The 144,179-nt window shown below is 44.7% G+C and overlaps 3 protein-coding genes across 8 annotated transcripts in view; all 3 read left to right on the top strand.

Moving 5' to 3' along the window:
* The window catches only part of LOC119164253 (lipase lipl-1-like), a 35,435-nt gene extending 6,533 nt beyond the window's left edge, over positions 1–28,902 (top strand). The window contains exons 1-9 of one of the 2 annotated variants that reach the window (XM_075871277.1): positions 6,916–7,043; positions 17,919–18,120; positions 20,571–20,685; positions 21,434–21,584; positions 22,354–22,449; positions 24,474–24,626; positions 25,429–25,500; positions 26,549–26,617; positions 28,460–28,902. In XM_075871277.1, the coding sequence (XP_075727392.1) occupies positions 17,994–18,120; positions 20,571–20,685; positions 21,434–21,584; positions 22,354–22,449; positions 24,474–24,626; positions 25,429–25,500; positions 26,549–26,617; positions 28,460–28,711 (1,035 nt within the window). In that variant the 5' untranslated portion in view covers positions 6,916–7,043; positions 17,919–17,993 and the 3' untranslated portion in view covers positions 28,712–28,902. Of the gene's footprint in view, positions 1–6,915; positions 7,044–17,918; positions 18,121–20,570; positions 20,686–21,433; positions 21,585–22,353; positions 22,450–24,473; positions 24,627–25,428; positions 25,501–26,548; positions 26,618–28,459 lie in introns of those variants that run through there. The other variant, XM_037416401.2, reaches the window with a different exon arrangement.
* A 13,463-nt stretch (positions 28,903–42,365) lies between these two features.
* Positions 42,366–64,713, top strand: LOC119164252 (uncharacterized). The gene is made up of 6 exons (XM_075871276.1): positions 42,366–42,530; positions 50,524–50,675; positions 54,153–54,244; positions 56,572–56,592; positions 59,301–59,381; positions 64,403–64,713. The coding sequence occupies exons 1-6, from the start codon at positions 42,453–42,455 to the stop codon at positions 64,561–64,563; spliced, it is 585 nt and encodes a 194-aa protein (XP_075727391.1). The 5' UTR covers positions 42,366–42,452; the 3' UTR covers positions 64,564–64,713.
* A 2,056-nt stretch (positions 64,714–66,769) lies between these two features.
* Positions 66,770–101,432, top strand: LOC119165738 (uncharacterized). 5 transcript variants are annotated; one of them, XM_075871274.1, is made up of 4 exons: positions 66,770–66,908; positions 87,323–87,402; positions 93,523–93,603; positions 101,226–101,432. In XM_075871274.1, the coding sequence occupies exons 1-4, from the start codon at positions 66,874–66,876 to the stop codon at positions 101,261–101,263; spliced, it is 234 nt and encodes a 77-aa protein (XP_075727389.1). In that variant the 5' UTR covers positions 66,770–66,873; the 3' UTR covers positions 101,264–101,432. The 5 variants fall into 5 exon arrangements, 2 of the variants coding, with proteins under 2 accessions (XP_075727389.1, XP_075727388.1); XM_075871273.1 differs by having other exon boundaries at positions 66,774–66,908; positions 101,222–101,432; XR_005108983.2 differs by lacking the exon at positions 66,770–66,908 and adding an exon at positions 85,500–85,637 and having other exon boundaries at positions 101,222–101,432.
* Positions 101,433–144,179: the final 42,747 nt, after the last annotated feature.

Genomic DNA, 144,179 nt, shown 5'->3' with positions numbered 1-144,179 from the left:
CAGTAGTCTTATGCATATTTAAGCTGCTATGATTCTGTAAGATAGTGAAATTTAAACATACCGCTAGCGCAGGTGTTCCCTTTAACAGTGGACTCATCAAAGGAGTGAGCAATTACCGGTGATACAAGCATGAAAACTGAAACGTTCTAGAGTGTAATGTAACATCATGTATTCAACATTTGTGTTCGTGCTTTTGAGAAGCACATTGATTAGATTGCACTCAGCTGTACTCAACAAGGTTATTTGGTGCGCCTAAGTTAATAACATGTCTATTTCTTGACGAATGAGTTGGAGCAATGTGCAACTAATGCTGTACCATTAGATCAAGAGCTTTCATTAAAGGAACGTCAAAGATGGTCTTTGCAGACATCGACGTTACTCAGCGAATATTAACTACTACTTTTTACGACAGAAAGCCCAGCAAGGGCCAACATAACATAAAAAGTAAGTGGCGTAAACTTTCGTCATTCTCTTGCATGATGAGGTAGACACGGAGGCTGTCATAACTGTTGCCCTGTTTGGGCACGTATTAGCCTTTCAATGTAACGTCAAACAAACCAAACGAATAATTAATACTTTCGGGACGACAAATACGCATCAAAAAAATGTATTTTCAGCGCAGCGCTTAATGCAAACTCACTGCTGTCTTAGTGCGTTTACCCCTGCTTGATTTCGTTCCTTCTGAGGTTTGTGCGGTGATCTCTGGTATTTCCGTTACTTTGATGGTTTCTCTTGGCAACATGTCCTTCCTATGCGTGTTCAGCGCTAATTTCCACTGTGTGTAAGGCATCGCACCGAAACGCCAGGGTCTGTCTCGAGAGACACCTGCTATTTTTTATCTGACACATGTCATGGTGTTGAGATCGGGGATGAATATAATCACCGTCACAAGCCGGGGTAATTTCCTGGACAGAGGCGGGTGGTAAGATTCTTTATAAATGAGTGACAGTAATTGCTGTCTACGCAATCGTTTGGATGCCACATCGGTTGGCTGGTGTGGGAAACAAGTTCTCCAGGAGCCGGCTCCCTCAAAGCCCTCTTGTGAAGTTTCTCTTAGAACCAGGAAGTGTGTGTGATCAAGATACTTCAGACACAGACATGCACTCAAGAACGAACACGCGAACGCAAATTCACAGGAGCGAATACCAGTAGAAAGACACTCAGGAGAAAGCCCAAAAAACATTATGCCAGATCTCACACATTCTGGGAATCGATGTCATGTGACGCAGCCATCAAGGAGCACATCATACTGTACATAACATGCATGTATTCATATACAAGTTAGGACCTGTTATTTATGTTCATCATGCAGTCACGACACGCAATACCATTTTTTTGTGTATATAAAGCTAGCGAAACGGCCGCGAACGCACCCTTAGCATGCCATGTAAATCACGCTGTACATTACATAAATATCATGACTTACTGGTTACCACCTTCTGTGTTTTATGTTCTTAATGCACTCTCGTAACACAATACCCATTTTGGTGTATATATAGCCAGCAACTGGGTGCAAGCGCACCATGAGCGTGGTATGTAAACGGCGATGTACATGACAAGCATGTAATCATTTCAATGTCACCACATGTCACTTACGTTCTTAAAACAGTCACGTCACGCAATACCTAATTTGGTGTATGTCAAGATAGCGAAACAGCCGTGAGCGTGCCAGGAGTGTGGCACGAAAATCATGTTGCACGTGACATGTTATGATTTCCATATCGCAACTTCTCACTCATGTTCGTCATACAGTCACGTCACCAAATGCCGAATTCGGTGTGTATCAAGCTTGCGAAAAGACCGTCAGCGCACCATAAGTGTGGTATGTAAGTCATGATGCACAAGACACGCACGCACAATTTTCACGTTAGCAAAAGTCATTATGTTGGTCATTGTGATATGTGTCGTGCGCGAAGCTTCAAAGTGCGCGCCATTCAAAGTGCGCGCCATACAAAGTGCGCGCTTGAAGCAGACAACGAGGAAGGTAGCACGAGCGCTGAGTAGCGTGGCGGCGAAGGTACGAGAAGGAACGAGGAAGACGGGGCTCTCGACTCGGCCGTTGGGTTCCGGACCCGAGCCTAGTAACAGTCGAGCCCGGCCTACCTGCCACGTTCTACCTGCCACGGCCGTGCGTCGCTGACGTGCTGCGGCTTCAAGGCATCCTGTGCTTGAGGACACGCGGAGCTGTCGGGCTACGGGCACGAGTTCCAGCAGAGGTGTCCGGCCGGGACGCGGCCGGTGGTAGTGCCTGGTCTACCGCGCCAACTGGTCCACCTGGTCTACCGTGCGAGCAACGCGGAGCTGTCGGGCTACGGGCACGAGTTCCAGCGGAGGTGTCCGGCCTGTACGTGGTCGGTGGTGGTGCGTATACCCTTCAAGTTGCCGCCTCGTCTACCGTGCGAGCAACGCGGAGCTGTCGGGCTACGGGCACGAGCTCCAGCAGATGTGTCCAGCCGCGACGTGGCTGCGGGGGCGGAGCCTACCCATCAACTAGTCGCCTGGTTGACCGTGCGGACAACGCGAGCCAGCTCAAGACGTAGCAACGAACCTCGGTGAGACCGACCTCATGTCTTGTGTCCATGCTAAAAAGGAGGGACGGTTAGTTTAGGACTTTGATAGTTCACAGAGACAGTGAAGGATTCTTTAAATAGCCTGTCCATGTTATGTGTGTTCGTTTTTCGTGTGTATAAAGTGTGGCGTACAAACGGCCTCGTCTTTTCGTGGGAGTCTGGGGCGACGGCTCGGACACCCATTAACTAAGAACCTGCACGTTGCTATAACACCCACTGCAATGTAACACTGGCGTCCGCGACAGGACGAGGCCATTTGTATCGCTTGAGTCAGGCTGACGATTAGTGAGGAAAAGATGAGCTCGACAGATTTAATGGCGTTAGCCATGCGCATGGGTTTGGAAGGTGCGGAATTGAAAACTTGGATTGATGAGCGAGAAGCTCGAGCTCGTGAGGAAAGGGCGGCAGAAAGAGAGGCGAAGAAGGAACAAATGCAGTTGCAATTACAAGTCGAGGAGCAGGCCCAAAGGACGATCCAATTGCGCCTTCAACTGACTCAGACTGAAACCGCCAGAGAGCCTGTCGGGGCAGACATAGGTCGATCATCAAGGGTGTCTTCCAACGTCAATCCTCATAATTTTATACCAGGATTTGATGAAAACCGGGATGACCTAGATGCGTACTTAAAAAGGTTCGAGAATGTGGCGACAGGGCAAGAGTGGCCTAGAGACAAGTGGGCCACGGCTCTGAGTTTGTGCCTAAGCGGAGAAGCGCTAAAAGTGTTTGGTCGCCTATCCCCTGAAGATGCACTTGATTACGAGAAAGTGAAACTGGCTCTATTTCAGCGATTTCGCTTCACAGCGGAAGGGTACCGTGAGAAGTTCCGGCACAGTAAGCCTCAAGAGGGAGAAACCGGCCGGCAGTACGCTGCACGATTAATGAGTTTTTTCGACCGATGGGTGGAAATGTCGAAAGTAGACAAAGAATACGCGTCAGTTCGTGACCTGATTGTAGCTGAACAGTTCATCAGTAAGTGTCATGATCGAGTGGCGCTCTTTTTGCGTGAAAAGAATTGCCGTAAACTTGAAGAAATGGCTGAAGCGGCAGATCAGTTTTTAGAGGCACAGCGACAGTCTAACCTGCTTGTTTTCCGAGAAAAGGCTGAAAACGGCATGGCTGTGAAAAGTGGGAGCACGACCTCAAAAACTTCAGTGCAATGTTTTGTTTGCAACAAAATCGGCCATAAAGCCTCAGATTGTCGCGCTCGGACGAAGCAACCTTACTGTGGGCATTGTCGTAGGGCAGGACACGATACCCAAGTTTGCACCAAGAAACCCGCCACGTATAAAAAGGCTTCATGTATATTGTCCGAAGAGAACTCTAAAGACAATGATAACGCATCCGGCGGCGGGCCCGAGAATAATGTGTCGGGGGCAGTAAACACGCAACAAATGGCAACGAAATATCAGATGCCAGTTCTCCAGGGTCTCCTATTTGATAAGCCTGTCTCTGTTCTTCGGGATACAGGAAGTAACACGACGGTTGTGCGACGTTCCCTCGTGCCCGACGAAGTGCTGACAGGAGCTATGACGACAGTATTTTTAGCCGATGGGAGCAGAATAAAAGTTCCCGAAGCAAAAGTGGAGATATTTTCGCCCTATTTTTCTGGCACGGTGATCGTTAAATGCATGACTTCCCCATTGTATGACGTCATCGTGGGAAACGTGCCAGGATCCCGTGATCCCAATGATCCAGATAGCAGGTGGAGCGAGGGACTGTCAGAAAGGAAGACGAAGTCTAAAAGCGTCAAGGAGAGATTAGGGGTGATGAAAGCAGATCGCTACGAGAGACCAATGATCAGCGTAGTCAAGAAATCAAGTACTTCGTTGGATTCGGTGAAAGCAACCGCTTTGAATATCAACCAACGAATCTTCAAGATTGAGCAGGCGGAGGACAAGAGCCTAGATCTCTGTAGGAACAAAGTTGGGCAGGTGTTTTTTGGGAGAGGATCGACAGAATATTCGTTTGTTATGCAAAAGGGAGTTTTATATCGCCATTATCGGTTATCCTCCGGCAAGATAGTACAGCAGGTAGTTGTTCCTCGCAAACTGCGGAGCCAAGTACTGCAGCTAGCTCATGAAAGTCTGATGGCGGGCCATCAAGGCATCAAGAGGACAATTGACCGAGTACTAGGATCATTCTATTGGCCAGGAGTTCAGGAAGAAGTAAAGAGATACGTGCGATCCTGTGACATTTGCCAAAGAGCATATCCAAAAGGTAAAGTGGGCAAGGCGCCTCTGGGCGTAATGCCGTTGATCGACACCCCTTTCGAGCGAGTGGCAATCGATATTATCGGTCCTTTAAAACCTGTGTCGAGAAACGGAAACCGCTACATATTGACCATGGTGGACTTCGCCACGCGCTACCCGGACGCGGTGGCCCTGCCAGCAATCGATTCGGCGACAGTAACAGAGGGCCTGGTGGAGATGTTCTCACGCGTAGGATTCCCGCGTGAAATTCTATGTGATCAAGCATCTTGTTTTACTTCCGAACTGATGAAAGAAGTCAACGAGTTACTGGCCATTAAGCACCTCAGTTCTACACCTTACCATCCTATGTGTAACGGGTTGGTGGAACGATTTAACGGTACGTTAAAACAGATGTTGCGGAAGCTCTGCCAGGAGGAACCAAGATCCTGGGATCGGTTGCTTGCCCCACTCCTTTTTGCCTATCGTGAAGTGCCTCAGACCAGCACGGGATTTTCTCCCTTCGAACTTATTTACGGGCGTGACGTCAGAGGACCACTTAGTTTGTTAAAAGAATTATGGATTGGAGAACACATCGGCGACGAGGCGAAGACAACTTACGGATATGTATTGGATCTGCGAGATCGTCTTGAAAAAACACTGCAGTTGGCTCATGAGAACTTGACACGAGCAAGAAAATCACAGAAGCAATACTATGATCAGCGAAGCACGAAACGTCAGCTTGAAGTAGGCGACCGGGCCCTTATTCTACTCCCTACTACGGAAAATAAATTACTCATGCAATGGAAAGGACCTTTTAAGGTCACAGGGAAAAAGGGCAGTCATGACTACTGGTTGGACTTGGGACGTGACACCAAGTTGTTCCACATCAACATGTTAAAGCGTTACGAGGATCGCGAACCGGAGAGGTTTACACAAACAGCGTCATTCGTAGTGATGGAAGAAGAGGAGGCAGATTCACCTATACCAGTTTACACTATTGACCAAGGGACTGGGGTGGAGACAATTAATATAGGTGAAGGGCTGGCTGAAGAGGAAGCTGCTGAGCTCCAGCGGATTCTGACCAAATACCAAGATGTGTTTTCCGAAATGCCAGGAAAGACCAATTTGCTGGAATGCCCGCTTCGACTGACAACACCGGATCCGATTTGCACTCCGCAGTACCCACTACCACTGGCGATGAAAGAAGTGGTTGAAAAGGAAGTTCGAGATATGCTCAAGCTCGGGGTGATTGAGCGATCCAATTCGCCATACAATTCCCCCTTGGTGCTAATTAAGAAGCCAGATCAAACTTATCGGACATGCATAGACTTTCGTCGCATCAACGAGGTGTTGATATCAGATGCGGAACCCATACCACGGACGGATATGATGTTCGCAGAGATTGTGAGCCAAGAGTTCGGACTTCATGCACTGTGATATTGGGTGTTGGACACTCAAAGTATGTCAGTGTATTTAACGGTGTTCTTGTGTATTTAGTAAATATTGGACCTCGACATGTGAACTATACAGAGGACATATACAGTGAAGGGGTTTACAGACCGCGCACGTGTCAGCAGTTTTTTTTTTTTAAAAAGAAAAGAAAAACTCATTTAAGGGGGGGCTTTTGTGATATGTGTCGTGCGCGAAGCTTCAAAGTGCGCGCCATTCAAAGTGCGCGCCATACAAAGTGCGCGCTTGAAGCAGACAACGAGGAAGGTAGCACGAGCGCTGAGTAGCGTGGCGGCGAAGGTACGAGAAGGAACGAGGAAGACGGGGCTCTCGACTCGGCCGTTGGGTTCCGGACCCGAGCCTAGTAACAGTCGAGCCCGGCCTACCTGCCACGTTCTACCTGCCACGGCCGTGCGTCGCTGACGTGCTGCGGCTTCAAGGCATCCTGTGCTTGAGGACACGCGGAGCTGTCGGGCTACGGGCACGAGTTCCAGCAGAGGTGTCCGGCCGGGACGCGGCCGGTGGTAGTGCCTGGTCTACCGCGCCAACTGGTCCACCTGGTCTACCGTGCGAGCAACGCGGAGCTGTCGGGCTACGGGCACGAGTTCCAGCGGAGGTGTCCGGCCTGTACGTGGTCGGTGGTGGTGCGTATACCCTTCAAGTTGCCGCCTCGTCTACCGTGCGAGCAACGCGGAGCTGTCGGGCTACGGGCACGAGCTCCAGCAGATGTGTCCAGCCGCGACGTGGCTGCGGGGGCGGAGCCTACCCATCAACTAGTCGCCTGGTTGACCGTGCGGACAACGCGAGCCAGCTCAAGACGTAGCAACGAACCTCGGTGAGACCGACCTCATGTCTTGTGTCCATGCTAAAAAGGAGGGACGGTTAGTTTAGGACTTTGATAGTTCACAGAGACAGTGAAGGATTCTTTAAATAGCCTGTCCATGTTATGTGTGTTCGTTTTTCGTGTGTATAAAGTGTGGCGTACAAACGGCCTCGTCTTTTCGTGGGAGTCTGGGGCGACGGCTCGGACACCCATTAACTAAGAACCTGCACGTTGCTATAACACCCACTGCAATGTAACAGTCATAAAGAAACGTCTATAATCATATCAATTTTCGAATAAGTCAAGAAAGCAGCCACAGGAGTACCAAGGCCATGGCGCGTAAACCATACAGTTGATGACAAGCTCATAATGATTTTCATGATATGCTCGGTTATTCATTTTCGTCTAACAATCATGTCATGCCATACCCATTTTGGTATAGGTTGCATTGACGATACTCTCTGGAGAACACAAATTCGTAGGCGGATAGATAGATAGATAGATAAATAGATAGATAGATAGATAGATAGATAGATAGATAGATAGATAGATAGATAGATAGATAGATAGATAGATAGATAGATAGATAGATAACGATTCTCTATAGGCACCAAGTTCACTAAGAACGGCTTCACTATTAAAAAGCATATGACGCTTTGAGGTCATTTTGTAGAAGCTCAGTGGCGAAGACCTGCGCCACTGAGCTTCTACGGGTAATATTTCCCAAGACCTGTGGTTGGAGGGAAACCATGTTTTTAGTATCATACCTGCTGCTTGTGAATGTTATTACAAGAACTGAAATGTGGAAGTGTTTGTAGGAACGAGGTGGTGCTCGTGTGGTCTTATATCGTTTCATTTCGGGCCCATGCCTCTTGCCCTACTTCTTTTGGAGTAGAAAAATGCCTACATCACTAAACAAGAATACTGCAACTGCGCACATTCGCGCACTTTCACGGTTTCCTCGTCATAATACGTCTGCGTGCCCGTAGTTGGAAGCACGTGCCTTGGAGGAAAATCCAGGCGTTTTATTGCAGCTGCTACGGCTGACCGATGAAGGAAGCGAACAGCCCAATTGCCCTCAAAACCATCACGCAAGACTATTAGCGCAAAGTGTTACCTAGCCTATCAGGCGTGACGCCGAGCATGATAGGCACGCACAACGAAAACGAAAGCAGCCGCTGCGTGATATCCAAAACAAGAGGAACCCAAAGGCACGGTTTTCCCGCCCACTAACGTCAACAGGTATTTCAAAACTCCTCGTGGAGGAACGATGCCCATAGGGCGGCACATATGGTCGTGCCATTCCTGATTGTGTTTGACCGCTGTCGTTGCTCTTTGAACTGAAACATTGTGATAATTTTAGAAGAGAATATGAACACGGTGAACTGTATGCACAAGAAGAGTGTTGAGTGATAGCCAGGCCAGCCGAAGACATGCCGAACGTCTCCTACATCGGGACCGGTACGCCAAGTTTAACCACCGCATCGTGGGCACTCTGGACAGCCCGAAATCGTGCCCGGGGGCTGTAGGTCGCAGCGCCACTATTATTGGGTGGTTTGATTGGGACAACCTGAAGAGGGCCATCGTCAGAGCAGGTCGTGCAGATTGCTAACATTGCCAGAGTATGTGCAGTGTGGGTCCAAGGCTTCACGATGAATGATGTTAAGAAAGGAGATGAATCTTTAGTTTTCTAGCTGGCTTCAACGTATAGAGTCTCGATATTGACTTTGAGTTATAAATACTTGTATTAGCACAAGACATTAATTAAAGGTCGTAAATTACTCGAATAGTAGATGAAAGCGTAAGGAGGGACATTTTTCTAAAGAGAGAAGTACTGAGAAGTTCGTAGTCCAATAAGCAGAACAACGATATAAGGATGATGAGAAAAGGCTGTCGCGAAAATGGTAAACATTTTCTCCATGGAAACATGGAGAATAAACGAATTTATTTACAAGGTAGGTAAACAGGGGCACCCTAAGTCCAGGACACTTTACCAAGGGAGGTAAAGTGTCCACAGGGCACCCTAAGTCCAGGACACTTTACCAAGGGAGGTAATGAAAGGACATGCACGCGTTGAAGGTTAACCATAGAAAGATGGACGTCGTGGTGCTACCGGATAACATTTATTTAGGCTCAGCAAGAGAGACCTCTGAGGATTTTTCATTAACGAGGTTTTTTCTGCATAAACAAGTGCAGCGATTGATTGGAGACGTTGCTAAAGTAGAACAAGCTTGAATGTGTGTCGATCGTTGACAGCATGTTCGCTGTCATGGTAACATGAAGCTATGGATTGACACTGCCTCGTAACTTACGTGTAGAGAAACGTCTGCACAGCGCATAGCGCTCCAATAGTTACAGAGTATTTGAAAAGAAGGACAAAGTACCCATGCGTGTCTTTCCTTTATAACTAATCTTTCAGGCACACAGACAGCATGAATCATCGGACGATGAGAAACGTTGCCTAACATACGTGCATAAAAGTGCGCAGTGCTGCCGAGGGATGGCAGCACACTTCGCGCGACTGCAGTTGATTTCCGTTTGCCCGATCTCTGATGGTCACGTTGCGCTCGCATCATGACGCAGGTTTGAATCCGCGAGGCATTTGTGGCTCTCGAAGAAACGCCACGGGAGAACCTTCAGCTTGTTAGAAAGAGAGAAAGAGAGAAAGAGAGAGACAAGGAATATAAGAAAGTTAAGGAGGTTAACTAGACTAAGTCCAGTTTTCTACCCTACACGCGGGAGAGGGGAATCGGAAAGCAGGAGAGAAGGAAATGTGCAATGCACACCACCCATACAATGCAGGGTTTCCCAGCCAGTCACTCCGCGGCGTTGCCTTCAATAATCGTTGAAGTACTCAGACTATTTAAGACACGTGTTGTACTGATCAAAATAGACATTTAGAAAGTGTTTAATATTTATTTACGTCCTGTGAAATATCGTTATAAAGCATATAGTTACAGCCCTACGAAGTACTATACATCAAGACAAAATGCACATTATTGATACCTGTGGAGTCACGCACTCGTGTTTCGACTTGTCATATAATTCCACAGCTGTGTTTCACGATGGCTAATTTTACAGGTTTAAAGCATTATTAACGCATATATAAGTATTCAGCGTTTCTTTTGCTTTTAGCAGTTTGCATCGGCATGTGCTAAACACGTGATCACGTGCCATAATTTTGCGTACCCATGTTTCCACACGAGTTCGCAAGTTCGGCATGTGTTGAAATTAGCCATATGAAGCGCGCTACTTGGATATATATGATGACAACCTGAGCGGCTGCACTAAGCAAGCTTGGCCTAAAGCATTCATTCACTTTACGACTTTGTAAATGATTACTTGAGCCTCAAATGTGAATGCGTAGCAGTATAATAATTGCGGCTTGTATTCGCGCCGCACTTAGTGGAAAGCGGGACTTTTAGCGATGCATAAAACAGACCACGTGCGAGGTTACCACGGCGCGCATTTACTACTAAAGATACGTCTATTACGCAATGCTTATCCTTCATCCAAAGTGACGGAAACAGTCATGTTATTATCGGTGACCCAAAGTTGGTTAATGAAGGAACGCTTGCAGATGTGGATATCTGTGACTGGGGGCATTATTTCTCGAGGCGATGGGTCGATGCCAAAGGCTACGCTTAGCAAGCGTCGACAGGCGCAATGACTCTAATTATTGTCATATGCACAACAAAAAAAAGGCGCCATATTGTTGGTCACAGTCCTCCATTTGGTGCGTCATTATTTTCGCATATAAGTTGCACAAAGTGAGTGGGAAAACCCAGACCTAATTAATGGAAGCTTGGGAAACTTGGTTTCACTTGAGTTATTTTTTTTATTTTGCTCACGATTCTCGGCCAGCAAGTGTGACGTCACCTCAAGCGAGATTCGTTTTTACGCCGCCTTTGAATGGTTCCAGGTTGCTACCTTTGGGCTAATAAATATCATCTAGAAAGAAGTAAACATGCTGATTAACAGCATGTTGCCACATTTTCTCATACTGACTACCGTTCGCTACATTGTTAAAGGGAACAACAAACTAATAATGACACAAAAATAGCAATAATGCTTTTGTTCCCCCCGTCAGTATAGCTAGCCCCTGATATAATAAATCAGACAAACTGTTTGACATACAAAACGTGTCTACGTTTCTGTCCAATATCTCAGCGGTGATCGATGGCAGAAATAAAACGGCATGTTTTTTTTTAGGCAGTGGACCAAACTGTTTATAAGGCTGGGCTGATGTACGCTCATATTTTGGTTAATGATGAAGAGCTGCATATACTTTTTTTTTCCACATTTGGTTTAGTTAACGTCGTAAAATATTTTACGGAATGCGCAATCCAAAGTTAAGAGGCCAGAAGCCCCAAGAAAAAGCTGAATATAACCAATGCTTCGGCAGGCAGTCTTCAACTTCACTTCTATTCCGATTCTCAAATGTTCGAACAACACACGCCACGCCGTTTTATCAAATGCAGCCACAAATTGCGGGAAATTCGAAGTTTTCGCAGACCTGGTGGTCTCTAAACTTCTGACGCCATATGAGCATTTGCTACATCGGTTTGAAAAATTACTGCGCCTTAGACAGCTGAACTAGAAATGGGCTGAAGATCTAGCAAAGAAGTTTTGTTTGCAGCTGACGGCTCAAGAGCTTCGAAAATGTAAGAGAAATAGTTAACACCACCACCAAGTTATGAACTCGCGTGTCACCAACGGTTTAAGCAGAGCCACGAAATGTCATCGAAAAAAAAAGTGGCTAGTTACATACACAAAGACCAAAAAAGGGAAAGAAATGTAACCGGTTCACAGCATTGATAACAGCAGTGTTATATATTTTACGTATACTGTATGCAAGCCGTATTAAGGTTAGCTTTTTAAACAAGGGCAGGCTCCCAATTTGAAATCAAACAATTTCCACGTAAATTTTTGGCTTCATTGCTTAATTGAGAAAAGCTGAAGCGGCAGGCACTGAAACCAACGGATTATCATGGCCTAGAAATAAACCATAATTTCTGCCACGCTTGTGTAGTACTGAACTGCATGAACTATTGGTGTGCATCTGGCACATTGAATATTGCTATCGCAAGTTAATATATTAGCAATATTGACTATATTTAGTGAAGAAATCGAGCTACACCCCAAGATCCTGGTGTTAATTTAACGCATAACGTGTATTGTCAACGCTAGTCAACCGCAGTATAAAAATGAAATTCTGTGATACAAGATTTAATTAGAAATGAAAAAAAATCTTTGAAATTATAAAAATTATATGACGTTCATTTGTTGGGCCCATGGTCATATCTTACAAAAAAAAAAAAATGGTTGAGGTAATTCTACATGGCGCCGATGGACTTATGCACTATGATGTTTACTCCTTTGCCCTTTCTTTTAATTTTTTCAACGCAAGAACTATATATCACGCCAGTTTATTGGTTCACTAAAAAATTCGTTCTACGCGTCGCCTACCCCAAGGCACGATCCACCAGATCATGGCCATTTAAAGCTTCGCTTTAGAAACTGAAATAATAAAAAAGAGAAGAATACTACAGGTACATGCGACATGCCAGAGCCTTAAAGGTGGTTTTTGCTCGACCTAAACTTGAAGAAGACGCGGGACTTTCCTTATGTCTGGGAGTTCTTATTTAACTGTCTCGGCTTTCGGGATGATTCACGCATGGCTTATACGAGTGTTTGCTTTAGCAGAATGAAGTCAGCTGGTACTCTTTCAGACGAAGTTAATCGAATGACAGCGTGGTATTTCCAGCCTTTATAAGTCATTTAGCGTACGTCTCCTTAATGCCGTCTTGAGGCAGGAGAAAAAGAAAATAAAGAATTAACGTGACTCGAGTATGAATGCGAAGAAAGCCTGTTCAAGGGTGCAGTGATATCAGTGTGCTTTGGAATGACTCAGTGTATGTGAAAAACAAACAAACAAACAAGTGAAGCTCAGGGAGACGCACAGCTTCAAGCGTTGAAGACAGTAGACGTGGTATGGGAAACAAGCTGAGGTATAAAAATAGAACATTGAGCAATACGACAGCTCGTGAATATGTACAATTTTTCATCGACGCGGCGTAATAAAGTGCGATGCGTGTGGGAAGGCTTTATGCTCTCCCATAGTAGAGTACCAAATACTCGAAATCGTTAACCACTTTTTATAAACACAAGTTCATACTGCTTTCTTGCTACTTGTTTACTAATATGAATCACGAATATAGCAAAAGTGAGGCCAGAAAACATGAAAATGAAATCGCAAATGTAACTTTCTGATATTTCATTCTGGGACAAGCTTTGATTTGTTTTATTGTGGACTTGACTAATGGTAAATAACTCAAAGTGGTGTACGTTCTTTGCAGGCACGATCTTTGTATGCGCACCAGAATTGTCATGCTTATCTTTATTTAACAGTACCTACTAAGCCACCAGTCATACCAATTTTTTTTGCGTCTGACCGAATGCACTAGGTACAGCACAGGTCCCTGCGTGGTACCTATTTAATTCTTCTACATATGACCACTATGCTTGATACGACCAGTGGGTATACCATCATACATTCGCTAATCGTAGAGGCGAAACACACTCTTAGTCAGTCAAAAGTTTCATTTCACATGGTCAGACAAGGTAAACGGGCGTTTGTGACGAGTAGGCATATATCAGTAGGTACGTGCCAGCACTAATGGTAGGTCTTATGCTGAAACACATGGCCTCACCATACTGATAACGATTGATACATGAAGTCAGACGCGCTAGATGCGGCATTCAAATAGCAAACATGTCTGAACTTGCAAGTATGATAACCTTTGCAAGTATAATAACCATTGGTACACAACAGTCAAACCTTCGGCATGACCACGTCTGGCCTATTGTATACTAGAAGGCACGATGCCACAATCAGAACAGTAGGTAGGACACTAGGTTGGATCCCCCGTTGGCGAATGAACTAAGTTTAGGGGAACTATACGTATGTGCATAGGAGTGAACTATGCAATAATGTGTGGGGCGTTACATCCTAAAAACCCCATTACAATCAAAAGAGACACCGTAGTGGAAGGCTCCGAAAATTTTGACCATCCAGTGCTCCATCTGTGCACTGACATCGCACAGTGCAAGGCGCTTTACCATTTCGTTTCCACCGAAATGTGACCGCCACGGCGTGGATTGAACACGTGACCCTCGGGTCAGCATCCGAGCACCCTAGCCAGTGTTCCACCGAGGCGGATGTTGAACTATGTATATGCACATGATTGATTGATATGTGGGGTTGAACGTCCCAAAACCACCATAAAATTATGAGAGACGACGTAGGGGAGGGCTCCGGAAATTTCCACCACCCGGGGTTCTTTGACGTGCGCCCAAATCTGAGCACACGGGCCTACAGCATTTTCGCCTCCATCGAAAATGCAGCGGCAGCTGCCGGGATTTGATCCCGCGACCTGCGGGTCAGCAGCCGAGTACCTTAGCCACTATACAACCGCGGCGGGGCTGTGTATATGCATAGACTAGTGAACGGTGTACCTGGGTACTTCGACAACCTGGCCTGGAAGTAAAGCAGGTCGACCGTCGCTTCGTGGAAGAAATTCGATTCCGGGCTACGGCAGCCACATTTTGGCGGGACCGATTAAAAAAAAAACACCCGTCCGCATAAACTTGCGTGCACGTCAAGGAAACCGGGTTGTCAAAATAACCCAGAGTGCCCACAACAGCGTGTCTGCTAATCACAACATAGTTATGACCCGTTAAACTCCATAAAAAGTTTCGGTCAGCAACGCATGCAGGGGGGTGGTGAAGAACAAAACGCATGCTTGCATCAAGATTAGATGACGCAACGAAAGCTTAGGGGCCATAACTGGCTTCAACAACTGCCCGACGTGAAAATAAAGCGCACAGAAAAGTACCTGGGAGCGTACGTCGTGAGGAGAGCAGGTTTCCAAAGTATTCAAGGACGTTGCGGCTTGGAGCTGCAGTTTTCCGGGGCATTTCGACCATAGCGGAAATGACGTGCGGGAGCAGCCGATCATAAAACGCAGCGCGTGGCTCGCTCGACTTTTCTAGGAGAGGAGGAAAAGGACGTCAAAGTGGTACTTTTTTGTTATAGTGAATGGCTTCGCTTTGCATTCGAGTGCATGGTCGTCAAAGTCACGCCCCTGACGGTGTTCGATTATGGAGCCAAAAAAAAAAGAGAGAAAGTGTTCCTTTAGGAAGGCTTGCAATATTAAAAATACCGAGCCCTCCACTGCGGTATCTCTCATAATCATATGATGGTTTTGGGACGTCAAACCCCTCATATCAATCATCACAATGATGAAAAAAAAGAGAAACATTTTATGCGTGTTCTGCTTTGCGCTGCAGGGATGACTCAAATTTTTTTGAATGTGATTAGCATTCCAGAAGAATCACTGTGCTGACTGTAGCGTGCTGTGGTGGTTTCCTACGACCATTAGTACAAGTGGCGAGCCAGTGACGTAGTCAATGGTGTCGGAAGAAAGATTAGACTCCCAGAAACAACGTGGCCTGTCAGCAACACTGGTAAAAATAGCAATGAAATAGGAAAAATGAAAGCTAGAGCTTACTTGGCTACTTCTCGTTTTTGCCCGCTTGTACCTTCATAATGTGTTTAGCCTGTGATAACAGTGTATCTTCACAAAATCGACCCACGCTAGTAGAATTTGGAAGTAGATTGTAACTGCTGTTGTCATTGCTAAGATGTTTGCAGAGATCACCGCTGTCTAATGAACGAAAGTAGTACAAAACATGAATCTGCTTAACAGCTACATAAAAAAAAAAACGCCAGGCCTGCGCGGTAGGCGCAGCGCAGTCACAGCGAAGGCTAGAAGAGCGGCCTTTCAGAACCTTTTCAAAACACTCTTTGGGTAACTACTGCAAGCACACTTATTTGGTACCCACTAGGGCATTAATAATAAACTTTTGGGTAGTAGGTTGGCATTCGCTATGCTATTTTTTGTCCTCCTTCTGAGAAGTGTGGTATCAACTAAACATTTGCTAGGAATTTTATGATAATTGTCCATGCAGTGGCTGACGACGATGAGGAATCATGGCTGAAGTGGGTATGCACCGCAGTTAATAGGGAAACAAGAACAAGCTTTTGTAATGGGTTGGAGAATTGGACGGCCCATTTGTTGCGCTAATCACATTGTGCGATGACTGGTTGTTCTTTCGCTGTTGTAAAACGCTTTATGAGTTGTATTAACGCGATCGCTTTCCCGACATCAAGCCTGCCTAAAGCAAGTTTGACAACAAGTCACAAGCACCGGCGTAGCTGGAAGTGCGCAGTGTTGTCGAGACCTTTGACCTGGTTCCGGAGTGGCTTCCCGTTCTTGACGCTTGTGTGTGTTTGCCTGACTTCTGATGAAGTATGTTCTGTGTACTTTACTGGTGATAATTTCATTCATTAAAAAAAGCACTGGCATAGCTGAATGATAAAATACCGGGCTAGCACCCAGCGCACCCGAGTTCGAGCCCCACTGTGCCATTGGTGCTAGGTCATGCCTGCCTAAGGCAAGTTTCACAACAAGTTAGCACCGGTGTTAACTCAGTGGTAGAATATTAAGCTGGCATCCAGCGGACCCAGGTTCAAGCCTCACTCCGTCATAAATGCAACTTTTTTTCTGATTTCGTGCGATGTAGTTACGGACATCGGCGGCAGCGGACAACATGCAACTGCGCGTGATTCGTGTTGTGATCTCATAACAGCTTTCACTCTAAAACTACGCAAATGGCTATCGTCTAGACTGCGCCACTGCTGGACTCGTGACATTGACTTAGTGCGTAATAGCTGTTCTTACTTTCTGTCAATATTCATGGAACTGTGGTTGTAGAAACACACAACGTTTACAACACAGAGGAAGTTTGAAATAAAATTGCGATTCAGGGCAATAGCCACAGTGTTCAAAGCTTTAGAAGAAGTGGCACAAGCACTAGTCACACCGTGCAAAGTCTTAGAAAGAAGTGGCACAAGCAATAGTCGAACCGTAGAAAGTCTTAGAAAGGAGTGGCACAAAGACGACATGATAAGAAGGTATTGTCACATTACAGTGTCTTTAGAATAGGCGCAGAAGTTAACCATAAAAATAACTAACATTTAGCAGACATAGATCTCTACACGCAAGCTATTGCTCGCGCTGCAAACTATAGCGTTTTTTGAAAATCATTTATTCTGTGTATTTCAGTCTGATCATGCTTTTCACGATTGTATTATATACATATCTCTACATAAATGCATACATAACTTTAAGTTAGAGAAAAAGAAGAATGTTATTCGTCATGGCAATCAATGGGTTACGGTGCTCAACTGCGAATCAGAAGGTGGTGAGATTAAATCCCTAATAAGAATATCTGAGGTTTAATGAGCCCAAAATCACGACTTGACTGTGAGAGACACCGTAGTGGAGGGCTGCGGAAATTTTGACCACATAGGTTTCTCTAACGTAGACCAATGCCTGAGCTCACGGAGCTCAAACATTTTCGCCTCCATCGAAAATGTGGCCGCCGCAGCCGGGATCCGCTCACGTTAATTTCGGGTTATCAGTCGAGTTCCATAATCACTAGACCACCGCCACAGGTATGGGATCGCATCCCATGTCTTTTAGGCCACATTTTCATGTAGGCGGAGTGCTAAAAAGCCGTGTACTTTGATTTTTAAAGAACACCAGATGATCAATGTTTCTTGAGCCCTCAACTACGGAGCCCCTTATAATCACATAGTGGTGTTGGGACGTAAAATCTCTACAAATATGTTTTAATACATTCTACCCAATAAACTGTTTCTTACACTTTAGCTCAGTTCAAAACAGAACGCTTTGTGTTACTAGCTAAGTGGAATGACAGCTATGAATGGGTGTAATGCCTGTTTCTTTCGAATTCCAGGAACAACTGATTCGAAGCAAGGGTTACCCTTTCGAGCGCCACAGTGTGACTACCAGCGATGGTTACATCATCGAGATGCACCGGATACCCCACGGAAGAGAACCCTGCAAGGAACCGTGCCACAGACAGCCGATCCTCCTCATGAGTGGTCTACTCGGCGACTCGTCGAATTACGTGCTGGACTTCCCAAAGCAGTCACTCGGTGAGATTAATATAGTAAACGCAAATGAATGGCTTGGCGACTTGGCGTATTCTGAATAGATTACGTAGCCTGGTTACTTCAATGAATGCATGACTATTGTTTTCGGGTCGTGACGTTCACGAAGGCAGCGGTCGGCGGTTTCAAGACTGTACAGTTTATTTGGGTGAACTTATAGGTCCGCAAAGCTAAATTACACTCCACAAGCAATGTACGCTGCAGACTGGTATCGGCTAACAGAGCGTCGGCCGTCGACTATGTGATCCGCGGTAAAGCGTATCGGTATTTATACATGCGGCAACGAACATACAAGCATTATCGCTGGTGCCCACGTTTGTCCGAGAATAACCACGGCTGCTCACATTTGCGCGCTCAAGCGTAAGACACGATCTTAAAGATAATCCGGAATGCTCGCAGACATTCTGGCGCGGCTTGTGCAAGGCAGTATCTGCACGTGCAATGAACCGGTCCCATAAAAAAACATAATAAGAAAAACGAGTGGGCGTGGTGATAGGATAACGTCTGCGGATAACCGGATTCAAAAATAGACGCTACGGCATACAGGCCTGTGCTGTCGGTTGATTGATTCGTGGGGTTTAACGTCCCAAAACCAGCGTTTGATTACGAGAGACGCCGTAGTGAAGGGCTCCGGAAATTATGATCACCTGGGGTTCTTTAACGTGCACCCAAATCTGAGTACACGGGCCTAAAACATTTCCGCCTCCATCGGAAATGCAGCCGCCGCAGCCGGGATTCGAACCCGCGACCTGCGGGTCAGCAGCCGAGTACTTTAGCCACTAGACCACCGCGGCGGGGCCTTTTGCTGTAGGTTTCCGTGAGGCACATGGGAAAATGTTTATAGCAATCAAGGGCATATAAAACTTGAACATTAAGTTGTATGTTATAACGTTCGTCAGTGAACTTTTCCCTATTTATGTTGCCGTAAGCGTTTGGCTTAGGCCTAAAAAATGTTAAAGCTAACATCGTGCTGCAGCCTTGCACCTACCGGGGGTAAGGCGAACGTATGTACTCATTTGACTTAACCATAGCCGGTCTATATAGAAATTATCAATGACTCTATTGATTCAGCCATAGTATTTCTATGTGCAGTTGTTTTACATGAAAAGCTGTTGTGAGAGCACAGCTCGGATCACGCGCAACTGCCCGCCGCTGCTATGGCCACCGCTGCCGGTGCTCGTAACCAGGGGGAAATTAGACAAAAAAACTAGCACTAATAACACAGTGGAACTCGAACCCGGGTCCACTGGGTTCCAGCTCAGTATTCTACCACTGAACTAGGCGGACACTTTTTTTTTCTTCAATGAATGAAATTATCACCAGTAAAGTTCACAGAGCATACTTCATCAGAAGTCAGGCAAACGCACACAAGCGTCTAGAACGAAAAGCCACTCCGGAACGGGGTCAGAAGTCTCGACAACACTGCGCACTTGAGCAGCTGCTTCTCGGAAGACAGATCTCGTCGACCGTAGTGACTCGGCGTGTCTATCGATCATGCGACTTTTCCATAATGAATAAAGTCCCAACAACATAAACAAGTCGTAAGGAGTATTATCTGTCAGACTCTTTTTGAACGGAAGGAACCTAATACCGTGAGCTGTGATTGGAAGTTCTTTTCTTAACGTTCATTTTAGAATGTCCCAAAAATAAAAAGCGTCACGACAATGAATAAAACAATGCTCTATAGTCTCAGGTTGGTTGCAGAGTCTACAATTCACTGTCCAGGGTACGCATATTGATTTTTCATTCAGCCACGTTTTCACTTGCAGCGTGGAAGTGTGCAGTTTAAAGAAAAAAAAATGTTGTGACTTGTTGGCAAACTTGCCTTAGGCAGGCTTGATGTCGGGAAAACAATCGCGTTAATACGACTTACAAAGCGTTTTAAAACAGCGAAATAACAACCAGTCGTCGCACAATGCGAATAGGGTAACGAGTGGGCCGTCAAATGCTCCAACCTATTACAAAAGCTTGTTCTTGTTCCCCTATGATCTGAGCTCTATACCCACTTCAGCCATAATTCTTCATCGTTGTCAGCCACTGCATGAATACTGGGCACAGAATTCCTTGCAAGTGTTTAGCGGATACCACGCTTCTCAGAAGAATGATGAAAAATAGCATAGAGAATGCCGGCCTACTACCCCCCCCCCCCAAATATTATTATTGCGCTAGTAGGTATCATGCAAGTGTGCTTGCAGTACAGTTATCCAATGAGTGTTTCGAAAAAGCTTATGAAAGACCGCTCTTCTAGCTTTCACTGTGACTGTGCTGCGCCTTCCGTGCAGGCCTGGAGTTTTTTTGAATATGCCAGATGGAATTCGAAACAACGCAGAAGCAGAAGAGCATTGGCGTGCTCACGAAATTAAAGAAAAGAGGGGCTGAAGGAAATGAGTTTTGGTTTTACCTAAGTGTGTACTCAATGAATGCTGAATGTGCAGGTTACGTTCTGGCCGACAACAAATATGACGTATGGATGGGAAACGTGCGCGGCAACACTTACGGCAAGCGCCACAAGAAACTCAACCCACGTTCGCGTAGATTCTGGAACTTTTCGTGAGTCCATATTTTTTTTTTACCATTGCTTGGTAACCATCTTCTATCGTAGCTGCACCCAAGTATAGTAGTTGCTGTAAAATTATGAAAATAGTTACGCATTTAAGCTCAATGAATACCGATCTAGATATTGATTAGGCAAGTTATGTATGGCAGTTGGGAAATTCGAGTCTGTAATGTCTCACCGTTCAAATGTGAAGTGTAGGTTCTGTTAAAGCGATAATAAGGTACTCTCAGATGTAAAAAAATATTTATTACGCGAATAAATAATGATTTCTTATTCTAACAATAATTTTGGTTTTTACTTGAGCCTGTGGAAAAAAGGGACACTCTTGAAGTGCTTACATTAAGACATGCTAGCTTAGTGTTTCATCAGTATACATACCGGTAGTCCAGTTTAAGAAATGAACAAAGAATCAAAACATCAGTCAGGGATGCTGCATTGTCAAGTGAAGTTCGCATAGGAAATAAAAAAAAAAGGTGGCTTAAAAGGTACAAAAGTTTCACGACAGAAAAAAACTTTCAAAAAAAAAAACTGACAATAGCTATAGTATATACCGAAGAGTATAGTTCGTACAGTCTGATCGTGGTTGATCTCCACGTTACAGCAGCTTTGAGGTGGATGACAATTTGTTTAATTTCATGTGAATAACCTTCACGTAAACAAAGCGACGAAGTTGAATTGCGTCACAGATGTGGTGATGCAGTCATACCTTGCCGGATAATGATGCAAAGTTTCTCTCTACAGGTTTCACGAACACTCGAAATACGACCTGCCAGTCCAGATCGACTACGTTTTGAGGAACACCAGTCGGAACGACCTCCTCTACCTGGCCCTCTCGCAGGGCACGCTCATGTTCTTCACCATGATGTCTGAGAAGCCAAAGTACAATGACAAGGTGAGATCGAGAAATGACCAAATGTATTGACCAAATACGGAAGTAAGTTAGCGCTAATTAGACGAACTCTACAACTGGTATGGAAAAACGCTCTCCGTGTATTTTTATGAGTTCATCTCTTTCGCGCTTGATTTCTTCCGTGACATACACCACTTAGCCAAGCAAGACGTTCTGTTTCTATTGGCAGCATGTACTCTGCTTCATATATTAGGTACGACGCGGTGGCAGCTACGCGAGAAGTACGGGTAACAAAATGTGTAAATGTACGTGTCTTGTGCTTGAATTTTCTCGTTGTTAGCGTGGCCTCTGCGATTAGCTCTGGCTACGCAACATTGAAATTAATCTCAGAGGTCACGGTACGAAAACAGACACTAAGTGATGCAGGGCGACGTATTGAAAATCGTATAAATAAGTTTTTTTTCCCTAAGGCATGAAACATATTTTGCATCTTCATCTCTTATGAAATCTGGAAACAAAAAAAAAAACGCAATATGGATGGTATCCATTCCTTTTCCTGCAAGAGACCTCGTTAGCTTCCATATGGCTGTATCGGATGCTCTAAACGTAGTATAGTCATGATTAGAAGCCGTATAATAACGGGGATGGTAAGAAGTATAGAAATGACTGCACCGGGCACTGGCTGTCCACCGTTTGCCTTTGTGTTGTCGAATAAATATTACCGCTATAGCCAAATTTCTACAGCTCTTTATCTTCACGAGAGCAGCAACTGCTTCAAGCCTTCCATAAACTCATGTCCTTTTTGACGCAGGTAAAAGCATTCGCAGGCCTGGCGCCATTCAACAAGCTGTCGCACATGGATGTAGATTCTCTCGCCATGCTGGTGCCTCTCGCAGACCACATTAAGGTAAGTTGCAGCTGTGTAATGGACGGGAAAGAACAGCCTCAGCCGTTTCATGCTGTGCCTCGAGAATATTCAAAGAACTCACAACAGTTTTCGAGAATGCTAAGAAAAGTCTGCCGGTTGGTAGTCGAGGCTCCTCAAAACATGAGACCCAAACGTAAGAGCGCAGCACGCAACCTCAAATTTGAAATCGATTCCCAAAGTCAGCTACGTGGAAATCACTTTCTCTTCTCTCGACAAACGATGCAATGAACACGATGAACCACGCCATAAACCCAAAGTCCGCGATGATTGCCTGATTTGCACGACGTAAGTGACGTAGTTACCCCCGCCGCCGCGAGACGCCGTGACTTGTCTCCGGGCACACTCGCTATCACGCAGACAGTAGGCCGTGCATTTTAATAAATGAAAAAGTGCTCAAAGTCATGGCGCTCACTGACAAACAGGCGTAGCTTCTTTCACCCTTGTTGTCCTCCCCTCCTTTCCACATGTGTAGGTTTCCGCGTGCTTACAGGTACGAAAGGAGGAGTAAAGCACTTAAAGCATGCGACGTGTTTCTGACATTGTGCTCGTACTTGATTCTACAAACGTTTGTGCGATGGTAAACTGCTGTATTGAAGCCATTGCCCCGCCGCGGTGGTCTAGTGGCTAAGGTACTCGGCTGCTGACCCGCAGGGCGCGGGTTCAAATCCCGGCTGCGGCGGCTGCATTTCCGATGGAGGCGGAAATGTTGTAGGCCCGTGTACTCAGATTTGGGTGCACGTTAAAGAACCCCAGGCGGTCTAAATTTCCGGAGCCCTCCACTACAGCGTCTCTCATAATCATATAGTGGTTTTGGGACGTTAAACCCCACATATCAATCAATGTATTGAAGCCATTCGATGATCACTGGGGAAAGTACGGTAAAACCCCCATCATGATGATTTCTTGTGGACTTGACCGTGGGAAACTGTTGAAGCGTGATAAGCACGTAATGAGATGAGGCAGAAGCATAGGTGTACACAAGTAATACTGAATAGCTATGAGTGGACAGCTGAGCTGAGGAATATTTGCCAGGAGCTCGCTAGGCGATATAAGCCTGTGCTAATAATATGAGCAATAACGTGGCAGGAGTCACATAATATACGCACAATTTTAAAAACATTATTATATAAATGCACTTGATCTTTATTATATTTTGATTTGACAGTTAGTGTATACTTTAGAAAACCATTTTTTTTGGCTTCATCATAGCTCGGAAAATGTTTGTTCGTGCTTATCGGTTCAGTGTGCCTCTATTAAATAAAAACTTAAGCGAGAACTCTTTGTGAGACAAAAGTTCAAGCAATGCTCACCCTGTAAATGAAGTGTGCGAAGACACCCTATATGCCAGTGCCAAGTGAACCGAATTGATGTCGGTTTCCGTGAAAAACATGAAACAGCTATTTCGTTTAATTTTTTACAGAAGGATGCACATTAAAACCGAGTAATTGCGCTAACAGTGAGCCACGTCATTGACTTAGAATGATGAGAAGTGGTCAGAAAATATGTGGCCTACCAATCGCCCTTGTGTACCTCAGTGTTTCTTACACTGCTCTGAAAGTGCGGTGCTATGCACGAAAGATGGCTGGCAGAAGACTGTAGTTTTTCGATAGCGTTTGTTACGAAACACGCAGATACGTGGTCACGTTTATGAAATTAAAAACTAATAACAAAGCTTTGCTCGACAGTCCTATTACTGTAATGTCCCAAAACCAAAAGGTACAAGCTTTAGGACAACCAACAGAATACATGGGAAGTGTGGCTTAGCTGTGCCACTCTTTTTTTGCTGGTCTTGTCTCTACGCTATCAGTCTTCGAGCGATATAATGCAGTGGAAAAGATAGCACGTCCATCAACAACATCTCAATAGTCCATTAATGAATGAATCAATGAACGAATGAATGAATGAATGAATGAATTAACCAACATTGCCGAACATGGCCGATACAGCAACGAAGGATGTTGAAAACTGATTTAACACTGCTGTTGACTCTAATCTGCACGCAGCGCATGGCGATCACCCTCAACCACTACGAAGTCCTGCCCCAAGGGTCCCCACTGCTTCCACTGGCCCGAACGTTCTGCGCCCTTCCCACGAGATCGGTGTGTTCCTTCCTGGGCGATGGTTTGACTAACCTCGGAAGCAAGTACATGAACGAGGTACTGAAAGTTCACCCTCCACCTTAAGGTGTACCTTAAACATGGAGAAGGCTTTCCACCATGAAAACGGTTAGACGAACTTTACTGAAAATTTCGACTATACTTCTTTCTTTTTAGATTTACAAATTGCTCACAAATTTTTAGATTCTGTTAGAGTTGCACAACTATATTCTTGAAATGACCATACAACGGCCGTGGTTAGCCAAACAGGCCAATGAACAGTGACCGTTTGCTCGGCATAATTTGTTTGTGAGAGAAATGTACTTGTGTCAATTGACAAACACACACTTTCTGTTGAGCCATGAGGTAATATTAAGGCTTAGTACTTATGGTGAACTCTTACAGAGCCTTTAAGGTCGAATGTTTTATTACTATCATTGGGGCTATCTTTGTTAGTGCCAACCACAAAAAACAAGTTGTCGTGCAGTTATGTTTAGGCACATATAAAAGTACCTCGTTAGACTCGTGGTAACAAGTTCAGTGTAACAAAGAAGGGCCATCCAGTGGCTTGAGGAGGCTCTGGTGAAGCAAAGGAGAAAAGGAGCCGACGACCCGTCTAACGGGCGCCGAGGCACCTCAGTAACTGTCGACTAGTCGGAGCCCAACGTCCTCGAGGTCTAAGCTCTGAGATTATCGAACTCTAATAGCCGTAATCTTAAGAGAGGGAACATCCGCGCCCTGGGATGCAGGGGACTTCCTACACGCCGGATGTATAAATAAATGTTATTTCTCTCTCTCTTTGTAACCAAGTGTACTGTTGAAGATAAATAACAGACTTCAAATGTCTTTTGGTATTTTACAGTCTCGAATTCCGGTGTACCTTTGTTACTTGCCCGCCGGAACTTCCCTGAAGAATATCGTTCACTTTTCGCAGGTACGTTTACAAATGACACATGTGCTTTTCGTGAGAATACCTGCTTGCACCTAAACGTGCGTCATAAGTCCTAAAACACCTCATTTTCAATGTTTAAGAAGTATCAGCTTTTGAAAGTACCTAAAGTTGCCACAGAACCATATGGCGTTACATCATTTTGTTTCGTGATATTTAGTGACTGATATATATATATATATATATATATATGTTTGTGTGTGTGTGTGTGTGTCCAGATGTCTGCAATCCAATAAAAAACCTGCAAAGCTTCAGAGTCTCCTAAACAATCTTTTCATGTACGCACAGTCTTGAAAGTTTTGATGTTTTCTAATGTACCAAATTTTATTCTATAACCATGTATCTTTCATTCCGATGTATATGTTAGTTTTATTTTTATTATACATATGTTGCTTGTTTTTATTACACTGGCAAAATGCCATACTTTATACCACAAACATTCAAAACTTCTGCATATGGGTTATTTTATATGCTTTATTTGGTGTAATTGCTATTATGGCAATACAGCCCTATGGTAATATACGCATAATTACTTGTTTAACGCTCCCCGTGTCTTATAAATTCCAGGACTTTCTTTGCCCTACTGGTTAACAAATAAAGAGTCATTGTACTCAAGAGCCATGGAACAGGTTTTGAAAGCGTACTTTCATAATTTTTTCGTTACATTGTTCAGCGAACTTCTAAGAGACGTTCGGAAAATTACTTTCACGAACAATAATACCGTATCTCTGGTAGGAGACCTCGAAGGCCATGATCCTGAATACATTTGTATAGATTCGAAACTTTTGAGCATGCATTTTAATACCCGTATTTTTTTTCTGATGTGTTAAAGCTGAAGTCAGCTGTGGAGGAGGAGGTAACAAAGAAAAGAGCATCGTGAAATCTCATTCGCTAAGTATTGATGCTCAGTGAACTGGGTGATTCATAATAAAAACGTTTATGTGGCCAATCATTTTTGCTTTTCTGCGTGAATGATATATGAAAAAAATTTAACTAAGTTTGAAACATTTCTCTCCTTTCATGCTCGAAACAGCTCGTCAAGTCTAAGAGAGCTACCAAATTCGACTACGGCCCAGAAGATAATAAAATATATTACGGCCAGGTGAGTACAAAGAGCCGCGGAATTTTTCACTGGTTTTTAGAAACGTCCATGATATTTTCAATTCTTTGGAACAAGTGGGAGGCCTTGATTTTTTGAATCTATGTTAAATGTTTTCAATAGACTTTGACGAGGCCTTTCACACTTGAATTACAGCAAGAAGCTCGAGCTTCGGTGTTTAGACTCGAAGTTCACATGAAAAGAACAGCAGCTTTGCTGGTTCTTTCAGCCCCAAGTTAAGAAAGAGCTCTTACCGTACTATTCCGCCCATTCAAAGATTGTAAAGAGGGTGCAGCCTCTCTCTGCTTTGTGTCGGCGCTGAGGAGGTCGTGCCTACACAGCATGTACGCCGTTTTTATAGCTGCAGGTGAGCCGACTAGAGGCTGTAGGCTTCCCTTAATCGGTCATTAAGGCCATTGCCGAAACACTGCTGCAGAATTTCAAACGCGGCACACGAGAAGCGATGGCTGCTGTATACCAAGCTCTCAAGGGTTAGACTCTAAGTTATGCTCAATATTTTTCAGCCCTCGCACATTATCAAGAAAGTCGCAGGCCGGCGTGGTGCACCACTGGTGTTTTCAGCGCCAGTGAAAATCGGTAATGTGTGCCAACGCATTTGCTATAGCTAAAGGCGTGGCGGCGAGAAGAAGCACGACATGCCTTTTGTGAAATATTTGACGGCGGACGTGTACTCAATACGTCTACCCTGTGGCAGTGCTTACATCAGTCAAACTGAAAGATGCAATAATGGCCGGTCAAGGGAGCCCGCCCAAAATTAACTCAAAGAGGCGATGAGTATGCGCACCTGGTGGCGCATGCTATACTGCGTGGCTGTGACGCACAATTCTCCATGACAGAGGTTCTAGGCAGAAGCACAAGAGAGCCCACGTAGTGTCAGAAGCGGGTGTCTATTGAAAAGAGTGAGCACTGCCGTGTAAGCGCATATACCTTCGCTATCATTGTTAGCTGGTGCAATCAATTTTATAGACTGATGCTGTAAGAAGAAAGAAGGAAAGGAAGGAAACAAAATTTACGTTTTCATAGTATGTGCCGTCGGCTTCTACGATGTTTGCGCACATATGCCACATGTATCTATTCAATATCAATGAGAGCTAATACACAACGATAGACAATGGCATCTTTGTCTGAAATCATCGTTTGACTACCAGCCAGTGTCATCATTGTCTGTTAGTTCTCACAACCATGGTGTCTAACAATGAAAATGGGCCCGTTAAAAATTTACACTTCTTTCCTTCATGCATATATTCAAAGCATACGTGTGCTGAATAAACCACGTGAGGGACAGGAGTGTAGGGCAAAACTTTTTTTTTTTTTGGGGGGGGGGGGGGCTTCTTTGAAATGTGGGGGCCTAACTTTGAAATGGTCATTTTTCGCTCTGTATGTGCCATGGCGAAAAAAAAATTGGCACGTGCTTGGTGTGTTTACCCCTAAGCTGCGCCACTGGTGAGCGCTGCACGTAGTGTGTACGTGAATGTGCGGCGTATTTGCGATTGATTGATATGTGGGGTTTAACGTCCCAAAACCACCATATGATTATGAGAGACGCCGTAGTGGAGGGCTCCGGAAATTTCGACCACCAGGGGTTCTTTAACGTGCACCCAAATCTGAGCACACGGGCCTACAACATTTCCGCCTCCATCGGAAATGCAGCCGCCGCAGCCGGGATTCGAACCCGCGACCTGCGGGTCAGCAGCCGAGTACCTTAGCCACTAGACCGCCGCGGCGGGGCTGCGGCGTATTTGCGTTTTAACTATTTTTGATAAAGTGTGAAAAAAAAAAAGATTTCGAGAATACTTCACAATGGTCGTACGCCTATGTCCCCAGGAGGAGCCTCCGGAGTACAAGTTAAGCAACGTGAAGACCGATGTCGGAATCTTCTGGAGTCGTGGTGATCAGTTCGTGCCACCGGCGAACGTGCGAGAGCTTATCAAGGACCTCGGTCCATTGGTCAAGAAGAACCACTTCATCGACGACCCATACTACACGCACATACATTTCGCCATAGCTCTTAACAACCCCCGACTGTTGTACAAGGACTTGCTCGAGTTCCTAGATCAATACGCGACGTCTTCTTAAGTATGCTTTGTAGTGTGTGTAAGTGTGCTGAAGTACAATATGAAAGGCGTGCCACGTGGCCTCGAAATGAAGCCACGTGGACGCGCTTGAATTTTGTTTATTTTGGAGGAGGCTACACGGCAAGTTAGTTTCTTCGGGGAGGAGGGGAGAGGGAGGAAGCGAGGCTGCGTATATAAACGATCTTTGATGAATTTTCTTTTTCCACAAGTGATTTCGGTTTTACGATATAGTGAACACAAAATTAGTAAACCACTTACGCATAGTGATCTGTTGTCGAGAGAACAACAGGGGGGAGGCTGGTGAAAATTTGGGGAGAGAAAAGCGGCTGGGCCCGCCTCCTCCCCTCCTGCTTACTTTCAGCACCATCTCTGCACGAAGCTCTAACGGCTGTCCCAACAAATCTGACATTTACGATCAATTGTCTGTTGCTTGAGTAGTTTCGTAGGTGTAAACGCATCAATTGTGGACGTTTCAAAATAATAGCATGCAGAACGACAAAGCTTTCTTACTGCTTACACTTGAAACGGAAAGTAGTGCGACAAAATGAAAAAAAAAAGTGGTGGAGGCATACGTCACGTAGTTTCATATGACGTAGTCTTAAGATGTTGTTTCACAAAATAGGCATAAATAATTGCAGGAATAGCGTAAGGTATGTGGACCTATATACTAGCAAAACAGCGAATTGTGAAGTCCAACATACTACGAACCACCATACTATGAAGTTAGGAATGTGGAAACTATGTTTTATTCGGAGTAGCTGGTCGGTCGACGAGCTACTACGATGGATTGCCAAGAAAAAAAAAAAACAACACACTGTGAAGTTTCAGTAGTGAGCAACAAAGATTTGTGAAGACACTACTTGCCTAAAGTAAAGTTATAGGTTGGATTAGTCGATTTCTGTTAAAGTTCATGTTAAACTTTATGATGCGCATATAAGACGTTTCCCCTCTGGTAACATCGAGTATTATTAGCATTCGGCCCTTGTGATCGGTCGCATTTTATTTATTTTGCTCTAGCGAACATAAACCTAGCTCAGTGGCCACTGCTGTGTTGACGGAAAGAATAAGTTTCTCACAGTTGTCCAGAAAATTAGGTTGACACTTGTTTGCACTATACGTTGTTCCTAAATGCCATTATTACTGGGACGTTTTGTATATTGAGAACGTATTTGTCTCGAAATGTACGAAGCTTATGTATATATTGTACTTTGCAATACTAATTAGGTTTGTATAAAAAAGAGTGTATATTTTTCTTCCCCTTAGTTAGCAGAAGCGTCCCGACAGAGAAATTACCTGAGTAGTTTCTCGTGTCAGTTTTTGTGTGCATATTTGTAGAAAAAAAGAGACAAACATGATGAAACGGTGAACACCTCGGTTTGTGTGAAGCCTCTGTTATTTACCTTCATAGCACGAGCCCTGCCTCTGGAAGTCTATAAAATGCATTATGTAACAAAATTCAATAAAAATGCTTTCGCACATTTCTCACAATTAGCACGCAATTACAAAAGAACAATGCTCCGCATAAGAGAGAACTTTATACTGCTAGAAAGGAGCAAGATAAGTGACCGAAATACTTGAAAAAATAAAAAAAAAACATTGTATATAAAAGAAGCTTCGCACAGGAACCAGTTTGCAGGGTATGCGAGTCTCTTACAGATTTTACGTGAAGCCATAACAGTACTTGTTGAACTACATGCTTTAAACATCTTACAATGAAAACTCACGTCTGAACCGCTGTGTTTGTATATACGTATGTGGTGTTTTCGACAGCGAGAGTGGTCATTTATCCTTCATATTATTCTTGAACATGGTGAATAAATGCAACAATGGTACAAGAGATGTTCTATAGTTTCGTAATCCTAGCTACCGCATTACACTTCATCACGCACTGGAGTGGAGCGAGCGCTCTACCAAAGAGCCATCTAGGCGGCACTCCGAGTACTAGCGTGGCTACAACGACAGACAAGGGACAAACTCCGACCATATGCTGCTTTGCTTCCAATAAAACACTTCTTTCCCAGCCGCATGTGTTGTGTTTGAATCAACTTGGCCGGGCGGCTACGTTTATAATGTGGACCGGAGCCACAATTTTTAGTGGCTGTATTTCCTGGATAATTTGGAACATGTAGCACATTAACACTTTGAGACCTATGCACAAATTAAATTTTGTTAAGTCTCATACACATATATTGAGCATTTAAGGCATTAGGTGGGGTAGATATGTAACGTGAAAATGTTTCAAAATATTATAAAATAGAATGGTCAATAAAAAACAATATGATAGGACACGTAGAAAGTGTAGTATAGGAAACGAGCATGTCAGTTATGTAGTTAGAAAAAAAAGGAGATATGTACGCAGTTTACCATTACACCAGAGGAAATAAGGCTCGACTCTTGACCATAGCTGGTATTTGCTAAGTTCAGAGAAGGACTGTAAATTACAACCACCCGGACCATTTAAATGAACTGGGAACGTTTAAACTAAATGGCTTCAAGTATAAGTAGCTCACTCACCCTAATCTAGCATATTTAGAAGCAAAAGCATAGTTTCGCTACGGGAGCAACAAAAGATGATGGTGTTTTTGTGTAAATGGTAATAATACTAACTGATGGGGTTTAAAGACCCAAAATCATGGGTGTAAATGGTAGCCGTTGAGTTCAGCAAACGTACAACGTCCTCTTTTCCCGGAAAACTTTCTTGGCCTTAAAGGAAATGCTACAAAATGAGTGCTGCCGCTAATAATGGTGGTCCGACAAGCGTGTCCTGGTTTTTTACGTCAGAAATAAAACGATAAAACTTCATCTTCAGCAGCATAAATTTGAATAAAGTGGCAGCCCACGCTTGTTACATCTTTATTTTACATCGTTAAACATATGCTAAGCAAACTTTATCATATCAAATACCTTATCTACTCCTCGAAAATAGCTATTTCCGTGAACTTTTGAAAGAACATAACACTAAAAACAGTGTGAAGAAAGAAGTTAAGATGTACTTCCTTACTTGTAAGGAGCCTTAATTGTATTATTTATTATAAATATTTCTTTTGCGTCATTCGTGCTTTTGCATACATGATGAAAGTTGCTAAATGTCTTTCCTTTCAAATGCATTTCTTTGGGTACTTAGCAATTTTGTCAGAAATTTTGCCTTAATTGTTGCAATTTTTAATATATATTTTATATTGATACTGCTGATAGGTGATGAATGTAATGTGTTATTTTGAAACGTATGTGTCGACATCTGTTATACTTCCTGAATTTGAATTTTGTGTTCCCTGATTCAAAAGCAGAATGAAATTTTTATCCTTTGTTCCACTTCACCTGAGCAAATGTACGGGTGGAGGCACCTTAGTCAGGCAGAGGTAACCTGCCTTTAGTCCCTTAAACCTAGGCAACCTTTGTTTTCGTCTGAATAAACAGTGAATAAATGAATGAATGAATGAATGAATGAATGAATGAATGAATGAATGAATGAATGAATGAATGAACACTCCACGTTGTTGCATGTTTGAGAAGGTCGCACCATATAGAGTTAGCCCGCAGCATAAGTGGCGTCTGCGTCTTCACGCGAGCATCCACCAAATATGGCTTTTCCGTCTGCTCACCTTAAAAATTTCTGACAAACGCAACACACAAATGAAGTTTCTTGGCAGGGAGACAAATGACATACGCCGTTTATGCCAGAAATTACCATTGTGTAAATTAAGGCAAATGAGTAATAAACTTTTATCGGTAACTACAGAGTATTTACTAAACTCTTACGCTCTGGTAAAACAAGATTTGATAGACACCGCAAGGAATTACGTCCACCCCATAGGATCTAGTTTTACCTGCATTAGTTGAAACGCTATCTACATGAACAAAAGTTCATATTGTCACAACGGTACATTGGCGAACAGGGGACAGCCTGTCAATTAAACAGTTATCGTGCTGACACGACAAAGAGATTACCGTAAGCAGTGGCACAGCATTTCAATGTACGGGGACAAAACTTCGGGGATCTGAAACTTTGCATGCTTGAGTCAAACTTCGGTTGAGCAAGACAGGAAAAGTATGCAGAGTCATGCGTTACTCACAAGTTCTAGACACTCCTGTTGTTGCAGAACTAAGAGCCCCTCAATTCAAGGTGGGCGCATTAAAGCCCCTCTAGCCATCGTATTCGGTGCAACCTAGCAGGGCTATCCGCAGTTGCTTTCACCTTCAGAGCATTTTAAGTATGCCGTTACTTTGACGGAATTTTAGAGAAATGGATCACAGGTACCGTTATCTATATTCTTGGTTCAGTGTTTATTTATTCTGTGCTTATAGCATCAAGCATATGCAACATAGTGGAATTCCCATGGGAACACATCAGTGTTACCGTGTATTTCTACACAAAGCTATAGCAGACAAAATTCTAGAGAATACTTGAGTTTTTGCTTCATATATTCGAAATAAGTGGCAGTCTCCGTTTGAAGGCCAATCGTTTGATAAACGAGAGAACAAAAAAATATACAGAAGGCCCACACACAAAAAGATACAAGAATACACATAAAATTAAGTCATCAGTGCGAATAAAATTGACCCTGCGAATAAAGAAGGTCGCGAATAACAACGCAAGTATTCCAAGCCTACACCACGTTGCGGTAAAGCAGGTGCTTCAAGATTGGCAAATTTTGTGCTGGCAATCTCTGAGGCCATAGAGTTCCCGGAAGTAGTGTTTTACACTGCGGGAAGATAGCAGCACTCCGCAGGCGCGCTTGTTTCAAAGGAGGAGGGGCAGCTTTATTTTGAACATGGCGCACTGCCTGCTCTACTGGCATTGACTTGGCAATCTTGATATCAAATTTGAGGCGCACGTAATCCGCATCATACCGCGTCTGGCAGAGATAAGCAACCACGCGATGGTTTCGAAGAATACCTTTGCACTTTATTTTTATAGTTTTTTTTTCTTTTGAAGCGCTGTTGTCTGGGGACTTTCCAACAAAAATTGATTGTATCGCTCATACCTTTGAGCCGGCTTCGGGCTGGCCCCTCAATGCGGGTAGGAAAGGCATATTTTTGTTGAACACATCAGCATACTTCATTAGAAAATAATCACCGTAATGTGGTTACGGAAGTCCACCAAACACTTTCACGACAACGGACAAAGGCCACCACCGCCTTTCTCAAGTGAACGAAAAATGCATTGCAGGGATGGCAACCTTGAAAAAGAAAACGCGTACTTAAAGTATCGCATGCCGCATAGTGACACCGACGGTTACATAAATAGACAGCGCTAATAAGCTTAACCTACTATACATATTTTATTGAAAATATCAAGAACTCTTCGCAATACCTCATCACAAAGCATAAAAAAAAACACACTTCTGGGGAAATCCTTACACCAGGTTTCTGGCTACGTACAAAAAGCGTTGTTAGTTAGAAGAATCCCGACGGCTGTTTTAAACATGTTTGGGGGTCTAAAAAACAGAAAAGCTGAAAATTGAAGTTTTATGGGAAGTAATGGCGGCAGCTAAATATTGTGGTTCTTATTCCTGTCAAAGGAAATTTCGATTTCATAGAGTACTACGGAAATCCAGAGACCTATAGAAATTTCACCCTGCCATTCTCCTAAAAGCAAAAGCTGTGTCCCGTCTTACATTTCTGGATATTCTATCCGTTCATGTATATTAAACCTTTGTGATGTGGGATTATAACTTTGCAACAAAAGAGAACGGCATCTAGATCGGATCCTGCGTAAGCCCTTGTTATGGCGATCTATATTTGACTAATGTCGACAGGCTTCATAGTAGCCGCCTAGACAAGGTATGCCGTTGGTGTGCTTAGGCTTTTTTTCTTCAGGTATTAGTAAATATTTTCACAAGATGAAGCTACTTATGTTGCACTAAATGTTTAACATCAATTTTTCCACACATTCCTATCTTTCCTACTGAAAGCTTTGTGGTATTACTCACGTATGTTAAACCATGTTCTGAGATGCCCATATTTACTGTGATTGTTGCTTCCAGGTTCAGTAGGGATCTTCAGGGAGCCATTCAAGCTACGCAGCATCATTTCTCCATGAAGACTATCGAAAACTTCGTTGAAAAATAAAATGCTTGATTTATAGGCTGAAAAGTGCCAAATAGATTGTCTTCAAGTAGTAGTCGTCAAACTATAAATACCATCGTTATTTACGTATGCATGAAGACTACAGCACACTGAATGAAAAACGTGGGACTACAAAGCAAGCCAGCAAAGACCGAGCTTTGAAATTGAACAAACCAGGTCCTTGACTACAATAATTTACGACCACACGGAAAGAAAATTCGTGAATGGCAACGCAGACACCGCACGCCTGCTACGCGTGGTGGTTAAAGCAGGCGCTTCAAGAACAACTATCTAGAGCCTGCGTCTAGCAGCGATAAGCACGTGCAGCGATCATTTGGCAAAATACGTTTCCGCTTTTTTGTTCTTTTTTTTCTCCTTCTGCACAGCTCTTGTTTAGCGACTTCCTCACAAATGTCGATTGTTTCGATGTTTCCTTGGAACCGGCATCGGGCCTAACCCCCGTATTCTAGAACGTCCCTTCACTCAGGCTTCACCTTCACTTGAGAAAACCGATGGAAGCGCCATCTCCAGGGACGGCAAGTCACTGCATATCGGCGATAATCTGCTGTCATTCTTGAGTAGCACAACGTCATTTTCAGCTGAGTGGTGTTGCAGTACTCAACTCTGTCAAGTGAAGGGTGAAAGTCTAATCGAGGAGCGTTTGTGAATACGGGGGTAAGTGACGGTAGCAAAGGGATATTTTTGTGGTACACATCGGCACACCTCCTTAAGAAATTATTCATTTAATGTGGATACGGAAGTGTAGCAAAGCTTTTCAGGAGAACGGCCTACGGTCACCACCACCACATTTCTCAAGGGAAGTGAAAAAAAAATATATATGGTGCAGGGAAGGAAACCTTCCAGAGGAAAAGGCATTCCTGCCGTTACGCATGCCTCGACGCCGACGGTTACTTAAACGAACAGGACAAAGAAACATGAGCTTTACGATGCCCACTTTATTGGAAATATCAATGAATTTTCGCAACACCTTGCGTCACACAAAAAAATCGTGGGTCTTCATCGCAACAGGTTTCTAGGTACATTCGGGAGTGTCGTAAGCTAGAAAAGGCCCAAAGCCCCGTTCGAAACGCGTTTGCAGCACGCGAAGCAAAATGTGGCGCTCTCCCTGGAAGAATTCAAGATGGCAACAAAGTCACATGGTATGCGAAGTAAAGGCGTCAGCTAAATCTTGTGGATTCCATCGCGTGTAACTCAAGAAAACACTGGTTTCATACAAATTGTCAGATACAGAGACCGAAGCAGTTTTCATGCTGCCATTCTCCAAAAACTAAAGCTCGGACCTGCTATAAATTTCTCAATGTTCTCTCTGTTTAAGAGTTGATATTAGATGATAACTAGAGATATACTGGAGATAACTGAGATATTAAATGATAACTATGTAACAAAAGAGAATGACATCTCAATTGTATTCTGCATTAGTCCTTGTTTAGGCGATATATATTCGGCCAATCGCTATACAGGATTTTCTATAGCCACCTGAACAAGGAATGTAAGAGGTCTGCTTAAGTTATCGTTTTTTTGCATGTAATAGCAAGTGTTTTCATTATATGAAGTTGTTTATGTCGCACTAAATGTTCTAAATTTGATACTTTACATACTAAAACTCCTGCGATATTACTCACGAACTTTAGACCATGTCCTCGGGTGCCCACTTTTAGGCGATAGTGTTCAAACGCTAGTTTCACAATAACTCTGGCGTCAGTGACGGTGTCAGCGTGGTTGATTGTGAGCGAAAAATAATGATCTTAAGCGAGACCGAAGAATCTAGAAGATGTAAATAAAACAATTGATTGATTGATTGATATGTGGGGTTTAACGTCCCAAAACCACTATATGATTATGAGAGACGCCGTAGTGGAGGACTCCGGAAATTTAGACCACCTGAGGTTCTTTAACGTGCACCCAAATCTGAGCACACGGGCCTACAACATTTCCGCCTCCATCGGAAATGCAGCCGCCGCAGCCGGGATTCGAACCCGCGCCCTGCGGGTCAGCAGCCGAGTACCTTAGCCACTAGACCACCGCGGCGGGGCGATGTAAATAAAACAAATATTATGAAATCGTAGCTCATAGTAGGGATCGAAGGTCGGACGTTTAGGTCGGCATGGGGATTGATCCTGCGTCAGATGCGCCGCCAGCGAATGGTCTGCCGCAAAGCCGTGCGTCTGCTTGTGAATACAGACGAAATAACTTCCTCTTGTTTGAAATACTGCGAATGCAACTCTTGCTTTACAAACGCAAGCGTACCGTATTATACCTCGGAAGGCCACACGATATGCTGCAGTAATGATGACTTTTGGAAGCGCTCATCGCCATCCGGTGTCAGAACATGTGAATATCATAACGATTTCACGGTTTAAAGCCGTTACCCACTATAAAAGGTATATGCGTAAGTGTGCCTGTTCTCTCAAGGCAACGTAGTGTGTGCATTGCAAGTTTGAAAAGGTTGGATGCACTCAGGGTATGAAGTACGCACTATGAACAAGATTTCGCTATTGCATTCAATTCTTTAGAACGAAGGTTAGGGTGCCCAATTTTTTACTGTGAATTTCACATCACGGAAATATAGTCATCTTCATAGACGAAATTATTGGACCTAAAAATGTAATATTCCTAGAGACCATTGACGATTTAGATGATAAATAAACATATTTAAGTCAGGCTGGCAGGTGTCAAATGAACAGTTTTCAATTACGCATCCTGACTTGTACGATTATAAATACCAGCGTTATATACGGGGGCACAAAGACTTAAAAGCTGTGAATGAAATAGGGGGACTAAAAAGCAAGCCAGTAAAAGCCGCACTTGAAACTCGAACAAGCCATGTCGATCCTTGACAACCCTTCACGACTATGCACGACTATGCACGACTATGCAGATTGAAAATTCGCGAATGCAAATGCAGACACGGCAAACCTACTGCGCATAGCGGCAAAGCATACGCTTAGAGGTCAAGAATGTGGGTGCTGGATGTCTTCGAGGCTATGCACGTCTCGGAAGAACTGTCCTCTATTCAAGAAGGTGGCAGCACTCCTCACCCAGTCTAGCTTATTTCGAACTCGGCGCCTTATTTTGAACTCAGTATGATCTGTTCAGCTGGTAAAGAATGCGCTTTGGGATCAATTATTTGGGCACTGCATGTCTTCGAGGCCATACCCGTCTCGGAAGAACTGTTTGTTTTGCAAGAAGATGGCAGCACTCATCAGGCAGTATTGCCTATTTTGAGCTTGGCGCGTTATTTTGGATTCTGTGTGATCTGATCAGCAGGTAAAGCATGCGCTTCGAGATTAGCTGTTTGGGTGTTGGAAGTCTTTGAGGCTGAACCCGTTTCGGAAGAACTGTCCTACTTTGCAAGAAGATGGCAGCACTCCTGAAAAAAGTCTCGCTTATTTCGAACTCGGCATGTCTATTGAACTCGTTGCGATCTGTTCAGCCGGTAAAGCATGCGCTTCGAGGTCAATAAGTGACAGAGAAATTAAAAACGTCCGTTGGCGAGTCGCCCAGCTACAGCGCTGTAGTAGAGTGTACAGAGTGTGAAAAAGGTAAGGAATTCTTCAAAACCATATTGAATGTGCTTATCGCGACAACAGGCGGAATACAACGTCACGAGTGACGCCTGGCGTCTATAGTGAAGATATTAAAGTCATTGCCTGCACAGCAGACGACACTGAGTTCAAAATAATGCACCAAATTCAACATAAGAGAGAGAATAAGACGTTCATTGTGATTATCTGCGCGAGTAGACAGGTGAGTGGGCCGCTAGCACGGGCCGCTATCCTCGTACGTTTCACGAGGACTTCTTGGCTCTTCGGTTCCGAACTCGACAGAGCTGCCTTCCGCCCTTCGAAGCTGTGTTGTGTCATGGGTTACAAAGGGAGATTGTGTGGACACTCCCGTACCATGTGGTACAGAGTAGTTGTTTTATTGGCGCAGAACCTGCACTGCGGTGTGTGTGTGTGTGTGTGTGTGTGTATGCCGGAATCTATCTTTGACAGTATGTGCGGATTGGGGTAGAACAGGGTCTGTAGGCGACACCATGGTACCTGTGATTCTTTACTAAAACTATGGCCTAGGGAGGGAAGTTTCTGTCATTTAAGTCTTTGATGTTGCAGAATTTCTGTATATGTGAGAAGCAGGCCCATAGGCACAGCTAATGGTGGACGCGATATGGGCAGAGTCGGAGGTCCGGAAGAGGAATTCTCGGGCCGGAGAATGGGCAAGTTCATTGCTTCTGATGCCGCAGTGACCAGGTATCCACATCAGCTGTTTCCAGTCTCTTTCTGAACGTGGGTCCGATAGCTGGGTAAGGATTCAGTGCGCAAAGGGACCAACGTAGTCTTTACAAAAATTTCGGTGGGCTGCTTGCGAATCTGTGAGAATGAAAAGGGACTCTGAGTTTCGTAGGGCGAGGACGATTCTTGCTCTTTCTATGCTAGTTGTGTTTGTGTCCAGTGCTGATATGCAGTCGATATGTTTTCTTTGATGAATGACGATTGCCGTGTATCTGCCGTTCATGGGTTCAGCTGCATCGACAAAGAAATCGCCTTCAGTGTCTGAGTACTTGTAGTTACTTCTGGCCCATGCCCGACATCGATGTTCGTGAAACTGTGGATGCATCATGCGTGGTAGTGGTTTCACGATAAAGTCCTGCCTTCATTCATGTTGGATACATTGTTTCCCCTTTCTGTGAATGGGGGCTTCGATGCCAAGCTCTGATTATGTTTTCCGCTCTGTTTTAGTGACTGCGAGGCGCATGACTCGATTCGTGTGGTGGGTTTGGAATAATTCAGATGTGGTATTGTGGAGCCCCATTTGAAGCAGACGGTCCGTGAGTGTCCATGAAGGAAGGTCTAGAGCCTTCTAAAGAGTCACACGTATAAGTCTGTCTAGTTCGTGCTCGTCTGCTTTCAAGACCCCAAGGTAAGAAAAGCTATAGGTTATGCGACTGATGACAAATGCCTAAGTGAGTCGCGTTATGTCATGTTTTTTCATCCCTCGTCGTTGGTTAGCCACACGACTAATCATACGAGAAATCTGTAAACAGGATATTCTTAGTTCTTCAGAAGAGTTTGAACTAACACGCCAAGTTCAAAATAGTTAAGTCTACCTGAGCGGTGCTGTCATCTTCTCGCAGAGTGGAATGGTTCTGCTGAAACCTTTATGGCCTCGAAGACTTCCAGCGCCCAGATAGTTAATCTCGAAATGGATGCTTTATCGAGTGACGAGATCGCATCGAATTTAAAATAACGCGTCGAGTTCAAAATAAGCCATTCCGCCTCAGGGGTGCTGCCATCTTCTTTAGAAAGAGAACAGTTCTTCCGAGACGTGCATGGCCTCGGTGACTTCCATCACCCAAATGGTTAATCTCGGAGCGCATGCTTTACGGGCTGAGCAGATCGCACCGAGTTCACATGGACGCGCCGAGTTCAAAATAAGCAAGTTTGCCTGAGAGGTGCTGCCATCTTTTCGCAAAGTAGAACAGTTCTTCCGAGACGTGCACGGCCTTGGTGACTTCCAGCAGCCAAATGGTTAATCTCGGAGCGCATGCTTTACCGGCTGAGCAGATCGCACCGAGTTCAAATGAACGCACAGAGTTCAAAATACGCAAGTTTGCCCGAGAGGTGCTGCCATCTTCTCGCAAAGTAGAACAGTTCTTCCGAGACGTGCGTGGGCTCGGTGACTTCCAACACCCAAATGGTCAATCTCGAAGCGCATGCTTTACCGGCGGAGCAGATCGCACCAAGGTCAAATAAACGCGCCAAGTTCAAAATAAGCAAGTTTGCCCGAGAGGTGCTGCCATCTTCTCGCAATGTAGAACGGTTCTTCTGAGACGTGTATGGCCTCGAAGACATCAAGAACTCAGGTAAAAGCGCATCCTTAACAACTTTGCCTGGTAGGCTTGCAGTGTCTGCGTTTCAATCACGAATTTAGTATCCGCGTGGTTGTAAATAATGTCAGGCAAGGATTTGGCTTGTTCAAAGTTCAAGGCCCTACTTTTACTGCCTTGCTTGTGTTGTCCCGCGTTTTCATTCACTGTGGTTTAGTCTTCGTACACACGTAAATACCGCTGCTGTTTATGGCTGGACGAGAAGTCACGGTGCGTCCTCAAAAACTTGTCGTTTGACACAAGTGAGCCTATAATAATAATGGTTGATTTCTCGACGTAATTGTCGGCAGTATTCAGAGACAAATCATTCTCTAAGCAGCCTAAATGGCTCCCTGAAGATCCCGAGGCATCCTGCAAGGGACATACACAGTAAAACTGGGCATTGGAGGGCATGGTTTGAACATACGCGAGAAATAGCGCTGAATCCGTCGCAGTATATGAAGCCAGTGTTTTCTTGAGTTACGCGAGATGGAATCCTAAATATTTTCAGCTGCCTTTCCTCCGTAAAAAAATCACAGCTAGCACATCCACAGAGCAAATGATGATGAGTGGGGTGAAGCATTCGTCAGTCCGTCCGCGCTTCCGTTGGTCCGTTCGTTCTTGCTACTGCCCGACCATCTGTGCGTTTGTCTGTGCGACCATTCGCCCGTCCCTGCGCACGTTAATGCGTCCATCCGTTTATCCGCGCGTCCATACGTCCGTCCGTGCATCCATATCCATGCATCCGTCCATCCACTCGTCCATCCATCTGCCCATGCTTCTGTCGGTCTATCTGTGCGTGCATCTGTTCATCCGCCCATCTGTCTAGTGAACACTCCAAGTACCACCATATTGCATTTATTCATCATATATTCAGAAATTGTGAAAATAGAGATGAGAAGGAGCTACCTTATAAGTGACATTAAGTCATCGCGTAAAGAAGTAAAAAATTACAAGAACACGAGATGTTTTTAATACAAAATTGAGTTCTCTGTTGAAATGTTTGAAGTATAATAAGTTCTTCATTCAAAAGAAAAATGTGGAAAGAGCGAAGAACAAGCACACGGAGAGCTCTTAACGGTGACAAGCGTTTCCTTCCAGAGGAAGTTGGTGCGCTGCACAGGACCATAGATATGCCACCAATACTGACGGAAGTATAGTATAGGGCATTGTCCTTTTAAAATAAAAGCCGCCAATATTGTCAGCTAAAGAGTTATGGGATTATCCTTCTCGATAAACGTTGATGAATGTTGATGAACTTCCGGCACACGTGGAAACATCTTTTACTGTTTTCTTTTTCACTGAGTCTGAGGTCGCATTATTTGAAAACTAGATTTAGCATTTCCGTTTCGCTATTAATGAAAACACATTTCTGTGTATTTGCATACATGTGAGCGAATCGGCTGTAAAATTCACCGGGAGAAAAACGACTTTCGATACATAGCCTTGTAGAAAAAATTATAAACTTCGGGTTACAGGCATTTGCAATGCAAGAGGAAGTGCGTCACAGTTTAAAAAAAATGTTCAAGCTTTATCGAAAAGTTCACTGGACTATGTGGCCTTACTGAGTGTAAAATCGCAGTTGACCAATGGCTGCACTCGAAGAAGACGATTGGTTCAGTCTGGTTTCTGAGTGAAGGTAGGGTGACCATATCTCAAATAAATACAGCTCACAAACTAGAAATGAAGCCCGAAGCAATCAGTGAGATTTTTTCGGTATCTCTGAACACGTCAGCTGCCGTAGAGGTGGATAACTTACTTTTAAAGAAACTCGCGGTGAAGAAACATGCTAAATCTAGCGATCTTTCTTGTGCTTGGAGCATCTGCAGCCCTGTCAGAAGCACTGACGTCGAATATTTCTTATGTACGTATAACATCACTTTAATCCATGAACACTTGTACTAAACAGTTTCTCAGCTGTCAAGTTGCCGTTCCTAAATATTTTTGAGCGCCCCCTGTAGTGTTTTGGGCAAATTTGCGTTGAAGGTTCTAATTTTATTGCAAGACAGAGCACAAACGCAACGAAAATGTTTTGGCCCGATTAGAGTCTACAGAATGATCTAAAACATGTGTTAGGCTAGATCAGCTGGTTTAACGGGAACCTTTTTTTCGTTAATATGCATGAAAATAATCAGATGACTTTTTCTAAGAGGACTAAACATAGTTTGGATGTCACTGTAAACATAGCATTTCTTTTTGTCGAGCATATATTTTCAATAAAATATTTTAGAAAGTTCACCCGTACGCTTTTTTTTCGCGCGGTATATTTTGCATTCACGTACAATGTGGTTACGTAATTTGCCACCTTAATATGCTTTGCAGTGACAAATTTAGAGCGCTATCTAAAAGGTCACAGCCGGAAACAAATAAAGGAAAGCAGAAGCAGACAACTGCCACGAAGTGTGGAAGAATAAAAAAACAGAAAGAGCAGCACTTGAAGCGATATTCCTCACATGTTTCACATCGGTATAGACCAGGAAACTGAATGAACCTGGCGCTCTTAAAGCCACCTTGACAAGATGGCTTTACATTTATATAGCAACATATTTGGTAACTGGTTTTAAGATGATGTTTACACCTGCGAAGGTGGCCTAGAGGCTATGGTGCTCGTGTGATGACCTTAAATTCATGGGATCGGATGCCGGTTGCAGCGGCAGCATTTAGATAGATAGAGAACCCTTGAGGCCAATGCACCTAGGTTTAGGTAGACGTTAAAGAACGCTAAGTGGCGAGAATTTTCGGAGAGCTGTAGCATGCGACGTCTTTTATAATCCAACTGTAATTTTGGATGTAACGTCACTAATTCTCAACGAACCGTCTCACTTTCATGATAGTTTTGCACGTACAGCTGAGGACTACCACTGGTTACACATGTGTTTGGCCAGCAATAAGTGTTCATTTGATAGTCCAGCCTGGATCCTTTTTCTTTTAGCCCTGTGTAGATTGCGTTTACGCCCGTCACTGGTTTTTAGTCAAGCACGAACTTTCGCAGCTTTCGATCTTTCTGCATCTTAGAATAAGCACAATAAACACTGCAATGTCTACATGCAAGGGTTATGCATTCTGTTGATTAAGAAGTTCGAAATACCCACTACTGTGTATTTACTTCGGATTCCAGAGCAAGGGCTCGTTTTTATACTTGTGCGGAAATCTGAAGTAAGAGATTCATGGTGAAAAAAGTAAGCATCGTCTAGTGATGCCGTCGAAGGTCCGCCCATAGGACCGCAGCCAGCCAAAGTTTCGGGGAGACGTCGAGTAGAGTAGCTGGATCTGTTAGAAGAAACTCAATTAAATTTACAGTTTCATGGTAACGTTGCTACATCATGAATGGCAACATCATGGAAGCTCTCGATGGAAGCTTGATGGGAGGGTCTGAGAGCTTGTCGGAAGCGTCTTGGCTCTCGCGTTTTATGCACTGGTCTTCTCAGGATTTCCTACAGGAAAAACAATAGGGGTTGGGACAGTCCAATAAAATTGTAATCTTCACTTTCGCCCCCAAAACGGGAAGGCAAAATACCGCCTCATTCCCAACCCAAGAAAGAGGGAAGAGGCATGCCCAATTCTTCCCATGTGAGGGAGAAAGCACTGCACAATACTAAATGTGCACAGTGCAAAGACGGTTGTTCCCACGTGCAAATGAACTCTTTAGTTCGTTGCAGTGATGAGGGTACGGCGCCGAGCAGGTCAAGGTTTGTGGAAAACGGCGCCTTCAAGGCACCACGGAGACCGTGAAAAACGCACGCGAACGCGGATCTCAGATGCTTGGCCTATTCCTGGCGCACTCTGACAAACAAAGCCGCGCAGAGATGACAACCATTTCTAAACCAGTTTAACTGCAAACGACTATTTTTATGCCATCAGTCGGTAGGGCATGTCTACAGGGTTATACGAGGAGAGATGACTGCGCTGCGAAATTTGAAGTGCTGACACAGAACAAATCAGGATAGGCTCTGCCGCAACATGTCACGCGTCCAAACAGCGCCAAGCCAGGGAGGCTGATCATAACTCTAGAAAGCTCTCTAAGACTACTATCCTTTCTGACAGCATCATCTTGATCAGTGCCACAAAAAGAAGTGATGAAAGTTTTCCTTTGTGGTTTCCTGGTATTCACTCAGACCTAAAAATTTTCAATATTACCTTTATTTGCATCTGTCTCAATTTAAAGGTCATTTACAACATGATCAGTTCTCGCTCCCAACAAATGACGCTGATGCCGAAGCCGAAATTTTTGAGAAACATGCTCCTTAACGCTATACACCAGAACACAGCAAACTCAGTTCTTGCTGCCATATTGAAAAGCGCGTGGCGCCATCTGTTGCAAGCGCGGCGAAGCAAGAATCTTAACTGCTACGCCAGCAGACGCTCTGCAAATCAAACGCGAAATTTCACAACCCGAGTGCGGCTGTAATCATGTTTCGCGCTGTTTATGTGCTGGAATTTTATGCTGATTTCGTGTGAAATGTCGAGGAGACCTTTCTCGACAGTCCGGAATGTCTGCAGCACGTGCTTTGCAAACTGCGGAAGCAACTTCATTAGGTACGTATTATCCGACTGAAAGAAACGCGAACAGCGTTAACTGCGGCGTGCCTTGGCTGTGACAAGGCAAAAGTTGTGCTTTAAGCTGGCGTCAACGTAGCGCTAGGATCTGGCTCCAACTTATGCTCATGCACCACATGTGTTTATCAATTGTGCCGAGCACTCGGAACACACACGCGGTGCAAAAGTGCCAGCCAGAACAAGATTTTGAAATGCTACGGTGACGCCGGCAGAAAGCACATGTAGGTTCGCCTAGTGACAGTCGAGGCATGAGGCAGTTCGACGAATTCGAAAGCAATGCTTTTCGCGCCGTTCACACCCCTTTTCATCGCGATAGTAGGCCGTTACAGTCGTACTAAACATGAGCGGCGCGTGCATCCACGCGCGAGTCGTAATGCGTATATACTTTTATTGACATGCGGCCTGCGAAAGAGTATGGCAGTGGTTTTGTGCCGCATACTACAGGCATACTGCACGCAAATCGCTGCTGTAAAGGGGAACAGCTGAAGTCGTACTTGAATATACGCAATAAGTATACTTACTCGTACACTTCACTGGGCTCGTAGTTTTTCCTGCTTATCCGATTATATTGCCACGTTCCATTTCCCAAGTTTTTGTTATCGTCCCAAAACATCACACGATTCTCAGCGCAAACCGCGCCTGCAGTTTTCGAGAAGGTTCCGGACTGTAGTAGATCATTTCGGTAAGATCACGCCCACTGTGCGAACGGTACAGATTGTTCTGGAACCTACGCCACCGCCAGCGATAACGCTAGAACATTCGACGGCAAGAGTATAAATGCCGACGCGTTTCGCCGCTTGTCAGTTGTTGATCGAAGGCCGACGCTCCGTTCGCCGCTATCAGTCCGAGACTGCTATCTGTGCGAGACTGCTGCTGTAATTGGACTTTCCGTTTACCGGGCACAGGTTCGCCCAAATAAACAGTTAAATCCCAACACGAAGTTTCCTGTCTTCGGCCACGTCACGACCCCGTGACAACATCCTATAGGGCAGCTGAGCACAGCGTTTTTTTTTGTTGTGGACGGAAATCTGTGCAATCGCAAAACACCACACCGGCACGATTCCCGCGATGCGCTGTGAACTTCACGGGCAGTGCTCAGCAATCTCTTCTTCTTGCGCTGGTTGTTGTCGCCTCTGTCGCCTCAGATGACAGCGTAGTGGTACCCAGATGACATTTTATAAGCGGGCGCAGCATGAACAGGCGCTTTTTCGCATTTTAATCTCCCAGAGCCACTGCTTGCCATGCTAGCTAGACGCGCCTTGTCAGTTGCAAACGAATTAAGGCGTCTCTGGGAGAGAGCGTATACCGCCGAAGGCGCCTGGGAGCGAGATGGGCGTGCTCTTGTCTATAGGGTAAAAAAAAATAATAAAACACGTGAGGCCTACGCGGAAGGCGCAGCAGAGTCACATCAAAAGCAAGAGGAGCAGCTTTTCAGAGCCTTTCTAAACACTCATTGGGTAAGTGTTGCAAGCACACATACTTAATTCCCACTACCGCATTATTAATAAAAATTTTAAGTGTAGTAGGCCGGCATTCGCTATGCTATTTTTCATCATTCTGCTCAGTAGCGTCGTATCCGCTAAACACTTGCAAGGAATTTTGTGCCAATTGTTCATGCAGTGGCTGACGACGATGAGGCATTATGGCCTGAAGTGGGCATGCGCCACAGTTAACAGGTGAACAAGAACAACCTTTTGTGATGGGTTGAAGCATTGGACGGCCAACTCGTTACGCTATTCGCATTGTGCGACAACGGGCTGTTCTTTAGCTGTTTTAAAACGCTTTATAGGTCGTATAAACGCAATTGCTTTCCTGACATCAAGCCTGCCTAAGGCAAGTTTGCCAAGTTGTCACAAGCACAAACCAATATACATGTCACTCGAACAGTGCTTCAATACTGTCATGGTTCTCAAAAACATCTTGCAATGCTACAGGTAGACCTTGCAAAAGCTTTTGATCGTGTTCGTCATTCCTTCCTTTTTTCTCTTCTCGAACGAGCTAATGTTGGCAAAGTTGTTCTTAAAGGCGTTAAACTATGCTATAATGAATGCTCAACTCATCTGATAGTTAAAGGTCAACTCTCCAAGCTAGTTTCTATTCGCTCTTCTGTAAAACAGGGATGCCCGATGTCACCTCTTTTATTTGCACTTTATCTAGAACCACTGTGCTTAAACATAATACAGTCGAGTTGCATTCGTGGCTTCAGTATATAAGGCAGTGAGGTTAAAGTATTGGCTTATGCAGACGATGTCGCATTCTTTTGCACAGATAAACCAAGTGTGGAAAATGTGGTATATACTATTGAAAAGTTTGGCGTAGTATAAGGAGCTCGTTTGAATGCCTCTAAAAGTTTAGGACTGTGGTTTGGCTTGTGGGGTAGCACACCGAACCACTTTGCAGGGAATAATTGGACAAGAACTCCTCCAACATACCTCGGTGCGCATATAGATGCAGTGCGCAATACTGGAAGGAACGCGTCCCTAAGCTTGAACGACAGGCCCAGAAATTTGTTTCCTAACGACTTTCGATATTTGGGAGAGATGAATCTTGCAATACTTTCTTAGCGACCAAGCTTTACTATGTATTGCAACTTATTCATTGCGCAAGATTCTATATACAACGCTTTCATCAGATTTTGGCTACTTTCATATGGTCTTCGACTTTTGAGCCCATGCGTCGGGATAATATATTCAAGCCAGTTAGTGAGGGTAGGTTAGGACTAAAACACCTTTATCTATGGCAAATAGTGTCCCGATTCTTCTTTTTTTGAGACAATTCCCATCCTGTAATCCGTTCCTACTTGCAGGTTACACTTGTTGATTGCTTACCAGATTTACTTGTTTCATCGAACTTCTCCGAACGCCCATGCTTGTGGGGATTCATGCAGGAAGTTTACCTCGTAGTTCAGTTCCTTAAAGCTCGTTTTTCTGTAGAATACCTGTACACAGTATCGCACAAGGTTGCTGTATAAGGACATACTGAGTACACTCTTCCCACCTTCATTGTACCGCCCACTCTACTCCAATCTTCCAGCCCACGATGTGTTGAAGCGAGTGCGCAAAATGTACATTCCACCGAATTCAAAAACATTCTACTATAAACTCCACTCTGAAACATTGGCGGTAAATACATGGTTAGAAAAAAAGGGTTTTTTCACTCCGTCTGTTAACTGCCGTCTATGTGATGTGCCGGAAACGACTGAATATTGCTTTGTTAGCTGCAAAGATGCCATACTGTTTTGGGATGTCCTTCAGTGAGCACTGAAAAAACGTTTCGTCATTAATTCTCACACAATATGTTATCTTCTACCAGCAGCGCTTGATGAAGTACCATATGCTATGTTTTTCCTCATGGGTATGCACAGCTTGTGGAAGACATGAATGCAAGACCGCAATGCAGAGCCCACCACCTCTTCAAGCGCACACTTCATTCAAATGGCTATCCACATAAAAAACATTTACGACAAGCTAGACTTTAGACCGGACTGGTATTCCATCTAAGGGAACTGTTTGACCTCACACCTCTTTTATTTGTATAACACGATGTGAAGAGCTCTCCATGTGAGGAACTCACGTTGTGTTAGCCATTTAGTGTTTATGAGTAACGCTTGAGCGCTTATTTTCGCGATTTGATTGTACTTTTGTTCGCTTTATTTTGTCTTTATTGCGCAAATACTTTATAAATTACCATGAACAAAATACACCGGTGTAGCTGAATTGTAGAATACTAGGCTGGCACCCAGTTGACCCGGGTTCGAACCCCACTGTGTCATTGGTACTAGCTTTTTTTTTCTAATCTCGCGCGATGTGGTTATGGACCCCAGCGGTGGTGGCGGTGGCGGGCAACTACGGCACTCCGCGAGACCCGAGTTGTGATCTCAAAACTGCTTTCGCTGAAATATAAATTGCGAAAAATGTTAGTGATACACCAATGTCCGGTTAGCGATGCTGGAAAACGGATATTATGGCAGTAATAAAGGGAACAATTATGCCCCCAATTTCATCAGCACACATGAAACTCTTACGTATGGGACTACTTGGCGCGCACGAATTTGAGTGAAAAGCATATTTTAGTAAAAGAACAAGTAGAGACACTGCCAGTTGAAACGATATGCATAATATTCGGAGTCAGAAGCGGAATTTTCAACATATATAAACTTTATGGCTGTAATAAAGCTTTCTGCGAAGCAAGACGAGAGGTGCTGGCGAGACAGTATCTACAGTGTGGCAGTAAATTTGACAAACCACATAGCAGTTAATCATTCCTCTCGAAAATAAGCTGAATGTTATTCATTTACCAGGGTCAACGATTTTGTTTACCTTTACACCTGCATTAGCAAGAAAGCATCATGCGAAGCAAAATGCAACAATGCAGCGTTAAACTAGCGAATGCGGTTTTTAGGGGCGGAAGCTCCTCATGGCGTGGGTTGGTCGTCATCTGTATGTACGCATGTATGTAGCAACCACCTCACAGCATATTCATGGAGCGAATGATGATGAGTGGGGCGAAGCTTCGGAGGGTTTTATCGGCAAACCGCGAATTATCCGCTAACCGCGTCCATCCGTCGTCTGTCTGTCTGTCTGTCTGTCTGTCTGTCTGTCTGTCTGTCTGTCTGTCTGTCTGTCTGTTTCACGCATGGGCGGACGAATGCATGGGCAAACGGACGGAAGTACAGACAGGTACTCGGATGGAGACGGACGCACGGATGGACGGACGGATGAATGAATAGACGCATGGGTGGACGGGTGGACGGACACATAGACGCACGGACGGACGAATGGGCGGACAAATGAATGCACGGACGAAAGCACGGATGGAAGCACGGACGGAAGCGCGGATGAACTAACGGACGCTTCGCCACACTCATCATCAAATCCGTGGATATGCTGTGTTTTTTTTGTTCAGTTTAACACCACCTCTCTTTATTCAGAATTTTTAGTGGAAAAGCTAGAGTGACTGTGCCCACTCTTGTTATAATGAATCTATGTTCTTTACTAGACAAGAAGAATATTAATTACTCCAGAGATAATAACTATTGTTGGCATTTTGTGTCCAAAAACCACGAAATGAATGTGAGGGATGCCGCAGAGGACGGCTCTGGAAGTTTTGACCATGAAACACTTCTTCGGAAATGTGCACCTGAGTTGAAGTACACAGGCCTCTAACATTTGACTTTCTTTAAAATGTGTCTTGCGCACCTGTCGGCCTTGCAGTTCAGCAACATAGCCGCTAGGCCACTGTGGAGGGTGATACTATTCAAGGACGTATTTCACTGAAATACAACTATCTAATTCTTACAGGCTTTGGAACCGAAAGGAAGGACCTACGTATATTCCACTCTGCATTCTGACAAGAATCATAGCTGTGCCTCTTACCGAAAGTACACAATTCAGTGTCCATACTATCATTGCTTCTATTACGTTCTATATACTTATGAAACTAACAGCGCAAAGTAAGTACATGTTTTTTCGTGGTTGTGGTGTGCATAAACGACCCCAGAAACCATGAAATTCCTTGGCCTTCTGAAAACAAAGGGCTTAGTTCATATGCAATGCCACGTGGTTGCTGGTCAATTTGGCTAGCCATGGGTGCGAAACCCAGGTGCGTTTGGCTTGAGTGCAAGTAGTGCCGATTAAGGTGCTGCTGTTCCAAAATGAAAAGCGTTATATGTGGTCGTACCTTGATAAACTGATTTAGTGCAGATCAGAGGTGTGCTCAATAGCTTGAGCGAATAGGTAGACTTTTATGCAAGGATGAGCCTGGCGTACTTGGCATACTGTTAATTAGCGACAATCCAACTTCGTATTATGAGCATAACGCTTATGCTGACAGTAATGTCATGAGGTTTTGACAGAGATGACTTACGTACTTGGGCTTGTAAAGACAGAGTGATTAGGTAAGCTTGTTCCCAGCAAAATGAAATTTCCTGGTCAAAGATAGAAGCGTTCTGATTGCGTCAATGAGGGCGAGCATGGTTGACGGTCATCGATAATCTTATCGTCCGCGAAGTATACATTAGTGAGCCTTCCCCTTAAACCCCGATTGTCAGCCATAGATATTTTGTCAGCCATAAATTCCCACGCTTTGACTTGGCGAGGAAAGAAAACTTGTGGATAGCGGGCACTGCTACGAACATCACAACCTTGTCTTGCTATCTTGCTCTGCAGGATGAGTTTATGCAACGCTGCCATTTCCCTGGGCCCACTGCGCTCACTCTCCTAAAAGCTGCCAGTGCATGCTATATGACGGGGCCAAGCTGATGACACGTCGTTTACCGATAGAATCAAAAGCACCGTTTGCAACAGTTGTGCTTTTTACCTAGAGGCGCTGCCGCTTGCCGCCGCAGCGCTCCATTAGGCGCGAGGACATACCGTGGCGCCACCATGCGGAGGCGTCCCTGTGACGTACGTGGTTGGATTGCTCCGCCGACATCTCGCGCGCGGTCCACAGCCTATTTCGCGTCTCCTCCTTTCACAATTCTTTTCTCAATGTACTTCACTCAACGATATCTGTTAAATACTGCTGCAGTTTCCTTCTTGACTGTACGAAATGCTAAATAACAGCCCTGGAAAAGGCTTATACGCTTCTCATAATGCCTGACTGCCGGCGTCGTCCGCTATGGCCACCTGGACAAAAACCCCGGGGGCCGAGCGCATCGCCTCTCATTCCGTGTCGAATCGAACTATAAAATGTATACTAAAGGTAAAGAAACTTATCCTTGATGCAAGAATGCGCACAACCACGCTACTTAAGTCATTGTAGGTTTGCGTCTAAAGATGGTCCGTGGTTGACATGACAAGCATGCGCAAACTACAATTGTATCAGCACAAATAGCCCCACGAAGCCTAGCGCAAGCAGATTCCGCGCTTTGTGGGAAGCAGCATAGCATTCTTACAGCCCCATACAGCCGCAACCTTTCTGTTATTATTGCGAGCAATAGTGAGAATCACGCTCGCGCGTGCCTCATTCAGCCTTGTAACTTTTCTCTGCGGCATGATCCTAATATTTGGAAACTCGTGTGGTTGTGTACACACGGAGACGGGCAACCGGGGAGGGCGGTGGCGGTGGCACAGACTGCGGTAAAAGTTACCTTGACGAGAGGAGTAAGCTTTAGCAAAGAATAGAGCGGCACATGCATGATGTACGAAAGAATGTTCCGTCGAATGCGCTGGCCGAACACGCAGAAGCAACTTGGCACAAAATAGACCAAAACAGGGTGAGAAATAGCAAAAATAAAAATAAAAATTGAAATTCCAAGCTATCTTGACTCTCTGACAGTTCAAACAACGACGAAGATTTGTTCAAATGTAATAACGGTAACTTCCCCCTCATGTACTCTCCTACGTCCTATCTTAAAATACACGTAATAGAACCGTTTTCACATTCATTTTTCGTTTTGACCAAGGATACCATGTGGAAACTGAAACAACCTGCTTTAATGTGAACATTCACGGTCTGTGCTCATTTTAACCCCATTGCTTCGAAATAACAACCACAACAAAAAAAGAGAGAGGTGACAGTGGCAGTGCCAGTGGCCGTGACAATGGCGTCGCATATGCAGCGAACTGTGGCACACCACTGATAACCTTTACTGCGACTTTTCACATCGTGTAGTCTGCAGAAGTCCGCGCACATCAAATCAGAGCAACACAACGTTGTCAAAAGTCAAAAGAGCAACAAACGCTGATGTTGAGGTTGCTCAATGGTTACCTGCAAACGTGGCCCATGACCTCTTTTTGCCATTGGCCTTTGTTCTTTCCTTGTCTCTATACCGTTTGTTGCTCAAACAGTACTTTTAGAAGCTGGTGGTCTGTCCATGCATCATTTGCTTTTAAATCAAGAAATTAAGTAAACCACAGAGGCACTGCAGTAAAGAAAAGGTGTGTCGTTCACCAAGGCCCTATAGCTTATGTCATGCCACTTCTTTATATGACCGCTGTCAGGATTTCTTGTTCAGAGTTCGCCGCCCTGAGGATGGACGCCTTGACTTTGTTCTATCATCTGCCTCGACAAGATGCATTTTTGAGAAGACACCATCTCCTTCTTGCTAGCATATTTACCCCTCACTTCCTAATCTGTAAGGACGCTGAGCCATGATTCCGTGACGAGAGGCAGAAAACGGCTGCCTTTACATTTGTTCGTATTTCTCGAACCTCTCTGCATCATTACTGTCCTCTTTAGGACACTGAACTAGCGCCTCCTGCTAAATTCGCCGAAATAGTGTCTTTCCTCACGTGAACTTCATTTCGCTCATGTTCTTTCCTCGCGAGGTTTTGCTGCAGCTACTCTGCAGACACTCTGCTCTGCAGACACTCTGCACATACTCTGCAGCGGTGTCTGCAGAGTACCTCTGCGTCCACTTCAGCCATACAGTGATACTACTTCGTGAAGACCGCACGCGTCAATTGTGATAGTTTTCTTACGACAATGTTGCAGCCACAATGGCCAGCCAAAAGGTGGCTTTAGAGGCTGTCGGAATCTCTCTTTAGGAAAAAAAAATAAACACATGCGTGTAAGAAGCTAGTTTTTGATGGCACCAGCATAACCAGTGAAGCCACCTGCAGCGATGGCGCAGCACGAAAGCTGTTCAATATATTTCGCAGTCGAATTGTAACTTCTGGCATTGGTAACAAAGCTTAATAATGTTGGATTAGTGCAACGTCAGCAGCTTGGGGTTTGTAGGTTTTAGGGAACAAAATTTTGCATTTAGCAGCGCATATAATTTGGCGAGCTTGTGTTTATTCTTATAGTATCTTGTCTGCTACGCGCTTCTAAGCACCATTATGATATTTTGCATGACTATTATCAATTGCTCAGCTGGCGCATTGGAGGAAATATTACTTGTTGGTCGGACCTTCAGGAGTGCCTCAACGCTGATATTCTAAGCTTGATGGTCCAGTTTTTGTGACTTTACTTTTTAAGTTTGCAGGGAAAAATTGTGGCACTATGGAGAACTTCAGAGACCATGTCGTCACGATGACTACAAAAATTATTCTTGCTTATTGAGCATGAATATATCAAGTGAGTTAATACATATTATTGTGCCTCTTCTCCGAAGCATTTCCCGCCAATTCGCAGCTACTGACATGGAAACAGAGACGAAAATATGAAGGATTCGAGATCCATGTCTCGATTAAGCTCTTGTACACGCTCCTGAACAACAATTTACTCAACTTAACGAAGATGCTTGTGAAACGTAGCATATTGTGACTAAATATTTCGAGCACTCATCCTATATTTCCCCCCTTAGTGCGCAAAATCAACAAATGTCAGAGACATCGAGGTTTTTGTGTATGCCAACCGCGGAAAATATTGTGTGAGAAGAATTTAATGCAGAAGATCCAGGAACGTCTAACCAAGACACTTTGAAGGGGTCCTGCAAAACTTTTTGAGCATGGTCAGAAAACGCTGCCGATTGCTAGTAGAGGCTCCCGAAAACACGGGAGCCAAATTTTACAGCGCAGCACCTGGCCTCGAATTCACAATAAACTATCAAAGTCAGCAAAAAAGTTGCTTTTCCTCCTCTCGAAAAATGACAGAAGACGCTGAAAAATCACATGTAGCAAGCTCATCTGTCAGCCATTGGTGGATTTGAACACTGTGCGCTCGGTCGTTAGAGATCGCCTTGGCAGGCTGCCACTTGTCCATGCGTGCGCACGCGCGATCACACTAAAAAAGCCGCGCATTCGAAGAACGAAAAAAAAGTGCTCAAGGTCATGAGGCGTGCATGACGTAGCTTCGAGCGCTTTCGTCGGGACGAGAGAAGAGAGAGTGCAATTGCAGCATGCGACACATTTTTGAAACTTCGCTTGCACTAGACAAATTCTTAAAATTTTTGCGGCGTTGGATTCGTAAGGCAATAAGCTCTTACAGCAAATTCCCTCATGGCTACTCGAAAAAGTGTTTCAGGGCCTCTTTAGGAGAAAACCAGTGGTGTCTTCAGTAGTTTTGCGCACTTATACTGCCACACATATAATGATTACTGCATCACTCGAGAAATTAGAGGTGGTAATATGGCAAATGGCCTAATTTGGTAGTCTACATCGACGTGCTTGCTGGCAACCAATACTCTACATCAACACTTCAACATGGATCGAAGTGCTAGAAAAAAATTACTACTCATGCCAGTAGTAATGCCAAGTCTCCAACTGCCATGAAATACGAAGTCCTTTTGATGACAGACTGAAAGAAGTGATCCAAAAAATACCTAATTAACTTAGGTAAAAAATTTTGCTGACATATTGGTTGGGAAAATGTAGGCATCGTACTTTCGTTTCGATATTTGCAAAAATGCAATAAAGGCAATGGCATGCCTTTTTGTTTCCAGTAAATGAACACACAGAATAAGGAAAACACTGGTATCTGTCAGAACATATTTCTAACATTTAACTCGAAACTTACGATGTTTCGCGTAGTTCCTAGGCTACTATTCCATGTATTTCTATAAGAGTGCAGCCTGCGACCTTCTAACTCCCCCCCCCCCCCCCCCTTTTGTGCATAAGTGTCTGCCGGTGTAGTGAATGTACCCTAAAATAGTCCTGTAACGGCACTCAAGCATCCCTCTTTTACTTAAGAGTTGCGTAAGCCGAAGTACGCAGAGACCAATGTGTTAAAGGAATGTGATGAGGGCATTAAATCTGCAAGTTTTTCACCCTAGAAAACAAAAGGGAAAAGAATGGCTATGCTAAACTGGATCTTTGCGGGGTCACATGGCCATCCTATCACTCACCACTAGCGTAGCAATGTGCTGCCACTGTAAATAGCTGAAAGGACCTACGTGGCAGCAACCTGTCAAACCATTGTTGCCTATTTTATCCAGCACGATGACGCCGTCACCAAAGTGACAAACAACGTTGTGCCACACACGCCATAACTCGAGAAAAAAAAAGTGGAGCAATAACGCTGTGTCGAGGTGAAAAACATTCACCTTTTTGATGCCGTTACACTCCTGTGTTCACAGCGTGCACAAAACAAGGCTGCCCAGCCTCCATTTGTACGTGCTGTGCACACGTCAGTGTTGTACAGTGTAGCCATTGGTAGGGTCATCACCCTACTTCAAGATATCTTTGGAATTTTTCGAGTAGCGATGCGTAGTAGGGTGGTATTACAATCCTCCTAAGCGACGTAAGGCAATTTGTCTGTCTCGCTCGTTATCGATCAGCGAAAAATGTAGATGATCAATGCTACATCTTTGAAGGTGACATTTCTGAAGAAATCCTAAACTAAACATTTCATTTAAATAAACCACAACTTTCATAATTCACATGTCGCAAGCATTAGCCTGAGCAGTGCTATGAAGAAAGCTTGATATCAACTTTACTGAACAGTTTGATGCTTTTTTCTTCCAGCTTTTACTGCTACTGGAAAAGGTAAGACTTTCATTTTTTACTCACTGCGAAGGAAATACACGTACACTATGTTCACACAGGACAAAACAAATGCGCCACGTAAGCTTCACGCCAAATAAGAAGACGAAAAAGGCTGTGCACTATCAGCGATCATAAATGGCTCAGTGGGAACAACGCGCCACTAAAAACACCAGGCTGGTGTGGTAGGTGCAGCACAGTCAGAGTGAAAGATAGAATAGTGGCATTTCTATAGAGCGTCTTGTGAAATCTCTTTGGGTTTCCAAAGGAAGTACACTACCAAGGTACCCGCCACGCCACAAATCATAATTATTGTCAAGTCTAGAAATACCCACTCCGTAATTGTTCTTCCTTGTAGGCAAAGCCGAGGTACCTGCGACACATTTGCGATAAGTTATGTGCACTGTGTTGATGTTATTTCTTTTTTAACTATCCCGAAAGCGTTGATGCATAGGTAAACGCGCTGCAGTTTGTCCCTTCTGTACTTGTGTCGGCGTAGTTGAAATATGTTGAAGTAGCTTAACGCATTACGTGAACCCTGAATAGGATCTTTTCGCAAATGAGTTTCAAGCACACTCGTCACTTTGTGGTAGAAAACTCGAGAGCAATGCAGAGGGTCTGGGTTCGAGTCAGTTACGCCGATGCCAATGGTGTCGCCGCTCTACTAAGAAACAAGGGCCTAAAAGGTGCTCTCTAAAACAAACATCTCTTAAAGAACGTTGCCTCCAGTGAGTGAAATAACTTTAATGAGGTCCACAATAGACGCGAGTCAACTCAGCGTCACCTGGCTAGGCCCACTCGGGGATGGTCTGGTTAAATTAGACCGGCCCCGTGTGAGCGCTCTGGACGGCCAGGATCTCAGAGGTGAGTTTTTTTATCCGAACGTTGCCACACGCATATTCGGCACCACAACTATTGTGGTGCCGAACTATTGTTGTGCCGAACTATTGTGGTGCCGAACTATTGTGGTGCCGAACTATTCTGGTGCCGAACTGTTGTGGTGCCGAACTGTTGGTGCAACACATATATCCGCCATGGCGGTACAGTGGTTAACATGCTGGACAGCTGAACCGAAGATAACAAATTCCAATTAAGGCCACGGCGACCGTATTTTCGATGTCGGTGAGAAAGCTAGGGGCTCATGACCTTGTATTCAGGGGCTTCTTCAAGAAGTTCAGCTGGTCAGAATTCGCGAAGGCCGTCACTACGGCGTCTCTGAAAATCATGTCGTGGGTTGGGTTGGTTAAATTCATACAATTGGTGTGGCGCCACAGATGAGGCAGAACAATAAAATAGCAAGATATTTAGGAACAAGTAATGAATTTTCGCAGAACAAGCTGTATTTCACGTAGCTTTTGAAGAAGCGTTCAGTACATGAAAGACAGAGGATATACCGTAATTGCTTTGTCTTAAGTGTGAAGTATAGTTTATAAAAAAGGTCTACAAGCCTTTTTTTGAAAACCCTTCCTTTCCACAAAAAACGGAGCTTGTAAATATGTGTCGTGTACAATAAATATCATGCACAATTAAATCTTTGAATAATATTTGCTGCCACTACCGGGATGAATAACTTATAGAGTTTAAAGGAAATGTAATGGTTGACAATTATTTATAGGTGAATTATTTACATATCACATAAGTTCTTTTCTGCCTAAATTTAACAATAAGATGCGGTGCCAGTTCCACATTATGTCATGAAGAATCTCATCACACTGTCATAACATCATTTTGAAACCACACAAAAATAAGTATTCGAAATGCGAACAAGTTCTTTACAGACGCACCGTAAAACTTTAGATTTCTCTCTATAGGTCGATAATAACTTCTGCAGACAATGCAGCTAGGCGAAAAATATGTCTGTGCGCGAGTGACGACACATTTATAAAACGTATTCCCACCAGAGTGGCAAGGTATTATTTCTCCGTGCTCATTTTCTTGTATGTCTTTCCTTGCTAGCCACAGCGTACTGTAAGTACCGCACATTAACGCACTTAGACTGTCTCGGCAACACGCAGTCACACTATTTGATTACTGCAACATTAGCCATCGAAGCAGAAAGAAATAATCACGGTTATTGTGCCAGAGGTTTGGAAGACGAAGTCCGAAAAAACGCAGTTCTCAGAGTGCCCGTTGAAATTTCCCATTTCGAGATTATCGACATGCGAAGTACATTCGACAGAATAATAATAATAATAATAATAATAATAATAATAATAATAATAATAATAATAATAATAATAATAATAATAATAATAATAATAATAATAATAATAATAATAATAATAATAATAATAATAATAATAATAATAATAATAATAATAATAATAATAATAATAATAATAATAATCTTTCTTCTGGCACGCTTACCTGAAACTATGTTTCATGCAATTGAAATAAGGCAAGAAGAAACAGACATTACTGTTTCCTGGGTGGCCTACATCCCGGTTACTAAAAAAAAATGAAGAGATCATTCGAAGACTACTTTAGAAAGTATTGCTGGGCTCCTTTATTAGCGTTCACAGAACTTTCATAAAGTATATAATTTTCTCTTAAACCTAAATGTAAAGAGATGGTTTCGTACTTGTACAGAGTTAGGAAAGCATTGTTTTTAAATACTAAACCGATTTTGTAAATTTTACTCAAGAAGGCACGTTGCATGGCTCTGCGAGTTCGATTTACGGTTTGTATGTTGAAAAATGTTTTTATTTCAGTGGATGAACCGGAGAGAAAGGTGCTCATGTATTGGAATAAAAACATCGGCTGCGGTGTATATATTGTTCTGGTAAACGAAAGTAAGCCTATAGCTTCATCTTCTTACATAATTCGGCATGTATAGCCTAGCGCTCATTGAAATTTGAAAGCACCGACTTTTGAAGTTCTATATAATTCCCACGTAGTGTTTCTTCACTTGTTCTCCATTTTCCTACTGTAATGCACAAGCCGATAGTTATGTGACAAGCTAAGTTAACTAGTGCTTTGAAAAAGCGCACAAAATTTTCGCATTACTTACACACGTTTCACATGCCTGTATCGAAACATGTTTTTTGCATGTATCATTTCTAAAATAGAGGTTGAAGATGTCGAAGTTATTGTTGACATGATGTATCTGAACTGAGGCCTTGCAAGTGAAGTTTCGGCATAAAATGTCTGTGTATACGAGTATGAAACTGAGTATACTAGTCATCACCGCATTACACTGCTTTACTCCAGCTCAGCAGTCTGTTCTTCTCAGAGAGAAAAAATTCTTATTCAGCATTAGATAAGAAGGGGCACAAAGTGTAGAATCATGTTTTCTGAAACGGGTACGTGATGTAATGAATACTCATTTGCCCTTAAGACAGGCGAAGCTGAACAAGAGATGCCCATGCAAATGGCTCCAGCAAAAGCACTTCACTTCCCTGAAACTCATGCAACGTGTGTTTAGTCATAATTTCAACGCTCTGGAAATAAAGTAAAAACAACGTAGGTCACAATAGTCAACCACTACCAGATGATGAGCGCAATACTAGACTATTCTTAAAAATTGTAGGAATACAATGCATTGCTCGTTCTTCCGGAAATATCGCATAGTGCAGCAGATTAGACTTGAACGAATCAACTTGCACTTAATGATAACACATTTAGTAGTTATAAAAACAAAACTAACTTGGAGAATTGAAACATTGACAGGTAGGTTGTATTTGATAGACAGCCGCCATGGGTTCTGACTGTGCTGCGAGTGTGTGTGTGTGTGTGTACATGCCTGCATGTTTACAATACTGTAGATTACAATATTGTTACGAGTAACTTCTTTATTAACCTATTTACAATGCACAGAGCTCGGTGAGCAAGACGGCACCAGTTGAGCAACAATCAAAACTGACTCCGTATTTTTTTTCATGCAGTGGCATTATAGCAGCTGTGATGTATCTTAACCCCCGGCGGTAGAAGCACCGCGCCGGTGCTTAATTTACGCAGGTGAAGTAGAAGGGGGGGGGGGGGAGATAGTGCTTTAGCCGAGCCACGTGAACGATGTCGCTTGGAGCTGTCGATGACGTTGTTGGATCGGCTGAGACGATTTCGTACGTGACGTCAGTCACCTGGCGAATCATACGGCATGGTCCCATGCAGTGCGACAGCAGTTTCTCAGACAGTGTCACACGCTAAGTGGGAGACCAAAGGAGTGCGAGAAAACCCGGGGAAAAGTGCACGATGCTTAGGGCTACGCGGTGGGCTCTAGCTTGTTCGAGACGTTGGCATTCTTTAAAGATCGTTCGGTGCTCGTGACGTTGTTAAAGAACAGAAGGTTGAAAGCACCGTCGGCAATAACTTTTGAGACGTGGTTAACGTTCTCGTCTTCAAATATGCACTGGTCGGCCTTGCTACAAAGGGCGAATACATCGAAGATGTAGGAGACGTAGGGTTCAGTAAAAGACTGGGCCCGTGTGGCGAAACCCTTCTTCGCGGTGAGCTGACGACCAGATGAATCGCCGAACAGGTCGCGGATCTTTTCTTTAAAGAGATCACAGCTCGTTATTTCGGCTTCGTCGTTTCAAACCATGTGCAAAACCTGTGACACTGTGGTTGTAAACTTATCGGACACGAGCTTGTCACCTGACAAAGAAAAACTGCTATCTAAGGGACTAAGCTTCTGCCCGACCACAAAATTTTTCGATGAATTCCACTTGCTCCGAGACCTCGACAACTTCGCTCGAAGCTTAATGTGGCGCGAATATTTCTTGGACAGGCCTTCTAACCACGAAACAATTCACCGTCGTAAATCAAATGATTGGACACAGAACAGTTATCGAGACAAGTGCTTGGACCTTTATATCACCGCAGTACAGAAAGATATAGTACACGAATACCACGGACAGAAAGGAAACCGAGAAAACTTGACCAAATCTGAAAAAATAGGTATGAAAAATTTGGCCTCTAGGACAGACATAACAAAAAAACCCGCTGACAAAGGAGGAGCAATTGTAGTCCTTAATACAACCAACTACTTACAAGAAGCATACCGCCAACTAGACGACTCAAGATTTTACGAACGCCTCCCAGGTGATCCGACAGACGAATACAAACGTATCGTATCAACAGAACTAAAGAAACTGTTGGATGCAGAAAAGATAACCAATACTGACCACAAACTGATGCAAGCAGCATACCCTCGTCCAGGTCGCTTCTACATCCTCCCAAAAATTCATAAACCCGGTAACCCAGGTCGACCAATCATATCACACATCGGTACAATAACCGAACCCATATCAGGGTACGTGGACAAACTAATAAGCCACATTCCATGCACCCTCGCGTCGTACATAAAAGACACCACACGTTTTCTTCGAGACATTGCGGGTATCTGTGTGCCGAAAAACTCGTACTTGGTTACTCTTGATGTCTCTTCATTATATACAAATATTCCTCACGATGACAGCATATCTGCATTACAAAACATGTACACAAACCATAGACAATCTAACACCCCAGATTTCTCTGCCATTGCAACTTTAACGAGGATGGTCCTCGAATTAAATTCATTCGAGTTTAACCAAGAGTATTTTCGACAAATCAGCGGGACCACTATGGGCACCAAAATGGCACCTAATTATGCCAACATATTTATGGGAAAGCTAGAATCTGAATTTCTTGCACAAAGTTCCTTGAAACCAATGTTATACAGAAGATACATAGACGACATCTTTCTTATTTGGACCCACAGCGAGGACCAACTTCTCAGCTTTATTGACACTTACAATGCTGTACATCCGAACATACACTTCACACACACATACTCGCAAGTTACCGTAAATTTTCTTGATGTTACCATAACGATAGAAGAAGAGAAGCTCTCTACAACCCTATATCGCAAACCAACGGATCGACAACAATACCTCCATTACCAAAGCGATTACCCATGCCACTGTAAAAACAGTATTCCATACAGCCAGGCTCACCGGTTTAAGCGAATCTGCTCTAGAGACGCTGACTTTGACACGAGCTCACAGAGGCTAAAGCTTATGCTCGAGAAACGAAAATACCCCCCACATGTAATTAATGACGCTGTTCAAAAAGCGAGAAAACTAAAGCGTGAAGACTTACTTATGAAGTGACCCCCACGAGAAGACCCACAACGAACAAACCTCTGCTTGACTTACAGCACAAACTTCCCCAATGTAAACAAAATCCTTAAACGACATTACAACATTCTGGAACAAAGTGAACGTCTGAAACGCGCATTCCCATCCGCTCCAGGCGTCGTTTACCGACGACCACGTAACCTCAAAGACACCCTTGTCCACTCCCAAATTAACACATCACCCCCAATAATTCATGCCACCCTTGCTTAAAGCCACGATGTCTAGTATGTAAGGCGATGCGAGAAACAGACACAGCAACCAGCACGCAATCCAAGTTTTCGATTAACATACGAGGAAACCTAACATGCGATTCCTCTAACGTGGTGTACCTACTCGAATGCAACGTGTGTGGTATGCAGTACATCAGACAAACAGAAACACCATTTAGGATTCGCTTCAATAATCACAGAGCCCATGCGAAATCAGCCCCAAGTCTACCTCTATCAAAACATCTCAAACTTCCCGACCATGCATTCGACAAACTATCAGTAACGCTCTTAGAGACGGGATTTAAATCAAATCGAGAACGTGAACAACGAGAGTCATACCTTATCCACCGATTTAACACCCTCGATAGAGGAATAAATGAGAATCCTGGTACACTTGCAGCAATTAAAGCATTAGAAAACAGTAACGGCAACAATGAAAATAGTAACTGAGTTCAGGGCACTGCAGCTACGAAGGGCACTGGACAACCCAAAACAATTCCAAGTGTAACTACTCTTCCTAAGTGCAGCTGTCGTCTTTTTTCTGTTTTATTTTACTACCCAATCGATTGTGCCATGCACGACATGCCCAACAGCAACCCTGTGCACAGCCGGGAGGCCCCCACTACACGCGTAATTAAGAAGCGTGCAAGGAATTCGCATTGCACCCGCTTGCACAGCCTACCGCAATACGGGACACCCCTATTTTTAGGACGAAATGTCTACAGGGAGCGGAGTAGTTAAAGGCTTAGAACTTCCCAAAATGCCCGCTTACCAGCCTCTGCCACAATACGCGGCACCCCTCCTTCTACGACGAATTGTTTACGGGACCCCGAGTAGTTAAAGGCTTAGGACTTCCTGAAAAGCTCTTTTTTGCCCCACACCGAACCGCCAGTGCCAGGAGGGGCCGTCTGATCGGGAGGAATGCGTTAGTGAACGGAAACATACACAGACCGCTGACATCAGAAAGGTGAAGGGGAGATGGGGGAGAGAGATGAAGGGGGAAGTGGAAGGAAGAGTCGAAGGGGGGCACCCGAGGGGCGTCCACCGTATATTATTTTTCTCTTCTTCTCTTTTTTCTTTTTTTTCTTTCCTTTTTCTTTTTCTCTTTTTCTGTTTTTTTCCTCTTTCCTTGCCCTCTGATTTGAGATTGTATAAAGCTGAGCTCCAACAAACTGTATCTTTAATCCTGATGAAAGCCAGACTCTAGGATATATATATATATATATATATATATATATATATATATATATATATATATATATATATATATATATATATATATATATATATATATATATATATATATATATATATATATATATGAAGCTACGCAGTAGGTAGCTGCAAAACGGATTGGTTGGAGATGATACCAATCGTAATCTTAGTAAGCAACCACGGTTCTAACCTAACCCCATTGAGTGTAGCATCTTGGCTTAGGTTTGTTGATTATGAGCAAATTAACATTGTCTTCTAATTCGTTGACAGCAAAAGCGGGATGCGAGCTTCACTCACGTGACGGAGCACACGAGAAAGCGGAACTTACCGGTGATCTTAAGACCTGTCACTCCGAGTTTCGTAAACACTGCCAAGAATACACTCGAGGCAATGACTACATGACGAGATGTAATATGCAAGCGGGACTGTAACCGAAGAATTATCCTCGACAAGCTTCTCTATGCAAACTTTCTGTTTTCAAGCAAGAAACAAGCTCTGGTGTACACGACAAGAGCAAGTAAAGGACAAGAGTAAATCCCAGTTTGCTTTATGTATGAGAAATAAAACCTTGTTTGTTGGAATGTCCTCGCTTTTGTGTTTTGTCAAACAGACTAGGAAGTACAGCACGAGGGAGATAAAGAAAAACATTTGAAACCGAAATCGGGGAATCATATAGCTCGTTTCACGTGCAACGCAGACATTTGTTTGAATAGCAATACAGTTTTTATCATGATCAGTATAGCACAGCCAACTAGGGTTGGCATTGGAGGCTAACTTGCGCCAAATAGGCAACATTGCGACCCAGTCTGGACACAAAAAAGGTGGAAGGAAGCAAATAGGAAGGGAGATGACAGGGAGCTGAACCAGAAAAACTGCCGGTTGGCTGTCTTATACTGGAGTGTTAGGGAAAGAGACAACAAAGATTAAATTTAGAGAGAAGGAAAGGAAAGAAAAACAAAAAGGTCAGCTTGAGTAAAAAATTTCAGGTTTGGGCCATGACTATTTTTTGGCGTCTCTGAGCTTCACTTTGGCGCATTCATTAACCATTCTTCTTGTTATTTGCAAACACATGGCAAACGTAACAACGCTTTGGTTTCGAAGATTGTTTGTTGTGTCAGCCGGTGCATTCGGATGTCCTCACTGACATTGACTGAGAGACACTGAGACACCTAAACTCACTGAGCTGGCACGTGAGCCGAGACAGAGCGACGAAGCACTTCTTCCCTCACTGAATGTTATCCATTGTGGAGGGTGTGACATTCATTCGGCGGTTTCAAAACTTTCAGTAACAACAAAACAAAACTATATTAAAAAAAACTGTGAAGCTGTACAATTACAAGAGAATCAGCAAATTTATGTGCGTTTCCTGGCTAAGATCATACTGAAAACGTTGCGTGCCTTGCAAGGCTTAGTTTTCGTGCAGCAAACAACATCTGCCATCTCTCAGAAATGTGTAGCAGTAAGTTAAGACATCCCCAAAAGAAACTCGCGCAGACGACGACCACATCACTCGTTCAATCGTTTAAGTGCCATTCATATGTGGGCCTTTTGATTAGCGGTAAAATGTGCGACTTCTTTATTAGGATTTATGTCGTAGTGAATACTTACAGGTGTACCTGCAAAAGTGTTCCCAGAGAGTTGAGAACAGGCTTGGCCCTCTTGCAGCTTTGCAGTCCAATGTGCCACAGTATCAGAACAGGCTTGCAGTTTATTATTAAAAAAAACTGTGCTACAGTGACTGCGAAATACGACGTTAGGCAGGAGACACAAAACTAAGTAGAGAGTACTAGCGCAATCACCGTAGTTTTTCAATCATGAAAAACCACCAAGGCCTATACCTCACTTTGCTCTGGAGTTTTTTGTTGTGCACAATATTTATGAGAACAAACTGTCAGTAATGGAACAGCAATTTCAGGCATTATTATTTGCAGCGTTTACAATACAAAAGTGTATCGAGTAAAGCAGAAGTTAACATTATTTGCTGGTTAGAGGCTCGAGCCACAATGAGGCTTCATTTCTTTCAAAAAAGAGTAAACAGATTCTTACGATGACACACAGTGAATGTTTATAGAGGACTGCTCAATGAATTCCTAACTCGTGACATCATCGAAGCCAGGAACATCTTCTGCTAGGATGACATGTGTGTTAGTGCGGTAAAATATCAAATGATGAACAACGTAAGCATTCTTTTTTGAATGTACTGTGCTTCGCCGCAAGGCAGTTTTAAAAAGGTCTTGTTTGCACTGCCCTGGTATTTTGAAACATCATAAATTGTGATTGAAAAAAATATACAGTCTTTTTATAGAAGTAAACATCACTGACCTTTCTTATAACTAACAAACAAATGAGATATGGGCTCCCCATTGAAGATATATCGCAGAAAAGGTTCATTTATTTTTAAAGCGGGTGCCTTTTCTTTCTTCTCTGTGTTGTAATTTCTTTGTATTCAGGAGCAATGTAAAATGATCAATATTAATCAGGAGGTTTAGTAAAGTTCAAATATAGAACAGAAACCGTAACCGTAGAACGAGTTCTGAAAGCTTACGTGGCTGTTTTGACAAACGGATTAGGATAGTGAAAGAAAATGTTGACGACATGTTAGCGCACTTCCTCCACTTTATGACATTTACTCCTCAATGCATAAAAGGGCGAGTTTAGTATACTTCTGCTGGGTATGAGGGTGGACGTTTTTAGTATTATGCTCTGTCTAGTACTTGCACTTTTTATAGTTACGTTTCCAGATGCACAAGCAGCTACGTTTGAGGATCTTATTGCGGTAAGTAAAAAGTCGTTCCAGTACTTTCAATTAGGTGTTTGCCACCTCGACGGGGTACCATCTAAAGCAAGACATTCTGGAGCTCTTTGCACAATACAGTAGCACACATTAAACTGGGCGTTTTAGCTTGCTTGATCCTATCCTAAGATATATATATATATATATATATATATATATATATATATATATATATATATATATATATATATATATATATATATATATATATATATATATATATATATATTTATTGTGGCGAAGCCTTCAAACAGTGGGTCGTCCTCTTCAGCACCTTATAGTGGGTTGCTCTTTTTAGCAAAAAGAAGAGCAGCTCGTGCAGAGAGTCGGTACCCGCATTGACTGTCGCTGTCAAGCATCGTCGACAAGTGTCCGCCAATAAACGTCTCAACAATTTGGGGGAGAGTTCTGTGCCCTTCTAACACCTTCGGTTAGCATTTGATGCCCCTGGAGCTTCGATCCCGCACCGTGCCTTCAACCATGCACCAAGACGCCGCACAGCAAACGCTTCCTCCTGCGCCGACGCCATGTTCCGGTGTCCCCCGCATCCGCGACCCTCCTGTCTTCACCGGCGCGGATGGCACCGACGTCGAGAACTGGCTTGCTATGTACGAACGCGTCAGCGTCCCCAATCATTGGGACGAGGCAGGTAAACTCGGCAACCTGGTTTTCTACCTCGCGGGTGTGGCCGGCATGTGGTACAACAACCACGCATCCGATTTCCCCACTTGGTCCGCTTTTAAAACCGCCGTCGTCGACGTGTTCGGCCGTCCTGCCGTTCGTAAGCTCCAAGCCGAACAGCGGTTACGTGAACGAGCACAGCAGACCGGTGAGTCCTTCACAAGTTACATAGAGGACATCCTTGACTTGTGCAAGAAAGTGGACGCGAGCATGTCAGAGGCCGACAGAATTACCCATGTTCTAAAAGGCATCGCCGACGATGCCTTCACCATGCTCCTGGCCTAGAACACTCGCACTGTGGCAGAGATCATTACACTTTGCCAAAGTTACGAGGAGCTGCGACGGCAGCGCTCGATGACCCGTCGACCACCCTCACGTGACGCTGATCTCTCGGCCTTGTCAACACTTCCTGACCACCCCGCCTTGCTTTCTGAAATCAAGTCATTCGTGCGTGAGGAAGTTGCCCGCCAGGTCTCTTTACTGGCCTTTGCTTCCCCGCAACGTGCTGAACAGTCGTCAAGCACACTTCTGCCTCCCTTCCGCCGAGCCATTCAGCAGGAAATCGCGGAGGTCGTTCCAGAATATCACCAGCCGCCTCCAGTATCTACACCACTCAGTTACGCCCAAGTTGTCGCCAGGCCACCCCCACCGATTCCTGTGACTGGCCCCCTTGGTTACACCGAAACCATCGCCAGACCCCAGGCCTTCGGAGAAACTGTGCCTCCTACATATACCGACGTCATCCACGTGCCCCGTGTGCCACCCACTACAGTGATATCAGCAGCCGGCTCGCCCATCGCGTTCTTCGACATGGATGGGACCCGCGAACCGATGGCGCACTGCGGACAATCGCCCCATCTGCCTTGCCTGTGGTTGCGTCGGTCACGTAGCACGCTACTGCAATCATGTGCAGCGACCGCAGGTCGCCTCCAATTTTCCCAGCCAATCGAGCCGCTTTTATGACCAACCGCCACCTACGTCACCGTCGTCCCGCCCCGCTTCATCTACCCGCCGTTCACATTCTCCGCGACGTCGCTCACTGTCGCCGATGCGGCCACGTCCACTAGAGGGTGACCAGGAAAACTAGTCGTCGCAGTCCACAAGGCAAGGGCTGCGACGCTGTCGAACTGCGGAAGCCCTCAGCAAAGACCATCGAACGTGATAGACGTGCTTGTGGATGGTGTTCGTGCATCTGCCCTTGTAGATACTGGAGCCGCCGTATCCGTCATGGACGCAAAGCTTAGCCGATTACTGCGCAAATTGACCACGCCACTTTCCGGGCTCTCCCTCCGTACAGCTAGCGCCCAAAGCATTCACCCTACAGCGATGTGTACAGCCCGCCTCATGATTCAGGACGTGATGTGTGCCGTCGAATTCATCATAATTCCTTCATGCTCTCACGACGTCATCCTAGGACGGCATTTTCTCTCCCGCCACGACGCCGTCATTCACTGCGCACCAGCAGAAATAGAGCTGACACCATTCTCTTCTTTGACGCCGGCCGACAGTTCATCTGCTGCAAGCAAGTTACTCGTCAGGGACGACACGCAAGTGCCTGCAAACTCGTCCGCGGTGGTGTCGGTCTACTGCGCAAGTCTTTCCGACACCGCTGCACTCCTCTCACCATCTCATCATGTTTTCACCAGAAAAGGTTTGCTGGTTCCTTTCGCGACCGTGCAAGTAACTCGCGGCAGCACCACCATTTTTGTTCTGAACTCATCCCCGTACAGTGTTACGTTGGTGCGAGGGGAATGTCTCGGCAGCGTGGAACCCATCGAAGACGCACAAGTCATGGATCAACCTTATGACACGCGCTGCCGAAGCTCCAATACGCTTAGTGCTGTTTCTACATCTGTTTCATCATCCGCTCATATATTCGGTCCTTCCATTGCCGACAACCTTACGCCGGTCCAGCGCTCCCAGCTTGTGGCCCTGTTGGAAGAATTTTGCTCTTCTTTCGATGTCGCTCAACCTTCTCTCGGCCGCACATCCACTGTTACGCATCACATTGACACAGGCGCACAACCACCACTACGGCAACGTCCATATCGCGTATCTCCCACAGAACGCCGTGTAATCAACGAGCAAGTGGACGACATGCTACGCCGCGATGTTATTCGACCCTCTAACAGCCCCTGGGCGTCTCCTGTCGTTCTCGTCGCGAAGAAGGACGGTTCTGTGCGGTTCTGTGTGGACTACCGACGTCTCAACAAGATCACTCGTAAGGACGTGTACCCACTACCGCGTGTGGATGACGCGATTGACAGCCTGCAAGGAGCCGAATTCTTTTCATCTCTAGATTTGCGCTCAGGGTACTGGCAAGTACCTATGGCTGAGGACGCTTGACCGAAGACCGCTTTCGTCACTCCCGACGGCTTGTACGAATTCAACGTCATGCCGTTTGGGCTGTGCAATGCGCCCGCCACCTTTGAGCGCATGATGGATACCGTTCTGCGTGACCTGAAATGGCGCACGTGCCTGTGCTACCTCGATGACGCCGTCGTTTTCGCTCCGGACTTCTCCACGCACCTCCAACGCCTGCGGCATGTTTTAACGCGTCTAAATGACGCCAGTCTGCAACTGAACCTAAAGAAGTGCCGATTTGCAGCTCGGCAGTTGACAATACTCGGCTACGTCGTGTCCAAGGACGGAATTCTCCCCGATCCAGCCAAGCTTCGGGCCATGACCGAGTTCCCCAAGCCGACATCCGTCAAGGAACTGCGCAGTTTCATAGGACTGTGTTCCTACTTTCGGCGCTTCATCCGAAACTTCGCGTCTATCGTATCGTCGCTGACAAAGCTCCTCGGTAATAACGGGCCTCTCCATTCGTGGTCATCACAGTGTGACGATGCATTCACAACGCTCCGTCATTTGTTGACGTCGCCTCCCATACTCCGCCACTACGACCCTACTGCCCCTACAGAGGTACACACGGACGCCAGTGGTGTCGGTCTCGGCGCTGTCCTTGCGCAGCGCAAACCAGGGTCCCCGGAATATGTCGTGGCGTATGCAAGCCGTACGCTTACAAAAGCCGAGACTAATTACACCGTCACTGAGAAAGAATGTCTGGCAATCGTCTGGGCCCCTACCAAGTTCCGACCTTATTTATATCGTCGCCCATTTGATGTAGTCACCGACCATCACGCACTATGCTGGTTATCATCATTGAAAGATCCCTCAGGCCGTCTCGCCCGATGGGCACTTCGCCTTCAAGACTACGACATCCGCGTGCTGTACCGCAACGGAAGGCAACATGCTGACGCCGACGCCCTGTCACGCTCTCCCTTGCCTGACGACAATGCCCACGACTCAGCGTCTCACCTTGCCGTTTCTTCCATTAGCATTCATGCCGTTGCTACTGAACAGCGCAAGGATCAATGGATTGCCTCACTGATAGACTTGCTCACTGATCAATCCACTCCATCCACTCGCGCGTTGCGTCGTCAAGCCCACCATTTCGCCGTTCGCGACGACCTTCTCCACCGACGCAATTACAACGGTGACGGCCGCCAGTGGCTACTAGTCATACCCCGCAGTCTGCGCTCTGACATATGCGAATTCTTTCATACTGATCCGCAATGTGCGCACTCCGGGGTATCGAAGACTTACCAGCGCATTCGCCAACGGTAATTTTGGCGCGGCATGCACCGCTATGTGCAGAAATTTGTTCGCTCCTGCATAGAATGTCAGCGCCGCAAAACTTCAACGAACCTGTCGCCGGTAGGTCTGCAACCTCTACCTTGCCCTGCCAGGCCGTTTGGGTGCGTTGGCACCGATTTGTATGGGCCACTTCCACTAACGTCGGCTGGTAACCGCTGGGCCATTGTTGCTGTGGACCACCTCACGCGATACGCCGAAACTGCCGCTCTCCCCGCGGCTACAGCGAGCGATGTGGCCTCCTTTCTGCTCCAACGATTCATGCTGCGACACGGTCCACCTCAGGAACTGCTCAGTGATCGAGGCCGCGTCTTCCTGTCTGAAGTCGTCGAAGCCATTCTCAAAGAGTGCAACGTTGTTCACCGCAAAACTGCTGCTTACCACCCGCAGACGAATGGCCTCACTGAACGCTTCAACCGTACGCTCGGCGACATGCTTTCCAAGTACGTCGCCGCCGATCACACAAATTGGGATGATATTCTACCCTTCGTCACCTACGCATATAACACCGCCCCTCAAAGCACTACTGGCTTTTCACCTTTCTTTTTATTATATGGAAGGCACCCGTCGCACACCATCGACACTATACTTCCGTACAAGCCAGATCCGTCAGAGTGGGCGCCTATTTCTGCTAAAGCCAAGCTTGCTGAAGAGTGTCGAGAGCTTGCAAGGACCATTACAGCGCATGATCAAGAGCGGCAAAAAGGCATTCGCGCTGACACCAGCACTACTGCGCCCACGTTCCTCCCTGGAGCGCACGTCTGGCTCTCGATCCCTACCACTTCAACTAGCCTATCTTCAAAGCTATTGCCCAAACACGAAGGCCCCTACCGTGTCCTCAAACGCACTTCCCCTGTAAATTACTTGATTGAACCCATCGAACCATCTTCGGACATGCGCCGTCGAGGGCGCGACATTGTCAACGTGGAGCGCCTCAAAGCCTACCACGACCCGCTCATAGTAACCAGCTTTTAGGTCGCCAGGCGGCTCCCTCTTCGTAGCCGGGGTAGTTGTGGCGAAGCCTTCGGACAGTGGGTCGCCCTCTTCAGCGCCTTCTAGTGGGTTGCCCTTTTTAGCAAAAAGAAGAGCAGCTCGTGCAGAGAGTCGGTATCCGCACTGACTGTCGCTGTCAAGCATCGTCGACAAGTGTCCGCCAATAAACGTCTCAACAATATATATATATATATATATATATATATATATATATATATATATATATATATATATATATATATATATATATATATATATATATGTATATATATATATATATATATATATATATATATATATATATATATGTATATATATATATATATATATATATATATATGTATATATATATATATATATATATATATATATATATATATATATATATATATATATATATATATATATATATATATATATATATATATATATATATATATATATATATATATGCATTACTCACGCTGAACCCAGTATATGTGTTCTCATTGGTACTTTCAGTGCGTCAGAAGAATTTTTTGAACGTACCAAAGCTAGCTTATGAGCAGAAAACTGAATCATTTTTAATTAGCAACTCCAACGGACAGACGAGAGGTGGTCAATAGAAAATATGCAGTAATCCATCGGAAACATGCGAATATTTCATCGAAAGATAGAATAAGAGGTAAAAAACTTCACAATAAAGTGCGAAATGTTTCCTTTGGTTTTTAAATGAGAAGTATTTCTTTGCGAACTTCGGCGACTTTGAGCGTATCCATCTATCTATCTATCCGCTTACGTTTGGTTGCTCCCGTTGTCGCCCCTTTAACTTGGCGTGAATCAAAATTAGTATAAGAGGGTAAGATGGTTTGACGAATATGACGCGCTGGTCAAAACGTCTATATTTCACAATAATATTGCGTGCATCGTCAAACGCTTCCCACCAGACAATGGCACCGCTGATCAATGCGGGTATGGGCCACAGGTGATTTACACTTACCATATACCCAGAAACGACGAGAACAAACATGGGCAATTTCAGCGTGCGAGCGTTAAGAAATACCCGACATCGGTAGCGGCGACCCGACGAATGCAAAGAATAAATGTCAGGGTCCCAGCTGGAATCGAACCGAAGCATTCTGCGTGGGAATGAAGCCTTTTACCACAGAGCGACGCCAGGGCTCGGAAGTACTTTTAAAATAGACGCCAATCTTCGTGAAACATCAATAGTGGTTGCAGTGCTGCCCATACCCAATTTTATAAAGATTACATACGTACTCCTTTGATATAGCCATCACGTCATGTTAACGACAATCGTGGTTAGCTGCCATGCGATGAAGTTGATTTATGTAGTAGTGTCCAGGGTCAGCATCCTGGTGAACATCAGCGTTGCAAATCAGCTTCTGGTGGTGCTAATACGCATGTTCCAGTCGGCATAGTAGCGCAAATGCAAACAACTGGTTATGTAAACATCTTCACTTCTTGAACTTAAGTCCGTGCGTGCAACATTTGTACATATATTTAGCGTCATTTCAGGAAGTGTCGCGCAATAAGAAAGTTGCAACACGGTCACCTTCCCTCCGCATGCTTCGCATAATGTCGACTTCCAGGCACGTGGGATCTGCCGAATTTTTTTATCACATGACCGCAAACTATGCGCGCGAAACGACAGATCACACGTACCTAGCCATGTCAGACCTGCGCTTACTATGCGTTCAGATTTTACAACACCGCCAGGCCGACTGGAGCCACAATCGCCTGTCCTTCCTTTTCACAGCACACATACTTGAACCCCTCACCCTCTTTTTCCCACTTTCCTCGTATTCCGCGATTAGAAGGTGTGCACTAGGACACTGCTTTTCTACACAGAATCGCATACTTTACCTTTCACCAACAGCGTATGTGTTCATATTTCAACGAAGTGAAAAAACAGCGCGTAACACAGGACACAGGACAGAGAAGAGACGGACGAGGCGCTGACTTACAACCAAAATTTATTTCGTACAGGGGTGTATATATAGCACACGAAACTTGAAAAAAAGAAGAGGGAGAGAAGTCGAGTGACATGAAAGATTAATTTTTGTTATGATTGTATGCGTATAACAAATAAACTGTGATTGCGCAATCATTCGCTTGTCAAATTTCGTGTGCTATATATACACCCCTGTACGAAATAAATTTTGGTTGTAAGTCAGCGCCTCGTCCGTCTCTTCTCTGTCCTGTGTCCTGTGTTACGCGCTGTTTTTTCACTTCGTTGACCATGTACCAACCGGCCCAAATAAGCACTTTAGTAGTGTTCATATTTGTACACTTACAGAAGGCTGTACGTATTTATTACTTTCGATATTCTTGTTGCGATCACGCTGATGGAACATGCAACATCAAAGTGCACTGAACCGAGCACAGGCAGAGTATGAACATGACATAAGCGGTACCTTAGAGGAAGTTAATTGTTTTTGTCTCGTCGAAGAAAGAACTCCACGTTGCTGACAGTGCAAGTATTGTCGACGACGTAGTTCGTCTGGAAACAATCACCACGTTAAACATTCGGTCCCTTGCAGCTGCAATGGCGCGCTGCTCGCTAGCGGCCTAATACTGCGGCAAATCTCTCAGACAGGCTCGGTACATACTACCTCGGAGTGCCGTTCAGTTCACATGTAAATTTTAGTTCGTTCAGTTTTCTTTAGCACATACAGCAGGATTACGCGAGGCATCGATGATGCATGGTGGATCAGTTCACACCAGCACCCCTCGCAATGCGGCAAAAATGAGGTAGCGAACATCTAGCAGTTGGCATTGTTTGACAAAGTACTTCGGTTCTATATAAAATCCTCGGAAAATCAAAGTTTTCTACGAAATCATCTCGGGAGTGCTTGCAACGGGTACAATTGAAAGACGGGGTACGGGCGTGGCAAATAAACACGTGTACTTTATCACACAAAAGATAAAAGGCAAAAATTGAAAAGCGAGAACAAACACTCGCGAGTACACAAAAGTACTCCAATATTCACTTGTACATATTTAAACCAAAACTAGCTGTAGCACAGTTTAAATGAGTCTCCAACCATAGCCGCTAGTGCTAAGCCAATATGGCGTCTCAAGGATGGAACGTCCTTACAGTTCATCGCGTTATCACGTCGGCTCGGAGCCGTTTGCTGTGTGGACACTTAGCCGAGTCCTCCCTCGACGTTCAACGCGAGTTCCTGTGGTCGTGCTCTTTTTCCACCGAACGAGCCACTCGTCTTCATCGCTGGTGTCACGGTCTTCGTTGTCGTGTTCAGCCTCGGTAGGCTAGGCTTAGCTCATCAAGGTCTTCCTTGTGATGGGTCCGCTCTACTGACTGGTACTATTCCGGCATGAAGTGGAATAGCTGCAAGTCCAGCAGAAACTGTTCTACAAGGGTGCAGTGAGTCTGGGCAACATCACTCGGGAACTCCGAGGTTGATGGCCACTTCCCGGACCTCTAACGCCGACATCCTTCAGAACCGGGTAGATGTATTGTTCTTATCGCTGTAGTGACACTGATTTCTCACGTCATCGCCGCTCGGAGCCCCTATGCACAGTTAAAGATTATCCTTCGAGATTTTTCATTACGGCTCGGGTCGCGTGTCACCAGCCATCTTCCGTTCATTCTCGTACATGAACGTGGCGCGTCTGCCCACCATTGTGATCTCGCACACGTGTGGCATATTCCAGTGCCTGGCATGTGCCTTGCGCCCTTTTACTCATTTCAAACATATGAAGCACGCCCGCGCGTCCTATGTTTTTCTACGCGAGCAGGTAGGTTGATGCTCCTGCCGCAGTCATCTCAGATTGCAGGGCGTGCCACCTGCAGCCTGTGGGTATTGCGATTATCAAGCTAGTGAAACGGGCGCGAGTGTAGTATAAGTGGAACATGTAATACATGTCGTAAATGACAGGCATATTATAATTTTCCAACTACTACCTATTATCTACATTCATCGTATAGTAACCTCGCACAATACCATTATTGGTGCATATCAAGCAAGCGAAACAACCATGAGCGCACCATAGGCGTTGCTTTTAAATCATGTTGCACATGACATGTCCGTCATGATTTCCATTTTTCATCTGTCATTTATGTTAGTCATAGGCACATCAAACTATATCAATCTTGCCGTATTAGAAGGTATAGTAAACCGGGCGCGAGCGCACTTGTGTGCCTGGCATGTAAACCTTGCTGTACATGAAACACGTAGCATGATTGGGATGGTACCACCTATAAATAATATTTGTGGTACTGTCACGTGACCCAATACCGAATCTGGTACATGCCACGCTAGCGAAACGGCCACGAACACCTCGTGAATATTGTCACGAGCGGTTGCAATGCACGGCGCATACAGCGCGAATGAACATTCAGAAAAAAGGTGAAGAAGGAAGACGACGTTGGGTGTGCTGTCTCGAGACCCCTTGTGGAAGTAAACGCGAACCATCCAGGCTCGCCTGTTTTTCAACCTTTTCGTGTACTTCTTGCGTGTAACATTTGGTGGAGCTGTGCTGGGTACCTCCCACGACCTACGACGGAGCCGTCAGCACCAGAACTTCGTAGAAGCCGTCGCCTTGCCGGACTTTCGCCATCGCGCCCCGACATGTCTCTGGAGCAAAATGACCCCCTCAGCAATGCCTCGGCAAGACCACCGCTGTATCAGCATTACCGAGAGCCACGGCCGTTCTCAGCAAAGCCAGGGGAAGACTTCGATGAATGGCTGACCCATTACGAAAGGGTAAGCCAATGCAACAACTGGAACCCGGCCAGCCAGCTCAGGCATGTCGTTTTTTATTTGACGGACACGGCCCTGGTTTGGTATGAAAACCACGCCGACACGCTTACTACATGGAGCAGTCTTATTGAAGAAATGAAGAAGTGCTTTAGCGACTCGGACACTAAGAAGAAACGAGCGGAAACAGCTTTAGCTCAGAGAGCTCAGGTGATCGGCGAGACTTGCACGACATATATTGAAGAAGTTCTCAAGCTGTGTAAGACCATCGACTCTCGAATGCCCGAGGAAGATAAAGTGGGACACCTTTTAAAAGGTATTGCGGAAGACGTCTATAACTTCCTCATTGGAAAAGACAACCTGAACACCGTATCAGACGTGATTCGGCACTGCCGCACATTCGAGGCGCTGAAAACTCGCCGAATCACGCCGAAGTTTGGACGGCTAGCCAATGTCACGACTGTGGCCAGCGTTGACGTGAGTCCGCAGACAGACCTCTCAGCTACCATTCGGCAGATTGTCCGTGAGGAGCTCCTGCGGCACGAAGAACAAACGCGTTATGCGGTGCCGCGTTGCGCCTCCGTCGCTTTCCGAGACGCCGTCTGCGCATCTCCTCCGGCTACTTGGCAGCATTCGGTGAATGCTGCGGATTGTAACAGCTACCGACACGACCCGCATTATGGCCAGACCGAACAACGCCATTACGACTCGATTGATCGGCGTTTTGATCAGCATCCACGCGACGTTCGCCCACGAAGACCCAGCACTGCCTACGACATCCAAGGGGAGGGGATGAGTTACTCTCAGCCTGTGGCCGCTGTGGAATATTTCAATCAGCGTCCGGAAGTTCGCCCTCTGCCCGTGTGTTACAACTGTGGCACGCCTGGCCACATAGCTAGGTATTGTAACCGACGTCGGGCATTCAGCAATGGACAGTCGGGATCGTTTATGCAACACGGTGGTCGTGCAATGGACACTAATAGGCCAGGAAACACCACTTTTGAAGGCTACTTCCGAGAAGAAAGAAGCCGTCACTTCCCTCTGGACAGCTATTCTGGAGAACAAGAAAGGTATCGAAACCGTTACCGCTCTCCTGCCTCCGAACGTACTCTGACACCACCACCAGCTTTCCGAGCGTCTCGATCTCCATCTCCCAGACGGCGTGTGACGTCATCATCTCCTCGACGCCGCTTCGCGTCACCACCGCCGGGAAACTAGCCAGCGCGGCCGATGGAGGTGAGGTCGCTGGAAAATCTTTGCTGCCGACTCGGATACCTCCACCTATCTTCATGCTGAAGAATAAGGTTAATGTACTTATTGATGGCGTTTCTACCATGGCTTTAGTCGACACGGGAGCAACTGTTTCTGTCATGAGTGTGGTGTTCAAAAATCTGCTGGGACGCAAGGTTATGTTTCATTGGGACCACAGCACAAGCTTTCGTGGAGTGAGTGGGGACTCATTATACCCGGTTGGTGTGTGTAACGTGGATGTCTCCTTGGGTGGTCAAACCTTTAACACTGAGTTTACCGTGCTTCCGCGTTCCACACACGATGTAATTCTCGGCATTGACTTTTTGAAATTGTGTGGCGCCAATGTTGACTGCCGAACAGGAGAACTCAGTATTTGCGGAAGTGTGTCCTCTGCGCTCTTAGAAGAATCATCCCAGCAAGAGAGTGTGTTTTGTGTTTCTGAAGACACTGTTGTGCCCGCTTTATCCGCGATGCGCGTTCCTGTTGTTTGTTCGTCTTCTGTTAGTACTTCGTTCGATGTTGCGGTGGAACCGGTCCATAGAAACTGTCTTAAGAAAAATGTGTTGGTTCCGTATTGTATGGTTTCAGTTACCGATGGATGCGCAGGGCTATGGACGCTAAATTGCTCCACTGAAGCCGTAGTGCTGTCTCAAGGCCTAAAACTTGCTACGTTTCAGGGAGAGTCATTTATACCTATGGCAGTGCTTACAGAACTACCGGATACAGCACAAACCAGTGTCTCGCACACCGCAAACGAACACATGCTCGGAATGGTAGCTACATCGCTCAGTGACCATGAACGTCGTGTTTTGATGGCCCTGCTCTCGAAACACTCTTCAATATTCGACTTTGCACAGCACGACGGCCCCACATCGATTCCTGCATCCCGTACTCGCCATCGCATCAACACAGGATCCGCTGAACCGATTCGTCAAAAACCATATCGTGTGTCCTCTGCGGAGCGAAAGATCATCAGCGCTCAAGTCGAAGAAATGATGGGTAAAGGAGTAATTCGGGAATCGTCTAGCCCTTGGGCAGCTCCAGTGATACTGGTGAAGAAGAAAGACGGCACGTGGCGATTCTGTGTCGATTACCGTCGCCTAAATGCCGTTACTAGGAAAGACGTATACCCACTCCCACGAATTGACGACGCCATCGATTGCCTCTTTGCGGCTTCTTACTTCTCTTCTGTGGATTTACGATCAGGTTACTGGCAAATCCCTATGCACCCGGATGACAGAGAGAAGACCGCTTTTGTAACGCCCGATGGACTATTTGAATTCAACGTGATGCCTTTCGGGCTTTGTAACGCCCCCGCAACGTTTGAAAGGTTCATGGACACTATACTTCGCGGTTTGAAGTGGGAAGTTTGTATGTGCTACCTAGACGACGTTGTGATCTTCGGCCGAACATTTCGTGAGCATAACGAGCGCCTGGACTTGGTACTGAACTGCTTGAGGAAGGCCGGCCTTGTGCTTAATTCTAAAAAGTGCCATTTTGGTGAACGACAGACACTTGTGCTGGGACACCTGATCGACAAAGAAGGTATACGACCAGATCCACAAAAGACAACAGCTGTGGAGGCATTCGAGGCACCTCGCTCTGTGAAGCAGCTACGAAGTTTTTTAGGGTTATGCTCCTACTTTCGCCGTTTCATTCCCAAATTTGCTGACATAGCTCATCCGCTCACATGCCTTCTCCAAAAAGGTGTTCCTTTCGAGTGGAGCTCGGAATGCGACTCATCGTTTCGGCAGCTAAAGCTACTGTTGACGTCCCAGCCTATTCTTCGCCACTTCAATCCGTCATCACCGACAGAAGTTCATACCGATGCTAGTGGTGTTGGCATTGGCGCCGTACTAGTTCAGCGTGTCGGCGACAGCGAGCATGTGATATCGTACGCTAGCCGCTCATTGAGTCGCCCCGAGCGCAACTACACTGTCACCGAACAAGAGTGTCTGGCGGTCGTCTTCGCTGTGCAACGGTTTCGATCGTATCTCTACGGGCGCCCCTTTACTGTCGTCACGGATCATCACTCTCTATGCTGGCTTGTGAATCTTCGGGATCCCTCTGGTCGACTAGCACGCTGGGCGCTCCGTCTGCAGGAGTATGATTTCGTTGTTTCCTACAAGAGCGGCCGGCGACACGCTGATGCTGATTGTCTCTCTCGCCTGCCACTCCCAACGACTGAATGTGACGCGGACAACTTTGATGAATACATCGCTTTTGTGTCCACGGGATTTCCGGATATGGATACCTTCATATCAGAGCAGAGGAAAGACGACAGCTTACAGCCGCTATTCGCGGCCGCGCGGGAGTCCGCTGCAGACAATCGTTTTCGCTTACGTGACGGCGCCCTATATAAGACGAACTTCTCGGCTACCGGTGCGCGCTACCTTTTGGTTGTCCCCAAGAGCCTTCGCAGTCACGTATTATCTGCCATGCACGACGAACCAACTTCCGGACATCTTGGATGCACAAGAACACTCTACCGTGCTCAGGAACGCTTTTATTGGCCCCGGATGCGCAATGATACCGAACGGTACGTCGCCAGCTGCACCCAATGTCAGCGTTACAAGCGACCAACTGACGCGCCGTCTGGTCGCCTTCAGCCTGTTTCGCCTCCTAGCACCCCCTTTGAGCAAGTTGGTATAGATCTTCTGGGCCCTTTTCCGCGATCCACAGACGGCAATCGTTGGGTCATCGTTTGCGTAGACCACTTAACCCGTTATTGTGAGACGGCAGCACTGCCGTCGGCCACAGCAAAAGACGTTTCCATCTTCTTGCTGTTTCAAGTTATCCTCAGACACGGACCTCCTCGCATCGTAATCAGCGACCGTGGGCGGCAATTTACCGCGGATGTTGTCGAAGAGACCCTTCGTCTGTGCTCATCAAGCTTCCGCCATTCCACTCCATACCATCCACAGACTAATGGTCTAGTGGAACGCACGAACCGAACGCTTGCCAACATGCTGTCCATGTACATCGACTCCGCGCACAAAAACTGGGACACAATTTTGCCTTTCATCACCTATGCTTTCAACACCGCAAGACATGAGACCACTGGTTACTCACCTTTCTTTCTCCTTTATGCTCGTCCACCACGCTATAATCTTGACACTATGCTTCCCTACTCTGCTCATCACAGTGAGCCGATCAACGAGATTCTCTGTAGAGCAGAAGAAGCGCGACGCCTCGCTCGGCTACGCACCGTCACCTCGCAAGACCGGTCAAAGATCCGCTATGACGACCGTCACCGACATGTTCACTTCAATCCTGGAGATCAGGTGTGGCTCTGGACGCCTTTACGGAAACGTGGCCTGTACCAGAAATTTCTCGCTCACTATGTCGGGCCCTACGTTATCCTCGAACGCCTCAGTGAGGTCAACTACCGCATAGCACGGCTCACAAGCACTGGACGGCGCTCGGCTAAAACAGAAGTGGCGCACGTCGCTCGCATGAAGCTATGCAATGCACGAACCACTGAGTGACTCGCCCGGCGGGCTTCGTCTGCCAACGGGGAAATGTCACGAGCGGTTGCAATGCACGGCGCATACAGCGCGAATGAACATTCAGAAAAAAGGTGAAGAAGGAAGACGACGTTGGGTGTGCTGTCTCGAGACCCCTTGTGGAAGTAAACGCGAACCATCCAGGCTCGCCTGTTTTTCAACCTTTTCGTGTACTTCTTGCGTGTAACAATATGGCTTCTATGTTATGTTAAATAGGAGACCCGCTTCATGATTCTCATACTACCATTTGTCACTTATGTTAGTTATATAGCAATCTCTCATAATAATAATTTCGGTATACATCAAGGTAATCAGACGGCTGCAGGAGCACCATAGCCACGAGTGCCACGCTGGCAGCCTATAGACTGCCAGCCAGCAGCCCACCGGTCTTAGGGTGCCTTGATGCCCGCGCGCTCCGCTGAGGGTGAGGACAGCCGCGTCGTCTGCTACAACCGCCGCCATTGCGCCTCCCCACCACAACTCGACCGTATGCGAAGCCCGCTACGCAACGCTCGTGTGGTGCCCTGATACGCCCGGAAACATGTGCAAGCTAGCGAGCTTTTCTTCTTATTGAAGCTTGGACATGTTTTAGAGTTAATTTTGCCTGAATGCATGCAGGGAGCGCATATTTCATGTAAGCTGACGGCTTGCGCATGATTTATGCGCTAGAGGCAGACGCTGACTCTTTCATGTTGAAAACAAATCCCCACGCTGGTTACCACAGAGGGGATTTTAAATATATATTGGTGGTGTCGTTTATATGCTTTCTTTGTTAGTGTTAATTATTATCTGAGGCTTTTAGGTTCTAAAATGTCGCCTGATTGCAGGACTGCAGCAATTTTGACAATCAGTTTTTTTTGCCTGCACTGACACAGTACATGGGTGTCCTCTGGTGTTTTACGTTATTCAAAATGAGACCGCCGTGGCCTAGATCGAAAGCGCGAGCCTCGCGTCAGCAACCGAGTACCGTGCCCACACCCACTGAGGCGGACGCCTTTCTTATTGCCTTAACTATTTCTCCACGATCTTCTCATCGCACAACTTTACTTGTTTTCTTTGTTTTTTTTGCGACATAGCATGTTCATTCTACACAGCGGTGCCCCGTCTTGTCTTTATGCATCTTCTTTGTATGGACGCTTCGCGAGTACAGTTTGCATAAGCACTTGCGTATGATCCCTGATAGCTCACAGTATTAATAAATAAATTATTTACTTAAATAATAATGCGTGCTGAAAGAGTTTAAATACTGACGGTGTGTGTGTGTGTGTGTGCGTGTGTACACGCCTGCCGTTTCCCCTATTATCATCCAGTGTAGAAATAATTTATTTTTGTGCATTAATGCAGCGCTGCCAGAAGCAACTCAAATTATACGCTCCATGGCAGAATTCACTGAGTACTGTCACTAGTTGCTTCGCAGTGGTCGTAAATGATTAAAAAAACAACATCAATTGCGTAATGATTCGAGACAGCACGAAAAGAAAATTTGAAGTACAGGAACAATGAAAAAAATTTGAACTGCACACATTCTTACAAGGGTCATCACACCAGCATAGAAGGCGTACCTAAACCGAGGAAAAGATCGTAGAAAGAAAGAACTTGTGTGGCTATGTAACGGTTTTGGTACTCGAACGGTCGGTAATCGAATTCCGGCCGCAGTGGCCCCACTTCGATGGAGATGAAATGCCGGAGTTCTTAAACTTAGGTGCAAGTTACATAAAAACACCTGTTAAAAATTTCCGAAGTGCTCCAATGTATACCGCGTCTCTCGTGATCATATGGTGATTCCGGAACGTACACACACTCTTTAAACTTCAGTGGGTACGACACCGCCGCTGCGCAAAGCTTTATTCCCACAAATGAATATTACGAAAAAAAACAAGGATATCATCTGCAAAGAAACACGTGTAATGTATATTTAATAATAAAGTTCTCACCGCACATAGTGAAACCAATAATGAAGGGCAGATACAGTACCAACCAAGAGCAGCAAGCAATGTTTACGAAATGAAATACGCGATTCATGCACACGAGAATCAAGCATACAGCCGTCAGCGTGTCCGTTGCTTACACGATATTGGTGCCGGTACAAATTATGCATGCGGAATACCGGCTGGAAACTTACGCTGTGAATGGATGATCTGTTTGTCGGATGCCACTTGTCATGTTTGATTTTCACTGTTGAAAAGGCCTTTATTTCGGGTCTCTTAGGAAACGATACAGCTTCCAGAGTTTTTGCAATGATTAGTGCCCTGCGGCACGCAATACCCGCTACGGTGATGGTAGCGAGCGCATTAAACCAGAGAAAAGCGAGCGCCAGCACAATTATTCGGGCGCAGCGAACACGCAGAAGTGACTGAGTGGCGTCAAAATGGCGGCCATGCCGCCGCTAAGGCCGAGGAGGCGGCACCTGCCCTTACAAAGGCTGACACCACTCTAAGTGGGGGCGCGCGCATCGAGGCACTCTAACCGGTCTGGACACTGTACGCCACCACTCGGTCGCGCCAAACTTGACGTCGCAGCCAAGTGCCCGTGCACTCCTTCGTTCTATCTAAAACAGACCCGGGTTGACTAACTGCGGTGCCAAAGGAAGACGTGAGTGGACTGAAGAATGGATGGAATACAAAAGCGAAAAGGCAGGCAGGTTAGCCGTACAGAATTCAAGTCGGCTACGCTATGCCAGGTCAAAAGGGAAAGCGGAGTAGAAAGATGAGAAACAAAGAGAAGTGAGCGCAAAAAAAACTAATAATAATAAATTTGCACACACGGGACGTTGGCATTGAAGAATAGTCACAAATGGGGACACAGGCACGTAGTTTTTATGAAAAGCACGGCTGATCCCTCCATCACTGGAATTGGTATAACAGGAAAGTGGAACGTGTCTTCCCAAAAGTAGTTTCTTAGTTATTGTTCATTGTCACAAATTTTTGTAGAAAGTCTGTTGATGCTTGGCATTCAGAGCACTGCTTGATGCAGACCCCGCCACGTGGGTGCCTAGAGGCGCGTATACGTACTGGGAACTGGCGTGCGTGACCATGATTTAGCATTTGCGCTAGCTGAAGTCGTTAACATGTACCTGGACACCAGATATGGTGAATTCCGCACAAAGGTGACAAACACAAACACATAATAAACACCGATACCCGGTACGCTTTACTTACACAGCGTAGTGAAACAGCAGGACAAGCGCAACGCGGCAAAAGTTACGGCAAAGTGAATAGACCGCCATTGTGGGCAGCGGCATTGCAAGGATCACATAGAGAAAGTTCTCAAGTCATAGTCTAATGAGTAATAAAAATATTGATGAAAAATGTAAACATTGAAGAAATGCTGCCATTGATAAGATCTTGACTTCCTACCTCGTGAGATCTCCACCTGTATTTCTTCAAACAGCACGTATTTCGGCAGTCGGCGAGGATCCCCGCAAATATATAGGAAGCATTTCATCACCCCGGTTTTTAATGTACAGTGTTGTGATGAAATGTCATTACGTTTTTAGGAGAGCACAGAAGATGGGCTTCAAAAGACAGGGGTGTCGTTTTGCAACGATGTCATATATCTGTTTGTGATCGACTCCAGAAATACATGTCTCTTGGCTGTCTGGGCCGTTTTATTTCCCTTCAGGTTACCATTTATTACATAAAATAACTAAATAAAGGAATATTAGTTCAATAAATAAAATTTTAAATTAATAGTCTGTTTAAAGAGGTACATATAAATGACTTTGTCAAAGGTAATACTCTCTTGCAGATGGTTAATACAACAGCACCGCTCTGGTTATATTCCAGCACTCTACGTAAAAATGAATACGAATGTGCCTACTTTACGCTTACAAAAAACCTCACTTGCACGCCACACAGATGCTACTATGATTACGATTATCACTTCACCTGTGGCCATGAGGAGTAAGTAAAGCATTTTCGTCATGACCTGTTGGCGATAACTGATACTCTTTAAAGATCATGAATATTTTTGGTCTTTATCACTGACAAAATGGCGTGTGTTTCAAAAAGACAGGAGTGACCACAGAACCCATACGTTTTTATTTTATTGTGTAAAAACTATAAATATATAATTGATAAAAAACGGAGCGTGCCTTTGGCAAGCAGTTCTCTTTCGCCTTCGGCTCCACCTTCAATCTGTATTCTACAGCATGCGTCTGGAGGCTAATTGGTTACATCCTTGAAGTAGTGCGCAGGAGGTTACATCTTCCCCCATCGAATATGGTGGGAGCATGGAGGAAGTCCCAACGAAAAAACAAGTCGGCAAATCTATATGTCTTGTGAATCGACGTTATGCGAAGCATGCGTAGAGAAGGTGATCGTCTTGCGATTCTTTTTTGGTTCATCGAGTCGTCAAAAAATCACGCCAAGCATATCTATAAATGTTGCACGAACATATGTTGAGCAGTTTCAAATGACTCCCCACTTGAGCTGGTTGGTATTGTATTTTTGAAAGAAATACATTTTCTATTGCGTAGGGAACGCTTCAGGAAGAAGACATAGGACAGAACGCATCCTTTGGAAATTAATTTGTGCGCATTGTCCTATATGTCGTCATTCTGAAACGTTCCCTGAGCACTAGAAAGTATCTTACTTTAAAAACTGCATTTTCAGATGTTTAGATAACCAGTTGTGGCGCTTGCGCAACGATGCGAACAGGAACATGAGTATTAGCGTTACCAGAAGTGAAAAGTTAATGTGAAGCGCCAGTCGTCGCGAGAATGGCAGCCATGGACACTACATAACTTTAGCGCATGACACCCAACTACAATGAATGTTAACGCGACTTGACGGTTGTGTCTTCGGAGTACATATGTAAAATTTAATTAATTAGATAGCCAGCACTGCAACCACAATTGACGTTTCAGGAAGATCAGGGTCTGTTTGAATAGTAGCTGCGAGACCTGGCGTGGTTCTCTAGTAGATTGTTTGGTTGCCATGTAGAATGCTTCGGTTCGATTCCTGAGGAATAAGATAGCGGCAAACTGGCGAGATAGAGGACTTTCCATTTTTCTGAATTTGTGCCAGGCAATTCGACTCAAGTGATACGCGCCATACGTCGAGAACAGTCGTCAGCGGAATGTGGAATGACCGGTGGAACGATGATCTTTCTTTAACTGTTTCTTCTGGTGCTCATGCAAGCATGCTAATAAACCTCAGTAACTATAATAAATGTTGGGGTTTAACGTCGCAAAGCCATGATGTGATCATGAGAGACGCTGTTGTGGAGGACTCCGAAAATTTCGATAACCCCCAGTCCTTTAACGTGCTGCCACAGACCTCAAGCAATTTCTTCTCTATCCAAAATGCGGTCGCCACGGCCGTGATTCAATCCCGCGACTTGCGCATCGGTGGTATAGAGCACCATGACCACTACACTGCTCTTGAGTAAACTTACCCTTCCGCGCGCTGCGCGTAATCTTAAAAGACTGATCTAAGCTAAGGAAAATAAACGAAAGCGTCGTAAATATTTCGGCGTCTTGTGCATCGAACGTTGCTGATAGTTTCTGTAGGTGGAAACATATATCATAAGTCTGGCTATATCTTTCAAACTAAATTTTTACGCGTTTTTTTCACAACATTTGCAGAAAGAAAATGAAAGACAATGCGACCCTCGAGGAGCAGTGCCCAATGCACCCTAGTGTTCCCTGCTTGCTAAAACGACAAAGTGAGATTTGTACTGATTCTCTTCGCACTTCTCCACAATTTCACTAGTTCTCTTGTGAAACTTGTCGTGAATGTGTATAGCAAAGTGTGGCCGAGCAGCTGCAAAAGTTTACGAGCTGAGCATCATAGCGTGAAGCGTAGAACAGTACTACGATGGGGCCTATCCGACCAAATGACTAATGTGAAAGAAGAGTACCATTCGCCATTGCCACCTAATGAGGGTTGATGATTTGGTAATTTCGGTTTCCATTAGGTGCTGAGCGCTTTCGTGGAGCATTCTTTCACCTGTCGTTGTCAACGCTTAGCGCAACACAGGCTAAACTATATATACATAACATAGTCATCCAAGTCATGCACTTGTGCTTGTTTGTTTGTCTGTTTTCTTGTTTGTTGCCTGTTAACACTGGCACATACCCACTCTGGAGGATTGGCCAAGAAAAGATATAATCTTTATGGGAATCCTGTATAATGATAGTCCGACTATTAGTAAAATGTACAAAGAAAAAAGAGAGAGAAATGGCGAAAAAACAAGTCTTCTTTTTCTTCGAGAAGACATGGATGATGATCATAACGAAGGTGAAACCACATATAACAGAGTTATCTATAGCATATTGAGTGCGTATTTTCTATTTGTTGTGGCTCATACTAAGTATGGGGGACCGCCCATGAATTGAGTGGCCTTCTAATGTGTTCCTGCAAAGAGAGGCCTTCTTCCTCCGGTGCTTCGAAAGCCTTGACGATGATGTTAGGTACAGATCTTTTTAAACAGAAAGGAAGGCAGAAAAAGCGAACTGACGAGAAAAAAAAATCACATCATATCCACCGAGTGAATAGTGATGAGTGAGGTGAAGCGCTGGAGGGTTTCATTGCTACACTGTAAACCATACGCGAATATCGCCCACTGCATCATCAAAGACGTGACAAACACTGTATATATTTGCAGAAGAATTTTTTTCCTTAAATGGTAGCTATACATTGCTTCCGTCCCCCCTTAATTATAATAGCTTCATGGTCGCTTCAATGGCAGATTCCTGATGGGGCGCAGTGAAATGTTTGCAAGGACAAAAAAGTGGGCAGTTTGCAAAGGCTGAACTATAGGCGGTCACGTACATACGTACATACAAGAGATACATACGTACCCACGCCATACATACGTACTCACGCTTTTAAGAGCTTCACCCCTAAAAAGAAAGGCTGCCTCACTCCGCACTGTTTTCCGGCTAGGCAAGACTCGGGCAAGGTGACTTAACTTTCATTACGTTACGAGGAAATGTGCTACATATTAGTGCTGAGGAATCCTGCATGAAGGCGGATGTGTTAAGAAAGGGAAACTGACAACTGCCTACTCGAAGCACTACACCAGAAGTAAGTTTACGCGCAGTTCTAAAGAATAAAGCTTCCTAGTGGTCGAAAAAGTTGTCCTGGTCGCGGGCTTGATCTCCATGACAATTTGTGTTCTTCGGCAGCTGAAAACTATTCTTACTGAGAAATGCAAACGAATTTATTTTTGCCTTTGTGTCACAAACAGGTCATTGTCGAATACTTTTTTTTTGCCATTCCACCACCTTGCTGGATTCCGCGAAATTAATTCCCGATTCCTGTTTAGTAGCTGCACAAAAATTCTTGCACTTAGTGGCCTTTGGTAGCTTCGTGATTAGCACAGTCGATAGAGTGACCACGTACGAATCACGTTGGTCCCTGATTGATGTCCAGACTCCAATGAATTATTTGTTGCGCAACACGCCTTTTTCCTGAAAAGCACATGAATTTTCATGTTGCTTCGTACTACCATAGTACCTACATTTCTTACACTCATGGACTTTGTCGTTTCTATAAGGGGCAGTTTCATTCGCTTCTCAAAGATTCCGCAATGCTACTCCATAATGTCGCAGAATGCCACACTTACGTGCCGTAATGCTTGCGCGGTGTGACATCGTCAGACGGTTGTGGTGCTTCTTCTGCATCTGCTGCGTTATATTCAACAGGAAAGTGCTTTACGCCCGAGCCCACCAATATTTCTTCGACGCATTTCTGTCATGACAATTACGTCAAAAATAGACGTCAGCAGATCGCAAAGAAAAAAAAGTTTCGTTAACGGGAGTCAAAGCAACGACTTATCGTTTTGTGGCAATATGCCGGGTACACTAATACCGATGATCATGGCTTCCGCGAGCCCCGCCATGGTGGTCTAGTGGCTAAGATACTCGGCTACTGACCCGCAGGTCGCGGGATCAAATCCCGGCTGTGGTGGCTGCATTTCCGATGGAGGCGGAAATGTTGTAGGCCCGTGTACTCAGATTTGGGTGCACGTTAAAGAACCCCAGGTGGTCAAAATTTCCGGAGCCCTCCACTATGGCGTCTTTCATAATCATATGGTGGTTTCGGGACGTTAAGCCCCACAAATCAATCAATCAAATCAATGGCTTCCGCGATTAGCTGTTGCCACGCGTCGTTGCTATGCGTCTGTTCCACTTAACACGTTTCCAACAGAAGAGTAATTTTGTCAACTGCTTGAAACACCACCATGTGATGACCTTATCGCAAGCCTCAGCCATAGCATTTATCTGCCTGGTTCTAGGATTGCTTTTCCCGTTTCTGCTCGCCTTAAGAAAAATCGCGAACGGGTCAGAGAGCAGACATGACACGGATTGCGTTTCTGTCTTGTTGTGCCACGGCGTCGTTTTATCTCACTTTAACATGCCGTAGATGGGTGATTTAGCCCTTTTTCTGCGTGCGCTCAACAATGACCTACTGGTAGTCTCTCCATTTTTTGTAATTACACTATTACCGCGAACTGCTACAGGCACCACGAAATTTTTCTTAGTCATTGATCAGGGATGTTACTCGTCGGGACGGAGAAGTACTACAAACCGTCACGAGGATGCATTCACGTTAAACTGTGCTATTGCTGCAAAACATAAAAAAATATTCTGCAAATATAATATTGTACCGTAAAAATTGCACTAATAATGTATGGAGGATTCTTACTTTCGTGGTATACTGGTTAAAACCCATTAAAATGTCTACATTAAGGGCGATCAATTGGTGATAGCGGCTGCATATCGCTCAGAGAAAAAAAAGACCTTATATTTTAACTTGATTAACTGTCGAGATGATCTAAAATACATCTTGGGTCTCCCAGTTCATCATGCCTCAAACAGTAATGAAGGCCACCGCACTTCAACTTCAACATTCTGGGTTTTTTGGCCTAAAAAGAACACAAGCCGCACTTTTCGAGCAAGTACTTTTACCGCACAGGTGCCCTATTTAAGCCATTTAAGAACTCATTCATACCCATGTGTTTGAAATTGGCCAAGGTGGAGTACAGGAACCATCACGGAAGTTTAGAAACATAACTAAAGTGATAACAGAGTTGGCATGCCATTTCCTGCCCAGCTTGTGGCTTTGGTGGCGGCCTTTGGCTTGATATAAAACTAAGACCGCAGTTTTGCAGCGAGAACTGTTATGAGACCATTGGGGTTGTTTTTGGCGTTTTAGTTGTCCGCCGCTGTTGTCCACAACCACAATCATGCAAAATGAAAAAAAAAACTTACAAAAGAGAATAAAACCCGGGACTCTCATTCTGCCAGCCTAGTATTAAAGAACTGAGCTACGCCGGTGCTTGAAACTCAGCTGCAAAGTGACCCTAGACAAGCGTTATGTCAAGAAAGAAATCCCGTTATTATATTTATGAAAGTGTTTTAGAGCAGAAAGAGAACCATGAGGCGTTGCACAATGGGAACTGCATATTATGTAGTTCGTCGAATGTTTCAACATAATGCAAGAGCCTCACTCATAATTCATTATCGTCAGCCACAGCTTCAACAAAATGGACATAATTTCTTGCAAGTGTGTAGCGGATACCACGCTGTTCTGATAAATGGCATAGCGGACGCCTGCCTGCAACATAAAATTTATTAATATGAATGGCACCGTGGGTGCCCTTCAAGTGTGCTGTAGAAGTTACTCAAAGTATGTTTAAAAATCACAGCCATATCCACAAAGTGAATCTTGATAAAGGACCTTGCTCGGAGATGATAGGGTAACCGAAAGTGAATGTGCCACACATTTTTTCAGACAAGAAACTTGGAAGTGCTGTCATAGTTTAAGAAAAACCGTAACAGGTTGACCACCACGTTAAAGTGAGCGAAATAAATATATTATGAAAAGCTGTTTACGAAAATTAAAATCACTCTAGAAAGGTGTGGGATGAGGTAAAGAATCTACTGCAGGAGAGACAAGCATCACTGCTTCGTCTCAGACTAATTCAGGGACATTATCTGATAGTGAAACAGCGAATAAGATGAGTGAGTATTACGTGACCAGTGACAAGTACAAAACGACTGCAATAGAGTTCTTCGTAATATATTTAAATAATACAATCTTATACATACCCTGTGTTCCTACCTGCAGTGACATCACAGGAAATATTACAACTAATAAATGAGATTAAGAATAATGTTGTAGCTGGTTTTGAGGAGATAAAGGCAACTACATTAAATACGTAGCTCGTATTGTAGCTCCAGTCATTGTTCAAATAATAAACATAATGTTCAAGACTGGCATTTTCCCAGACCACCTTAAAATAGCGAGAGTATGCCTTGCCTTTGAAGGTGGGTATGAAAGGCAAAAACTAATTACAGGCGAATATCCGTCCTTTCTGCTTTATCTGAAGTACTTGAAAATGCAACTAACGTCGGCTTGTATATGTTCCTTACCAAGTACAATGTGACAAATGAGACTCAATATGGCTTACAAAAAAATAATAAATCCTGTGAAACAGCTTTGCTTAAAGTTAAACATGAACTATATAAAAATATCGAAAAAAAACTGTACTCACTCATTTTGTTCATATATTTTTGAAAAGCATTTGATTCTGTATGCCATTAGGTACTTAACAAGTACGGTGTACGTAGTGTGATCTTTGAAAAAATGAAAGATTATTTACAAGCCGCCATCAATAAGTTTGTATAAACAACAGCCCATCCTCTTTCGCAAATATATTAAGAGGAGTACCGCAAGGGTCGATATCTGACCCTCTGGTATTCATAATTTATATAAATAACCGGTGTGATATCCCACGTTCACCCAAGTTAAAATGTGTGCAGATGACAGCAGTATATCTTTCAGTGGTACATCAATTCTATAGCTTGAACGCCAGGTTAATGACTTCCTATATCGGCTGTCGGGTTTTCTTAGTTTATTTAAATTGCAACATAACGTTAGTAAAACGAAATACATAATATTTGCCCCAACTAATACCGAAAGCTTGACATGGAATGCTTACTGACATGGAACGGCTAGAGAGGACATGAGTGTGTTAGCCAAGCTACAATTGTGCTGCATGATAACGAATACGCGTTTCTCAACACGTAGTGCTTGTGAAATATAATGAATGCCAAATAACATGGACAATTTTGTAATTCCCATATGAGTGGTTCTGTTGTACCATGTTCTGTTGCACATGGGTGAAGAACCATGTAACCGCGTTAAATACCTTTTGTTCAGACTAACAAAACTTCACTTCTGAAAGCAAGCGCTGTTCTTGTCAGCCTCTCTTGTCCGTCTGTTTTTTTGGTGTGCCTTACAAAATATTCAGTTATGAATGTGATCCAACTGGCCCAACTTGCTATTTTGCGGATGAAGGCTGAGCCAGTTTTCGAGCGCCTGTTACGTTAGCAAGATTTATTGAAGTAAAAACACTTGGAGGGCTCGCGAAAAACCAAGTGGTTGATAGAATTGATGCCATTGTAAGAGTAACTATCTGCAAAACCACTAAGAATATAACTGAGAGTGAATGTTGCACTAAAAGTAATTTTTTATACGCAGTTATTAACATCTCTTTCGTTTTATCTAGTATCCTACTTTGCCATGAGGCATTACATTAGGAATGCGTCAGAATAACGCTTGACAGTGCCAATTGCCTGTCATTATCCTTTGCCTCATGTGGTTTTCCCCACAGCTTCATTCTCTGTTTAGCTTTCTTTGCTGTTAATTGTTTCATAAGAAAATTTACCTGTACTTTCCCTACGTCCCTAGGCGATCTTTGTATGTGTGCCTTCGTATAATATTATAAAGTATTGGTAGCCATAGTAATGTTATAATGCTCATGATGTTTCAGCGAGACCAAAAACAGAGAAGTTACTAATGTATTGGCACAGGACACACCATTGTGGTGTTTTTAAAGCACTCGGGCTGTCAGGTAAGTGCAAGAGCAATTGTATCCAAGTAATAATGAAGGCCATTTGTTGTTACACGACTTCTACGTAAATAATCGGCAGCGAGTGCGTGGTAATCCCCCAAAAAATAGGATTATCTCTTTTGTTGAATACTCTATGACATCGTAACATTAAAAGAGGCCGAACAAGCTGGAGGGTAAAGCACACCTATTAAATTTATAGTTTTCATTACCTGCTTTCGAAAAAATTTCAGCATTCAAAATAGTAAGAGGCAAATCAAAAAAACAATTTACGTTTCTCGGTGTCATTGTAGTGCAGTTGTCCTGCATTGTACAAGTTACATTGCAGTAATAGACAATTAAAACTGCTCGAGTAAGATCATGTATAAGAAGCATGCAATAAATGGTTGAAAAGTGAACTAGAAACAACATATCACTCACTATCGCGTTCAACTATAAAAGATGAAACTTGAGGTCTCTAATTGTTTTTTTCGTAATTAGGCTTGCTTTTTCGACCACGAGAATGTTTCATGCCGGCGTCCTTGAAGACTTGATGGTGCACTTTCGTCATGAAAATGACGTCGAAAACTTGAACACGATCACATGCCATAAAAATGACTGCAAGAAAAAAATTGCCCGCAGCTTCCCTCGGGGGAACACTGAGGAGGATGCGGACCATATAATTGGTTAACGGGGTGCTAAAGTGCGACTTACTTGGGTCGATGGCTAAATTGGTTAACGTGGTTGTAGGAGGGGGTGTTAAATGAGTGAACACGTACACACGTATGCGAAAGAGCGGCACTGGTCGAAGGGACGTCGATCATTGTGTTTGTGGATTCGTTGGAATTCATTTCACCGCGACCTTGGACGTCGACGCGCCGTACAAACCAACCGACGAGCGGCAACTGAGCGAGCGAGCGCCGACCTTGAGTATATATACAGCACGACGGCGCATGCACTGTCAGCTGTTGAATGTTCTCGAAGCGCGACGCCACATGCGCGTCCACTGGAGAATCAGGAGAATTGTAGATGTCGAACGCGGTGTGTAGAGGAGGAAGGGTGCACAGATGGTGGAGGAGTGAAGCGCGCGCGGTGTGTAGAGGAGGAAGGGATGCACAGATGGTGGAAGAGTGGGCGACGGCGCGACGGCGCATGCGCGCGCGTCAGCTGTCGAATGTTCGAGAAGCGGTGTGGACGGCGCGGACGACGCGGACGGCGCACTACAAGGCGCGAGTATAAGATGCTCCGCATCTAATAAAAGCGACTTCAGCGGGAATAAAACTCGAGACTTTTTGATCCACGACATCTTGATTCACGACCGTCTAGAACCTTTGCAAACACGCCTTTTATATCTTACTCTTTTCTCTCACAGTGCTTCTGGTAGTCGGGGTAGTGTTGGCTTCTGGGAGCGCATGCCCCATGTACTACGACGTCATGACTGTGGCCTTTGTGATTAGCTCGCGCATTACGTCGCTGCATCACGTGTTTTGCGTTGGGTACGTTTTCAAAAGGATAAGAGATATTTTGTGAAAGCCTTAACACCGCAAGGTAGCGACCTGAGCCCAAGCCTCAGCCTCTCTAACAGCATTAATCAATATTGAAGATAGCTTTACGACACACGTCTTCTTGCCTGGCAATGGTGGCTATTCTGGATGCAACGCTGAGTTCCCACCCTTAGCTCAAAAAAGGAAGGAAGAATAACAGGAGAGGAGGCATTGAGCACATGTCCGGTTTGCTACTCTACGCTGGGGATGGGAAAAGGAGATTAAAACATGAGCTAGAGGAGAAAGACACGAGAAAGAAAGGAGAAAATTATCAGTATACGGGCTGACGCGTATGCAGCAGTGGTGCTGGGCAAAAGTCAAAGCCGTTCGCATTGGCTCGTAGTTCTCAGATAGCGCAAGAGGTCTTGACCGCCTTGTGAGCCGACAAAAGACGATGACGGTGCTCGAGCAGCATTGGCACAGAAAGAGGCCGATCGTCCGACTGAGCTTAAGCTCATGCCTGGGAAAATTGCCGTTGGGCTAAAGAGGAGGCATCGCATGCGTCGCATTCCGCTGTCTGGTCTTGGTATTCAATAGCTCTTTAAGAAGGCCCATGATGGTGAGCTAAGCGAAAGTTTTCCGGTTATGCAGTGACATTATCCTGCGTGTCCCACCACTTTCTCTCATTGCGCTCTCATCCTTAACTGCCACAGCTACTGCAAACTTTTCTGTTTTCATTGATAGTTGACGTTTTTTGTGGACATAGAGATGTACTGCAGAGCGTCAATATGGGTGCATCTACGTTAGATGGTGCTGTAGGGGCCACATACCGAGAGACATTGTACAGGTTCTCTTATATGAATGTATAGTAATCACTAGACTAATTGCAGCAAAGGCTCTTATGAGGTCACAAATCGGGTCACACACCACCATTGTTTTCCAATACCGCCAACGCCGCCACCGGTGTCAGTAACCACGTCGCACGACATTAAAAAAAGCCTGTTTTGTCAGCAAAATAATCACGTTAATACGACTTATAAAGTGCTTGAAAACCGCGAAAGAACAACCGTTTGTCGCACAATTCAAATAGCTTAACGAGGGTGTCGTTCAATGTTCCAACCCATTACAAAAACTTGTTCTTGTTCACCCATTAACTGTGGCTCGTACCCACTTCAGCCATTATTCCTAATCGTCGTCCGCCACTGCATGAGCAATAGGCAGGAATTTTTTTGCAAGTATTTAGCTGATACCACGCTTCTCAAAAGAATGATGAAAAATAGCATAGCGAATGCCGGCCTACTAACCAAATGTTTATTGTTATTGCCCTAGTGGGTATCAAGCAAGTGTGCTTTCAGTAGTTACCCAATTAGTGTTTAGAAAAGGCTCTGAAAGGCCACTCTTCTAGCTTTTGCTGTCGCTGTGCCATGCCTTACGCTCAGGTATGACGTTTTTTTTTGTGAGGGTACGTATGTGGGAACAAGCAGACAGATGTCGATGCTGTACGACAAAAAATTATATATTTCGTCTAAAGCAAGTCATGTAGAGGCGAATGAAAACAGGTGGGGCCATCTCGTGCTTGCTGCGCCGTTATTTTTGTCTTTTTTGGTCGAATTCATATAGCCCGCACTAGTGCGCTACAGCTCCCCCCCCCCCCCTTTTCTTGAGAGGAAGTCACGAGTATGTTACAGGTGGCCGGAAACAGACAGTCGAGCCGCAAAATGCACACGGAGGGATTGGCCGTGTGAAGTGATTCTAATATGGGACCTTGTTTAAGAGTCGGCATCCAAGTACGCAGGCTGAAGACACTCAATGAAAACCGTATCTTCCCGGCCGTTTATGATGAGTAGGCAAAAGTGTTCAGGTGTGCGGTTGATGGCCTTGATTGGACCTTCATACGGAGGCCGCAAGGGAGGTCGCATGGCCCCATGTCGGTCAAAAATGTGCGTGCAGTGTTTTAGGTCGCGACTTGCACATAATGGAATGTTCCTTGGGGTCAGAGAGGAAGCACGGTACACATAGCATTCAGTAGCTTGTATGCATAGTCGTGAACAAATGTGGGTACCACAGGTATGCCGTTGAAGAATTCCCAAGGAACTCAAAGAGTGGTGTCAAAACTCAGCTCAGTGGTGCTTATAAAGGAGTCGCTAGCCCATACGTGTGGATGCCAAGCATAACGAAAAGAAGGGGTTCGGTCCAGGATGCTGAAAACGGGGACGCTATGAGGGACGCCCTAAGTTGGCAAATAAAACATTCGATAATTTCAGTGGAGAGATGGAGTCTGGAAGTGGTTGACATCGAGTAGCTGAGATCGATGGGGAACGATGTTGCATCAAACAGATGACGGCCAGTCGTAATGGTGGAAGGGACGCCGTAGCGGCTCTTACACACAGTGACGAGTGCTCGAGTGGTTGACACCACAATTATGCTTGAAGAGGCATTGCTTTAGGCCATCCTGTGAACCTGTCAATGCAGGTGAACAGTTAGCGACGGTTCCAGCATGAAGTTAGAGGACCAACAGTATCGATGTGTAGGTGGCTGAAGCGGGCGTCTTGGGAAGCGAATGTGCCGAAAGAAGGGACTATGTGGCGATGCACTCACCTTAGGTACTTAGGCACCTTAGGTACTTAAGTGAGTGCTGATGGACATCTCTGTTGAAGCTCGGCCACACATAACGAGAAGTGACAGATCGATGCGTTGTGCGAATGCCAGGGTGAACAAACGGATGACATCAAAGACTGCTCGACGAAATGATAATTGTGCGCAGGAACGAGGGTGTCTGGTCAACGTATCACAAGTTGGGGCAACGTCGCAGGCGTGAGGACATCAGCCAGGATGACATATTCGTTGTGGTTTTGGACCAGCTGGAGCTTCTCGTCATTCTTCTGAGTGGCAGCTATGGCTGTAAATGTCGACGGTCGTTCAACCATGCTGTGTTGCATGGATAGCAGCGCTGAAGAGCACATCCGCAACGACCTTGGTATTTCCAGTGGCGTGCTCTCGTGTTTTGCAAGATAAAGGCGAGCAATGTGATTCCTCGGGGTGCGTAGGAAGTGCTGGTGGACGTTAAAACAGCTGTGAGTCGTTTGTGACCGGTAAAGGTATGAAAGACGCGTCCCTAGAGGAAATGACGAAAATGCTTCACTGCCAAGCAAATGGCGAGTGATTCCCGGCCGAAAATACTGTGGCGGAGCTTGGGAAAGGCAAGCTTTTGGAAAAAGACGATGGGCTGTGAAGCACCGGAAACAGACCATTGCAATTAAGACTGCACCGTCGGTAGTGTCAGATGTGTCTACCGTGTCAGATGGTGGGGTGCCTAATTTAGGGTGGGCGAGGAGTGTCGGCGAGGCGTCCTAATGCTTCTCAACCGCATCATTTCAGGGTAGTGGGGTGCTCGCTTCTGTCATGCAACATTAAGTTAAAGACACGCCTGGCATGGCTTGGCAGTCAACGAATGTTTTTTTTCTGAACTGTTCACGTCTTTGGTCTTCGCTATATGTTAAAACACTTGCTCACTGCGCAGTAAGCAAAGTAAGTCAGTGTTCTCCTTTGAACAACGTTTTTTGTTGTAATTTTGTTCAAAAGACATTTTTAGAATTTTCGCTCGTAGGCAACGCTGATTTTGCGCTCACAATGTTTCATGCTGATACCTATGCTGAGAACGACAGCAACACTGAAATTTTTGCGTAACAATCTCTTTAACAATCCATAATAGTAAACCATAAACTGACACAACTAACAACACAGAAGAATTTAGCGTTGGGTAAGTCGTTATTTAAATATAAATGACAGTTGTGAAAAGAAAACAGGAACACGAAGGAGATAGATTACGGAAAAGCGCGAACTAACAACTGAAAGTTTACGGCCAGAAGTAAACACATAACTAGAAAGCACAAGGCACGTGGTTGAGATTACCCCGTTGAAAGGAAACCTAACTTCTTTTCTCTGTCTACATTGTTCAGACTGTAAATGCCTTCTTTTACAAAAAAAAAAAAAACGCCAGGCCTGCGCGGAAGGCGCAACACAGTCACAGAGAAAGCTAGAAGAGAGGCCTTCTAGAGCCTTTTCAGAACAGTCATTGAGTAACTACTGCAAGTACATTTGCTTGATACCCACGAGGTCATTATAATTAATTTATTTGGGTAGTGGCCAGCTTTCACTATGCTATTTTTCGTCATTCTTCTGAGAACCATGGTATACGCTAAACACTTGCAAGGAATTTCATGCCGATTGTTCTTGTAGTGGCTGACGACGATGAGGAATAATGGCTGAGATGGGTATGCGCCACAGTTAACGGGTGAAAAAGAACAAGCTTTTGTAATGGGTTGGAGCATTGGACGACCCACTCGCCGTGCTATTCGAATTGTGTGACGACTGGTTGTTGTTTCACTGTTTTAAAGCGCTTTATAGGTCGCATTAACGCCATTGCTTTCCAGACATCAGACCTACCTAAGGCAAGTTTGACAACTAGTCACAAGCACCGGCGTAGCTCAGTGGTATAATACTGGGCTGGTACCCAGCATACCCGAGTTTTGAGCCCCACTGTGTCATTAGTGCTAAGTTTTTTTTTCTAATGTCGTGCGATGTGGTTACGGACACCAGCGGCGGTGGCGGACAACTGTGCCTGACCCGAGTTGTGATCTCATAACAGCTTTCGCTGTAAACGAAGTGAACATGTTGTCGAGCCTCAAAGGTAAGACGGCGCGAGAGATTGTAGAGGCCTTCTACAATCATCCTTGATGACAAGATAGTGGCAAGGCCATTGGGGAACTTGGAGGAAGTGGAGGTTGAACATCTAACCACTAACCAGTAATATATTGTGTTATCTACTTTTGTGTTTTTTTTTCTAAAGTAAACTCTCAGCAGTTAGTCTTCGCTTCTTTCATGATTTCTCCTCTTGGTGTTTCTTTTTTTTTGCGCAAATGTCACTCACAACTTCACTTCCTCTCCTCGATGCGGTCGCTTTAAAACATCCAGTCGCTTCGCGATGTATTCTAGCAGTTATTATGTAGTTTGTGCCACAAGACAACGGACATGCAGGGAACAGCATAAACTATTGAGCCTCTCACGTGGACAACGAAAAGGCAAATCTTCATCGTTTAGCATGAATGAATAAACGTCCAACAGGACAAGGAGGATCGACATGCTGGAGGCATCCTAATGAATGGGCCATACTGTGACAAAGTGCAAGGGGGAACGAACATTGTATAATAGTATGAGTTCATGCAATAACACTACATGCTACTAGCTGAAAGAGAGAGCGCGATTCCCGGCCACGGTGGCTGCTTGTCAATGGGGGCGAAACGGAAATAGCACCTATGTGCATATAAATGCACTTATTTTTTCTGGAGTACCCCACCACAGCATCCTTTATGTTCAAAAGAATTTACAGGTACATCTTCAGGGTAGATAGAGCCTTGAGAGGATGACGACTTTGTAAACACTAATGGCGTCATCCACTGGCGGATTCGAAGTGACCCACGGACTTTGCACTGGAGCACTCCACTCTCGCGGAGGGCAACAGATGGGAATCTACCATTGGAACACACGCACTTCCACTGGAGCAAGTGGCAAGGTCAGAATAGAACGCAATGCGTGCGTCTCTTTTCTTGCATGAGTAGGCACGCTGACACAGCGACGCTACGCTAGCAAAACGTGAGCTCCGATGCGAGGCGCAATCCATTGGCGTGCCCAAAGTTGGCACTCTTTCAAGACACCGGGCACTTATGACTTCCGGTTGAATCCACTGATTTCCAGGGAGTAGAAAAAGCAGCTCCATGAAGTAGATCTCGCGACGGAGCTGCTCCAGATCTGCCAATGGAAAATAGGGAGCAGTCTCAATCCGCCGATGGAATAGACTTGCTCCGCATAGAGAAGAAAAAAGTATTACTGGAAGTGCTCCGAATATGTCAATGGATGACACCCTAAGTGGTTCGGGGTCAATGTGTCGACAAGCTGTCTTCAACGTTTCAAGTCGCTTGGACAGCCCATAGATAGTAAATCTTCAAAATTGTTCTCACGCTATAGTTAAAAGCTTTGCCATGTACAATGTGGGTGTGTTTTTCGGAAAATCAACAGTTGTTTTCTTAGGAAAATTTGTGATACTAATTAACGGTGAGCTTTTTCGTATAATATTTTAGACCATCTTATTTTTTTGACAGATAGACCGGAATGTGAATTACTCGCATGGGAGAGTACAATGAAGGAATTCAAGAAAATACCAACTGTGCTGCTGTATTGTGATACCGAATTTTACAAACATTGTAACGGAAGCCAGTATACCCAATATGTATACTACAGGGACTACTGCACAACTAATGAAAGATATCTGTCCGCATTATATGAAAGTCGAGCTAAATAAATTTCTGTTTCAGGAGTTATCACGGGACATGATTTGTTGACGCCTTTATATACCTGCGCATTGTTCCGGCCTTTCGCATCTTCGTTATCTCTGATGCGCCAACTTTCACCCTGATTTTGGTTTCATCGAGTGAGTTTTGTCACTATCATCACGAGGAAGCGCGGATTGTCGTCTTTGAGTTTTCGACATTTTTCGGAACGTTTAACTTTGCAGCACTGAAGCGTAGGCTGACCTAAGGTCCCTAGATGAAACATGTCTGACCTAGCTAAAGGAACGCTGGCCACTCCGAGCGGCGTCGGCACGCCTACCCTTGCAATGGCCCGAAGCGCTTCGACGCCACTTGATTAGACGCCGAGCTTCTGCAACCCCATCGAAAGGGGTGAAGACGAAATAGAAGCAATAGAAAGAGGTGAATGACTAGCCGTTCAACCCAAATCAGCCAAGAAGAGGCAAGCGGCCAACCGCAGCTTGTCTCAATCTAATGCTCCAAGATGCTTCCAAGAATGCAGTAAGGTAGGCGTCCAAGCAGCCGCCGGGTGGCTGCCTCAAAGAGGAGAGTGATCGCAGTCTCAAATTTGCCAGAGCTACCTCATACGCATCGAAAGATTATCGTCAGACCCCGAGATGGTCTCGATTTACGCAAAACCAGTTGCTACGGCATTTCCACCGCCATCACCCGCAGCAAGTACCCGAAGCAAGGGCACACGTGTCGAGTTAGATGCAAACTCTGCGGCAAGGGCCGCTCTACCGGAGGCAAAGCTTGTAAACAAAAGTACCAAGCACTTTTTGTCAATCGACAGGGCCGAAAAGAAAAAGAAACAAAACGCGTTTTGACGTGGACCTGCAAGATTTCCCCACACTCCAGGCTGGGCTGCCTGGGCCGTGTTCGGGGGGTTGACTGCAGCCTTTCATCTTGGGAAGTGGATCCGCACTTCCCGTCACTGAAAAATGAGCCCCGAAAGAGAAGATTGAAGAACCACACAAAGCAAAAGCTACACCCTCTACCCAGATAAGCGGGGCACAATCACCGGTAAGGTGTCGGAGGAGCTTAAGAAAGTCTGAAACGAGAACTCTAAACTCAGCTCAGAGTTAGCAGAGGTCAGAAAGACATTAGCAATGCTTGACACCACTGTTTCAGCAACGACAGCAGGTGGGGACCAAAATGGTGCCAATGGTTGGAAGCACCAATCTATAGGTGATGTTCTCGAGGTCGACGTAACTGACAGTCTTAATCAAATCAAAGAGTCTTCGAAGCAAATTTCTTCGACGCTTCAGGAAATCACCAATGACATGGTAACTCTCAAGGCACAGAATCGATTTATTGATTTTCGCCTAAGCGATCTTGAACGTAAAACGGGTCTGCCGGAGTGTCTGGCAGTCCAGGCAGAATTACCGCAGTTAATATCAGACGCCACCGTTGTGGCGCAACTCGCACGAAAGTCGATACTGCGCCGTCAGAGTGATCCGAAGGCTCAGCCTTCTGCTAAATCTAAAACCCACTCATGACTGCGGTATCGGACACCGACTTTCGTGTCTGGCAGTGGAAGTGCTACAGAGTCAAAAAGCAGAAAGCAGTGTTAGCTCAATAGATTTTACCATATGCGTCTAAACCACAGGTGATTTTGTTACAAGAAACGCTCACGTTCGGCACCACGTTCAGTGGTTACGAATCCTTTGAACGGTTAAAGAATGGTGACAGGGGCGTTGTTACTTTGGTCAAAAAGGGTATCTCAAAAGTTGATCACGAAAACATAGATATCCGCCCTGATGCTGAATATGTTTGTACCAAACTCTTACCGGGAAAGCACATGCGCAGGTGATTGCTAATCCTCGACGTATACAGTTCGCCAAAACGACAAGACAAGCGCTTCTACGGCCTCATATGTAAAACAGTGAAGATAGCTACCGACACCGGTATACCTCTCATAGTAGCCGACGACTTCAACGCGCCTCACTCAACGTGGGGCTACACTTGAGACTCACCCAAAGGGGCTTCAATATGCAAGGCTATCACCGTCACCACCATCACCATCAGTCTACGGCCACTGCAGAACAAAGGTCTTTCCCATGCTCCGTCAGTCAGCTCTATCCTGTGCTTTCTGCTGCCAATTTATAGCCGCAAACTTCTTAATCTCATCTTACCACCTTACCTTCTGTCTCCCCCTCACCCGCTTGCCTTCTCTGGGAATCCAGTTAGTTACCCTTAATGACTAGTGGTTATCCCGCCTGCGCGCTACAAGCCCAGCCCCTGCCCACTTCCTCTTCTTGACTTCAACTATGTTATTCTTAACCCTGGTTTGTTCCCTAATCCACTCTGCTCTTTTCTTCTCTCTTAAGGTTACACCAATCATTTTTTTCCATGGCTCGCTGCGCCATCCTCTATTGAAGCTAAACGCTCTTTGTAAGTCTCCAGGTTTCTGCTCCGTAGCTATGTACCGGCAAGATGCAGCTGTTATATACCTTCCTCTTGAAGGATTGCGGCAATCTACATTCTAAAGAATTTTACACCATAAAAGGTGTACAACGGGTGTACGCATTAAGAGCACCCATATGAACACCCTCTACACCCCAGTTTTAAAACTGGAGTTGTCCGTGAATAAAACACCCTCAAAACACCCCTTTTACACGTTTATATTTGGTGTGTAATAAACAAGGCTACAAATGATTGATTGATCTGTGGGATTTAATGTCCCAAATACACCATACGATTACGAGAGACGCTGTAGTGGAGGGCGCCGGAAATTTCGACCACCTGGGGTTCTTTAACGTGCACCCAAATCTTAGCACACGTGCCTAGAAGGCTACAAATGCACAAAAATTTCGGGCCGTTTTGCTTATACTGTTAGTCTACGTTAATCATCTTGATACCAACAAGGCTCCTACTACTAGCTGCTTGTGAGTCTAGTAATGAATCGAACAGAAAGTAATGTGACCGAAACACAGTTTACATCGATAAAGCATGCAAACTACTATAAGATGGAAGATACAATAGGAGCGTTGCTTGTTCAGTAGAGTAAGAGCCAATTCTCCTGTACCTGTTTCTTTCATCTGTGTCATTTGCGTGATTAGTCAACACTCACAAACTGCACTGATTTGCCTGAACAAGGTAATGTTGCGCACATTGGTGTAGCCATGCATAGAACACTCCCCCCTCCCCCATAAGATCGAAGCTTTTAAAGCTGGAGATGAAACGTCCGCCACCTGCAAAAAAAAAAACAACAGCACAGTTGTTAAGCCATAACCACCACGTCAACAGGCCTTCAGGTCCCTTAAGAACGAACATTGACGTCATGTATTTTTAGCAGGCACGTTTTATTTGATTACTGTAGCGAATGTTCCACTTCATGTGTCCTTAAGAGTGCGTCATGGAAATTAGGAAGAGGACACCAGCCACAAAGAAAAATGCAGAATAAGGACATTTCGGTGACCTTGACGCAGTCTTGCTCACAATGACGGGAGCCTTGTTAACTAAATTGCGAACAAAGCTCTCGTCAGGGGAGCCGAAACGCATTCTCTAGTTCCCCCTCTCTCTCTTTCCGTTTTTTGTGGATCCCCTTCTTTTAATTTATGTAACTTCCCCAGCAGACGTGCTTCGGTCAAAGCCTTGACTTTGTAGGTAGTGAGAAAACAACATTGCTGAAATAGTTTCAGCCGTGGTCTTGTTCCAAGGACTGCAAGCTAAGTACAAATGTATTTCCGCAACGTGAAGACAGAAGTAGTAATTAACAGGTTGAGAAAGTAGCAGCAGGTCAGTATTTTTATTTACTGCGTGCCAGAGCAGTAAATAAAAATCCTCTTCTTCCTTGTTATTGCTTGCTGCATAAAAGCGTGCAGATGCGCGTATGCGCTGTCGTCTTCGTCTTCCTAGCGGTACGCACATGGCCATATGTTCTCATCGAATAGTGTGACGGCCGATACATGCAATATTGCAATGTCTTTACCGAAATGAAAGTGCTGATAAAATATCGCCTGCGTGACCCTAAATGTGCAGTCCCTAAAGACCCATAGAGCTAAGCAAAAAGCATCAGCTTAGCTTTTTTACCAAAATCCACAACATTAGGTCGGCGAAGGTGCGCTAAACATTGCTCCTGAGTATTACAAAGGCGCGTTCTGACTAGTAGCTCGTGCTGGCCGCACTGCACCGGCACAATGTTCACTGCGATTCAGATGCACTGTTAAAGAACGAGTATAACGCAACATATTGCTGCTACAAAAAAACAAAAAAAAAACAGCGCCCGCCCTATCAGCAGAGGGCCAGAGCTAGCGTTAAACCGCATCTAGCCGGTCTGAGAGCGCACTGATGCCATGAAGTCTCGTCGCCTAGACAACCTTGGCTGCCCGGTATTGCTGCGTGCTCGGACACAGAGCTCGGGAAAGGGACTGACATCGTCTTACATGCCACTGTGCGCTCTGGCGAAAAACCCTCCCGTGTGGTGCGCGTGGCTTCTCGATCGGTAGAGTTTATTAGTCGGTGTTTAGTTTGAAATGTGCCTGCGCTCTGTGCTCCACCTGCGTGTTCTGTCAGTGCTGATTATTGCGAAGGTGCACCATCCTGAAGACTGGACCAGTGGATTCATATTGTGGAACACTCGAAGTGAAATAGTGAGTACCGCTCTCAGGTTGTTCCGTCTAGCGCCTTGTTAACTGCGTGAGCACGAGAATAACGCCTTCAAACAATTTTGTTTTCAACTAGCTAATGACAAAGCAGCATTTGTTTACTTAGCGAGAATATTTGTCCGAACTGTTTCACGGGGATGATGGCGAAGTGTGATTGTGGGCAAGTTTTTTTGTTTGTTTGTTTAGATTGTTTGGAGTACAAAGCAGAGTGAGCGTGCGCCGCTGAGGTTCAGCGAAGAAATTGAACAGATTTTTGCGGTGCCCTTTGTTGGCAGCCGTTTTTAACGGGGCCCACTCGTGCTGCACATCAATTTTAGTTTACTAATTAATACATGTGTGGGGACGGCGCCTGTTAGCTCTAAGCATCAACCGTATCTAAGGCGCATATGCTTCGGCATGTCGGTAGTTCGTTTACTTTCTTTTTTTTCTTATTGCACAAAAAGACCGAAAACGGAAAACAAGGGCCTGGTGTCCATGTCGTTCTTTTCGGTTCCTTTTCGTTTTGTGCGGTAACACTACAGTGATAACTCGGGTTGATGCATCGGGTGACAACACAGCATGTTGTTTCGCGTTAGGTGCGCCTCGCGAAGTTTGCCTACTTGCTAATACATTCAATTTCGTTAAATTTGTCTTCACCGGTATTTTCGTTCACCCGCAGCGTAGCGTGACACTGCCGACAGCCGTGCCTATGTAGCGGATCGAGCACTGAAGCTGGACTTTTGTTTGAACAGACCTTTAGTCTGTGTGTGTGGTCGAACTGCCTACATGAACAGCGCAAACGCTTGTTTGAACATAACTGCTAACGTTCGAGCACATTTTATTCAGATTGTTTCCATCATGTGTAACTTTCAAAATATTCTTGTTATTCAGAGTTTTATTGCCATCGCCTCGCTTTGGCGTTTAACTTCGCTAAGTACTTCAGATGTTAAAGGTATTTTCGCTAAGTGGAGCGTTATATTATTTTTTTTGTTGCACAAAAACACTTTAATGTTATACATACTGCCCGGTATCTAAGCATGTGTTGCAGCCAAAATGTAAGACTGGGCAGCTTATCTATCTGAGAACAGAACACGCACAGCCACTGAACAGCCTACGCTGCATCGGGAAGGAGTTATGCTTTCTCACCCTGACAGCTTGATTGAAACAAATGGCCCTAATTTAGCAGTATGCAATGGTCATTGAGTGAAGGTAACAGGGTCACTTTATTCTACATTTCCCAGCCAATTTCGCGGCTATGGAAAATCTGTAAAAAAATTGTGATGATTTAATATACTGAAAACAGTGAACTGCTTGAATATTTTGGAGAGAAAAAAAGTTTTTGGTCACGTGGTTGCCTTTCATACTTTCCAGACTGTTGTTTGAGACTGTTGTCCAATCAAAAATCACCTTTTATCTAAACAGTTCTTCGTATGTGACAAGTTTCATCATTACAATTTCTATTTCAAGGAATGAAATATTTTTTGAATTTCCCATCGACGGCAATGGGGAACTTCGAGGCGTCGGCTGCCGTATGACCAAATGGTGAATCGGGAACTTAGAACTTCAAAAGTTATTAAGGGTCAAAGCTCTTGAGGCCGTGAGTCGTTCCTTCCTTTGTAGTCGTACTAGTATTACGTAGCCATTGGACGAGTTGCACAATAGATAGCGTTAGTGGTTTTCACAGCATATACACGGACAAAATAATGATTCGTGGGGCGAATCGTTCGTCCGTACATTTGTGCTTTCGTTCGTTTGTCTGTGCATCCATTCGTCCGGGCTTCCGTATGTCGGTCTGTCCGTGAGTCCGTCCGTCTTTCTGTTCGTCCATACTGGCGTCAGACTGTCTGTCCATCCGTTTGTGCGCCCGGACGGACGAACGCTACGCCCCACTCATCATCATTCACTCCGTGGATATGCTGTGATCTTATTTTCAGAACATAAATTGCTATGACAAAACTTGGCACATGAAAAGAACTGTTTATTTGCTTCGATTTAGGTACAAGGTCTATTTTAATTCAACCGCCACACGGTGCAAGTTGCGTCTCATTATAGACAAAACAATTATTTTGTGAAATTCGTGATTTTTTCTCGTAAAATTTGACAGCTTGAGAGGTCTGAAATACTTTTTCTTTCAAATATACCTTATGTGGATTAAGTATTCACTCCTCAGATATTCATTCAAAGTGCAGTAGTGATATAGAAAAGTGCAGATATAACACGTTTCGGCTAAATTATATGAGGCGTATGTGGTCGAAAATGGTAAGAATATTACTGAGCTTCAAACACTTTACGCAAGCCCTTCACTCAACTTGTAGACCAAATTTGACATGGAAGAAGAGATACTTACGAAAGATTTATTTTTCATAAACATCTAGGCGAGATTCCGGGACGTTCAGGAGGCAGTTACGTGACTAATAAATTATTTGTCTGCGAAATATTCTAGCAGTTACCTTTTTTAATGCAGTAAAATCAGCGCGATTTTTTTTTCGAATACATCTGCGGTGGTCACCAATGTGGCTGGGACGTCTGATGTGGAATGACCCAATAGCCAATTCTTCCATTATATAATCGTGTCAATGTGAGCCAGTTCAATAACACCAGTATCATTCGCATTTTAATACGTAACTGTACAGTACTTAATTTTACAAGTTACCTGCACTGAACACCTTCTCAGTGCGCATACCCTCATGCATGCTCAGTGGAATTGCGCTTTTGTGCAATACAGATAAAATATCTATATATGTTGCGCGTCGTACTGCATTCCTTTTAATAAATTAATCGAATGAGTACCATGGTAGATCTGCAGCAATACACATGCAGCTGTGTTATGCATACTTAAGCATAGAACTTGACATTCACTTAGATTGTTCGTTGCATGCAGCTAATGGAACATTATCAACTTGGAGCAGCACCTTTTTGTTTGCCTGCGCGAGCAAGCTGAAAGGGTTAACTAAGGTTCATATCTACGGCACGAAAGGCATAATGATTCTGCCACAGCGCACTCTCTCTAGCATTTATTGCTCAGCATACCTTTTCTAGCATTTATCACTGCAATGGAGCCCGATTCCACTGAATATGCTTGCTATGCACTCAATTTATACTTACACATAAGAAAGCAGTTAGTTATCCATGGTGCACACTGTATGTTGCACTCTTTGTGAAATTTCAGTCATTGTTCCTTGTGTATTCATTTTAGATTTCCGGGATTGAATTTCCTGTACATAAAGAACAGCTTCGCCCCACTTCTCTCGAAGGCACCAGTCATCTCAGCAGCTGAAGATGATTGGGCAAGCAGCAGTAACGAGTGGTTTTGCAGTTAGAAGTTTACCAACACTGACATCACATTAATACAACCCCAATCACACTACCCTGTCAAATGTTCTATTTTTTAATGTCGACATTTATACTGCGAGATGTAATGGGTTGTAAATGTGACTCCAGAAACTCGCTTATACTCTTTCTACGTGTTTTTGTTTTCCTATTGTATAGGTGTCAATCAAACGCCATACATCTCAATCGTTTGCCCGACTAGTACAAATGTTTTTGAATGTTGTGGAGATTATACTGTATTGAAAACAATGAATTTTAGTATAGACAGAAAGAAACGTGGTCACGTGGCATATTTCAATATTTTGCAGAATGCCATCAGAGTCCTGTTTGTCAGAGTTGCAGTTTTTTTATAATAAAGGCAGATGTTAACATATGGGCTTAAATGTTTTTTGCTTCAGCGTTATGTTCGGTTGAACCTTACGCTACGGGTTACTGCTTGCACTACTGTCGTGTGGTGCGTGCGTGCGTGCGTGCGCGTGTATGTGTGTGTGCGTGTGTGTGTGTGTGTGTGCGTGTGTGTGTGTGTGTGTGTGTGTGTGTGTGTGTGTGTGTGTGTAAGTGCTTTCCGCGTCTTACTTTGTCGTTTACGGCCCAGTCTACGTACACATATATACACTGGGCTCATGCAGCTCATTCAAGAGCATGGCACCTTATTTTATCAGCTGCAGCATGCAGGTATAAGTGCAATGGGTGACACCAGTATCTTCCTTATTCCCTGTCAGCCGCAGAGAAGGTTCATATATGCTTTTCTCTGAGAACAATTGAGGCTTGGGCCAGTTGGTGATGCATATTTGATGGAATGAAGTGCTATGAACGGCTCTCCTCAACACACAAGTCTAAGCATCACCTCCTGTGTCTCTGCTTTTGTTGCCCGTTAATTGCGCTTCATTTGATGAAATATGCTCATCCATATATCTGCCATCATTTCAAGGGGGTTTTCAGTGTACACCCCACTCGCATGGGTGTAGCTTCATCCAACATCCCGTAGTTTAGGGGTGTTCATAAACACATAATAAAGTAGGATGTAACGTTTCTTTTCACCCTACGGTGTCAGGGTGTTTCTGAACCCCTTATCGTTTAGGTTGTTCCTAGACTCCCTAAAAGAGTGTTGGCCGTAAGACAAAACAAATACACCCTTATGAGTGTAAAAATTTTTAGAATGTACCTGTGATGATTTGAGCGTGCTTGCCAAATGTTCTCCACCCCATTTTAATTTTTCTAGTTACTTAAGTCTCGTGGTTCGGCTTGGCCGTTATTACCTGTGCTAAGTAGACATAGTCTTCTACAAATTCAAGTGCACTATTACCTATTTAGAAGCGCTGCTCTCTTCCGTGGTAGAGCATAAACATGCGATCCCAGCGGTGAGTAGCACTGACGCGCTCGTACCGGTTCAGCCATGCGTCAACATCGATGGTACCGTCACCAGAGAAAGTACCGGTATCCCGGAGGTGCGGGAGTCGTGGCTTAGGCTGAAGAGGTCGGCGGAGAGGAAAAGCCACCAGTCGAGGGGTCACCGTCGTTGCGACCGCTGCGCGTCTCCACCGAGTTGCGGGAGTCGTCAATCTCCACCAATAATGTTACTCGTAACTTCCTTAATAAACTATTTACGATGCACAGAGCTCGGCGAGCAAGATGGCGCCATTTCAGCAACAACTAAAACTGACTGTGTCGATATGATATTGCGCAATATGTATGACGCGACCATGGGTCGATGAACGCGGCCGTTGCCGTAGAAGATGGTAGATTGTTGTCATCGTCTTGTCTTAGGTATCCCCGTATTATTTTTGTACCCTACATATTGAACGTTGGGATGGTGGGGGCGGGGGGGGGGGAGGCTATATATGCTGAAGTGGTGATTCTATTTATTTCCCTAAGATGCATTTGTAAGACGTGTATCTCGCCATAAGTACACATCTATGTACTGCGCACGTGAATTCTGTAACGATGTTTTCTTCTCTCTAACAAATACCACATGTTTTCACTTGTGGGCGACCGAGATCTTAGAAGCGTTCATCAAAGCGGCTCCACTTACACTCAGCTTGACAACCGCACTGCAGAGATATGCTTCTCTAAGCGGCAAGATAATTGGTATATTTGGAATTGATTGCGTTTTACGTGTAGCAAATACTACACCTACAAGTGCGTGAGTCATGCAGGGTTGCTTTGTGGTGTTTTTTTTCAGCTAGATAGGATAATAAATTAATGTGATTTTTTATAAAAGGCGTAAAATATATAGCTATAACCTGTCGCTGTTTGACGCAGTTTTATGAAATGACTACCTAGGCAAACCGAACTGAAAGACTCTGTGGAACGACTCATAGCAGAAGGCAGCGCGTTGGTTGAAGTGACCTATATGGGGGTAGCCCATATACTAACTACAGACATATAGGTGGAACTGGGTATTCCAAGTGTACTAATGAAGAGTACCGTTGTTCTCCTATATGTCGCCCTTACAAAAAAGGAGTTAAAATGAGAAAACAACCATCTATATGTGTAATCATGGGAGGATGATAAAATGGCGGGCTATCGCTAATATATATATATATATATATATATATATATATATATATATATATATATATATATATATATATATATATATATATATATATATATATATATATATATATATATATATATGGGATATGGCACAACGGGAGCGTTGTCAACAAGGATAAATATATTTATTTCCCAACAGTTTCGGGAGGGGACCTCCCTTCATCAGGGGATGAGTTCAGGGGATGAGTTCATCAGGGGACCTCCCTTCATCAGGGGATAACTCATCCCCTGATGAAGGGAGGTCCCCTCCCGAAACGGTTGGGAAATAAATATATTTATCCTTGTTGACAACGCTCCCGTTGTGCCATATCCCATACCTTCACGAAGACTAACTGGCCCATTGAATTATTACTCCCGCTATATATATATATATATATATATATATATATATATATATATATATATATATATATATATATATATATATATATATATATATATATGCAGCTGCAAAGCGAATTGGTTGGAGATGATACAAACCATACATTTATTAAGCAACCATGATGCGATGAAGGCCTAAAGGTAAGCGTACAGTGATGAATTTTTTTTCTAGCTCAACTACATTGCATGTAGCGCCTTGGCTTAGGTTTATTGATCATGAGTATATTAACATTCTCTCATAAATCGTTGACAGCAAAAGTAGGATGCGATCTTCAGACACGTGATGGAGCAAACGTGAAAGGGAAAAATACCGGTGATCTTCAGACTTGTCACTCAGAGTTTCACAAGCACTGCCAAGAATACATTCGAGGCACTGACTACATGACGAGATGTAATATGCAAGCACGACTGTAACCGAAGAATCATCCTCGACAAGCTTCTCTTTAAAAACTTTCCATTTTCAAGCAAGAAACAAGCTGTGGTGTACATGACAAGAGCAAGTAAAGGGCAAGAATAAATCCCAGTTTTGGTTATGTACGACAAATAAAATCTTGTTTGCTGGAATGCCCTCGCCTTTGTGTTTTGTCAAACAAAAAAGGAAGTACAGCACGAAACAGATAAAAGAAAAAATTTGAAACTCAAATTAGTGAATTATATAGCTGGTTTCAGGTGTAACGCAGACATTCGTTTCAATGGAAATATAGTTTTTATCACAATCAGTACAGTAGCGCCGATTAGGGTTGTCGTCGGAGGCTACTTTGGGCCAAATAAGCAACATTGCGACCCCGTCTGGACACAAGATAGGTGGAAAGAAGCAAAGAGAAAGGGAGATGACAGGGAGGTTAGGAAAAGAGACAACAAAGATTAAATGGAGAGATAAGGGAAGGGAAGAAAAATAAAATGGTCAACTTGCGTCAAAAATTCCAGGTTTGGGCCGTGACTATTTTTCAGGGTCGCTGAGCTTCACTTTGCCGCATTTATTAACCATTCTTCTTGCTCTTTTCAGAAAAACACCAGGCGAACGTAACAATGCTTTGGTTTTGAAGATTAATTGATGTGACAGCCGGTGCATGCGGATGTCCTCACCGCCAGCGATTGGGAGACACTGAGACACCTAAAGCACTGAGCTGGCACGTCGGCCGAGACAGAGTGACGAAGCACTTATTCGCCTAGCCAATGGGATAGACATCCACTGTGGAGGATGTGACATTCATTCGGCGGTTTCAAAACTTTATGTAAAAACGAAATGAAACTAAATTTAAGAAAAAAAACCCTAGGAAGCTGTACAATTACAAGAAAATCAGCGAAATTCGGTGCGTTCTCTGGCTAAGATCATACTGAAAATGTTGCGTGCCTTGCAAAGCTTAGTTTTCGTGCAGCCAACAACATCCACCATCTCTCAGAAATGTGTAGCAGTAAGTTAAGACATCCCCAAAAGAAACTGACGCAGACGACAACCACGTGACTCGTTGAATCGTTTGAGTGCCATTCAATTGTGGTCCTTTTGATTAGCAGTAAATTGTGCCAATTCTTTATTATTATTTACGTCGTAGTGAATACTTACTGGTGTACCTGCAAAAGTGTTCCCTGGGAGTTAAGAACAGGCTTTAAAATCACCCCTCTTGCAGCTTTCCAGTCCAATGTGCCAAATTCTCAGAGCAGGCTTGGAGTTTATAATTAAGAAACTGTGCTATGGTGACTGCGATGTACGACGTTAGGCAGAAGACACAAAACTAGGTAGAGAGCACTAGCGCAATCAGCACAGTTTTTCAATCATGAAAAACCACCTAGGCCAATACCTCACTTTGCTCTGGAGTTTTTTGTTGCGCACATTATTTATCAGAACTAACTGTCAGTAATTCAACAGCAATTTTAGGCATTATTTTTTGCAGCGTTTACAATACAAAAGTGTATTGAGTAAAGCAGAAGTAAACATTATTTGCTGGTTAGAGGCCCGAGCCACAATGAGGCTTCATTCGTTCAACAAAAGAGTAAATGGATTCTTACGATGACACACAGTGAATGATTTATGGAGGCCTGCTCAATGAATTCCTAACTCTTGACATTATCGAAGCCAGGAACATCTTCTGCTAAGATGACATGTTTGTCAATGCGCTAAAATAATAAATCGTGAACAATGTAAGACATCTTTTTTAATGTACTGTGCTTCGTAGCAAGGCAGTTTTACAAAGGTCTTGTTTGCGCTGCCCTGGTATATTTAAACAACATAAATTGTGATAAAAAAGTAGTCTTTTTATAGAAGTAAACTTCACTGACCTTTGCCATAGTTAACAAGCAAATGAGACATTGGCTCCCCATTGAGGATATATTGCAGAAACGGTTCATTTATTTTTAAGAGGGTGCGTTTTCTTTTGTGTCTGCGTTGTAATTTCTCTGTATTCAGGAGCAATGTAAAATGATCAATCTTAATCAGGAAGTTTAGTAAAGTTCAAATATAGAACAGAAACCGTAACCGTAAAACGAGTTCTGAAAGAATAGCAGACTGGGCTTGTTGGTTTAACATATTTGCAGCTTAAGGCGCGAAAACGACACGGACGAAGAGAGACAGTACAGAGTGGCGCTCCGTGTGTGTGTACTGTCTCTCTTCGTCCGTGTCGTTTTCGCGCCTTAAGCTGCAAATAAAGAGTTCTGAAAGCTTACGTGTCGATTTCGAAAATGGATTATGATATTGAAAGGATATTTTGACGACATGTTAGCGCACTTCCTACATTTTATGACATTTACTCCTCAATGAATAAAAGGGCGAGTTTAGTATACTGCTGCTGTGCATGAGGGTGGACTGTTTTTAATTACTATGCTCTGTCTAATACTTGCACTTTCTATAGTTACGTTTCCAGATGCACAAGCAGCTACATTTCAGGATCTTATTGCGGTAAGTAAAAAGCCATTACAGTAGTTTCAATTAGGTGTTTGCAACTTCGATGGGGTACCATCCAAAGTAAGACATTCTGGAGCTCTCTGATTGCACAACACAGTGGAGCATATTAAACTGGGTAGTTTAGCTTGCTTTCTCCTATCCAAGTATATATATATATATATATGTATATATATATATATGAGCGTTCAGTTTAAATTACGTTGCACATGACATGGATGTCACGATTTCCATTTTTTTCATCTGTCATTCATGTTAGTCATAGACACATCGCACCATAGCAATTTTTCTGCATTTGAAGCTAGTAAACCAGGCGTGAGCGCACTTTGTGCCTGGCATATAAACCTTGCTGTACATGAAACACTTACCATGATTGTGATGTTACCACATATAACTAATGTTTTTTATACTGTCACGTGACCTAATACCTAATAAGGTACATGTCAAGCTAGTGAAACCGCAATGAACACGTCGTGAATACGGCATCTATGTTATGCTATATATGGGATCGGCTGAATGATTCTCATATTACCACTTGTGACTTATGTTAGTGATATATAAATCTCTTACCATAAAATGTTTTGTTTATATTGTTACGTGGAAAATAACAGTAGTCAGTCTACAGCCTCAGCGCAGCTGACCGACAACGTCCACTTCTTCACTCTCAGTCTGAGGCACCTTTTTTGGGTATGTCTCACTATGCCCTGTTTCAGTCAGCTTAAATCACGTAGCACGACCCCCGGCGGCAAAAGTGCCGACCCGGCGAGTTTACGGGGCCACAGCAGGAGCAGTGTGGTAACGCTTGAGCCTTGATAAGTGGACGATGTCTCTTGACAGCAGAGCAGAAGAGGTTGATGGATTACCAGAGACAATTTCATATGTAGTGTCGGTCACTTGTCTAAGCACGCGGTATGGGCCCGTGAAACGCGAGAGAAGTTTTTCTGAAAGGCCTGCATGTCGTGTAGGGGACCAAAGAAGAACAAGGGAACCTGTTGGAAAGTGTTCGTCGCGATGCCGCTCGTCGTAATGATGCTTCTGTGAGTCTTGGGACGCCATTAATCTGCTGCGGGCAAGCTGACGAGCATGGTCAGCTCGGGTAATAGCGTCGCGTGCATATTCAGAAGTAGACTGCGCAGCGGCTGGTAGGAAGGTATCCAAAGGCAATGTTGGTTAGCGTCCGACAGAAGGTAAAATGGCAAGTACCCAGCAGTGTCATGCCGGGAGGAATTGTATGCGAACGTCACGTAGGGTAGTGCAAGGTCCCAATCACGATGGTCGGCTGAGACATATTTCGATAGCATGTCTGTCAGGGTGTGGTTTAAACATTCTGTAAGCCCGTTTGTCTGGGGATGGTACGATGTCGTGAGCTTATGTTGGGTGGAGCAGGAACGCAGGATGTCGTCAACCACTTTCGAAAGGAACGTACGGCCTCGGTCTGTCAGCAGTTGACGAGGGGCTCCATCCACTAAAATGAGATCGCGTAGTAGAAAATCAGCGACGTCTGTAGCACAGCTTGTTGGCATGGCTCGCGTAACTGCGTAACGGGTCGCGTAATCCGTAGCCACCGCGACCCACTTGTGTCCGCAGGCGGATGTTGGGAAGGGACCGAGAAGGTCCAAACTAACACGGAAGAATGGCTCCGATGGGATGTCGATGGGCTGAAGATATCCAGAAGGGAGTCCCGACGGCTTTTTGCGACGCTGGCAAATTTCACAAGCGTTGACATAACGACGTACAGAGCGTGAAAGGCCAGGCCAGTAGAAGCGGCGGCGCACACGGTCATATGTGCGAGAGACACCAAGGTCACCGGCGGTTGGCGCGTCATGGAGCTCGCGTAGGACTGTGGAGCGCAGGTGCTTTGGTATTACCAGAAGTAGGTCGTGACCATTGGGCGATAAATTATGCTGATATAAGGTGCGCTCCTTTACGGTAAACATGCGAACAGAAGCGTCTTGCGGTGAAGATTCGAGCTGTTGTATTAGGCGGCTGATATCCGGATCGCGACGCTGCTCGTCCCCGAGATGAAGCAGCTGGGAGATGGAAAGGACGCAGCCCACAGAATCAGTGCTCGTAGGATCGCAGTCGGCCACAGGGTAGCGTACAGACCATCCACATCTTCGTGCAGTTTTCCCGATTTATACACTACGGTGTAAGAATACTCCTGGAGGCGGAGTGCCCAGCGGGTGAGACGACCTGTGGGATCTTTGAGGGACGCGAGCCAGCAAAGAGCGTGGTGGTCGGTGAGAACTATAAATGGTCGGCCGTATAAGTAAGGGCTAAATTTCGCGACTGCCCACACCAGCGCTAGGCATTCGCGCTCTGTGATGGAATAATTACGTTCCGAGGGGGACAGCAGCCTGCTGGCATAAGCTATCACGCGATGCTGCCCACGTCGCTGAGCCAACACAGCGCCTATTCCGTAACCGCTGGCATCGGTGTGGACTTCGGTCGGTGCCGTAGGGTCGAAGTGAGCCAGCACAGGAGAAGAAGTGAGCAAAGTGGTCAGGTCGGAGAATGCTGCTGCTTGCGAGGGGCCCCAGGTAAACGTCTCATCTGGTTTGAGTAAATCTGTTAGGGGCTGAGCGATTTCCGCGAAGTTCTTGATGAACCGCCGAAAATAGGAGCAGAGCCCCACAAAGCTGCGGACATCTTTGGCAGTTTTTGGCACAGGAAAGTCCTTCACAGCTCGAACTTTTTCTGGGTCAGGCTGTACGCCGTTAGCGTCAACAATATGTCCAAGTATTGTAATGCGACGGCGACCAAACCGGCACTTAGATGAATTCAGCTGAAGGCCGGCGAGACAGAAGAGATCAAGAATTTTTGACAGTCTCTCAAGGTGCGCTTCAAAAGTTCACCCATTCACCCATGTCATCCGTGATTATCGAAACTCTTGGAGTTGTACGTCTCATTGAATCACTTAAGAACGATTCATCTCCTGGTTATGATGGTATTAACACAAAATTTTTAAAAAATACTAGCGCTTATAGTTCCATTATAGTTACTAAAATTTTTCAACAGTCACTAGATACTTCTACTATTCCTAGTCAATGGAAAATCGGAAAAGTCGTTCCACTCCATAAATCTGGTAATAAACACTCTTCGAATAATTATCGTCCCATTTCTTTAACCAGTATTTGTTGTAAAATGCTCGAGCATATAATATTTACAAACATAGTCAATTTTTTAGAATCAAATTCATTTTTCACGTCAGCACAACATGGCTTCCGTAAAACATATTCATGTGAAACACAGCTAATATCATTCACTCATCACTTACATCAGATCCTTGATAAATCATCCCATGCTGACTGTATTTTTTTAGATTTTTCAAAAGCTTTTGACAAGGTTTGCCATAGACTTCTACTTTACAAACTACACCAACTAAACCTTGACGGTAACCTACTAATGTGGATTGAATGCTTTCTCACTAACAGATCACAATTCGTTACTGCCAACTGTCATAATTCTCCATTTCGCGAAGTTCATTCTGGCGTTCCGCAAGGGTCCGTCTTAGGTCCCTTGTTGTTTCTCATTTATATTAATGACCTGTCATCAGTTGTATCATCAAAAATTCATCTATTTGCTGACGACTGTGTTATTTTTCGAGAAATTACTACCGATAATGACATTAATATATTGCAGTCTGACCTTAACGCTATATCTAACTGGTGTGATAAATGGCTAATGGACCTAAACATTAAAAAGTGTAAAATCATGCGTGTATCAAGAAGTTGCACTACTTCACCTATTTACTATCTTAATAACATTCCTTTGGATTCTGTTAACTCTTATAAGTATCTTGGAGTTCACATAACAACTAACCTCAACTGGACAACTCATATTGAATACATCATTATCAATGCTAACCGCATGCTTGGCTATTTACGACGTAACTTTTTTAACGCTCCACATGGTTTAAAACTGCTACTTTATAAAACACTAATACGCTCTAAACTAGAATATGCTACAACCGTGTGGGACCCTACCTATAATAACCTGGTAACTTCCCTTGAACTTGTTCAGAATAACTCCGTTCGTTTTATATTGTCCAATTATAACAGAACCGCTAGCATTTCAACCATGAAAACTTCACTTGCACTTCCTTCCTTAGCATCTCGCAGAAAAGTCTCCCGTCTAACTCTATTTCACAAGATCTACCATCATCCCATCTTGCATGCCCAACTACTACTTCGCCCACAGCACATTTCCCACCGCATTGACCACCATCACAAAGTAGGCATCCCTTCATGCAACACAAAAACTTTTTTCAATTCTTTTTTGCCTCGCACATCAAAGGAGTGGAACAGACTTCCCGGTGACATTGTTGCTATTACTGATAACAATTTGTTCCGTGATGCTTTAGCTAACATTGTGTAATAAGTTCTTTTTTTTGTGTTTTGTTGCAACAGCTAACATTGTATATTTAGGCTTGTTGTTGTATTACCTAACATGTATTATTATACAGCATATTAACAAACATTGTGCTCTTCCAAATTTATTTGTACGATTTAACCGTATTCACTGCTTTTTTTGTTAAATTCAATATTTTATTGTAAATAACCCACCCCCCTCTGTAATGCCATTTGGCCCTGAGGGTAAAATAAATAAATAAATAAATAAATAAATAAAAAGTGGGAGCAAACACGATCACGTCATCCAGATAACAAAGACACGTAGACCACTTGAATCCATGGAGCAGGGAGTCCATCATTCGTTCAAAGGTGGCGGGGGCATTACATAGGCCGAAAGGCATGACTTTGAATTGGTAGAGGCCATCGGGTGTTACAAAAGCCGTCTTCTCTCGGTCCATGGGGTCCACAGCAATCTGCCAATAACCAGAACGAAGATCGATGGAAGAAAAGTAAGCGGCACCATGGAGGCAATCAAGGGCGTCGTCAATGCGGGGTAGAGGATATGCGTCTTTCTTGGTGATGTTGTTAAGGTGGCGATAGTCCACACAAAATCGCCATGATCCGTTCTTCTTTTTAGCTAATACCACCGGGGATGCCCAGGGACTGGAGGATGGTTCAATAATGTCCTTCGCTAGCATCTTGTTCACCTCCTTCTGAATTATGCTCCGCTCAAAAGCAGACACTCTGTAGGGACGGCGGTGAACAGGGTTGGCATCACCTGTGTGTATGCGATGCTGGACAAAGGACGTCTGCCCTAGAGGTCGGTCGCCAAAATCGAAAATATCCTGGTAGGCCTCGAGAAGATGTTGTAGGGCTTCAACTTGCGGAAGCGGAAGATCAGTGGCGATTATGTCTACAATTTGACGGCTGCCCAAATGTGTTGCGAGTGATGTGCGCTGCGGTGAAACAAGGGTGTCTAAGGCAAGCACTTCAATTTGTGAATCGAGCAATGGACACAGGTGGGCCACGGAAATGCCTTGTGGAAGCACATGATTCATGTAGCCGAAATTTACAAGTGGTAGACAAGTTTTGATATCCGTGATGCTGAGCACCGTATAGGGCACTGCAACATTGTGCGCAAGGAGTACGTCGGCGAGAGGCGTAGCGTAATAGTCACCGTCGAGCACAGCTGGTGAGCACAGAAAATCGACATACGTCACAGTTTTGGAGGGCAGGTGAACAAAGTCGCTGCATTGTAATCGGCATGTAGGTTGGTACGGGGCGTCACTGATTTGTGGCAGCTCTAGGCGGAGCCCACCAGCGGAGCAATCAATCAGAGCAGAATTGGCGGCAAGAAAATCGAGGCCTAGTATGAGGTCGTGGGGACATGTCGCAAACACGGCAAAAAGGACGACCACTTGATGACCAGCCACGGCAAGTTGAGCTGTGCACATACCGACGACAGGGACTGTTGCGCCACCTGCAACTCTGACGACACTGGTCAAGGGGGGCGTAAGGACCTTCTTCATGCGACGACGAAAACGCGAACTCATAATACAGACGTGAGCGCCCGTATCTATCAAAGCTTCAACAGGTTTGCCATCAACATATACTTGTAGGGTGTTCCGGTTCAAACGTAAGGGCAACAGAGAATTTTCGGGTAAGGTCGACAGGGCAGCTTCACCTCCAGAAGCTGCGCAGCCTAGTTTTCCGGGGACATACGGTGGTTAAACGATGGCGAGGGAGAGCGGCGACGCGTATTTGAACGAGAAGGGCGGCTTTGAGGCGGTGGCGACGACGGGACAGGGTGGCCGTAGTCCGCAGGGGCAGTAAATGCTGCAGACTCAGCGCGGGTCGGATAACGGTGGTTTGGTGGGCGGAATGAGCTTCTGTAAGCGGGGTACGAGCCAGAAGACATAGATGGCCATTGGCTGCGGCAGTAACGAGCTATGTGTCCTGCGCGACCACAGCGGAAGCAGATTGGCTTATCATCAGCTGTTCGCCATTGAGATGGGTTCCTGGTTCGAATAGAGTACGAGCGGCGATGTCTCATGTCCACAGAAGCTATCGAGGGACCAGTATTATCCAGGGTAGGTGCAGTGAACAGGATACCAAGGTTAGCGAATTCCTGGCGGACAACAGCCTGGATCAAGGCGACAGCGGGTGTTGAGGCGTCTGGCAACGTCGGTTTGTTGGCAGCCGGGTAAGCGGCCTCGAGTTCACGTCGGATGATGCGCGTCACGTCTTCGGTCGTAGACGGATGACAAGGAGTGGCTTCGCAAGACGACGTTGCCGCGGTGTTGGGTAGGCGCTGAAACTGCTGCAAAATGCGTTGACTCTTCGCCTGCTCGAGACGGCGGCACTCTTTGATCACGGCGTCGATGGTTGTTACGTTGGTAAATACAAGCAGGCTGAACGCATCGTCGGCGATTCCTTTTAAAACTTGCGAAATCTTGTCGGCCTCAGTCATGTTGGGATCCGCCCTTTGACACAACGCTAAGACGTCTTGAATATAAGTCAAGTAGGGCTCAGTGGACGTCTGTGTACGTACGGCCAATTGCTTTCGGGCATCAAGCTGTTGACCGAACGGGTTGCCAAAGAGGTCGCGGAGCTGTTGTTTAAACATTTCGCAGCTTGTGATTTCGTGCTCATGGGTTTCAAACCAGATGCGAGGGGTCGTGTCAAGATAGAAAACGACATTCGCAAGCATAACGGTTGGGTCCCAGCCATATTGCTTGCTGACGCGCTCGTACATACTGAGCCACTTGTCCACATTCGCGTTTTCCTCTCCAGTAAAGGTACCGGGATCACGGGGTTGCGTTAGGGCGACGTACCGGGTTGCTGTCGTTGCTTAGGTAGGTGGCGAAGCCGTATCATCACCCGGAGCCATGGTAGCAGACTTAAGGAGGCGTCCACTGCGTAGCTCCGTTGTCAGAAGAGTACCCAGCACCTTCACCAAAATGTTACGTGGAAAATAACAGTAGTCAGTCTACAGCCTCAGCGCAGCTGACCGACAACGTCCACTTCTTCACTCTCAGTCTGAGGCACCTTTTTTGGGTATGTCCCACTATGCCGTGTTTCAGTCAGCTTAAATCACGTAACAATATCAGGTTAATAAAACGGACACCACAGCACCATAGCCGTGACATATAAAATAAGCCATAGCAAGTTGTGATGCTCATGATATAACCAGTTGTTCATGTTCGCCATACGGTAATTATGCCATACAAATTTTGGCATAAACCTCTAACTCTCTTCCTAAGAGCACGAAGTCAAAGGCGGCTAGATAGATAGATAGATAGATAGATAGATAGATAGATAGATAGATAGATAGATAGATACGCTCCAAGTCGCGGAACATTACTAAAGCATACTTCACGTTTAAAATTCACCACAATGATGACGTCACGGCTCATGGCATAGCAAACGGTTGCACTGCTGGGAGCTTGCTTTGCAAGCCTATATAGACTGCCACGCCACCAGCCCACCTGTCTGGACACTGTGCGCCACCACTCGGTCGTGTTAAATTTGACGTCACGGCCAACTGCGCGTGCCTTCCTTCGATCTATATAAAACTGACCCGGGGTTATAACTTGTGGCACCAGGGGCAGACCTGGGGAGACCCTAGAATGAATGGAATACAAAAGCCAGATAGCAGGGAGGCTAGCCATACAGCAGTCAGGTTGTCTACACTTCGTCAGGTCAAAGTAGAAAGATGAGAGACAAAGAGAAATTAGTGGAAGGAAAAAGAAAAAAATTAATGAACAAATTTGCTGACGCGTGACGTTGGCACTGCAGAATAGTCACAGATGGTCACAAAGGCCCGTAGTTCTTATAAAAAGCATGGCTGACCCTTTCATCACAGGAATCGGTATATCGCGAAAGTGATACGTGTCTTCCCAAACGTAGTTTCTCGCTTATTGTTCAGTGTTATGAAATATTCTAGAACGTCTGTTGGTGCTTGGCATTTAGAGCACTGCTTGATGTAGACCCGTTGGCTCCTAGAGGCGCGTATACGTATTGAGAACTGACGGACGTGACCGTAATTTAACATTTGTGCTAGCTGAAGTTGTTAGCATATACCTGGATACCAGATATGATGAATGTCACGCAAAGATGACAGCCACAAACGCATAATAAATACAAAAACCCGGTATGCTCTACTTCCATAGCGTCGTTAAACAAGAGGTCAAGTGCAACGCCACAAAAGTTGCAGCAAAATGAAAAGACCATGATTGGGGGCAGTGATATCATAAGGATAATTGTAAGGATTGGAAGTTCCTAAGTCATAGTCTAATGAGACCTTAAAAATATTGGTGAAAGAAGTAAACATGGGAGAAACGCTGCCATCGATAAGATCCTAACTTCCTACCCCGAGAGAGCTCCACCTATTTCTTTAAACAGCACGTATTTTGGTATTCGGCGAGGAACCCCGAAAAGATATAGGAAGCATTCAAGTGTTCTGGCTTCTAATTTGCAACAGAGTCTTGTGAATAGATGTCGTTATGCTTTTAGGAGCGCACAGGAGATGAGATTTACGAGACAGAGGTGTCATTTTGCGCCTATATCATAGTTATTGTTGTGATCGAATCCAGAAAAACATGAGTCTTAGCTGTATGGCCCATTTTCTTTCACTTCACATTGCCATAAATAAATAATGTAAATTAAAAAAATTGCCCGCAGCTTCCCTCGGGGGAACACTGAGGAGGATGCGGACCATATAATTGGTTAACGGGGTGTTAAAGTGCGACTTACTTGGGTCGATGGCTAAATTGGTTAACGTGGTTGTGAAATGGGGTGTTAAATTGCGACTTACTTGGGTCGATGGCTAAATTGGTTAACGTGGTTGTAGGAGGGAGTGTTAAATGAGTGAACACGTACACACGTATGCGAAAGGGCGGCGCTGGTCGAAGGGACGTCGATCATTGTGTTTGTGGATTCGTTGGAATTCATTTCACCGTGACCTTGGACGTCGACGCGCCGTACAAACCAACCGACGAGCGGCAACTGAGCGAGCGAGCGCCGACCTTGAGTATATATACAGCACGACGGCGCATGCACTGTCAGCTGTCGAATGTTCTCGAAGCGCGACGCCACATGCGCGTCCACTGGAGAATCAGGAGAATTGTAGATGTCGAACGCGGTGTGTAGAGGAGGAAGGGTGCACAGATGGTGGAGGAGTGAAGCGCGCGCGGTGTGTAGAGGAGGAAGGGATGCACAGATGGCGGAAGAGTGGGCGACGGCGCGACGGCGCATGCGCGCGCGTCAGCTGTCGAATGTTCGAGAAGCGGTGCGGACGGCGCGGACGGCGCGGACGGCGCACTACAAGGCGCGAGTATAAGATGCTTGCGCATCTAAAAAAGATTGTTGAACATATGAATCAATATTTAAAATAGTCTGTTAAAGAGGTAGATATCAATGATTTCGTGAAAAGTAATATTCTCTTGCAGATGTTTAATACAACAGAAGCGCTCTGGTTATATTCCAGCACTTTATATAGAAGCGAATACGAATGTGCCTATTATAAAAAAATAAGGCTCGATTGCATGCGATACCGATGCTACTATGAATACGAATATCACTTCAACTTTGCAGGTCACAAGTAAGTGAACCATTTGCCTCATGGCCTCTTGATAATGACTGATACTTCTTAAATGTAATCAACATTTGTTGTTTTACACCGAATGCTATTATAAGATCACAACTCGCGTCTCGCGCAGCGCCGTATTTGTCCGCCACTGTCGCCGGGGTCCGTAACCACGTCGCGCGAAATCAGCAAAAGAACCTGGTACCAACGACACCGTGGAGCTCGCAACCGGGTACGATAGGTGGCAGCCCTGTATTCTACCACTGAGCTACGCCGGTGCTTTTTTTCTTTAATACATGAGAATAATACATGAAAATATCCTGGCGTGGTTTTCTGGTAGAATGCTTGATTGTCATGTAGAATGCTTCTGTTCGATTCCCACTCGGACCCTGACATTTATTATTTGCATTTGTCGGACTAACGTTGCCGGTATCAGGCTTTTTTTTTAACGCTCCCACTATAAAATCGCTCATGTGTTCTAGTCGTTCCTGAGTAGACATCAAGTGTCAATAACCCACGGCAGATACCCGCGTACCAGCGACGTTGCTCTAAAGGAGCAGCGTTTCTCAGGACCCAATAAAGTTCTTTGTCTGTCAGTGGCACACACCCGCCCATGGGTTTGTGCCACTGTCGGGTGGGATGTGTTTCACGACGTACGTGACAGGACTGTGACATTATCTTGACCAACGCACCTTATTCGTGAAACCATCTTACCCTCCTATACTAATTTCGGTTGACGCCAAGTTAAAGGCGCGATCGCGAGAGCACCCTGACGTAAGCAGCTAGATGGATAGATATGTAGACAAATGGTACAAGTACTTGCAGTAGGGGGAAAAACGCTTATGCGCTCATTGTAACCCAAGTGCAACCTGTGATACAATATTGGAGCCGGTTGGGACACCATAAAGTCTATTCGTAACCCAAGGGCGACAAACAAGGGTCGCACAAATGATAACCATGCATCCCCACCGTAAAAGGGCGTGAAACTGGGATAGTTGGTACTGTGTCAGTACGAATTGTAAGCGTAAAGCACCTCCTAAATAATTCAATTCTATCACTCTTTACTCATAGTGTTTTTTCTCTTTTACAATGATTTTTATCCAGATAATAATACGAAAGCCTTAGATGCCAACTAAAATGCAAAAATTGACTGGCGTCATAGTTACCCGGCATCCACACGGGTGACGCCAAAGATCATTACGTGATGATATCGGCATATGACGTCCTTATGACATACCATATTCGTGAAATGCGTGGTGTCATCGTGGCGTCACAATAACTTACAATATAGCGAAATCATTACATGACATAATTGCTTAGTTAAAGGTGTGTCGGTCAGAGAAGCAATGCAAAACAAGTTAAGGGGTGGAAATCTTACAATGATTCTGATTATAGAGGCAATGAAATCACGTTCGTTCTATGAAGCCTTTTTATTAGGAAGGAGGGGGGGGAGATGGGGCTGAAAATTTAGTATATGAAAAAAAAATAGATTTAGTTTTCACGTCGACTGTGGCGAAAACATTGAGTGTCCTCTGAGTTTATTTTTTACCCCTTTATCAGTCTACGCGTCTTGTAGCCTCTTGCTTACTTCAGAGCAGTCGATGTAGAGAAGATGATTACACTTAAACTACGTAATCGTTATATGAATAGTGATAGGACTTCGGGCAGACGGCAAAACACGAGACTCTTTATTTTTTAAAACTTGTGCCCGATAAATTGACTCAAGTGATAAGTGTCATATGCTGAGAGTGGCGAGAACAGTCGTCAGCCGTCGAGTGATGTGATGACCGGTGGAACGGGAAATCTTTCTTTAAGCGTTTATTCTGAAGCACGTGTAAGCGCACTAATAAACTTCAGTGACTGTAATAAATGTTGGGATTAACGCCCAAAAGCCACGACATGCTTACGATCGACGCTGTAGTGGAGGAATCTGGAAATTCCAATAACCTCAGGTTCTTTGCCGTGCACCCACGAGTTCTTAAGCAATGTCGCTTTCATCGAAAAAAAATGCAGCCGCCGCAGCCGTGATTCGATCCTGCCACCTGTGGTTCAGTGGTACAGCACAATATTCATTACAGCATGCTGGATGGACATGAATAAACCTCACTTTCTGTATGCTGCACGTAATCTCAACAGACTGATCTAAGCTAAGAACAAAAACAAATGTGTCGAAAATAGTTCGGCGTGTTGTGTGTCGAACGTTGCTGACAGTTTCTGAGGGTGGAAACATATTTCATAAGTGTGGCTATGTTTCCCAGGCTAAAGCTTCACATGTTTTTTCACGACATTTGCAGAAAGCAAGAAAAAGAAAATGCGACCCTCGAGGAGCAGTGCCCGTTTTATCCTCGTACTCCCTGCTTGCTAAGACGGCAAAGTGAGATTCGTATTCATTCTCTTTGCGATTGTCCGCACTTTCACTAGTAGCCTTGTGAAACTTGTCGTCTATGCGTGTAGCAAAGTGTTCTACCAACCGTCAACAAGGATGCAACCACGTTAAGAGGTGCTAGTGCTGCCAAACATAAAAAAATATATTGTGCAACATATCAATGTACAGTAAAAATTGTAGTACTTATAAAAGTATGCTTCCTATATTCGCCACATATCATTCCACATATCACATATCCACATATCACAATGCCACATATCATTCAGGGTAAAAAAATGACCCTGTGCTTTAACTCCATTACCTGCCGTGATTTTCAAAAATACATAATGGGTCTGCCAGTCCACCATGCCTCATACTCTAAAGGAAGACCACCACAATTCCAATTCATTGCTGTTATAGGTTTTATCTTAAAACAACCATAAGCAGCACTTTTGGGGCAGCTGCTTTTACCGTCCAGGTAAAGTCCACTCCGTCCATTCAAGACACATGTGACCTCATAGACTAATGTTGATTTAAAATCAGCTAAATTACAGGACAGAAATCATCACGGAAGTATAAAAGCACAACTACAGCAGTAACAGAACGCAGTAACAAAAATCGCATGCCCTTTCACGCCCAGCTTTCGCCTTTGGCGGTGGCCCCTGGCCTGATAGAAAAGTGACACCGCCGTTTTACAGCGAAAGCTGTTATGAGATCACAAAAGTCATTTTGGACGCCTTAGTAGTCCACCGCTGTTGTCCGTAACCACAATCGCGCAAAAAAAAATAACTACTAAAAACACCCAGAGCACACCCAGATTCAAACCGGAACCCCTCGTGTGCCAGCCCAGTTTTATACAACTGAGCTACGCCAGTGTTTGAAACTCATCTGGAAAGTAATTCTAGGCAAGCTTTATGTCGGGAATGAACCCGCTTTATTATATTCATTAAAGCATTTAGAAAAAGTGAGAGAACAACCTGGCGTCACACAATGGGAACAGCATATCGTGTGGGTCGTAATGCTCCAACACATTACAAAAGTCTCAGGTGTAATTCACCATCGTTAGCCAAAGCTTCAACAAATGCACATAATTTCTTGCAGGTGTATAGCGGTTATACTTGCTTCTCCGATGAATGTCATATCAGATGTCTGCCTACTACACAAGCGTTAATAATATTGATCACACCTTCGGAATCATTCAGGTGTGTTGTAATAGTTACCAAAAGCGTGATTAAAAAATCACAGCCGTGAGACGACGCCATGAGACGCCATGAGTGGTGGCGCGCCATTTAGTGAGCATTTCTGAAATCACCGGAGAAGTGGTGGTGGTGGTAGTGGTTAGAAGAGGAGAAAGGCACCCAATTTCTGCAGTCCGGTCGGGAGCACGGCGCAGTCACAGCCGGCCTAGACTGCACCTGCGCGCGCTTCTTTCCTTACGGTTTTCTCACCATTCGCGAATACAATGGGAGAGTTTCTGAGTATTTTTCGCCACCCGTCGGTGGTAGGGGCGCAGCGACCATGACATTGCATCTTCTGTGCCGCACGCACGGCACCAGGGAGTTTGTCGATGGAAAACCATTGAATAAGGGTTCTCGACGAAGAGGGCAAGGGGGATTGTTAAAAAAAAATCGAGCATAGACGGAGGATTGTCTACTAAAGAAAAAAAATAATTTACGGGACGGCTTGCCGCTTAATGTAGGCATGTATGTGCTCGTGGATAGTACAAACTGAAACTCAGTGAAAATGTGGAAAAATCGGCTAATGAGAGGCGTAATTCAGAAGACATAAAGTACTGGCAACAATCAGGGAGATAGAATAACAAAGCTACACCTGTTCTGCAATCATAGAGCAATAAACACATCTTTGGCCCTTGGTCTCGTTGGACAACAACGTCGCAATTAAGAGAGGTCACGGAAGGAATGACGAGCGCCCCTTCCCTTCTCGTGCTATTTTCTATTTTTATTTATTTTTTCAAATACATTTGGAGTGTCTTCAGTGCTAATAGCTGCTGTCTGCAGCCTGACAACTCGTTTGAACTCGTACGTGTGTTGTATATCTAATGACTAAAAACTGCGTACAACGAGAAAGAAAGGCTTAAACATTCCTCAAAAAAAAAAAAAAGACAGATGAATCTCGCCTTCCAGTCCACTGAGGCGGATGTATAAGGAAATACATGCGTCTTTCGTGAGTACTGCATTAATCAATATTGTTCGCAACTTGACCTCCCTTTTGCTATGCGGAATTTCTTCACACAACACTCTCAACACTAATTAGCAAAAGAGACAAATTTTTTTTGAAAATGTGCCCATGATGGGCTTTATATATAAATACGTACTAAATGCTAAGTACTACGCGGTTACATAGATAATAAGCTTTGTTACAATATTATGAAAGTTTTCGTGGAAAATGTGTTTAGACACGTATTGGTGCCTGCTTTCTACAGCGCAGTGATAAAAGCAAAAATATGGCCCATAAGTATGCTGAGCTATAACATGTAGCGAATGGTTTAGAGGAGAGCTTGTTTTAAATTTAAGAAATTTCACTGAACAGCTATAATGTTGCCAAAAGTTGGAGTTCAAAGACTACCTATGAAGACTGATGCACCATCATCGTCGGAAGGTGGAGGAGGGAAAAAATAAGCGGTAGGCCAGGAAGGTTAGCCGATTGAAGCCTACACGAAGCACCTTATTTACTAATTACAGCCACAAGAAGCCTCGTCAAAGCATATGGTTTTCAGACACTGCACAAAAGATTGGGACCCTATTTATGGGTGGGTTATAATAACAGAAATGAAGCGTAATGTGGTGCAGGTTCGTAAAAGTCACGAAGAAACAAAAATTGCTCCTCTTACAGACAACAGCAGGTATAGAAGTAGATAGAGAGATTTTAACCGTCTCCGTCATAACAGAGTAGCCAGAAGAGAACAGCAGGCCTGAACTGTGTAGAGGCTATAAAATTTTCACATTTAAACTTGAAAGTATCGATACGTACACTAATTAGTGAACTTTGACAAACGCTTCAACGTTCACTAAAACGCCCAGAAGTTCAGCGGTGCCACTCCACGAGTTAGTCAATGCAGAGGGCGTTCAAATTGTAGCCAGAATATTGAAATTTGAGTGCTGTCAAGCTTTTCAGTTGAGTGGTGAAACAAAAGTCACAGATTTGCTGTAAAGGCGAAGCAATGAACGCGATAGCAACAAATCGGAAGGTTACATGCAAAATAGCAAGCAGATCGAAACGTGCCCCGAGTTTAGCACGCACAAACGACGCGTGAAACGTACTCAAAAGTACAGATGAACGTGAATTAGCGTCCGAGTTGTTACTCCACTGAGTCTAAAAGCACGCCCTTTTCGCAAACGGAGACTGTGCAATTATTGCAGTGACCTTTGTGCACCCGGTAACGAGAACAGAATCGTTCCAGTGAAAGCCAAAGGCAAGCCAAGACGTACGATCCTCCCCACCATGAGATAAGGGCGCGCGAATGAGCGTCGACCATCCTCCTCTCCTCCACTGGCAAATGTACGCGTAGTAGATGAGAGCGCGCGGTGACACGCGCTCATTGCGCCATCTTGCTGATAATGTTGAAAGCACGATAGTACCCTTCACTCTCTACCCGAGATGCACGTCAACAGCGGTAGATGGTAGATATAAATACCTTGCCGTTTGAACGTCCAAGGTTGTGCTCTTCGGCGGCTCAATGGTTAGGGCCTCACATTAACGACTCAGTGGTCCAATGTTCGCTTCGGCACGCCAAAGTTTTTGAGCCTAATATTTTTTTCTTGCGTTTGCATTTATAGAGATAGGTATACATATGCTGATAGTGACGGCGACGCCGGTAGCAGAATCCAGCGGAGATTCTCAATATAATTGCTATTGCTTTAATAAAAGTTACTACGCAAACAATCAAGTGTCGTGCTCCTCGTAGATAAAGTACGAGTACACAACACTAATGAGCACTTGAACAACTTTTATAAAATGAGGTGGTTGGTATGCTAGGAAAGTTGAAACACAACAGAGTCGCTTATTGCGTAAACTGGTGCTTAGATTTACTTAAAAATTTGAGTGCCTAATTCAATATGTACCACAAGAAGACAGCGAAAAGCGTATGCGTGTGCTTGTCATATTCTAATACAAGATTAAGTTACTTTCTTGATTATCCTGTGTCCAAAGCAGATGTATCTAGGTAGTCTTCTCACAGACACACAGAAGTCGTCAGGGGGCTACGGATAATTCAAAGGGTGTGTTGAACAAAGAGAAGCTTCGTGAATAATACACCAGCCAACTGCTTCAGCCTACACCTCTCGGCAATGGGATTTTCTAGCGGCTTTTATATGACAATATAACAAGCAAAGTTCGAAGCTTTGAGTACCCTGGTTTCAAGGCCCCGCCGCGGTGGTCTAGTGGCTAAGGTACTCGGCTGCTGACCCGCAGGGCGCGGGTTCAAATCCCGGCTGCGGCGGCTGCATTTCCGATGGAGGCGGAAACGTTGTAGGCCCATGTGCTCAGATTTGGCTGCACGTTAAAGAACCCCAGGTGGTCTAAATTTCCGGAGCCCTCCACTACGGCGTCTCTCATAATTATATAGTGGTTTTGGGACGTTAAACCCCACATATCAATCATTACCCTGGTTTCAAGCATGACGCGTGCCGTAGTAGCTTAAAATTGACACCGAAAAACAGTGCCGTCGACGAACTCTGCTTGACAGAATAAGAATAACGCTTGACGGTACAAATTTCGTGCCATTATCTTATGGCTCAAGTGGTTTTTCGCACAGCTTCATCATATATTTATTTAGCTTATCATATTGTTCATTGTTTCATAAGAACATTCACCTGTACTTCCCCTACGTCTCTAGACAGTTTTTGTATATGTGCCTTCGCATATTATCATAATATATTGGCAGTCGTCGTAATGTTATATTGCTCATGATGTTTCAGCGAAACCAATAACAGAAAAGTTACTCATGTACTGGGACTGGAAATACCACTGTGGCGTTTTTAAAGTGCTCGGGCTTTCAAGTAAGTGCAAGAGCAATTGTACCCACGTCATGATGAAGGTCATTTGCTGTACCATGACTGTTACGCGAAAAGTCGACCATGAGTGGTAGTCCCAGAAGAAATAAGATTGTCTCTTTTGTTTCACACTCCATGACATCAAAACATTAAAAGATGCCGAACAAACTACAGGTTAAAGCGTACGCATTAACGTGATAGTTTTTGCAGCTCGTTTCGGAAAAAGTTCACCATTCAGAACAGTAAAATGCAAAGAAAATAAATAATTCACCTTTCTGAATTGCATTGTACAACATTGTACGTTGTACAATAATTACATTGCAGTAATAGACAATTTAGACTGCTCGAGTAAGATCATGTATGAGAAGCATGCACTAAATGGCTGAAGAGCGAACTAGAAACAAGATATCACTATCACGTCACAAGATATCACTATCAAGATATCACAAACAAGATATCACAAACAAGATATCACTATCACTATGACGCATTTCCGTCATGAAAATGACGTCAAAACTTGAACACGATCACATGCCATATAAAAAGACTTCGAGAAATAAAAGCGACTTAAGCGGGAATACGAAAAAGAACTTCTTAATCCACGACCTTTTGATTCACGACTGTCTATAGTCTTTCCAAACGCACCTTTTATATCTTTTTCTCTCACAGTGCTTTTGGTAGTTGGAGTCTGAGTGGATTTTGCCGACATTGGCAGCAAAATACAGTCAAGAGTGTCCATATGATTGCTATCGCAATAAAAGTGGTGTCAAATCTCAGCTGAGCGGCGCTTACGAAGGATTCGCTAGCACAGACATGCTGATGCCAAGCATAATGAAAAGAAGGCGTTCGGTCAGTGCCTCCTCTATTTTTTTCAGCGCCCGGGCAAACGCTCTCTGCAGGCTGTCAAGCGCATGCTCCGCCTCCACTCGCTGCTGCCACATGATGGCACTGCGAGAGTAGACTGTATCTACAGGAATTAGAAGTCAAATTAGAGGGGAGTTGACTCAGCTTCAACCTCTTTTTTGCCAAGCAAAGGAAAACACATTATTCAGTCATTACCAGCCTTGATGTATGCAGATGATATAGTATTAATAGCCGACAACAAGGAAAATATGCCGGCATTCATAAACATCTGTGGTAATGAGGGAGATAGGTTAAATTTGAAGTTAAGCAGAGAAAAATCGGCAATCATGATTTTTAATGATAACAAAGGCAGTTAGCAGAGGATACAGGAAGTCAAGCTAGAAATACTGGATAAATACGAATACTTGGGCGTATGGGTAAATAACAGGTCTGAGTATCTAAGGGAGCACGAAAGATACGTAATGACTAAGAGCACCAGGAATGCAGCGGTAATGAAAAATAGGACGCTGTGGAACTACAACAGGTATGACGTTGTGAGAGGGATATTGAAAGGTGTCATGGTTCCAGGTTTGACGTTCGGCAATGCGATCTTGTGCAAGAAATCAAAAGTTCAAGCAAAATAAAAAATTAAACAACGTGGCATAGGTACACTTGCTTTGGGAGCACACGGGAATACCTCAAATCAGGGGGTTCAGGGTGACATGGGATGGACATCGTTTGAGTGCAGGGATGCTGGCAGAAAGATAGTATTTGAGGAGTGATTGAGAAAAATGGGAGAGGAGCGTTGGGCTAGGAAAGTTTTCAGCTACTTGTACATGAAAAATATAAATACTAAATGGAGAAAGCGGACTCGAAAATTGTCAAACAAGTATTTAGACAACAGCAAAATACTATGCCAAAAAGAAACATTGGTTTAGAAGAAGGTGAAGAAAACAGAGAGGGACATATGGAAGATAGGAATGCTTACGAAATCATCACTGGGGACCTATACCGAACTTTTAAGCAGGAAATAGCAAGGGAAAAGATCTACGATAATTCTCGGGGTAGTTTTGTGCTCTTCAAGGCTAGAACGGGAATATTGTAGACCAAGACCAAGAGTAAAATACGCAGGCACAGACACGGAATGTAGTAACAATACTGATTGTTGGCCTAGTTGGTACTTGCTTATTGACATGATTTGGCCGCAAATAATACACACACAAAGTAAAGACACACTCAACGACAAGCACAAGTGGCTTGTGCTTGTCTTTGAGTGTTTATTTACTTTCTGTGTGGATTATTTGCGGCCAAAGCATGTCAGTAAACGGTATGTAGTGCGTGTGGAGAGAAGGAAACGGCTGAACATTTGATAATGTTCTGTAAGGGGCTCCGCCCTGTAGTCGAAGTTAACTGCGCTGAATTTTTTTTTAAAGCATTGGGGTTTAGGAACAGGGAAGGCAAAATGGACTTAAACGGGTAGAAATAACCAGGAGGAGGCTAAAAAATTGGTGGCTACAATCGAGGCACGAGTGAAATTCTTTATGGCTAGGTGGCGTGATCGACCGCCCGATCTAAAGGGCACAGCCAGATACATCCATACACCTAACCACAGGATGCTGGCGCTGAACGGCCGAGCGTATTAGGAAGCTCACCAATTCGTGTTTTCGTGTGAGTTAATTTGCAGTGGTGCTTCTTGACGGCTTTTACGGATGCAGGGAGGTTGAAAAGTAACACGAATATAGCAATGCGCAGTTTTCACAGGGCTCTGTCAGGCCGTGCTACCGGTTTGATATATGCGTTGGAGTTTTATAGCATTCGTGTTTTATTTTCTCTTTGAAGCTATTGCAACCTCATTATTTGCATGCCTTAGTATTTCCTACTGCTGTGTACCACTCTGCACATTTTCCGAAGGCGTTTCGACAAAGGAAACTGCCTTGAAGGCGATTTCCTTTGTCGAAACGCCTTCAGCGGCACCGCGTGTTCACATTTTCATTATAATTATACGGTGACTTTGACAAGAAGACCTCTAAAAACATTCTTACAACGCTGCTGCTGCTGGTGTGCCGTTTCTAATTGAAACGATCTTGCATAAGGTTAACCGAGTGGTTCTACCACTATTTATTTTATCTAGCGGTGTGCACGTATAAAATCATTTCATAACCGACAAACACTCAAGCAGGAAGATAAGATGTAGAAAGTCACATTTTCATATATTACATTCTGCATGATAACTAGAATTATTAAATACCAGTGATTCCGTCGATATATCTGCTTTATAATCATTATTTTTTTTTAGTTGGTTCAGTAGAAAGACTCTTCTTTTACATTAACGTAAGGAAAAGCTAAAAAAAAAGCAGCGCCACCCGTAGTATGCTAGAGAAGATTGCAAAACCCCATTTTCTTTCACATAGCGGAAAAAAACTGTGCTTTTCTGTAAACACCGTATGCAAAATATTCCGCTGTGGTTTGAATAACTTTTTAATTTTAAAAGCCGTGTATGTGCGTTTGAATTGTTTAGTTAAAAGTTCTGGGCCCCTCACGAAACGGCCGTATCACCACTGAATTAGATCGCTTGAATATGTTGTTTTTTGTAGTGTACAAATATAAAATTGGGGTGTTTCATACCTGCAATTATTTTTACAGGTATCTGTTTTTCAAACCTAGTTGAATGTGCGCAATACTTTTCCTATTTTCTTTCAAATTAGTGATATTCAACTTTTCTCACGTGTAGAATGCTGTGTGTTAGGTCGTATGATCTGGGCAGTGAAAAAAAAAAGCCTTCCTAAAGCTTTTCAGTTATATTCATTACCTAATAAATACTTGTCTTGGGAAATTAGAAATTTCAATAGTCAGTACAAATAAGTAAGAAATTAAGTGGTTTTCTAACGAAAATTTGTGATACTAATTAACGGCGACCTCTTTATTTTTATTTCCATCTTTATTTTTTTGACAGATAGAACGGAATGTGAATTATTCGCATGGCACAGTACAATGGAGGAATTCAAGGAAATACCAACTGTGCTTCTGTATTGTGACGTTAACTTTTACAGATATTGTAATGGAACCCAGTATACCCAGATCGTATACTACAGGGACTACTGCACAACTGAGGAAAACAATCCGGCTGCGTTTTATAGAAGTTGAGCCAAGTAAATTTTTGTTTATGGAGTTATCACGGCACTTGCTTTGTGGACGCTGAGCTGTGCGGACGTACCTCCGCATCACTTCAGATTTTCGCATCTCTGTGATCTCTGATGGGCCAACTTTCATTCGAATTTTTGTTTCATCGAGTGTGTTTCGTCAGCTTGATAACAAGGAAGAGCGGATTATTGCCTCTGAGTGAGTTTTCGACATTTTTAGGCACTTTAAACTTTGCGCCACTGAAGCCTAGTCCTAACTAACTGAAAGAACGCCGGCCGCTCCGAGTGGCGTTGGCACGGCTATGCTTGCAATGGCAGAGAGTGCTTCGACACCACTTCAATTGACGCCGAGCGCCTGCGCCCCCTTCAAAGGGGACGTAGTAGACGAAACGGAAGCAATGGAAGGAGGTGACTGGCAAGTCGTTCAATTTAAATCGGCCGAGAAAAAGCAACCGGCAAAGAGCGGCTTGTCTCAACCTAATGCTTCAAGACGCTTCCAAGGCTGCAGTAATGTTGGCGTCCAAAGCAGCCGCCGGGCAGCTGCCTTCAAAAAGGGAGTGATAGTGGTCTCGCGTATGCCAGATCTACCTTCTACGCATAGAAAGATTATAGTCAGACTCCGAGATGGTCTCGATTCACGCAAACCCAGTTGCTACGGCAATTACACCGTCATCTTCACGGCAGTCGGGATCATTGGCACGCAAGCCTACACCGATTTGATCTGCCCCAGCGTCGTGAAAAAAAATTGTTGTGGTGTGCACCGAAAATGAGACAGCACTAGGAAAATCTAGGCTCTCAGGAACATTCGTGTCAAGAGAGAAAAACGCGAAGTAGTAGTGTACGCCGCTGCCGAAGACAACTATGTCAAGGAAGTGATGCGCAACGCCGAGCGCGACATCGATGACGCCGAGTTCGCAAGGCTCATCGTAGACCATGGAAATCCCCATGTTCGTGGAGTCAAACGCATCAATGAAACCGGCTCCATCGTCGTCCTTTCTGACGGAGTTGTGCCAAGCTACATCAGAGTCGGCTAGGCAATTGTCCGGTGCTACCTATACAATAAGCAGATCAAGGCGTGCAGCAAATGCGCCCGAATTGGTCATCGCGTGGATGTCTGCCCCACTCCATTGACCAACGTTTGCCACAGCTATGGGGCCAAGGACCCGAAGCCAGGACAGATGTGTCAAGTTAGATGAAAACTCCGCGGCAAGAGCCACTCTACCGCAGACAAAGTTTGTAAACAAATGTACCAGGAACCTTTTGTCATTCGACAGGGGTTAAAGAAAAAAGAAATGGAACTCGTTTTTGACGTGGGCCTGCGAGATTTCCCCACGCTCCAGGCTGGGCCGCCCGGGCCATCTTCAGATGGCTGGCTGCAGCCTTCAACGAGGGAGGTGGATCTGCGCTTCCCGTCATCATAAAATCGGCCTTCAAAGAGAAGAGTGAAGCACCATACAGAGCACAAGCTGGACTGTCTGTCCTGGCAAGTGGAGGCACCATCACCGCTAAGAAGTAGGAAGAGCTATGAAAGTCAAGAACGAGAACGCGAAACTCCGCTCATAGTTAGCGGGGGTCCGGAAGGAATTAGCAATGCTTAAAACCGCCGTTTCCACAGCGAGACCACATGGGGATCAAAATGGTGCTAATGGTTGGATGCGCTGAGCAATAGGTGATGTTACCGAGATCGATGTAACTGGCAGTTTTAACCAGATAAAGAATCTTAGAAGCAGATTTCCTCGACGCTCCAGGAAATCAGCAAATACATAGTAATTCTCGAGAAACAGAATCATTTTAATAATTTTCGCCTAAGGAATCCTGAACGTAAGACGGGTCTCCTGGAGTCTCTGGCACTCCCGACAGATTTATCGCAAAGAATATAAGACCCCAGCGTTGTGGCGGAGCTTGTACAAAAACAGATACCGTGCCCTCAAAGCGATCCAAAGGCTCAGCATACTGGTAAATCTAAAAGCTAATCATGGCTGCGGTATCCAACACCGACTTTCGTGTCAGGCAGTGGAACTGCTACGGATTCAAAAAGAAGTTGGTGTTAGCTGAATACATTTTACCATGTGAATCTAAACCACAGGAGATTTTGTTACAAGAAACGCTGACGTCCGTCACCACGTTTAGTAGTTACGGGTCCTATGAACGCGTAAAGAACGTTGGTAGAGGCGTCGTTAGTTTGGTCAAAAAGGGTATCTCAGTAATTGATCACGAAGACATAGATATGTGCTCTGATGCCGAATATGTTTGTACCGAACTCTTACCGGGAAAGCACATGCGCAAGTGATTGCTTATTCTCAACGTATACAGTAAGCCAAAACGACAAGATGAGTGCTTCTATGGCCTCACAGCTAAAACAGTGAAGATAGCTACCAACACCGGTATACCTCTCATAGTAGCCGACGAATTTAACGCGCCTTACTCAACGTGGGGCTACATTTGAGACTCACCCAAAGGGGCTTCAATATGCAAGGCTATCACCGTCACCACAATCATTATCAGCCTACGTCCACTGCAGGAGAAAGGCCTCTCCCATGTTCTGTCAGTCAGCTCTATCCTGTGCTTGCTGCTGCCAATTTATACCCGCAAACTTCTTAATCTCATCTTTTCACCTAACCTTCTGTCTCCCCGTAACCCACTTACTTTCTCTGGGAATCCAGGTATTTACCCTTAATGACCAGTGGTTATCCTGCCAATGCGCTACAAGATCGGTCCATGCTCATTTCCTCTTCTTGATTTCAACTATGTTATTATTAACCCTGGTTAACCACCTAATCCACTCTGCTCTCTTCTTCTCTCTTAAGGTTACACCAACCATTTTCTCTTCTATTGCTCGCTGCGCCATCCTCAATTGAAGCTGAATCCTCTTTGTAAGTCTCCAGGTTTCTGCTCCGTAGCTCTATTAGTACCTTCCTCTTCAGGGATAGCGGCAATCCACCTGTCATGATTTCAGAGTGCTTGCCAAATGTGCTCCACCCCATTCTAGTTGTTCTAGTTACCTAAGTCTTGGTTCGGCTCCGCGGTTATTACCTGTCCTTAAGTAGACATAGTCTTCTACAAATTCAAGTGCACTGTTACCTACCTCGAAGCGTTGCTCTCTTCCGTGGTTGTTGTACATTACTTTCGTTTTCAGCACATTAATTTTAAGACCTATCTTTCTGCTCTCCTGTCTAACTCCATAATCATGAGTTGCAATTCGTCCCCTAAGTACTCAGCAATGCAATGTCATCGGCGAAGCGCAGGTTACTAAAGTACTCTCTATTAATTTTTATCCCTAGCTGTTCCCATTCTAGGATTCTGAAAACCTCCTGTAAGCACGCAGTAAATAGCATTGGGGAGATTTCATCCCACTGCCTTGCACCCTTCTTGAGCGGTATTCTGTTGCTTTCTTTATGAAGCACTATGGTACCAGTTGATACGCTGTAGATTTCTTCAAGGATGTTTATATATGCCTCATCGACGCCCTGACTCCGCAGTGTCTGCATGACTGCTGATATTTCTACCGAATGAAATGCCTTCTCGTAATCTGTGAAGGCTATGTATAGTGGTTTGCTACATTTTGAGCATTTCTCTATTACCTGATTGATAGTATGAATGGGGTCGATTGTGAAGTAGCCTGTTCGAAATCCTGCTTGTTCCTTTGGTTGATTGAAATTTAATGTTAATTTTGTTAGCAATCACCCTTGTAAATAGCTTGTATACAACGGACAGCAAGCTGATTGGCCTGTAATTATTCAAGTCCTTGTCAGTACTCTAATATTACGCTACTAATAGACCCCAGCTTAAAAAATTTGGTAACGTTACCCTTGACCCCAAATCTCTCTCTGGTTGCCTATGGTGACAAGTCGTCATGGAAAAACATGGGGGAAGGTCTAGGTTCCGACCATCTCATTATCTAAATGACACTGCATGCTCAATGATCAATGCGAAGCCACCAAAATACAGCACATCCTTGACTAGAACCTCTTGCGCCCCAGCAGAATTGACAAAGCCCCTCCTAGCGACTATGCAGAGTGGGTAGCAACCCTGTTTTTAGATGTCTCTGCCTCCACCAAGGAGATAGAAACAGAAGAGAATTTTCAAATCACGGAAACCCACCTAACGCATCGTTTTGAAGCTAAAATGTCTCTGAAAACACACAGGCTAAAGAACAAACTAAATAATCATTAAGGAAACACATAGACAAGATCAATACCAAAATTGCATCGCACTCTAGAATAGAAATACTGGTTCGAAACGTCTGACAATGTAGACGGTCAGATCAGGGGCGGCAAGTGGAACGTGCTTAAACACCTTTTAAAACTCACCGACACTCGAGTCGCTTTGAGATCGGCCATCGAGAAACATGCTTTCGAAGCACTCATCGTAGTAAAGATTTGATCATGCAGGATGTAGCCGAATTTCATCTGCCGCTAGGTATCACGTCATCCACGCCACCACCCGGCTACACAGGAAGTGATTCCAACGAGCTTGACGGTGACATATCGGAATGCGAAGTGAGGTCTGCACTTCACAAACTCAACAGCACCTCGACGCCAGGTGCTGACCACGTTATGAACCACATCCTCAGGAACCTTGACAATCATTCGCTGACCTTCCTGACCAATTATTTCAACAAACATAGGGAAATTGACTCATATGCACACGACTGGATATATAATTAGTTGTATGCACTTGCGCTACTATGCCAACTGAAACATGCGTATTAGCAACACCAGACACTGATATGAAGCGCTAATGCTGGCAAAAATGCTGGCCCTGAACACTGCTGCATAAATCAATTTCAGCGCATAGCGACTAAACACAATTGACGGTATACCAGCGCGACGGCTGTATCAAAAAAGTAAATATGTAATGCTTACAAAATTGGGTAGGCAGCACTGCAAACACCATTTACGTTTCACGAAGATTAGCGTGTATTTGAAAAGTAGTTCTGAGACCTGGCGTAGCTCTCTGGTAAAATGCTTCGATCATTGCCACGCAGAATGCTTCGGTTCGATTTCAGCTGGGATCCTGACATTTATTCGTTGCATTCGCCGGGTAGACGCAGCCGATGTCGGGTATTTTTTAACATGCATGCGTTCAAATTGCCCATGTGTGTTCTCGTCTTGCTGGATAGATACTAAGTGTCAATCACCTGTGGCACATACCTACATACCAGTGGCATGTAACCGGCCTTGGGTATGTCACATTGTCTGGCGGGAATCGTTTCACGACGTACGTGTCGAGATTGTGATATCATTCATGTCTTGACCAGCACATCATATTCGTCAAACCATTTTACCTTCCCATGTTAATATTGGTTCATGCCAAGTTAAGGGGTGACCACAAGAGCACCCAAGCGTAAGCGGCTAGATAGATAGATAGATAGATAGATAGATAGATAGATAGATAGATAGATAGATAGATAGATAGATACGCTCAAAGTTGCCGAAGTTCGCGAAGAAATGCTTCGCTTTTAAAACACTTACCCCCGGAATCACAGAAAACTTTGCTCTCTATCTACACTGAAGTGGACTTCAGGTAAGATATCGTCTGCTTGGAAATATCCCTTCAATAAAACAACTAGCTCTCAAGCACTTTCACTTGGGTGAGTAGGCTCATTATTCGATAGGCATGAGCACAATTTAGACGAAGACCATAGGAGACGCACAGAACACAGACGAGTTCTCGAGACTTCCTGATTTTAACAACATTGAAACTATACACCGCATCGTCCACTTCCACTTACATGCCTTTAGCTTTAATAGATTTGCAATGCAAAGTGTCCGAAGAGATTATGAACGGGTGAATGCAACACTGCCTCGAAACAGATTACGGTACCCGTACCAATGAAATTACGCTTTTTCGCAACTGACCACTTAACACGCATTGCGGCACAAATTCGTGGATCAATAATGCATACGCAGTTCTTTCTCTTCGTGGTCATTGTGATGAAAAAGGCATATCATACGACAAGGCAGTTTGGAATACGGAGGGACCTCTGAGGCTTAGGTGTTCGAGATAGGATGACAACAACAACAACAACAACAACAACAACAACAACAACAACAACAACAACAACAACAACAACAACAACAACAACAACAACAACAACAACAACAACAACAACAACAACAACAACAACAACAACAACAACAACAACAACAACAACAACAACAACGACAACAACAACAACGACAACAACAACAACAACAACAACAACAACAACAACAACAACAAAAACAACAACAACAACAAAATAATTTATGCAATCCTACTTTACGCGTCCGAGTGGAAAATGTTTCGTCATGGCCATTTGTTCAGAAAACGAGAGCGACGCATGGCGGTGTCTTCAGTTGTGTACTTCTTATTATAAAAGAGAGAGGAAAACATTTATAGAATCAAGCTTGCGAGTGAAGGTGGGAGGGTCCCTTATTCCAGGAATCTTCTGGCCAGGACAGCCCGCCAGGCTCGAGCGACGATTTGACGCTGCTCGACCAGGTCCGGCTGGGAGATCGCCGCCTCCCACGCTTCACTGAGGAGGTCTTAAATAAATTTCTTTCTTCTGTACTAATGTGAGCAATATGAGCTAGAACGCGCGAACGCGTGGCAAACGGCCTCAAGACGGAGATGATGCGATACATGGATGACGCTGCCGGAACGGAAAGGGGGAAAACAGTGTGCCATTTGGCTGACAGTTGGCACTCCCGTGCGATTGTTGTGGTGAAACGGCAGCTGATCACGTGTCATCGGCCATTGGCAACAATAACACTAAGAGAAAATGCACCAAAAACAAAAGCAAAAGATGCGCATGAAAATGCTCAGCGAACACCACCCAGATGCAATAAAAGCATGGCCTTTGCATCAGGACAAGCTACGTCACAGCCGGTTTATTTGTAGCTGCATAGCCTTATTGGTTGTTGCCGTGTGCGCTGATGCGAGGTTAGGTCCCCGCTAGCAGCCAGAGACAAGCTATATGCTGCATTTTGCAGCAACAATATCGAGATGCAAGTGTCGCCAGCAAGGCGAAGGGCACCGCCTTTTTCACTTTGTTTCTGAAAGCGGCCGCTGCGAATCAGTCGATGTAGGGCAGGCCCCGGAAACTCGGCACTAGTTTCGGTTTCAAGAAACATGCACGCTCGTAGTGGCAGAGCCAGGCATCCTCAGATCCGGTTGAACAGAGTGAGGTTAATGTGAATGTTAGTACTTATTGGCTTTCACAAGTTTTCATAAATGAAAATATTTGATACCCCTGTAAAACTCTTCTCTTTTTATTTATATTTGATTTCTTATTCTTTCTGCCCCACCGTGGTGGTCTGGTGGCTAAGGTACTCGGCTGCTGACCCGCAGGTCGTGGGTTCGAATCCCGGCTGCGGTGGCTGCATTTCCGATGGAGGCGGAAATGTTGTAGGCCCGTGTGCTCAGATTTGGGTGCACGTTAAAGAACCCCAGATGGTCAAAATTTCCGGAGCCCTCCACTACGGCGTCTCTCATAATCATATGGTGGTTTTGGGACGTTAAACTCCACATATCAATCAATCTTATTCTTTCTTTTGGTAATTTTAAATTAGGAAAAGCGTGAAGAGTGATTGCCTTGAGTTTGTAGCCCTTGCCTCCTCTCCTTCTCGCCCCTCGCTCAGTGATATTAGAAGTTTGGTCACACTCCGTTATCTGGCTCGGATGGCGTGCATGCCATTTACGGGAAAGATAAG

This window comes from Rhipicephalus microplus, chromosome 8, assembly GCF_043290135.1.
Source record: "Rhipicephalus microplus isolate Deutch F79 chromosome 8, USDA_Rmic, whole genome shotgun sequence".
Classification (NCBI taxonomy): Eukaryota; Metazoa; Arthropoda; class Arachnida; order Ixodida; family Ixodidae; genus Rhipicephalus; species Rhipicephalus microplus.
Note: the sequence above shows the minus strand (reverse complement) of the source record. Positions and strands in the feature narration are given on the sequence as shown.

Coding starts and splice junctions, on each gene's coding strand:
- LOC119164252 (XM_075871276.1), top strand. CDS start 42,453: ATGCTAAATCTAGCGATCTTTCTTGTGCTTGGAGCATCTGCAGCCCTG. Junction 42,531..50,523: donor TGACGTCGAATATTTCTTAT/GTACGTATAACA, acceptor TAATTCTTACAG/GCTTTGGAACCGAAAGGAAG. Junction 54,245..56,571: donor ATTGAGCATGAATATATCAA/GTGAGTTAATAC, acceptor TTTTTCTTCCAG/CTTTTACTGCTACTGGAAAA.
- LOC119165738 (XM_075871273.1), top strand. CDS start 66,874: ATGCACAAGCAGCTACGTTTGAGGATCTTATTGCG. Junction 66,909..87,322: donor CGTTTGAGGATCTTATTGCG/GTAAGTAAAAAG, acceptor CAACATTTGCAG/AAAGAAAATGAAAGACAATG. Junction 93,604..101,221: donor TAAAGCACTCGGGCTGTCAG/GTAAGTGCAAGA, acceptor TTTTTTTGACAG/ATAGACCGGAATGTGAATTA.